We start from the raw sequence: 144,179 nt of genomic DNA, 5'->3' as shown, positions 1-144,179 counted from the left end.
AGAAAATATAATTCAGGAACTGAGCCCAAATCAATATTTCCATTTCTAAGAAAAAGAAAAAGCAGTGCCTTTTAGACTAAATTTTTGAAAAATGTGCTCAGCAGCTGCCATTGTTCGTAGGGGAGAAATGGTCTAGACACAATTGGCCTAATCAACTCTTAATCTGAGAGCGTAAGTGGATGATTACATTTAGCGTTACCCACATAAGAAGCTGCTGAAATCAGGGTCCTTCTGAAAATATTGTTTCTGACATAAATGCCAGGTAGGGGCACTGGAGATTTCAAACTCCAGAGCTCACAGAGATACTGAAACATTGCTTCAGATGGAAACATACACTGGGCCAAAAGGATGTTGTTTTCTATTCTATAGACATTGATGAATTAAGTTAGCTGCCCTTCTGAGACAACGAGTAGCTATTAACCAACGCTGTTGCTTCATAAAGAGTGGGGCTTAAAGAAAGCAGGTGTCAATCACAGCTATATCCATAAACCTTTAAACGATACCTTTAAACTACTTAGGCAGTTTGATATCAGGAACATATCAGGAGGGCTTACTGTGGCAGCAAGCCTGCACACGACTCTCCCTAACAGCAAGAGAAACTACTATGATGCAAGGCCAGAAGCAGCAACACCACCTACTTGATCATGAGCTACTTTAAGCCTACTATCTTTAACAGCGCAAAGCAGACCTGCCCTGGCCTGCTAACAGAGTCTTCCTGGAAGGTATGAATGGCTTGTGAAGGATAAATAGGACATGTCTAAATGAATACAGAGGAGAAGGTAGTGTAGCAAATCTCAAGTGCTGGGCCTACAGACTGAAAACGCCTCTTACTGGTCTCCTATGGCTTCTGTAACAAGATGCTACAAAGAGAGTGACTTAAGCAACGGAAATTTATTTTCTCATAGTTTTGAAGGCTGAAGTCTGAAGTCGGTTTCTCATCTGGGCCATCCTCCTCCTGAAGCCTGTAAGGAAGGCTCCATTCCTCTCTTCCATTCTGTGTGTCCTGGCATTCCTTGGCATATTGCAGCATTAGTTCCAATCTCCTTTCCTGTGTCTCTCAGTACTCTCTTTCTTATAAGTACTCTCAGCTTTCTTATAAGGGTGCCAGTCACTGAATTTTGGGCCTATGCTAATGCAAAATGACCTCATTTTCATTTGATTGGATCTACAAAAGACCTTATATCCAAACAAGGATAGAATTTCAATACAGAAATTCTGTTAGATAGAATTTCTGTTAGAATTTCAATATATCTTTTTAGGAGATACAACTCAACCCAAAACATCAGTACATGACAGATTAATAGGAAGCATCTAAGTGGATGCAGAGTGAGTGTAGGTTATCATCCTATTTTTATGTAAGATGTCGTGAGCCAGGCCCAAGGGTTGGAAGCACTTTGATGCTTTTGCAGAAAAACTGACAGTGCCACAAATAGCCTAGGTTGTCCACCATCACTCTTAACTCTGTAGGATGCCTTACTTCACTCATAGTAAAACCTCTAACACAGGATTATTTGTTCATTGAATGTATAAGGCGTTACTAAAGTAATACCAATACAGCAGTCCACCCCTAACATTTGCAGGGCTCAGGATGAGAATACAAATGCAAACCCACATAGCATAAGTCTATTTCAAAGTTTAATTCCATACTAAAATTGGATAAGTAAAACATATTCTATAGTTTATTTTGACAAATTTGCTTTCATTACTACAAAATTTTTTCAAAAAATTGAAAAGCTAAGCTTTTTATTTTACTGAAAGTCATAAAAACATGATCTGCCTAGATCTAGGTGGTCTCTCTGGAAGGGCTGGTGATGTTCAGGTGAGCAATAAAATGAAGACATACATAATTCATAAATCTTGATATATTTATTTTACAGAATTTTTCTTTGCCTTAATTTCATCAAATGTACTAATTATGTTGTTGCTTTCAATGTTTTTCACATAATTTATGTTTTATTGAGTATTCCCAAATTAAAACAAATTTCTTGAGTGATTATCATTCATAAGTAATGTTTAGGATCTTAATCTCAAGAAACTTTGCTGAGGCAAGAGTTACTGATATTTTCAATACAACACTTAAAGCAATTCAGATTGACATATAAATAATACATTTTTAGTTCATTTTCAAACATAATAATGAATATATGTGAAACTTTATCATTAGTACCAAAAAGTTATAAAATGTTTAACTTAATCATAAAATTGCTACCTCTAATATAACGTTTTTTTTTTTTTTTCTTCTTTTTTCTTTTTCATCGCTGGGAATAAAACTCAAGACCTTGCAGGTGCTAGGCAAGGCTCTGCTACCCTCAGCTCCTTGAAGTAGTACCCAGAGTTAATCCCCATTTCTTGAATTCTTATTTCAATTATATTTCGATACTGGCATAAATACAAAGAACACTGAAAACAGCAGTGTGTCATAAGATTTGTTTAAATTTCTCTTTAATCAGAACAGTAGTATATATTTTCATTCGTATTAGACAATAAAGAGTATTCTTTAAAAAGATAGTTTCAGTATCCTTTTCATTTGTTTTCAGCCTTTCCTTAAAGTTGTTCTGCTTCCAACTTCTAATTTTATATCTTATTGACATTTATTTTGTTATGTGAGTCACATATAGTTTCTTCTGAGTATAAATATTTTATAATTTAAATAGTACTATATATTTTATACATGTAAATTAAAGATTTTTTTAAACAAAATAAAATGACCTGGGATTTTTATAGGTTTTCACTAGCATTACCAATGGGCACCCATCAGTTATATCAAATAACTATGAACACATAAGTTAGTATGACTTTCTGTGATGAGCCCATTGTTTTTTGAGAATCTTTTGAGATCCCTTCCAGTGGATCTGATGTTCTTTCATGTGTCTAAGAGTGATTATCAGGTTTCATCAACTGTTTCAAATATTTTATGTTAAAATGATTTTAATTTTTTTTTACTTTATTAATATTATTACTTTATTAATATTATTTATAAAACTAAAACTTAACAATTCTACCTTCTAACATCCTTATGATTGCCAATGTAAAAAAGACAAATGTCTAGCACGATATGTATCTACATACATACATCTATTGATATTTTGTATTATAAAATACTACAAAATGTTTCTTGAACTCCAGGTGCCTGATAGTGGATCTGGTACTAATTCCTAGGTACTCCCTGAACCACAAATTGGAAAAAAAAGAACTATAATAATGGTGATAATGATACCAATAACAATAAAAAGGAAGAAGAAACAAAAGCAGTTTTTACACATTAAGGAATTCCCATGTCCTGAAAACTATATTATGTGCCTAATGCTTATTACCTAATTTAAATATTATTTTCTCACTCTACAGATAAAAAATAAAGACTGAGAGAAGTTATACGATTTACACAAAGTTACAAAGCTAGTAAGAGAATAGATTTGGATCACAGATTATTCTGAATGTAAAGTTCATATTCTTAATCACTACACTGTATGGCATTTAACTTAGTAAGATAACATCAATCATCACTCCTTTCTCTGTGAAGTGGCAATAGTTACACAAATAATAAAACACTCAAGAAACATAAAACTATATAAATAATTCCAAGACCTTCTTCTGCATTGTGCCAGGATCTTTTCTTCATCCCACTAACCATAGAACCACTAACCATAGAATAGACTCAGAATGTATATATTTTCTTTTCCATAAGGTAAGAACTGTATATTACTCTGTGACTCTCTTTTTTAGCACAGTATTATGCCTTGAGAGAGTTTTAAATCTATATTTTTAAATGTATTTTCAACAGAAATTTGATTAATAGGATTTAAATTGCAGGGTGACCAAGTATATTCATTTTTTAATATTTTGATACAAATGCCAAAAAAGCTTCACACCAAGTTTATATTCATACCAAAAGCATACATGACTTTCTGTTGTGAGAAATTAATTTATTCAAAGCAATACATTTGAATTCCCTAGTTAAATCTCTTCTAATCATGTTCAAATGTTGTCCAAAATTCATAAAAATCTATTTAAGGTATTCAGCTATTAGTAGATTAAAATAATAAGACTTTTTTTCCATAAACAAAGATTCACCTTTTCTTGCAAAAATCTTTTTCAATACAATGTAACTTTTTCTTTGAGAAGAATATAACAGCAAACCAATTGAAAATGCAATTGAGTTGGAACTCTTTTCAGGCTTAGGGTTGAGAATGATACAATTTGCATTGGTATAATTATTTATTTTCAAACTACTTTCATAAGTCTCATTTCATTTATGAGGTCATAGGATGTTTCAATACAAAAGGAATCTGGTAAAATTATACTGAATTTAGCAGTGTATATAGTTAAATGCTTAAGTTTCCCCATGCCAGAATGTGAGTTCAAGAGCAAGGACTCATGTTTTGCTCATCACGTTCAGCTCATGGTCCTGTGATAGGCTTGACATTTAGGAGATACACGTAAAAATGAAGTGAAAGAGTCTAGTTCAAGCACTCCTTTGTAGAATAGAAAGACTGCTAGAGAGTTTTAATTACTTACTCAAATAAAGACATTATTAATGATGTAATGAGAAGTTTTAGTAGCAAAACTATAACACTGATTAGGCCACAGATTGATGTGTTCCACTGTTTGCAAAGAATTTTTGGTCACACATGGATACTTCATTCATAATGGATACTTGGCTAGTCAGCTGATCATCTGATTCTTAAAAGTGAGGGCTTCTTTGAGTACTTATTTCGCTTGCCACCTGTGTGTTAAATATTAAGTTGCTGTATGTTTTAATTATTTCCCCTAATTTATGAATTAAAGTCATATAGTAAAACAGAGAGAAAATATACAACCTTCCTTGGCATTCAATTGGTTTTCCCTACAGGCTCATTTGGAATATGTCATTCTTTTTTCCTCCTCCATATTCTGTTTTCTCTCAGATTTTAAATTTCTCTTATGAAATTTCACACAGATTAGATATTGGTGAGAAAAGACCATATACATGGACTTAAAATGCTTAACTTATTTGGCTACGGAGTCTGAGACTAAGGAAAGCCAGTCGATGGTGTGGAGCACAGCAGAGAAGCCTACCTTGGAAAGTTCCTGGAAGCTTTGACTTGCAGATGGTACAGTTTCCAAAAATGCTCTCACAAAGCTGGGGCTCCTCAGCAAAGAAAACCTAGATTACATGCTACCCCATTGCCTTTGTAATTTGGGGTCCCATTGCAGCCAACAGGAATTTATTTTGACAATCATGCATTCCTTTTTAAGTGATTTCAGAGAGAGTTCCAAATGGACCACACCCTTCTCCAGAAGAACAATAGCCACATGGGTGCTCAGTAGTTTTAGCATTGTCTCTGTCCCATACTTTTGACAGCTTTATCATGACATGTCCCAAGTGTTAAAGTACAAAATTAGGTTAGTAACACAGGAAAAATGATTAAAACATAGTTTCTGCATGATCCGCATATTCATTCTGGCTAACACTGTATATATAAGACCAAAAATTCTGCCTCCCTGAGTCAAGTTCCCATGTTAAGTGTATCTGACCCCTTTAATAAAGCACACTAACACCCTTGATGCTGTCCATCTTTGTTATATACTTTCTCTGGAGAACATACCATGCTCATTCCTCAATTAATTTACTTGCTAAGTCCACTAACTGTTGATTCTTGATTCCTTTGCTGTTCCTTTGGCATTTCTTCTAAAGGAGCATCAAGAACATAGACACCCCATATAATCAAATTTCTGGTAACACTTTTGGTCCTCAAGAAGAACACATTAGTAGACAAAGTACACTGTGCCTTTGGCTACTAGTATAAACAAAGAAGAACCACTCTCTTCAGTGAGGCATTCTAAATATCTAAAAGGGAAGAATTAATTCTAAGGTAGGTGGCTCAGGAAAAATTTAAAAAGTTCATAGTGAGTATCTTTCAGTCTACTACCACATGCCCACAGCCTTTCCCACCTGCTCCCACCACTTCTCTCATGGGAACAGAACTTTCTACTCACTGTTAACCTCAAAGAGAAGTGCTAAATTATACAGAACAAGCTCTTCCAAGGGAGCACTTTACAACCTCATTAACAGTTCAGTCATAGCAAAGTTCTATGCAGCTCCTTAAGTAGTATCATTTTCTGAAGTTAAACAAAGGATGTCACCAGTTAGAGTCAATTTAAATTACTTGCTTAGGCTGATTGTTCGTTTAGTACAAGTCATGGTTTTTCTAAAACTTCTTACTTTTCCAACAACTATTTCTTAATGATTTGCTACTACTGTAGCAAGTTTTGCTGCTGTAGAATGTTTTGCAGTATTTCCCTGAACACATCTAATCATTTTATAGTTAGAATCTAATTATTTTATAGTTAGAATAAAATTATTCATCAGTTTGCTGTTATTGAACACAATACCCCACATTTACAATTTACAGGAAGAAGGGTTTAATTTGGTTGATGGCTTTGGGGGAACTCAGTCCATAGTTAGCTGGTTCCAAGGCAGGAAACATGGCAAAATAGCAAGGGCAAAGCAAAGCTGTTTAGTTCATCAAGGTTGGGAAGCAGAGCAGAGGACCCATACCTCCATGACCCACCTAGACACACCTTGAAGTGTAGACTACTAATGTTCTAGGTGTTTCTTAATCTAGGAAAACTGACATATCAGGATTAATGGTCACAAATATAAACAGTAGAACATAGGGAAATAATAGTTTTCCTCATGGAAACTTATCTAATAAGTAAGGAATAACTAAGGGATAGGGAGTCTAGATTTATCTCTAGCAAAGAGATCTATAAATATAACAAAGAATGGAACACTGCCCTGCCATAAATACGTATATGCTGGAGACATTTCTAGGAAAATGGATGCACCTTGGTTCATACTATTAAATGAAATAAATTAGACACGTGTGAATATTGTATGGTTTCTCTAGTGTGAGAAAACAAAAGTGTAAATAAAGATCAAAATGTGTTTAATTAGGAGGGAAACGTTCAAATGGAACAAGGAGGGCTGGGATACAGACAAGAAAGAGAAGTTTAAAAAATGAGAAAAGAAGGAAAATACAGAAACAAATTTTGTAAATGGGGAGGGAGGGAATGTTGAAAGGAAGATGGGGGACGGGGAAAAAACAAGTTACATCAAATTCTCTGTGAAGAATATGATTTCTACTTATGTCTAAAATGTGCCAATAAAATCTAATTAAAAATAAATAAATGTGACAAAGAGAACAATAAAATAGCACTGTATTTTCTTAGAACTAAATTTGGAAGTAGTATATATGATTCATGGTTTTCAATATATACTCCATGGATATAGGATATAGAAAAATATGCAAAAATATGAATATAAATGTATATATATGCATTATGTTCATCTATATACATGTATACACATACACAGACATACACACATAGCCATAATTTTACCTAGTTCTATTAATAGGAAGTAGGACTAGAGAAACTCCAGTACCAATAAGCATACTGTTATGCTTTAGATCTTGGGGATATCATGTCTCATCAACAAGCAAAAAAATTAAGACACATATTAAGGGCTCATATCCAAGCTTAGAAATACCATTTCCTGTCAGTGTCGCTCCCGGCCGGCAGGAAGAACACACGACAAGATCTGGCAGTGGCTGGGCTTTCTTTATTTTCCCTCTCCGTACAGTCTGCCCCGGGATTCTTCCCGGCCGAAGCCTCTACCAGTCCGCTCTCCGCGGCTCCTTCCGTGCTTCTTCTCTACAGTCTGTCCCGAAGCCTCTACCGGTCCGCTCTCCGCGGCTCCTTCCGTGCTTCTTCTCTACAGTCTGTCCCGAAGCCTCTACCGGTCCGCTCTCCGCGGCTCCTTCCGTGCTTCTTCTTTCATGGCGGGAGAGGCACTCACTTTTATAGGGTTACAGTGGCCAATCAGTTCAAAGCGCGCGATGCGGGCTGATTGGCTAACATCAGTTGTTGCTAGGCAGACTATCTTACAGGGCGGGTTGTTTACCAAGCAGGAAGCAGGAGATAAGCGCCATCTTAGCACACTCGATGGGAGGGGTAATCTAGCTCAGGCTTTGCTCCTTCCTACAGGCCTCACGTCCGCCAAGTAAGGCGACCGGGCTCGGCCGCGGCTCCCAACAATTTCCTATTCAAAAGAAGTGGGGCTAGTTGGAGAAATGGCAAGCCACAGGACTGCAACATAATAAGTATTGGTTAATCAGAAATATATTGCTGTATCAGAGAATAAAAAAGGGTGGGAATAATATTGGTAACATGCCAAGAGATGTCAGTTTACCCCAACTGTCACTTAGGAAGCATATTTGTTTAAGTCCTCACTACCCCCCAAATCTGAGGCAGATGTCATTTCAATCAGTTGATTCTTATATTAAATAAATTTGATAAAATTGTCATTTTTATATTTCCTGTTATGTTATCTCAAATATGCAATTTTCAGTCATCTTGATTTATATTATTGGACTTGGAAAATAGTTAAAGAAGTTCTCCCTGGTCAAATCAGGGAAAACCTGATTTTCAAAATAAATGATAGTAATATATTTTAACTCACTGAATAAAATTAAAAACTGTGCATATGCTGATATAAACAAATAAAAGCTTGATGATAAGTGGGATGTTCCCTGATTTCAAAATTACTCCTTTAAAATGCTTATTAATTACAAAAGGATGAAAGAATAACATCAAAGTAAAAAATCTGGGCAGACACAATTTTAATTTCAACAGTCAATGGTACATAACCAGCAATGAGATGATTGGGAGTCATATGCCACAACATATGATGCACTGAGAATGCACAGATTCACTTGTATGATATTCTGCCAGCTTATTCCTTTGCAAAACTTGAACTGTATCATGAGGGAAAAAATCAGACTTACTCATTTTGAGGAATATCCTACAAAATAATTGGTTAGTAGTCTTCAGAGCATGAAGGTCATATAAGTCAAGGAAAATTGAAAGAAACTAGAGAAACCTCTAAATGCAATATGTGATGCTAAACTGGATCCACTTGCCATAAAAGAACACTGAGACAGTTTATGAAATGTGAAGGGGGGTCTCAGATTAGATGGTGTGTTGATCAGTTGTATGTGTCAACTTGACAAGTCACAGAATTCCCAGAAACCTGGTTAAACATTATTTCTGGGTGATGTGGTTTGGATGGTACTAGTCCCCGCAAAATTTTGTGTAGTGGAAACTTGGTCCCCAGGGTGATGGAACCTTTAAAAGAAGGTACAAGGTGAGAGACCCTAAGTCAATTGGAGGCATGCCCTCAAAGAGGAATCAAGTACTTCTCATATGACCCTGGTTAGTGCTCACCAGATGATTGTTATGAAAGCTTCAGTCTGGCCTTCCTTACTTCTCTCATTTTTATCTTGCGCCTGTATTGCCATCTGCCATACCATCTGTCATGCTATGACACAGCTGAAAAGATGCTTGCTAGAACTGAGTCAGTAAAAGTTCACTAGAGTCACATCCTTGAACTTCCAAAACTAGTGAAACTTTTCTGAAGTATCCAGCCTGAGGTGTTGTACTGTGGTAATAAAAAACTAAAATACGGGATTTGTCTGTGAGAGTGTTTCTGGAGAGATTTGCATTTTGAGTAGGTGAACTGAGTAAGGCAGAGGGCTCTCCCCAGAGTACGTGAGCTTTACCAACCTGTTGAGTTCCTGCATGGTGCAACACCCAGAAGCCTGAATTCACTGCACACCTGGCTGCTTGAGTAATTCATTGATCTTCTCCTGCCCTTAGTCCTTCTAGTTCACAGAATTTCAGGCACAGGGTAGAATCTATGCAGTGATTTTTCCAGCCCTCAGGTCTTCAAAATATATCATTGGCTTTCCTAGATCTGTAGTTTGCCAATAGCAGATCATGGTCTTCAGCCTCTACAGTCATGTTACACAATACATTATCATAAATCTCTTTATTTATGCACATAATTTTGTTTCTCTGATCTGAATAATACAGATGGCTTTAATGTGTTGATGTTGACTATCTATTTTGGATAATTCCATTTCATAACATTCTTGTGTATAGGAAATTCACTCTGAAATATTCAGATATACAGACTATCTCATATCAGGCTAACTTACAAAATGTTCAGAAAAAAAGTTTTTTGTTTTTTGCTTGTAGCTTCTGTGTAGATTAGTGGTTGCTCTAAAAAAGTAAAAACAAACAAATAGAAAAAATAGCAAAAACAACTATGAAAAAGAATAGTAAATATAAAATATATCCCAAATATGAAAACAGGAAAAAAAATATGCATTGGTTTATGTATTTTCTTGGGCAGATATGTAAAAAGAACTGTAATAAACTGAGATTACGTTCAGGAAAGATAGCTGGAGAAATTAGTAATGACTTGTGATTCAAATAATTTCTTTATGGTTTACCATTTTATACACTAGCTTACATAAATTTGAAAGGAAAGGAAGAGGTAGCAAAAAGTCAACTAGAAGTACTACAAGCAATAAAATATCCAAATAAAGTAACTAGAAAACAGAAATGAAGATTCCTTATTTACTAGAAACAAGGCAGGAATTTTAATAGAAAAAAATCCTTTCTAATTAACAGAAAAGATTATTAAACAATAAGAAACATGTAAGACCTATTTGAAGCAAACATTTTAAGGGGACACAAAGAAATACTTAACAATTAAAAATAATTCTTGAATGGAAAACTAAATATCACAAAAGTGTTGCTCCTCCTGATATTAACTCAGATTATAATCCCTAAAATGCAAGCAGGATTTTTTTGTTTAAAAAACTAACTTTTTGGGTGTAGTTCATCCTCTAAGTGTTCCTTTGCTAGAAGTTTGGCCCCCAGTGTGGCAGTGTTGAGGATGAAGAGACTTTCTGTGTTAGGTGTGTGTATTGGTCAGGGTTTTACTAGAGAGAACAGATATAACCCGGGATATACAGAAACAATAAGATTGGTTTATGATAGTCAGTCATAGAGTCCGATGAGTAAGCGTGCAGAGGGTGTCTATGCACTGGAGGCCGAAGGATTCAATCCAAGATCTGGAGCTCACCTTAGTGTCTCGTGCAAGTCCACACCAGCAGGCTGATGGGTCTGCGACAGAAGGCCGAAGGCTCTGTGATGAAAGGCTGAAGAGTCTACACTGGGAAGCTGAAGAGTCTATACTGGAAGTCAGGAGGCGAGGTCCAAACCAAAGGCGAAGACTGGAGCTTCTCCCATGAATGGAATGGATTTGTCCTTCCTCCTCCCCTTTTATACCTCGAGGTGATAACCCACCCTAGGGTGGGTCTTCTTCTACATCCTTGGGTGTAGAATTGCTAAACCCATTTAGTTAGCTTCTAACTGTCCCAAGTTGACACAATCAATCAACCACTAGAGTGTGGGAGGTGGATATTATGGGCCTCATACACACTGTCACTTCTGCATGCAGTTGTTTCCTTTCATATTGTGACACAGCCACAGGAGGCCTTCATCAGAGGCCAAACACATGAAGTTGCCTGATTTTGGACTATCATCCTTTTTTTTCTAATTTGTTTTTATTTTAAAGAGAATAGAACAAAACAAAAGAGAACAAAGCAGATTAGAACAAAACAATGCAAGGAACACAGGATTTCAAAACAAGACAACAGGAAATCAACAGTGGCTACCACAGTGTCTCCTATTTTTTTTTTTTACTGGTACCGGGGATCGAACTCAAGACCACCTGCTTGCAAGGCAGTTCTTTTGCCGCTGAGCTAAATCCCCAGCCCCAATGTCTCCTATTTTCTTTGAAATAGCTCTCCATATCTTCACAAGACAAAATAGTATAAAACCAGTCAAAACAAAAGAACAAAGGCATTACAGGCCTTCAAAACCAGACAATAGGAAAATCAGCAATGGCTATCATAATGTCTCTTATTCGTGTCAAAATAGCTGTCCATATTTTAACACATATTGTAATTGAAGAATACAAATAGACTAAAACCAATCAAAACAAAGAATAAAAGCATTCCTGGACTTCACAACAGGATGATAGGAAATCAGCAATGGCTACCATTATGTCTCATTTTCTTCAAAGTAGACTACCATCCTTGAAAACTGCAAGCTATGCCAACTTTTGTTTTCTTTCTTTTATTATTTATTTACTTATTTACTTACTTATTTATTTATTTTTGAGACAGAGTCTCACTATGTAGTTCAGATTGCTCTTCAATCCCTAAAGGAGCTCAGGCTGGCCTTGAACTCATGGCAATCCTCCAGCTTCATCCTCCTCCAGTGCTGATATCATAGGTTTATGCTAACACATCTGGCTAAACTTTTGTTTTCTTTATAAAGTACATAATATTGAATATTCTACTATGGCAATACAAAAGAGACTAACACTAAAATTTGATTTTAAAGCATAATAGAAAAATAATAAAAATAATTTGGAATGCTAAAAAAAACACTGAAAAAGGCCTAAAAGTACCATGTTTTAAAATGTATGATAAATTCTCTATAATCAACACTGGTAAATGGGTGTAAGAATAGGCAGAGCACCTAATGCAACAAAGTAAATCCAGAACAGACCTATATGAAAATGACATCTGAAATACCACCTGACAAGAGTGATAGGTCACATGCTTTGATATATAATGTTAGAAACACTACCTAAAAAAGAAATAATGCTGACCCAAGACTTACACTGTATAATATACAAAATTAGATGTAGGTTAAATAATTTCCTGGATTTTTTTTTATCGGTACTGGGGATTGAACTCACAACCGCCTGCTTGCAAGGCAGGTGCTTATGCTGCTGAGCTAAACCCCCAGCCTTAGATTAAATAATTACATGTTTAAAAAAATACCTACAGGTACTAGAAGGAAACTTAAGCAAAATCTTTTAAGATTGTAGTGTTAAACCTTTTTAGCCTATAACTCAAAATCTAAAAGTTATTAAAGAAAGGTTACACTTGAAGGAAAGCTATTAAATAAGATATACTTCCGCCATAAAACAAAATTTTGCATTCATTAAAATAACAAGAGAAACAAGCAAAGTAAATATACAAGTGATTTACTGGGAAAGTATTTATAATTCATATTAGAAGCATATTATTAATTTCTCTGTTATATAAAGACCGCCTTGAAAAAATAAGACTCACAATTTAGTAAAAGGAAATTAAAAGGCTTTTTACATTAAAAAATACAAATGATCTGTAAGTGAAAAAACAGTGTTATTCATAGCAATAGAATTAAAATCTACTAAAATAGAATTAAAAATTGAAACCTACTAAAATACCATTTCCCCTTATTATACGGGCAAAATTTAAAACAATTTGACAACATTATTTTGGTGACACTGTAAGGAAGTTGTATTTTCATTCAGTGGTTGTTATGTCACAAACTTAACCCTAGTGGAAACAATGAACCAGTATCTTCCAAAACTCAAAAAATTCCCTGTGATCAATAATTATGATATGTCAACTTGAATAAGGACTGTGTAGTAGATTAGTACAGCTCCGGATGGGTCTCCGGATTGATTGATGCATAAAGGAGAGCAGACCCACTCCAGATGTGGATGGCACCATATAACAGGCTTGTAGCCTGGATGAAATAAAAAGAGAAACAAGAAAGTCTTCCCTTTTTTTCTTGCAGGATCTCTGGTCTTCACTGTCACCTTTGACATTTGTCTCTAATTCCTTCAGTCTTCCAGGGCTGACTCTGCAGCCTTTCAAGGCAGATGTTTCAGCTCTGACACAGACTTGCATAGAACTCTGCAGTGATCTCCAGATCTTTGACTTTTGACTGGATTCTCCAGGCCTCTAGTTGCAGCAGTTTTACATTCTTCCTCCCCTGATTCTGCAGGCAGCCAATACAGGCCTATCTAAAAAATTCTTTTTTAGAACCACATATATATCATTATTGTTAAATCGTCCCTTTAGTGAAACCTAATACAAATTTTTGTACCAGAGGAGTGGAGTTGTAGGATGGAGTACTATCCATCAGAAGGGACCTTCCAGGCCATTAGCTATCAGGACTATACCTGACCTCCCAGTTCAAAGGTTTCTAAAACTGATTCATGAAAGGAGTCTTGTAATGGTTGATACACTGTGTCGATTTGAGAAGTCTAGAAGCTTAACTAATAACTCAGCAGTTATATCTTGCTAGGTAGAGGACATAAGCTCACCCCTCTAGGATGTTTTCATTGTGTCAATTTGAGAAATTAGGAACCTTAAGTGACTCAGCAGGGAGCCAGGATCCTTACTTTGTAATCATCTTGAACCTGTGAAAGAAGAGGGCATGGAGGCAGTGTGAGTGCTACACCTGCCTAAAGATGGATAGCCTGCATATTATATAAGGAGGAAAAGAGGCTTGCTATTCCCCGTTTTTGCTGATGTTGCTTTTAGTGCATTCTGCCAACTTAAGCTGTTTTCCCTCGGCCATGCCACCCTGTCTTGGAGCCAGCTGATTATGGACTGAAACCTCCACAAACCGTGAGCTAAATAACCCTTTCCTTCCTTAATTTGTATGTTGGGTATTTTGTCTCAATAACAAGAGAAAAGTAACTAAGACAAGTTTGAAAAGGTTTGGAGATGCTGGCTGGAGAAACCCTAGAATGTTGTAGGGCAAGCTTGATGAGAAATTGAGAAATTCTGGTCAGAGCACAGACCCAAATGCTGATAACAGGGCCCACAGTGAAGACAAGGTACACAAAGATTCAGCTGGTAACAAGGCTACCAGTGGTAGCTAGACTCCAAACCACTTGTTCTGTGCTCTGGCAGAAAATTTGCCTACATTTTGCTCATGTCTTGAGACTTTGCAGGAGATTGAAATTAAGGTCAGCAGACTAATAATTTGGTGGAAGAAATTTTTAGGTTGTATCATGGTTATAGCTTACTATTTTTTGCAAAATCTACTGGTAAATAGGACCAACTCCTGATTTATAAAGTCTTTAGTTTTGTCAATAGGAAAGCACCCCACCTGCAGTGACAAGCAAAAGAGAGTTTGAAAAGATTAACATTAACAAGAAGCCAAGTGGTACCTTAGTTCATGAAATTAATTCAAACTACAGTTCTAATCCTTAACCAAGTTGGTCACAAATAAAATCAATTTTCCCCATAACATTCAAGGTAAATAAGATTATCCCATGCTGATCCCTACAAATGTGATTGTAAAACCATTTTGATCATGAACTGAATCAAATTTTCCCATAAAGTTCAGTATAAATAATGTTAATCTGTCTAAACACTATGCATTTTTTAACCACAAAAATATGAAACAAAGTACAGTAATGAAGAGAACACTAACTTTGCATGAGGGGACTTCTGGCATAGTAGACAGGAAGATGTAGGGGGAGAGTCTCCCTCAGTAATGAGATGAGCAAGTTTACTGTCTTCTCCCTCTTCTTCAAGGATTTCCTCTCTTTCTTATCTCTTAACTGCTGGGTCAAGTTTGATGAAAAATCTGTCTACTGTCACTTGTTTTTTTTTTTTTTTTCCTGCACTACATAACTTTCTGGATATGAGACATTATCATTCATCAGATTCAACACTTTATTCATTACAGTTATCATTGAGTGGTGCTTCTAAAAGAAACCCTGGCACTCATTCCACTTTTTCACAATGGATTTTTTCACATCATTGCTAAAGCCGTCTCTGTCTTCTTCCTTAGTGGAATTCCCCTAGACCAACAATTTCTGCTGCTCATTTTGGAGTTTAGCTAGTTCTTCTGTTCTACTCCTCCTTATGGGCCTCTATGTCTGCACTTGTCAATGTTCAGATCCATATTCTTGCCCCTGGACACAATCTACCCCACCACCTGTACTTCAGAGCCCTCAAAGTTACATTCAGTAACACAATCTGGCCACAGTTTCTTCCAGGATGAGTATAAGGTCCAGTATGTGACATCTTCCCAGGCTTTGTCAATGAAATTGACACAGTAGAATCCATCAAAACATTTCTTCCAGAACTCTTTCATAGTCGAGTATGCCTCTTTAGTGACATTAAAACACTTGGTGAAGGATGCCTTTGTGGACGGCTTCTTGATGTTGCACATCACTTGCTGACCCATGGGCTGCAGAAGAGGTGTCACATTATGAAATCGTAGTCAACATCTGTGTGATTTACGAAGGATGGAGTACTCTCCATCAGAAGGGACCTTCCAGGCCATTAGCTATCAGAAAGATATTAATGATGGATGTGAACACTTTGTGCAGCCATTCCATGAATAATTCCCTTGTGATTGAAGCTTTCATGCTGGTCCTCCACATGACAAGAAGTCTGGCTTCCTTCACATTCTCCTTGAATTCACAAGGAGTCTGGGAGTGGTATACCAGTCGTGGCTTAATCTTTAGGTTGGTGCTTGTGTTTGCACACAGCAAAGGTTCAATCTATCCTTCATGGGTTTTGCCCCACAAGTATCCTTTCCTCGTGCATGATATACATTCTGTTTGGCATCTTCTTCCAGAAGAGCCTTGTTTCATTGAAGCTGAACATTTATTGAGGGATGTCTTAATTCCATGAATTCTTTCATGTAGGCTTCTGTAGCAGCCTTGTCAGAATTGGAAGCTTTGTTGTGTCTTATCACACTGTGGATGTCATTTCTTTTGTGGAATTTATTAAGCTGTCCTCCACTAGCTTTAAATCCATCACTTTTTGCTTTTGTTAGAGGGGCTTTCTTTCAGTAAATCACTGTGTAACTTACTGAGTTTCTCATAGATCATAGTTGCACTAATACGATCACCTGCTTGCTATTTTTCATTTAACCACACCAACAAACATTTTTCTACCTGTTCCAGCACTTGTGTCTTCTGCTTGGTTAACACTATTACTCCTTTTGCTATATTAGATTCTATTTTGATGGCCTCTTTAGTCTTCAAAATAGTTGAGATTTTTGACTTTATCATTTTGTACTCTTTGGCCACATCAGTCACATGAATACCATGCTCGTGCTTTTCTATAATTTCCTATTTTATAAGTATTTTCTTCAAAACCTTACCATTCTTGCTCAAACATTCTTGCAACTTTTGCACTGCTTTTCACATTGTGATTACCTTCATTACTGTTCTTCACATTTTTGTCAGCTTCCTTAACACTCTACAATCTTTTTAGTACCATGCTTGCTCTGCATTTTATTTGGAGCCATGCTGGATGGAATAATATTGCATAGTACTATATATGTGCAAAAAAGCACACATAAAGGGTTCACAACAAGTGTGTACAGGTCTGTGCAGTCCTAACTAGAGAAAGCCATGACGACAGTCAGAGTGGGGAAGATGGCCACATTTATGTTCATGCTAGGAAAATGGCCACAGTCATGTTTGTCACCTGAAGCAAGGTTTGTGGATGAAAGCAAAATTCTGACAAATGCTTTCTGACTGAATTGTTTGCTTGTGTACAGCAATTGTGAGCCAAGCTACTTTACAAGAAGACAATAGTAAAAAATGACTTGAGAGCATGTTAGGAATCAGCAAAATCATTCTCTTCACAGGCTCAAGGGTGAGAGGTTGTAAAGTTTCATTTGAGAAGACAGCCACAGGGCACCCTGCTCAAGAAAGTCTAGGTAGGAAATTGGTGTTCCAGGATTCAATTCACAGTGCTCAGACATCTAGGAACTCTGAGGTCATGATTCAATAGGGTCTGGTTACTGCTTGAGCAAACCTTGGCATTATCTTTATGGCGTTAGTTTTATGAGTATGAAGAATGTAAGACTTTTGGAGTTAGGAAAGCTTCCACTCAGAATTCAGAAGGTGGCTTTGTAAGCTAGACAGTGCGCCCCTCAGAGGATAGTACAACAAATTGAGTGGAGCCAAAGTGGCTATACTAAAAGTTGGAAAATCCAGGAACGTGAAATGCCTCAGTTAAGTCACAAGGTGTGACCAAGGTCACCTCAAGAGAATACTGTAAACACTGGCAACACTGCAAGAGCAAGACCATAGTATTTGAAGCCCCTGTCTTTGTCCTGAATCCTGGACACGGATCTACAGATTTAATGTTTTCTCCATTGGTTTCAGTCATGCTTTGGTTCCATTGGGTTCCATGCCCCCATTCTTCCCTTTTTGAATGAGAATGTTTATCCTATGCTGCTGTGTGTCAGAAGTAGTTTTGTTTTTGTTTTGTTTTAACATGGACTCACAGATAAGTGTTTGCTTTGAGTATCAGAGATTTTAGACAGTGCTAAAACTTTTAGGACTTTGGCAACTCTTACATGTGGACTAAATGCATTTTCCATAAAGAGATGCACATGAGTCTTTGAGGCCCAAGGGCAGAACATTGTGACTTAGATGTACCTCCCAGAGCCTCACATCTTCATAAGGCAGAATTTTTTGAAGGTGAATGGATTATGAGGACATTATAACTAACTTGATGTTGAGGGTGGGTCTGGTCAGAAAAGACCTGTCTCTGTGGGTGTGACCTTCCCAGATACTCCCTTGACTCTGCTTCATCATGAGGAAAAACAGCTTCTCTATGTTGTCCTACCTTGGAGCCAGCAGACTATGAACTGAAACCTATAAAAACTGTGAGCCAAAATAAACTTTAAGTTGCAAGTGTCAGCTATTTTGTTCCAGAAATGAGGAAAGTGACCAAGACCTTTCCACTATTTGATTCACCAACTCCATTATGGATAATTTATCTTAATCATGCAGTTGCATACATGGAAATAATGTCTGTGTTGTTCACTTTAACACTGTTTATAATAATAGAAGAATTGTCTGACAGCATCAGTAATATCTTAGAAAATAATATGAACCTGGTAAAATCATCAATTAGAGCAGTAAAATAAATAATTTTTTTACAATGAAATATTTTTATGCCTGCTCCTAAAAGTGTAGCAGGGAATGATGACAAAGTGATTGATACATAAGACATATTCTTTTACAAAGCAGAGTACATAGTGAATATGGTGTTCTCTTTTTGATGACAAATACAAAAAATACACATTTTTAAATAAATATATTTATATTTGTTATATTTTTGTTAAAGATACTCTGGAAGGAGATACAATAAAGATGTGGATATTGTGTGCAGATAACTTTTCCTTATATAATCTTAATAGCCCCATAAATGTAGGATTCATCATATTTGGCTCTTTTTGACCAACAAAAATTTTAATATTACCACCACTTTACTGACTTAATGTTAGACATACTAGAATTGTTGGAATATTGTAATCTGATCAATTGTATTAAAATTTAGAAAGTTGTTATCTAGGGAATAGGTACTTTTCCTTTGTTGATTACTGTCAATTGATTAAGTTTATTTTCCTGTGCTAACTGGAATCTCAAAAACATTAAAATTTAATACTCATGTTTTCCCTTTCTTAATTTTTGTAACTTCAAAACTTTTTCTACTAAATTTATTTGTGTATGATGAGTAAAAAAAGTACTTGTAGCTGGTATAATCATTCCCATCTACAGAAATGAAGATGCAGTAATAGATACATCTTGTAAGAGTTGAATTCAGAGTGTCTTGTGAAGAGGTATAAAAGAACAGAGAATGTCCTGTAATCAAGGTGCCGACTTACACATAAAATGTTGCCACTTGAATCACTGAAGACAATTACTTGGTGCTTAAAATAAGGGCAAGAACACATGATAGACAAACCAGTAAGGATGATTCCAAGGACGAAAGAAATGTAGATTAAACAGAAGTAAAAATGCAAATTGTGCTTTGGGTTCAGGGGCCTGGAGAAATGTCTGTCATCCAAGGTTTCCTGCACCAAAGTGAGGAAATGACACCTTAAGTAGTATCGAGATGGTACTTCTCCCAGAAGTGGAGTTAAGTCACTAATTCACTATAACTCTAGGAAATACGTCTCTCTTAAATTCATGATTGATCACTCTATTATCTAAAATAAGTGCCTTACAAAGTTGCCTATCCTTAATGATAACTATTAAATGCTCTGATTTAATCAGTGGCTGCAACCAAGATCAAATCCTCACGTTCTTGAGATAGAAGTTTTTCTCTAACCTAATGCCATCAGATGTCATTTTGTCAATATGGACTGAGTCTTATTTGTGTCTCAATAGAGATAGAATGAGTGGATAATTTTCCACTCTCTTAGTTTTCCTTGAATGACAATGAAATCAAAGGGACTGGAAAAAGGCAAAATCAGCTTAAAAAAAAAAAAAACAAAGAAGAAAGAAATACAAGTCTGGAGACACTAAGAGGAAAAGAGGTTTCTTGAATGCTTTGCAAAGACTAAAAGTCTAGTGAGTATGATTATGACCAAGAAAGCTACAAATAGAATAAATGCAGTCATCAAATATACAGAAAATAAATATTTTTGAGGAAAAGATGAGGAATGAATGTCCCCAAAATGGAACACACAGGTAAGCAAATAGCTAATCCATGGAGAAAGCATTTGGACCATGTGAAAAACTAGCAGATTTAGCAAGAAGCTTCATCTGTTTGTTTCATTGGCTTTTCATGTCTGTGATGTTTAGCTCAGGAAATTGGTCCAACAGACTGTTTTAACAGTTGAGAAATGAAGCATTGCCAGATGCGATAGTTCACACCAATAATCCCAGCACTCTGAAAGGCTAATGAAGGAGAATCACAAGTTTGGGACCACCACAGACAGGGAAATACCCTATCTCAAAAGAAAAAAAGAAAAAACGGCTAAGGATATAACCCAATCTCTAGTACTCAACCACCATGACATAGATATAATAGATTGCTCTAGCCACAATTAAAGAGATGCCAGTCAAATATAAAATAATTATACCTTCCATAAATTGATTTGATCTCATCAACTTTTTTCTTTACTATGTATGTGTTGATAATTACTTTTCTCCCTGGGAAGCATAACGGAGATTTCTCAAAGAGATTAGTAACTGCAAAATACTGAGTAAAGATTGTAGGAAACTACTCAACGCAGGATGACAATTGTCCCTTAAAGGAGAACCAATCCTAATGTATTGGACCAATCCTAAAGCAATGTATTGGATTGGTTTGCTCTTTACAATTCTGTGAGACAAAAATACCACAATGGAAACATAATTCATCCCTAATTTCAGTATGTAATTAATGACAAAGCCTACAGAAGTTTACAGAAACTCTTGAAGGCTAGAAACACAGAATCAGTTGAGCAAATTCTTAGTTTGTGTTTAAAATACTACCTTATGAATATTCACAAGATTAATATTTCACATGTAGTCAATGTGAGTATAACTGATATTTATCTCAAAACAATCTAAATTTGATTTCTGATGAGATTTCCTAGATTTACTTTGCATTAAAAAAAGAGGAAAATAAATTAAAGTAAAATGTTCCCTTGAAGTAATAACAGAACACCAGAAACTTTTCTTTGGAATCTCAAGGTCCTACACCCTGACTGCCTCACACTGTTTGGATTAGCAACAAGATGGTTTGAGAGGTTTAGGCTTATTTGGAAGTTATGCACAAGGACACCCAAAGACTCTGGTCCACATCTGTTCTAGGATGTTGCTAATCCATTATGGTGAACTAAGAGTCCATAGACAGGTACTACAAGCAGTCAGCTTCTGAGAAGTCTGTGGGATGATTCAATTAAGCTTAACTGGATGCTGCAGTCTAAGCAGCATTTGGAGCAAGCTAATCTCTTCCCAAAAAGACTTCTATTCTATATACAGTCACGATCTGTTACAGGTTTTGTGAGATTTGAAGTTTATGCAACTTGAACAGGTCTTTTAGGAAAAAAAGAAATGAATTATTAGGATGAGAATTGTTAGAAAAGTGAGTATTTTGAATGAGAAATTACACTAGAAACTTAAAAGCTGTCAAAAATAGACATCACAGAATCAGTACAAAACATGTTTTTACTTTTTAGCTGCATAATCTTTGAATTTTGTACCTTGATAACTTTGTAATATATCATCTCTAAAGAAGTAATAAAAACAAATGATTGATGAAATTTGTGTTGGAGTACTGTTTTTTTTTAATTTCAGCTTCAAATTTGTTATTGGTAATGAGATATGCTATGTTAAAGGGATAACACATGACTGGGTTGTACTTCTACATGTTTGGGCTCTACACATATAGTTACATAAATTTTATCAAAAAAGAAAAAGATCATGCATTACTAAGCAAATATAGTATATTACATATATTCTCATACTAGGTATTAATTAATGTTTAATACCAGGTATTAATTAAAAAGGAATTTGCCTTTTCAGATTTTACATATTTGAGAAGTGAAAATCTTTTTGACAGGGCCAATTGGCTGCATATATTTCAAACATTGTTACTCATTAGCTGTACATTTTAGGGCTGGATCTACAGAACATGTTTATATCAAATGCATAACCTGTTGTATACAGGAGGTTATGCATTTGATAAAACTATTTTTCACATGGTTGAAGTTGGATGATGGACAGGATTATTCCTGAAACCATGCTTACACAAGAATAGCTGTCAGTAACTATACATGAACATTTCTGTGAATCATATATATACAGATCTCACAAAACATGAAAGTGTTCCCAGTTTCCTCAGTTGGAAACTAAAAATATCTGTAACCACTTCAACACCCTCTAACTAAAGAATAGGGACTGAAGGTTGGATGGAGACAGCAGTCTTAATCCACTGCAGTCAAAATACCTGGTTTTATGAAAATATGAATTTGCAGAAGCATTACTGCACCTCTTCCTTTGATGGACTGAGCACATTTGTACAGTCAGCAATAGGCACTGGAGCTGGTGTTTAGTGGTAAATTCACATTACATACTAACCAATTAGCACAGTTTGGAAATGTGAACTTCCACGATCATGGCCATTAACTCAATTTAAACTTGAATTATGACCTCAGCACCTATTTTTGTGCAATTTATCTCTTCCTTTTCCTTCCTACCTTACATTTTAGTCTCATATCCTTGACCTTGTCTTCATACTTCCTGCATCAAAACCTTAAACTTGATGGCTTCAATGTAGGTGAAATTTCTTGACTCTCAAAACTACAGGTGTCCTTAAGTTTAGAATTCCTAGTGCTTACATAGCTGTGGTGGTGGTGATGCAGTAATGCTCTCCCCAGAAACCAGCATGTGCTTGTATGTATTCCACTTGTGAAAGCTGCAGTCACATTTATTCTGTCACCCAATATAGTATTCACAACATTAATATGAAGTAAGAAAGTTAACATTTTTAAAGACAAGGCAATAAGATTATAAATAATTTTCCAGAGATCATATAGCTGCCAAGCAGTGGAGGATTTGAATACAGTGACACTGACTCATGGTAACTTTATTAAATCATGCTGTGTGCCAGAAGCAAGGAGGCATAGCTGGGTGGTAAACCAATTCCCAGGCACATGGCTAAGAGTGAGCTCTCTCTACTCACTACTAGCTGGTTTACCAAATTCTTCTGCCAAGACCAAAGTATATCTAGCTGGTTCTTTAAAACAGAATGTTATGCAAAGGAGACACTGTTCTATACCTTCCATTAGATATTAAGCTTGTTTAAAATCTTAACAATATACTACTCAAAACACAAAAAGATTTGAAGCACCTTGAGGATAACATGGATATTTATGGATTTTTTCACATGTTAATGGTGTTCAAGTTTCATAAAGCTGATTTTGATTATTGGGAGAGAAGAAAAACACACCTTCAAAAGTCTACAAATACTTTTGGGGGAATAAATATGAGACTAAATAGAAGAAAAAGAAAAGCTATGAGAGGAAATTCAGATAAACTAAAATGTAATGTATCAGGCTATGACTATAAACATCACCAAGAGAAAATTAATGAATATTTTAAAAACAGTAAATTCTCTCATCTTCATCATTGGTAGCCTTCACGTAAAACTATTTGATTCTTTGTGCTTCCTTTTCATTCTCACTCTGGCTCTTTCATAGAGAAAACAGAATTTAACACCCTCGGCTTGCTGTCACCAAACACACAGAAGCAATCATCTGAACTTACTCCTTCCATCTTGTTAAAATAGGTCGGGCAACAGTCTCATTTACTTTATGGAACACTACCTGGCAGTATGTAGTCAAGAATTTGCACAAACCTTTAGCCTATTTATTGTATTTTCATGTTTTCCTTCTCATTGGGATTGCCCATTACCTTTTTGTATAGTTTAAAAAACTAAAATTTAACCTTGTTTGGTGAATGCTAGAAAAGATAAAAATAAATAATCAAAGATTCATAAAGCAATGTCAATCAGCTCCATCATATGTCATCCAACAATAGACAACTATTGAAAATACAGTCAAGTGCATATAAAATCTTCATCAAGATAAACCATATTCTGTGCCATAAAACAAGTACCAATAAATGTCAACTGACTGAAATGAGACACAGTGAATTTTCTGGCCACCATGGATTTAAAGAAATCAATAAGTATGTGATACCCAGAAAAATCCCTCCCCAAGGTAAAAATAAATCCATAGTCTGCATATTAAACAAGGGATATCAAATTTTATTTTGAAATGGTAATAATGAACATACAACAAACAAAATATTGTGGAATGCATGTAATTAAGGCAGTGGTTACAAAAAATTTTCTTTAAATGTATATTAGGAATGAAGAAAAATAAAAATTGGTGGTCTGTCTTCAACTTAAGTAAGAGGGAACTAATGAGCAAGGCAAAAAATCTGAATACGGACATAAAATAGAAGTCACTAGTAGTAGAAAATCATTACAGGTTTTTTTTTTTTTTTTTTTTTTATAAATATCTGGAAAGACTCATCATTATCAACTGGCTGTCCCTCTAGCCTGTCAGGAAGATGTGTGAGAGTAAAATGGCTGTATTTTCTGCTTGTTTGTTTTGTTTTGGCATCAGTATATTCCAAGCATCTTGTACCAAATAAAGGCTGAACTGCATAATTAAAAGTAAAAGGAAACACTAGTCTATTCAGCCTAAAACCTTAGATTCCCACAAGAGTGGATTCAGACTCTGATGTGCTAAATTCTTTAATGCTTTCAATGCCTGAGCTCTTACCCAAACACACACACACACACACACACACACACACACACACACGGCACTTAATTCATTGTTCAGAAAATGGCTTTTATAATAATTTACCTAATGCTAATAACTGAATGACATTTTACTTTCAAATGTGTTATCAGTAATGAAGGTCTGCATGAGAATAGGTACAACGGGCAAATCCTCCACATGAACTGTAAGATCATCTTCACCACCTGGGGAATCACCTGCCCAATTTATTGTTCTCAAATTGTAACACCTCCATTCTGGGTCTATTAAAAAAAAAATTGTTGGCTTTCTCAGAGTATACATTTTAAAAATAATTTTTTTCTTATTAATAATGTATGACACATTTTATGAAAAGCTTAAGAAGATGTAGTATACTGCAACAAATGATCCCCAGTACACAGATAATAATATACTACTATAGTCTACTTATATTCTCCTCAAGCATATTTTTAACTTGATACATAATATCATTTCTTTTCTGGATTTGACTATTTTCACTGTCAGTACAATTTTGTAGGATACTTCCCTTCTTGTAGAATCCATACATGTGAAGATCATTCCTTGGTCCCATTTTTTCTGCCACTATGTCTGAGGTCCTATAAATGGTTTCTGCCAGTGCATGTATCTTAAAGATTATCTCTAAATTTTCCTAGCCATTTTGCCAAGCTAGCATTAAATTTTAACTTTTGTTTTCTTATAAGACAGTTATGTCTAATTTTCAAATCCAGTACTCCTTTTCCACGTTATTTGTCCACATACTTGAGATTAAACTTTTATAATTACTTAAAATAATAAATGTATTATCAAGCTGCCTATGTATCAGTTCTGATTTTAATAGAAATAACCTCTGGTGTGTCACTGTTTTGTTGTTTTTGAGTTATATCCTCTACAGTACATGAAGATTCTTTTCTATACTTGGTGAGGATTTGAGAGAAATGGATATGGAATTTTGAAGTTCAACCTATGATCATTTTTAGCTTCTTTTAATACAGTGTGAAATTAATATCCTCATATGGAACTACATTCAGTTCCAGGTTAACCTTAGGTAATATGGTTTTTCTTATTTTGTAGTAATTACCATTTTATTTAGGATTCTAATACTCACTTATAATGTGCCTGTCTTACATTTTTGGTATTCTCTTAATAAATGGGTGAAAGGGAGTGGGTACTAATAATTCATAGTTCACTGTTGTTTCTAGGACACTGTGGGTCTTACAGGTGTTATTTCACTTAATTTCTGTATTTTTCAAAGCTTGTCTAAAGTTTCAGTTTCTTTTTTTGGGTAATTTGTAACTTTAAAGAGCTTCCCTGACCTACCTTCTTAATTATTCAGAGTTCTTGCCTGAATTCCTTGCTACCTCCACTAAGAAAGACAACTCAGCACAACTGCTGCTTTTGCCTGACAGTCTCAGCTCCTCTGGAGGCTGAGGCAAGAAAACTGCTTCAGGGCAGAACTTGAAAGCCAGCCTGGACAACAGAAACCCAGCAGCAGCCAGCTGTTCTTTCTATCATTTTTGAGTGTTGATACCTTTTAAATGGGAAACATTCGAATATTGTGCAAATGAGCACAATAGTTATGGTGGAAACAAATTTTAAGATTAAAAAAAAAAAAAAAAAAAAAGGATCACTCGCACTGGGCACACACCAAAACACAGTTAAAAAAAAAAAAAAAAAAGCAGTCTCTTTCAGACTTACCGGCTTCTGTAACTGATTCACCATCCTATTATCTCAGAACTTCACATTTGTCTCTTCAGAATCATTTTTTCTCTCTTCTGGAGAGCAAGTAGATATTGCAGAAATGTGGTACACAACACCCTGTACTTCACCATTTACCAGTTTGTTTTGTTGACATCTATTTTGTTAAGTTTTACCACAACAGGTCAGATCTATTACATATCCAGTTAACAAAAATTATTACAGATCACTGTTGAATCAAACTTTTTGTACAGTAGGTACATTTAACCTCATGCTAATTCTGCTAAACTTTGTGTTTTCTCCATTTTGAGTGATCAAATGCTTTTCTCTTCACATTTTTATATAATTTTCAGTTTGAGGTTTTGAAAATATAGTCCATTTTACTCCATCAATGGATAAAAGCTTGCTTTTTAACCATTCCGTAGAACTTTTCATTGCCATTTATGGAAGGAAAGAATTCTGCACTCTTTATTTTCTAACTCTAGGTTTTTTTCTTCTGAGTTTCCTTTTTATGTATAACAGATGATCATTTTGTCTTTACATTTATAATTGTAAACAGTGTTACTATAGATTTAAATTTCCCGTCAACTGTTTAATATTTAAGTCAGTGCATTTCAGTGTCTTCTTAAACATGGATTAATTTTGATGAATTTTTAGCTCTCCCTATTTTGGATATTTAAAAACTATTTCTGTATTTGTTAAGTTTAGAAATTTAACTACTAAATTACCAAAGAGTTCTTGGGTCATTTTTGTTTTACTTAGAAAAAAGTTATGAAAGAAATAGAACTTTTAAATCTATCACTAAGCTATTCATTATTTACCATTCCAATGTAAAAATTACCCAGTTTGTCTAGTTTAGGTAGCTGTTCATGGATTCTGAGTACCATGAATGTTATTTCCACAATGAACTTTTTAAAAGTAAATGACATTCTAGTATCTATAATCACTGTTTCTATTACACTTACTTACTGTTGTCAATTACGAAAACTTTGGATCCCAACTCACCCTCTGAAAACCATGGCCTTACCTTATTGTTTTATCTAAATCTTCTATTCCATTTAGACACTAGGAAACAGGTATGTTTATTTGCATTTTCATAAATGCTTTGGTCTGGTATTTCACGTATAGATTATGCCTGCAATAAGCTGCTAATTCATTATCTCAACTTAGATATCACTTTTCTAGGAAGGCTATGTGGAACTTCCATAGCCATGGAAGTTCCATGGAACTTCCTACCACTGTTGGGTAGGTGTTGCTTTTGCCATTTCCCTAGTAGTATTTTTTTGGGGGGGGAACTGGGGATCGAACTCACTAGATTTTTTTTTTTTTTTTTTTTTTTTTGGTACCAGGGATCGAACTCATGACCTCACTCTTGCCAAGGAGGCACTGATGCCGCTGAGCTAAATTCCCAGCCCCTGCTTTTGCCATTTCTACAATTACCAGTTGTGAGAATTGTACATTCTTTAAGAAATGCAACTTCTTAAGGATGTGGGTTATTTCTATTTTCATCACCAAAAACAGTTCAGCACAGTACAAGGCACTCCATTCAGGGTGCTGATGATTAAAATTAAACCAGATGTTTATTTTAATTTATTCTTGTTATCATCTGGGAACACCTCAACTTTGTACTCTGATTCAAATGTTTGCTTTATCATTTTTGTTATTTCTCAAATTCAATGGATCTAATTTTACTGTTTTCTCTCAACTGCATGCTAATTTTACTTTTCATCTTTGGCTGAACATTTTTATGACCTTCATAATTTTTAGCATTTTAAAAAGCATACATTTGAAGCTGGGAGTGGTGATGTACATGTGTAATCTCAGCACTTGGAAGGCTGAGGGAGGAATGGAATGAGTTTGAGGCCAACCTGGACAATATAGCAACACCCTGTCATTCAGATGCATATAGATTCAAAAAATCTTCTGCTTATAACAGCAAATCCATTTTGGAGTAAGTAACAATCAGAGCCCTCAGGGCAATGATTGATTTTTTTTGTACTGTAATTATTCATATATACTACAGTGTTTCTCTTGTATCTATTAAGGCCTGAATTAAACTTGAAGAAAAGGGTAAGATTACATAATAGAAAAATTGTTTGGTATTAAGTCACAGATTTTGGCATAAGATTACACTCACTTGATCAGAAAGAACAATGGTGAGGGCTGGGTCAAAGAGAAGGGGAAAGGGAGATGAAAAGGAAGCACAATAGGAATGTCCTAACTTTTGTCACTCTCCACTGCAGATGTATGCAGACTTTCCTGAGAAAGACAGGGAGGAGAGGGAAGGAGAGGGATTTCTACTAATGGATCTATTTGAAAACAGTGTCAAAAGCAAATGTCATTCTTGGTCCCCTCTTAGAAACAAATTACTCTGAGGTGGTAGATGAAGGAAACATATCCCAGTGTTCTAAAGCAAGGCAATGAGGCTGGTTGCTTCACAGCAGGACAGAAAACGTTAGAGTTCATTAGTAAAGTTTAGAGTATGACCCATCATTTGTTCTATTTTTACTATACTTGCATAAACAATTTTTAAAGTTTTACAACACCTTTTATGTATTTTTTTTTAAAGGGAACCTAGAGAATGTGTACAAGGGTATTGGTCAAATGGAAGTTTTTTTTTTTTACTATGCCCTTCCTAGTAGCACCCTGGTTATAACTTTTAATCAGAAACTGTTTAACTTGCTAAGCTGGTACATGACTATCTTATTACGAATTTGCTTTTTGATAGCATCAAAGGGTTAAGTTGTCTAGTATAACTAAAATAGGAAGTAGAAAAGGTTACCTTTAAGTGTCAGATTAATTCATGATATTGGAATAATCGTTCAATATGGATTGCATGCAAATGATAAACATGTAGAATATATTACAAGTTAGAGGTTTTAATGGTTCCAAAAAAATACTAGTGTCCCTATGTAGGAAAGATATTTACTATACATTATTTATTATTATTATTATTATTATTATTATTTGCTTTGTTCTGGTACTGGGGATCGAACTCACAACCTTGCACTTGCCAGGCAGGCATTTATGCTGCTGAGCTAAATCCCCAGCCCTACTATAAATGATTTAAGTTTTCTTATCCAATACATACCTCTTTTGCAAAGCAACACTAGTCTAAAAGATTTTACATTTTTCAAATAAACACAAAGCCAGCCAATTAGTTCTGAATAAGTGATAACAACTTTATTTTAACTCAATGTGCTGAACTCCAAAATATTTTCAGCAACAAGATACAAATAGTATGTATCTTATCATTAACATCAACTGATTAAAAATGAGGCTAAAATTAGTTCAGTTATCTTGTACACATTTAAATTTTGAAAGTCAACTTTCCTCAGAATATTTAAATAACTTTAGAAGAATTTTATTTTCAGAAACGGGACTCAAATTGTATCTCCATTTTTAAAAATGCAAAATCAAATGGTTTACAGTATATAATGATAAAACTCTAATAACAGAAAAAGATTTAAATATAATAATTCCTTTTCAAACAGAGTTCACATACTACAAACAGAAGACACAGTGTGATTTCAATCCTAGTGAAGAAGTCTTGCATATGGTAGGCACTCAATATTTGTTCAACTGGACCTAAAATTTCTATCATTCCATGAACTGAAAACATTTAAAGTAGAGCATTTCATAACCTGTATAAAAAGGGCTTGCAAAATACCCTTATGTATGCTGAAAGTGCTATCTTTATAAACTGAGAACACTAAAACAAACTCACTCACCCCTTTTCAAGAATATACTATTTTATCCATCATAAAGCATGCATGTCCAGTCAGACTAATTCACCTCTGTGTACATGGCTATGAGCAAAGTTTGCTAAATTAGATTTCCAAAACAACTTACCAAAGTCCCTGTTGATTTTAGTAACAGTTGGTAGTATTTATGATCCAGAATTTTTCAGTTGTTTGTATTTTGGCAGTGCTGCAGAAGGAACTCAGGGCTTCATGTGCATGGTAGAGCTATACGGTTAGCCCTTATACACCATTAGCAGAAAGATTTCTGCTTGTATGTTAAATTTATGCAAAAAATTTAAATGGGTAAATTAAAAATTATGCTTTTGAGAATTTAAGTTTTGAGATAAAAATAAATCAATAATGTTGATAACTTAAGAATTTTTACTATTTTAAAACAATTATAATTGATGTCCTAAAAAGGCACTGTTGATATTTCATCGTGCAGTAAAAATTAGTCACGTCTTTAAGAATGATAACTTCTTTTGTCAATTGTCCCTCCAATTAAAGCACATTTAATTATTTTAACTAATCTGAATGTTCAACATTTAACTGAGTCCTATTTTCATATATCTACTCTTCACACACAAGCCCAAATGAATACAGACATATACACATGCACAGATACACACACACACACACACACACACACACACACACACACACACATACTCCCCACACAAAAGACCACATATTTCATGCAAGGTTCTCCAATTACTATTTGAAGACAATGACACATGAATATCTCAGGAGGTAACATTGGTAAGCCATACTATGGCACCTTCATATTTGTGCTCCAAATATCAATACACATCAAAATTAAAAAATGAAAAAGGCACAAATAGAGTGTTTCTAATTCTTAGTCTAAACAACATTTAACCAATGGCTACTTTTCTAATATGTAATATTTAAAACCAATCATTACTTTCTAAGCAAAAGCCTCCTTGGCTGACAAAAGAAAAACAGGAGTAGATTTATAGTTTAAAAGGCAAGACTGCTCTAGACAGAAACTATCTATTTTAAATAAAATGTATGTACTTTAAAAGATGGTGGAATGGGTGGGGAAAGGCTAGTAGAGCACTCGCATAAGAATACATTAACAGTTTTTTTAATCATTGCCTCAAGAAACTATAATACTAAAAATATACGTAATAATAAATAAAAAAATAAATCAACTACCATACAATTCTGTTAGTATAATGGTAGGCATTATATTATCTGAAAAGTGGACATTTCTACAAAAATGAATATTCGTAATTACAGCACAGTGTTTGACATTTTGGGTACAAAATGTGCTACCAAACTTAAAAAACATCTTCATAATAAAGTCTTTAAGATCTGAAATAAACACTGGAATCAGGAAGCTGAGATACTCACTAAATGGTGCTACTGAAGTATATGTGATTACAATATTAGAATGAATCTGTGAATTAATTTACACTTTACTGGCATGGTGTGCATGTGATATAAATGGATACACCATTTTTTAATATGTGACAACATAATTCTATAGCTAGACAGAAGTTGTTTTCTTATAAATAAGATCCTGGCAAAAATCTTAAAAGTATGCATGTGTATTTTTAAAATTGTACATCATAACAGGTATGGTGGCACACACCTATAATCCCAGCAAAGGGAGGCTGAGACAGGATCATCGCTACAAGTTTGAAGCCAGCTTGGGTTACATAGTGACTTCAAAGCTTAAGCAAGATCTTGTCTCAAAAAACACAAATGAACAAATAAAATAAAATTGTACATTTAACAGGCTTAATATTAAGGTGAAACTGAGAAAGTGAATTTCTACTTGCCATTATATTCTTATACAGGATAAAGTCCATTACTAGGTCAGAATCTTTCTTCTATCCTACGAGATAACTTCAAACTTTTAAGATATATAGCAAAGACTCAATTAAACTAAGTTAATTAAAAATGTGATCTTTTCAACACTGTTTTGAATAATAAATGCTTTCTGGACAGTGTTTGTTCAATGTAAAGATGAATCATTCTTGATACATTAGGATTGTTTCAGATAACATCTAACAAACAGCAAAAATATCATCTATTTTAAAACCTCAACCTTTATCGCTTTTCTTTGTCCTGAATGAAAAATCTAAATAAACAAATTTTACTCTGGAGAATAAAGTTATATATGCAAAGATACAAGTATGTGCATTTTTTTCCAGTGACATACTTTACCCCATGTTGTCAAATATAAATCTTACCTAAGAAGCACACTGTCTCTGTGACAGTAGGTCAAATGTAGTTCTGACACTGATCACATCTGCTTCTCCAGGACAAGGCCTCAAAATAAACCTCATGACTATCAGTGAGCATTTTTGTATGTTTAAAGCTAAAATTCACTTATAATAAAGAACTGGCCCATGAAAAAGCAGTTTATAAATAGTTTATCCTGTTCACATTATGCAGAATTTTAATAATCCACAATGTTACTATAGTAACTGAAATACAAGGGAGAAAATAAGGGGGAATAAGCTTGAACTGACAAGCTTGAGCAGTCTGAAGTGTAGACTGACACTTTGGATTCTAAGGGTTCTCTCCTATACTGTGCATTTTCCATGGGCAAATAATAATTGTTCACTGTTTGTAGGAGGGCAGACTGTCCAGAACTCATTTATTGTTCATTTTTTCAAAGTATGATAAAACAGGAATAAATTCAATAAGGAACATGTGAAATCCAAACCAATTTACCTATAGTCAATGATCTCTTTCTTATTAATTATCACAAACATTCTAGTTGCCTCCGTCTTAAAAAAATTATTTCAAAAGTTAAAACATAATTATACATTATTAATCCCCTCAAAAGCAAAAAAATATATGTACCATTCAGCATAGAAAAGTCACACATTAAAAGTGCATATATATTTTTCTTACTTGGCCCGCTCATTACATTTACATTTGGTCAACCTCACTTTTAACATGTACAGAATTCTTCATATAAATGTAGATCATTATAAATTAAAAAATTACTTCAGCACAAAACATGCCTTCTTCCTATTGAAATCTTATTTCAGTCATTTCTTCACCACTGTAAACTTGGATAAACCCAGTTTCTTGGACAGCTAACACACAGACAAACACCACAAGTTTAGTATAATTTGGGCCAACTCATTGCATATTTGCCCCTTGAAATGAAAAATAAATTAGAATTGAAGCAGTGTATTTCCATAACTTACCTTGAAGATAAGCAGGTTCTCCTATATTTATAGAACTTAGACTGGAAACATAACTGGTAATCTTCAATGCAAGTGCTTTTAAGGAGTTTACATTTTGAGATAACATAGGACAAGTCCTATAAAATTCATTTTTCCTTTCTTAAAATAATGGAAGATCCTTTTGAAACTTATTATCTTCAGCTATCGATATTACTGCATTATGGAGCCAGTGCAATCCTGCATAGCCTTGGTCAAAATGACAAGGCACAATAAAAAAATTAAAGTACTATATGAATAAGAAAAGTCACTGAAGATAATTTAAGGCCTTGAAGTGAATTAATCAGTCTAATTTAAAGCTGAAGTATAAACCATAAATTATCCACCTGAAATGCAAGCAATATGCCTTTTCAGCTTCTGTTTTGCAGATAAGAAAACAGAAACAACTTTCGCTTATGGTTTGTGTATTAGAATCCTTCTGGACCTGGAGGAACAAAAGTCAATTCCATGTTTTTCTACTGTTCACAGAAGGTTTCAGGACTGCTTTAGCCGTTTGCGTGGAATGCCAAACTGTGGGCACTGTGCAGATGCTAGTGCTCTGAAGGCTTCTGCTACTAAGTGAGGGTGAGACTGAATCATAGACTTCCACCCTGATGTTTCCATTATGTCCGTGGCTTGGCTGAAAAATAGAGAAAGTGGAAGTTCCTTTACTAAAAGGTACTTTACATAATGCATTCTTTGCTTTGTCAATATTTTAACTTGTACATTTTGTACAAATTTGTACATTTTGAAATGTTTAAACAATATATGTACTTGAGTCACAAGTTTATTAAAATATCATATTTCTCTTACTGGTATTTTCTATTAAGACAGAAACTCAAAACATTTCTGGGAGAGAAACTCCATAACTATAGGACATTGGTCTCCATAACTCTGCTCTCATTGTTACCATTTTTGTACCACTGCTTTGAAGAGTCTTTGGCTCTTTTTATACTTCACTCTTATAAGCATGTTTGTTCTAGAGTTCCAGCTTCCACTCTCCTCTCTTTACCTTTAACACGTACTGTTTGTTTTAACTCATCACTCTTCAGAATTTTAACAATCATATTCAATGATGATAACTAATGACTTGCTAAATCCTAGGCCTCCCCACAAGGTCCCTTCTCCCTCACCTGTTCTTTTAACTTGAATGTGCCTTAAGGCCCACAAATTCATGATCATCAGATAAGACCTTATCATCTTACTCCTTAAACCCCAAAGTTTTCTGCTTTATCAGTTTCTTCTATCACCCAGGAAACCTGGGAGTAGATCTGCCCTAATTGTCAGAAGTCTTGTTTTAATTTTTGAAGATACCATAAACCTCTGGTTGAGGCCTTTGTTATTCACAATGCTGCCATAATGGCATAACTGACTGCCACATGTTCTCTTCTATAGTTCCTCTTTGCATACATCTAAAGTTTTAGAAAGACAAACTAGACTCCTTATTGCTGGCACCCAACTGTTTTCTGAAGCTTTTCACTTCCACTTTCCTTATGTTCCAACTTTTTATACTGAGATACTGAGCTGTTTATTGTACCTTATGTACAACACGTCAACACTAAGCAATCAAGGTAAATAACTGCTCAAGCAAGCAACAAATAGTTATCTTTCTTCTGCCCCTTTTACCACCCCCTACCCAAATACCACCCAAATTTATACTCCTTCCTTATTTCATTTATTTCTAGTCTCACTGTCACAAATCAAGTCTATTTGTACCCTCATTTCTTTGTGTGACAATGTTTACTAGATGCTTATTACTTTTCACTGTTTGACTATAAAGTCCTAATATTATATGACTTTGCAGGATCTGACCACTGCCTAATTTCTCCAGCTTCTTCCAATTACCTACCTCCTGCACATCCATACACACACATACACACACTCACATACTACTACTCTCTATCTTCTAGGATATATTTTCCTTCCTCTGTTCTTTATCAGATCAACTTCTAGCAATGATTCAGGCTGTATTTTTGCAATTCTTTGTAACAGCTTTTTCTTACCCCTAAAACAAAGTAAGGTCCCTTGGGTACATGCTGTTACGGGTATACATTCTTCATATCTTATTGCAATTACCTACTTAATGAACGTCTATTAAACCATAATTTCTTAAAGAGAAAAAAAGTATCTGTTATGTTCACCATTATCTTCTCTGTACAAAGCACAATGCCTTGGGAACTCATTGGATAATAAAGTTTAAGAATCTGTCAAATGCACTACTGTTTCATGTCTCAGCACTTTGGTTCATGCTATTCTTTCTGTCTGTAATGTCTACTATTTCCTCCTCAGCTTACTGACTTACTTCTGTTGTAGGACTTGATTCAGTCGGGCGTAGTGTTACATACGTGTAATTCCAGGACAAATTCAAGCTCAAGCAGAACAACTTAGCAAGACCCTGTCTCGAAATAAAATATAAAAAAAGGGCTGGGGATGTAGCCCACAGAGAAGGCCCTTGATTCAATTCTTAGTATTGATGAAAACAAAACAAAACCCTAATTCAGCTCCATTGTCTTTAGAAAAGCTCTCTAAATCATTAAGCACAGAGTAAAGTGCCTGTACATATCTATGTTTATCATATTACTAACCATATTATAATGAAATTATATATTATATATCTCCATCGAATAAATTTCTCAGTAGGAAAGATTTTCCTTCAACCGTCTTTTTAGATACTGCACCTTAATATGGTACTTGAGACCATAGTTTAGTTAAATAAGAGTTAGTATCAAAAAAAATTTATTTGCTGAACATCAAATTGCCAGTGTGTCCTGTTTAAAATTTTCAACAACCAGTAGTTGTTTAAGAGTCATATGTACTGCTTATTATATTTAACTTTTTTGCTGATCAATTCAGTAAATATCTATTGAAGCCATTCATACACAGCACAACTTTTCCATGGGAAATGAAACAGGTTAATATTCACTGACATTTAAAAACTCATACTCTTTATTAATAGAATAAAACCAAAGGTTGAAAATGGCTAAGTAAAAAGAACCAAATAATTGTTATTTGTTGTTAGTACAATATATTTCCTCAGATCACATAGTATGATGATATATTATCAGGCACTGAGTACATAAAACTATTTTATTATTTTTAAAACTTCACTTATAGCGGCTTCTGGTAATTTGAAAAAATATAATTCAAGGGTTTATAGGTAAAACCAATCAAAATCAGACATATAATCTTCAACCCATCAATTCTTTTTCCTTTTAATGTCAAATAATTACAAAGAATACAAACGTCATTCTAAAACTAATATAAGAGAAAAAGTAAAAAATATTAAATTCTAATATTTAAAGATCTAGACTTAGAAGGCTACAGCAATCATCCTACTCCTTACAGGTTTACTAGGGAAAACGAAAATACAATTGTTACCATTTTCAGAGTATTAGGCAGCTTAGCCTAAAATAGCATATGATATAAGGTATTTGGCTAACTTAAGAAAGAGTGAATTAGCACTCAAAAGTTGAAAAAAATTAAAACAAATCTAAAGGGTACGCTCCTCATTGGAATAAATGAGTATTTCCCATATTTTTAGCAATGCTTTCTGAAGGGGCACAGGTCAGATCACCAGCAGCTAATACTTAGACTCAACCATCTACCAAGTATCTCAAGAAATTAGATCATTCACCCCAGTTTTTATTAGAAGCTGATCTACAAGGGAGCATAGCCTCAGAAATCCACTAAGTAATCAAATTATCTTTTTTACTAATAACTAGCAGTTTACTTCATATAACTAACACCTGGATTCGTATTTATTATAGATGAACAAAAGGCTATGCAAACAATTTCATTTATGCAGATCAGAAACTGATGTAATCTTACTTGCTGTTCCAGTTTTTCCCATCTTTACACCCAAGTTGTCGAAGTACACTGCACCTGCATTGAAGATTTAAACACACTTAAAAAAAGTCCGGAGAAAACATGTTGAGGTGTCTTGCCCAGTGAAATACAACTCTAGCTTACCTATTAATAAAGTCTATGGCTTGTGCTTTCAACTGCTCTGCACTGTGCAAATCTGCAAGGACAAGGGTATCCGCAACATTTTCTACTGAGAGGTTACTACACAAAGCTTCTTCACACATGACCTTCAGCCGTTCCAGTGCATACTATCCGAAAGAAAAATATAACCAATAATATTTACTCTATGTTTTAAAATATGACTTAAGGCAGATTATTCTTTTAAGTACAGTTATTTTGTCATTCAATCGTTGTTTAACAATGCAAAAATATGAAAAAATGCATTTGCTTTTAGGAAACTACAATTCACATAAGCACAAAATATTATATATTTTAAAAGTAGCATTTATGCTACAAAAAGTACGTTATGATAAGACAAGCAAGTTTAAATACTTCACTGTTTCCCTTGTGTGAGAAATCAAAAGAGTATAATGGAGGACAAATATTGATAAGTAGGAAGAACATCTTCAAATGGAAAGGAGAACACGGGAGGGACAGAAAGAAGCAAAAAGGAAAAAATTTAAAGACAATGGAAGGAAAAATATGGAAACAACTTTTGTAAACAGAGAAGAGAAGAACAGTTGAAGGGAGGGAAGGGGAAATGGAAGAAAAAAAGAACTAAAACTTATGTATTATGTAAGTATTATATACAGGTACAAATTTCCTATGAGGAATGTGATCAATATGTATGACAGAGATGTACTAATAAAAAAAGAAAAAAATTTAAAAAGAAAAAGGAAATAAAAGAAAAAAAGGTACCTTATGCCTTAATATTCCTCTTCTCTGAACACAAATGTATAACCTAGTACACAGTATATTGTGCTACTATTAAATCTTGAAGAATGAATTTGTTAAAAACTAAACAAGTCTTTTTCATAATCACAATTCTTGCAGCTATTAGTGTGCACAGTACATTATAAACCATCTTTAGCAGCTTTAGTGAATTATAATTGACATATGTAAGAAGGAAATCAGTGTGGCGAGCCCTCAAAAATCTAGGGTTGGAGGTCCCATTCAATAAAGTTACTCTTTTTCTGGGTACTTTCCCAGAAGAATTGAAAACATACTACAGCAAAGTATGTGCACCCATGTTTATAGTAGCATAACCTGTGATAGCTTAATCTTAGAAACAACCTAAATGCCCATCAACTGAGGAATAGATAAGAAACGTGGTATTTTTATACAATAGAGCACTACTCAGCTACAAAGACGGATAAACTTGAGGTTTTTATAGGTAAACGGACACAACTGAACCCATACTCATAAGTGAAATAAAATCAGACTTGCAAGTGTAAATAGCATATTGTCTCCCTAGTTAAAAAACTGAACAAGTAAATGAGATCCAAAATGTACAACAGATACTGTGAAAGTGAAAGAAACTGCTCAAAAAGAAAGAACAACTGGGATAGGGAAAAGCAGAAAAAGATTACATACACACACATACACACAGATAAATAGGCACATATGTTGAAGATAGATAACTATACTACTCTCTGGTTATATAAAAGAATGATTTGTGTTTTTATTGTTTGATCATTTTTTTCATGCCTATACCTTGAAAATCTGAACAACTATTTTGAAGATAACAATATACAATATATTAATCTGTTAATCTAAAAAAGCATATTAAATTTATACTATAAATTTATAATAAACAACTTACAACTTATAAAATTATAATTATTAAACTATTAAAAAATTATACTTACTGTAAAAATTTATACTTTGATAATATTTATATTTTGATAATTTTATACAGCCACAAAACCATCACTTCTCAAGACAGTAAATACACCCATAATCCCCAAAAGTCTCATTTCCCCTTTTCAGTCTTTTTGTATGCCTTCTGTCACTATAGGTTAGTTTCCATTTTCACAAGTTTTCTATAAATGAAATTTATGTACTCATTTTTGTCCAGTTCTTGCACTCAAGATACTTTCAGATTTACACCTCTACTTGCCTGAATTAGCAGCAGTCCAACTCTCACTGGTAAGCATTTTATGACATACAGAGATAACAGAATTTATCCATTCACTTATTGAACATCTGGGTCACTTCTAATTCTCAGCTATTACAAATAAAGCCACTACATTCATATACAAGTTGTATGATAGATACGTTTTTTTCTTGGGTTAAAAACTTAAAATTGGTCCCACTGGATCGTACAGTAAATTTAAATTTGACTGTGTAAGAAAACCACCAAACAGTTTTTCAAAGGGGCTAAACCATTTTTTAGTGCTATTAACAGTATCTGAAGGTGCTAATTCTTCCATATTTTTGATAACACTCAACGTGATCCTGGTAATTTTAACAATTATTAATAGATATACATTATTAATAATAATTGATATGCATTATTAATAGATTGATTTTAATTTCAATGATACCAGGCATCTTTCAATGCACTTCATTTCAGGAAGTGGCTGTTCAAACATTTTATTCACTTTTAGCAAAACCACTGCACTTCTGTAATTGAGTTCTGAGCATTCATTAGTCTGGCTATAAATGTCAGATATGTATTAAATGTGCTTTTCAGATTTAAAATCACTGCCTTTAAGATTTTCTGGTATTTTGGCAGATTCCCTATCTCCAAGAGATCAGTATTGCAACAGAACATGATACAACTGTTAATTTTCTCTTTTTTGTATGGTCACATAATATAAATTTATTAATATAGAGAATTATATATTTTCTCCTTAAAAAAGGACATGCATTGTGTCTTAAGGCTAAAATATCTCAAAACTGTAATAAATTTTATATTGTGTTGTGTATCCCTAAAAAAGGACATTTAAAACTATTGAGTATAATCTCCCAAGAAAAAATTACTTCTTCCTAGCTAAGGACATTTTAATAACTTGCTAATTTTTTAAACAATATAACTTCCATACTATGCTACCATAGGATATGTCACACAACTATCAAGAACTATCAACAAGCACCACACATTAATTCAATATTTCGAGTTGTTCAGAATCTTTATTTGATGATGATAGCTTTCTATATACATCAAGCTGGAGGATATTTTTCAACTCTTTAAAACCTAATTACTTACTTTGTCTGCAGCTGCCAACAAGCTGTCAGCCATTTTATCAAGATTTGGTGCTTTCCCTGTGTAAATGAATCTCATCATTTCCTTAAAAACCTCAGGGTCTAAATCATTTATTTCCACTCGATTCTGATATTGAAAACAACACAAAAAAGTTCAGTGAAAGAATATATACATGTATACATCCAAATGAACCAAAATGAGTCTTTGACATTAATTTTAAAACCCCAAATCTGTTCTAACATACTTTATCACTCAAATAAATATTCCATTTTAAAACTGCGGCAAGAAAATCTTCACTAACTTAGCCAAAATTCATGCTATTCTTGTTAAAATGAATTAATGTCCTCTTATTTGGTGTTGAAAATATACCTACTGCTTGAAAACAGATTCCAAAGTTAATCCTAAGTCTAGAAAGACAAAGATATATCTTTATCAAAGACTTTTCAAAACTAAGTATGGACCAGAAGACTTTTTCTTAGTACTGAAGATCAAACCCAAAGTGCTGGGCATGGCAGGGACATGCTGTCCTAGTAAATGAGCTGTATCTGCAGTCCTTGAAAAGTCCATTAGGGTAACAACTATCCATTTATTTAGCTATCAAATGAGTATCAAAACAGCTTTACTTGTAATATTCACCACAAAGACCTACATTTACATTTTTTTCATCTTTTTGTTTCTAAAAGGTTTTCCTTTTTCTAGCTAAACAGATGTACTCCAATACCATATTCTTAAGTGAAATAAATTGGACATATATGTGTAAATACCATATTGTTTCTCTGGTGAGAAACCAAAAATGTACGTAACAATCAAAATGTATAACAGATATTGGGAAGTGGGAAGAAAATGTTCAAACAAGAAGGGGAACAAAGAGGAGGGCTGGGGATAGGAGAAGGAAAAGAAAGAGATTAAAAGGAAAAAATAGAAACAAAACTGTTTTGTAAATAGAGAGGTAAAGAAAGGTTGAAGGGAGGGGAAGGGAATCAGAGAAAAAGTAACAGCATGAAAATATATGTACAATTTTCCTGAGAATGCTATCATTATACCCATAAAATAAAAAAAGAAAAGGTTTCCCTTCTTACTGCAGTGAAATGAGAACAGGGCACTATTACTTTTAAAATATACATTCTATTACTTTACACATGTGCAATTTAAATATTAAACCTTTAAGCCATATTACCTTTTTGCTTTCTTCCATTTCATGTTCAAACATTGCATTAAAAACTGGAGATCGAGCTGAAACAAGATTAAATATCATTACTTAAAGCACAAATTTGTTTTAAAATATGTACTAATCCAAAGTAGTAAAAGTACCTGCAAGCACAGATTTATGAGCTTTAAATTCTTGTCCTCTGACAAAAAAACTGCAATCAGTAAATCTTGTGTTTTCCCAGAGATTACCTAAATCTTCTGCTAATCGACATTCAGGCACCTTCAAAGTATTTGTATTAGTATGTCCTGATATATTTACTGAATCTTGAACCACACTCACCTAATAAAAGAGAAAGCAGGAAAAATTTTGACAGATTAACAGTTATATCTATACTTAAATTAACAGTTATATCTATACTTAAATTCTTTATTTTAAAAATCATGTAATATCAATGTACTCCTCGTCAAAAATCCTAATACTGAGAAATTTAGTAATTAATTATGTAAGAGATGTAATACAGAAAAAATTAGAAACAAACTAGATCTTTTTCATAAATGTCATTTTAGATTAAAAAAAGTCTTACCAATTAGTTGCAAAAATTAATTATTATATTTCCAAACACTTATTCTGAACACAAAGTAGTATTAAACATGAATAAGGGACTAATAAAAATAAGAGAACAAGGAAAAAATAAGAGGGCATATGTATAAGGTAAAAAAAACCTATTTTTTTCACTTACACTTTAGACCTATTAACATTTAAATTTTACTATATATTCAATTTAATGATTCTTACATGAAAAATGTATAATAATATGGAAATCACAAGCTTTTAAACTATTGTTTCTCTAGGTTTCAGCTCTAGTAAAACTGATTTAAATACCCGGACCTGGTAAAATTAGTTTAAATTTTAAACTAAGAATTCTCACAAAAGCAATCGCAATTATTAAATTCATAGAAATCTTTTCTGGAAAATTAACAGCAAGAGCTACACTACTTTTCAGAAAAGGTCTTCCACTATATTTTACTGGAAATTCCACATTAATTAATCAAGAAAACAGCAGCACCTCAAATAAGCAAATGTTTCAAAGTAAACTAATTTTAAAAATTATATAAAAAGTTCAGAATTAACTACCTATTATTTTAAGCTAAGTTTGGTCATTATGTATCATTCATAGCTACATTCATTTTTAAAAAGCACAAAAAAGAATATATAATGAGAGTAAACTATAGAAAATATAAATCAGAAATGGAAAACTTGGACCAGTAATAGTACTTTATAACATGATTAAGACAGAAAACATTTATTATAATCTTGTCAGATGTCTTTCTAAATATGACGGCTGAGATATTATGTACAAAAATAAATCCATCAATAATAGTCCTGCTGTCTTACTAAGTTTTTAATCATTCAAATTGCCTCTAAAATATTAATAATTATAAAACAGGAAGAAAAACTGCTTCACTAATCTTTACTTGATTGCCTTATTCCAGTACACATCATAAACTAATAATATATAAACTCCAAAGCTGTTAGCACTAATATTCTGGGTTTAGTCATGAATTAGTTTTTAAGCATAGAAACTCTATTTATTTGCTCATATTATGTATTATTCTTGAAAACTCTAGGTAGAAAGAACTGGATCTCTTCAATTGCAGTATTCACTAGAATTATAAAAATTGTGATGATATTGTCTAATTCAAAATAATGCATTTAATGCAAAAATGTGGCAAAAATTAGGTAACAGAAAAAATGTAAAAAAGATATTATTAGTAGATATATAAATATATGATTTATATTTGTATTTGCAGTCACAATTCAGAAGACTTATCTACCTATTCAACTACAAGTTTGAACTAAGATACGTAATTAATATTTTACACTACCAAGAATATTGGAGGACTATCTGTGCAAGGATTTCTGTTATTTTATATCTATAATTAATAAAATGATAAAAAATTAGCTTTTTCTATTACATACTCAAAACCAGTAATTTATAGTTACAGATGGAACCTAGAATAAAAATTCAGGAAGAAGGCTGAGATTCTTTGTTGACTTGACTCATTTGATAATTCTTTCCCAACTGTTTTTGGCTCAAGCCCAAGATTTTAGATAGAAGCTGAACATCTTGTAATCATAATCAACTCTCCAACTTTCTAAAAAGTCTAGGTCTTCTTTAATGTGGAACAAAGGTGAGTTTTGGTTCAGTTTCAAAATCTGAATTCTCCAAACTAATTCTGCAAGTTAGGAATTCCCAAAACTACCTAGTATAGTCCTCTAAAGTTGTCAGCCTAATTTGACTATCTACTGCTTCCCACACTAACTTCAGTGTGAGTAATCTTTATGATTACATCTTACATTGTCATCCAGAAGAATGGGTCTGAAAGTTTTAGACTTTCATAGATAGGTTTTATTTTTAAAAACATGTTACAGAAATAAGGCAGTCTACTTTTTATCTTTCTAGGAAAGAGCTTTATAGAAAACAAAACCCAACTTCTACCCTCTATCATGAAGATTTTAAAACAGAAAGACTTATCTCATATCCTAGCCAGAAAGAAAAAAATAGAATGGGGCAAACAGATGTGTTCCTAAAATGAGTTAGTTTAAATTTATGAAAAAGCTCCTTATATTTTTTATGTATATTTATATATTTTTCTAAATACCATGGAATGACATGGGTCTCAAGACTATGTTGGAGTATTTAAAAGTCTATTGCATTTCAAAAGATGAATTAATCTAAGTTTTCTATTAAGTAGTCTATTAATCTAATAAGTCTCCTACTTATTTCTTAATTCTTACTATCTGCATCATTATTATGATTGAGAGGAGGCACAGCTGTTTATGCTGCTAGAAACTGCCTTTTGCCTTTACTTGAACCACTATATATAGACTTTGCAAGATGGAGCTATGTCTTGCACAAAAAGGGTAGCACCTACCTGCCTTACCTGTCTACAGCACCACTTGCAGGGGAGGGGGAGGAGGCAGTTCTTTGGGTAGGGCAGTGCAATGCTTCCTCCTCTTCTGCAAGCAGTGCTGGAGATGCTGTAGAAGGAAGGGCATCCATCAGAGGGGCAGAAGAAATGATGGAGGGCATGAAGAATATTTAAAAGCATTTTTTTTTGCCCACCTACAATAAATATGGTGCCCAGAGTATAAATTCTAAATTAGTAACAAGATAAAAGATACTTATTTCAGAATCTAAAATAGACCTGATCAATGCCAACTCAAAAAATGTGTATCGTGAGACATTTTATTTTTTTTGGGGGGGGGTCACTAGCATGTTCAATCTACCACATGGATACCAATCATACTTGAAAATTCATGTCAAAAATATTTCAGCCTTATTCTGAATTTCTTGGTTATCTAGGTTCCAGCTCAAAAGCACTTAAGAAAATATCTGTAAACACTATTTCAATTCTAAAAACGTTATTTTCTAAAGAAGTTCATTTCCAAAAGAAGATTTTAGCTGCATTTAAAAAAAACTACATTAAATAATATTGAAGGACCATTCATTAAATATGGCATTTAAAAATTGACACATCCAAATTTAAGATAACTGCTAAATTCTGGAAAAGTCTACATTAAGGTTATTGAAACTCTTTTAAATCATAAAATATGTATTTACTTTGTTTACTACTTGGAATATCTACTATTAGCAACAAACACTTTGTTCTGTTATTTTCAAATTATTTAATGAATGTGTGCTATGCTTTCTCATTCGTATAACTGGGTCTACAGTAAAATTAATCGAATATTTAATTTATCTTAGCCTAATGAAAATAATGCATTATATTGTCTCTGGTATCCTATTTAAATTATGATGCATATGCCATTATGATAAAAGATAACAATAGACAATTAATTTGTAATCTTGTCAAGTAATTTTGCACATTTACTATGGAGAGATTAAAGCTAATTTAACATTTAAGGAAGTTATTGGGCTTCCAGTCTACATTTATTATTAAAGCATATTTAATTTTGAGTATATTTCAAATAGTTTTCTCAGAAAAAATTACTACATGGTTTAAACATTTCAATAAAACTGTACAGGAAACATAATTCATTCCAAAGATGAATCTCAAAAATTCATATAGATCAAAGTACTTAATGATAATAACAAAATTAAATGCCAACATTAAGACAAATCACAAGTAATTTGCAGGGGGAATACTGGTAATCTTCAAAACATTATGTTTTATGCACATAAATTTACCTTACATATTTGTCAAAATACATGTGAACATATTAAAATCGGAGACCTATTTTTTAGTTAAATAATTGGAAGGCTTTCCAATCTTTTTCAAGCATCGTACTTTTGGATTCAAGCTAATAAACTTTGAGTAATAATGTTTAATATGATCAATTTAAACAAATTGGTTATGTATATATCAATTACTCAGATATCTAGAAAAATTCATTACAAAAATATGCATATTCACAGTCTATTGAAAAGTAAGAAAGATTCAGTATGTGTTATAATTACAATGACAATTTATACCTAGAGACATGCCAAAACCTTTTCCCCCACTGGGCCACCATATTGATTTGTAACACAATGTACTCAGCTTTTTCTAATCAAACATTTACATTGGAAATTTTAATTTTTAAAGTATTACCCAATAATGAACAGTTTACATTTTTGTCTTATCACTAAACATAAGCATGGAGCTTCTTACAGTAAAATATATACTCACCTCACAAAATAATGTAAGCTTGTCATCTGGCAAAAGACCATTAGCTTCATCAAGCAAAAAATCCCTTCTAATGAATTTTTTAAATCCCCAGTCCTTCCCTTGAACAAATCGATATGCTCTTTGGCTTTCTGGTAGAAAACAGAAATTTAAGTAAATCAAGTATCCAAGAAACATTTTTCTTTATCATATAGAGAAAAGAAATATGCAAAAATAGAGGACTTGGCCAATACATGCCCATAAAAATTATAGATATGTGTGTTCATAAATAAAATGTCCTACGAATTCAATCACTACTCAAATTTTGGCCATAGTGTAATTTTTGACTTCTGAAATCTCTTAAGAAGAAAAAGACAAATAAAAGCTTGTGGAGAGAAAAAAGATTTTTAACAACATGGGCTTTAAAAGATAATGAAATAGGACCAAAAATGTTGCCATAGCCATACTCATACTATTCATTATCTGATATAAGAATATGGCTAGAAACATGTTCTAAATTCTTATTTCAATTTTTAAAAATTGGTATTTTCAATTTTTTAAGCTTTCCTGGCACACTAACTCTGTTAGTAAATTTAATGAACTACAGAAAAATCCGTGAACTGCTAAAAATGTTAAAAAGTTCCTTTCAATCCCAACTCTTTAAACAATTCTTTTGTCCCTAAAAAACACTTTCATAGAAGTCACATAAGCAACTCATGGTGACATATCCTTATAATCCCAGGATTCCAGGAGGCTGAGGCAGGAGGATCCCAAGTCCCAGTCCAATGTGGGCAATTTACAGATTTAGCAGCACTGTATGTCAGAATAAAAAAAAAAATTTTTTTTTTAAGGGATAAGGGTGTATCTAAGTGTGAAGGCCTTGGGTTTCATCCTCAGTGCTTAAAAAAAAAAAAAATGAAAAGAAAAAGGATTTTCATAATATCTGAAGTAAATGTTTCAAATTTTTAAAGTACTATAAAAATACATATTGGGAAATAAATGAAATCCTCTAGAGTAAGTATTCGTGATTTACAATGTAAAGAGTAAAATCAAGATGGAAAATCAATAATCTAACCAGAATACTATCTTTAATGTTAAACAATGTAAAAACGTACATAAATTGGCATTACCTTGTCAATAAAGGATAGTTTAAAAGTGTGTGTGTAGTTTTAAAACATTTTTTTAATAAAACTACTTGATTCTGTAACTCACTTCTAGAAAATACTTAAAAATTAATGTGGCAATTCATGAGAGATTTTCCTTCTATACATACCATGCATTTTCTATTAGGAAGCTTTTGAAAACAAAATTTTATCTGGGCCTTGTATAAATATGACTCCTGGACTGAATTTAACAGATACTAAGCCTAGATCTTGAGAAAAGCTGATTTTCCTTCAGTGCAGAGTCCACTACTTAAAAAATTGTAGTACTAGCATTCTGGAACATTATATTTCCTTTACATAGTTCTCCAGATTTTATTACCTCCCCAAAATAAGTCTTGAACATCTTATTATATATGCCAGGCAGTGAACAAATCACTTTGCCCTAAAAACAACTATTTTTTCCAAGCAACCAATAAGTGTCATTTTAGGACAAGAAGTAGTTAAATTATATTACAGGTTTAGCTACTTTCCTATGTCTTATGAAGTCTAAGGATTAATAGAACAGTATTTATGTGGAACTATAGTTGGGCCAAGGTTGGGCTAAGTATATTTTGGTGGGAGAAAAAAATCCCAAACTTTTCTAGATAAAGATACGTAAGTCACAATACGTAATTACACACAGATTCCTTCACTTAGTTTGCAAATCACTTACCCATTGCTTTTGTTTCTTCCCTTTTAGCATTCAGAAGGGAAAATTTGAATTTTGCTCGAACTTCACTTTTAGGGCAGCTGACTAAAAGCAAATATAAGGACAAGTAGTCTTTACTTTCATCATCTAATCCCTTTGGGTTTACCCTCAGGCACCTAAAATAAAACAACAGGCTCACTTACAGGGAATACAATACTCAAAGCATGTAAAAGAGACAGGCAATACTGAAATCTGAAATCATCTGTTACTATCACAAATAGCTCTTCTATAAACATCCCCACAATTTACAATTCACCCATACTATTAAGAACTTATTATCAATGTAATAAAAATACTATATAATACCCACCCCTTTGGAGACAACAAGAACAACAAAATCATGTAAGTAGTTGATGACCACATTAAAACAAAAATAATTTAACATAAACAAAAATCTTACCATTTCATTTTGTCACTTGGACCAGATGAAAATGTTGAACTTTTTAGCACTTCACCCATTTCTTCTCGACAAAAACTAAAGTTATTAATGGTCCACATGTAGGAAAATTTTACGACTTTAACCTAAGAGATTTAGAAAATCACTTTTTAAAATGATGACACTTGTGCTTTTAATGTGTCACATTTTAAATATTCTATGCCTCGTTCTTCTAGCCCTTCTAATAACCATGCCAAAATATCTCAGAGTAATATTCTCAGGACAGTATAACACTTATAGATAACAAAGTTTTTGTTTGTTTGTTTGCTTTTTAACAGTACTGGGTGTCAAACCCCAGGGTGCCCCATTACTAACTTACATCTGTAGCCCTTATTATTTTATTTTTTAAGTTGCCAAAGCTGGGCTCAAACTTGTGATCCTTCAGTCTCAGCCTGAGTCCTGAGATTACAAGTGTGTGCCACCACTAACGAAGCCATTTTAAATACTACAAAAGGCATTTGTAATAGCATGTACCTGTGTGTAACACCAGCTTTCTGCTATAGGACCAGTGGACATATCTCCAGGCAGAGGTGGGGTGGGTTCCCGAGACATTGCCACCTTGCAGTCTTTTAGGATTTATGCAGTAACCCACACAGGTGAGTACTTAACCTACAAAAAGTTTAATTTACAGACAAAAATTTAACTGACAGAGTGAAGAATACATATTTAAAAGTCATGAAGCGTTTACTATTCAAAATTAGATTCTGAAAAGAACATATAAAATTTCAAATAATTTTGATAATTTTATGAAATGAATTCACAAGCATTCATAACATACATTTGAAACCTAAACATTATTCTTATAGATATTATTTTTCAAGGCATACTGTAAAAAATCATAAATCAAAAGAAACCATGTAGCTGAATAGTAAGATCATATCATGAAAACTCAATGCCATCAAAATCTAATTCATCATCCTTCACCTTTTTATTGACCTATTTTTGAACAGTGAAAGATTTATAGCTACTGCTATTAATATTAGCTACTCATCTGTTAGATTCAGAAATTTTCACCAAGTAAAACACAGATTTCTAAAGTGTTCTATCTTATACTGTCTCATCAGAATTTTGTCTCTATTATAGTTTCCTACTTAGTTGAATTATACCTTAAAATTCACTCCCAGTTAGCTCTCTATATCCATTTGAATACCTAATTAATGCCTTATAACATAGTGAGCATACTAACAAAGAGATGATTTTTTTTTATTTTTATACTTGAATAAATGAAATTGATGATTATGTTTTTAACTACATAAACAGTGTACTCTGTAGGCATAAAAAAAAAGTTCCAAGATTATATTTCTATATGTACACTCAAGTCTGGACAACCACCTTTTCAAAATAGTTGACAAGGGAGGGAAATCATATAAATCCTATGGGGAGCGGGTAATACATAAAAGAAAAAAAAAGACCTTACACAAAATTCAGATGAAATTATATGCATAATCTTTATAGTATGAGATGAGAAATAATAGTATACGATGAGAAAACAAAGACTACAAAGATTAAAGGATCCTGTCTGAAAGATAGAAACACTAAAAATTTGCATTAAAATAAATACATTCAAGACAGGGAAATATCAGTATATACTTTGAATACATACAAGAACAATGAACAAAAAGAAAGTAACAGCTATTAAAGACAAAACAATCAAAATTACTAACAGATGACTATTCTAAAAGGTACTAAAATAAATAGAAAACCAGTTATAATCAAAGATAACATGCAGGAAGACTATGACCTACATGAATTAGATCCATAAAAATCAATAAAAATTAAGAAATCACTACTGAAATATATTTTGTGAAACTTAAAATGAGAAAAACTGTTGTAAATATTCAGATAATCTCCCTTTTCTATTTTCTGCTAAAAACATAAAGAAAACCGAATTATTACTACAGATCTAATGGGGAAGGGAAAAATTCATTGCCAGGTGTATAAAATATGTACACCACTCTGACACCTATTTAGCAGAGGGTATAAATCCCTCAAATACTTTCTAGCCAGAGAGATAAATCAAAAGGAAAACCAAAAATCTGCATAATGGAGTTCTGATTTTTTTTATCAGTACATGAGCTTTTTAAAAAATTAATTAAATATTTTTTTTAGTTTTGAGCAAGGTCATAGTTGCTATATAGCCCAGGCTGGCCTTGAACTCAAGGTGATCCTCCTGTCTTAGCCTCTGGAGAGTTTACAGGAATGTGCTAGCACACCTGGCTATTAGTGCATGTTTGTATTACATAATGTTTACATTGCTTGCAGATAGTATATGCACTGTCTTATATTGCTTTCTCAACGCTGACACCCAAAGTTAAATTAGGAAAGGTTTCTTTCTTTCTTGTAGTTTATGTAAGTTTTAGGCCATAGCTGGCTCCAAGGCAAGGCAGCATGGCAATAAAGAAACAGTCTGCCTTCCAACTTTCCTTTTTATTCCACTCAGGTTATAAATTTAATAGTTGGTATCTCCCATACCCAGGGAGAAGCTTCCCTTTACTCTAAGATAATGCTAACCAATCAGTGAACTAATCCAATTACCACACCTTTAATCCATAGTCACAGACCCTTACACACTCACAAACTCTACTTCCAGCAAAAGTCCCACGTACAAACACACGAGGCTTTGTGGGGACATCCTGATACAAGACATTACATTTCAGCTGCGGCCCCCTAATGACTCATGTTCATCCATTACACAAAAGGCATTTAGTCCATCTCTAAGAGTAGCCAAAGTCTTAAGAGTTGCAGTGATCCCGAAAAGTCCAAATGCAAAGTGTCCTTTGAGATTCATGGCAAATTCACAGCTACAAGCCCCTGGACAAATAAAAAAAATTGAATGTTTCCAATATACTATGATACAAATAGCATTAACAAAAAGGAATGGGACCAAAGTCAGGTCCAAAATCCAGGAGGGCAAATAAATCCTGTATTTTCAAGTCCACCATCCAGGGTAATCAACAGCAAGATGTGAACTCCAAAGGGCTTGGTTGGCTTTGCCCCTAAGGCACTGCTGGTAGTTTCTCTCTTCAGTTGGCTTTACTCATTCTTTGCAGCTTTCCTCAGACAATCCCTGTGCCTCACTTCTCCAATGTTCTGGACTCCACTGCACCTTTGGTTTCATGCTCAACAGCTTTACACACTGTTCTCTCAGGAGCACACTTAGGCCTTTTTCTTAACTCTGAGTAGAAGGTTCCTGGACCCCTCATCTGTTGTGTTCTACACGCCCCTAAAGCCAGCACTATTTGGATGACAGCAAGGTCTCCGACTCAGCTCAAGGGAGAAGTTAGGCTTCCTTCTCTCCTGCCTATAGAAGTTGAGTGTCTGGTCTGCTAAGTACTTTTGAGCCTAGTTTCCAAGAATAAATTCCCTAGGCTACTGTCATTCTGGAACATGGTGCTCTGGGGCTGTCTTCTCAAAGCAGTCTTTCATCCCTAATTTTAAAGCAGCAAAGTGATTAGTTCTTGTGATGGCTTCAGGCATCTTTTCTACTGTCCTGTTCCTTTTCAGTAACCAACTTGTCTGCTCATTCTTTGAAGGCTTTTACCTTTATTGGAGCTTCCTTCTAGTCGAACTCAAAATCTTTAACATCATTTTGCTGGGTCCTTTGAGCTTGATTTTCCACATAAATCTCACTGAAATCCCCTTAGCACTGGATTGCCTAAACATGTCTTCCATGAGATTTATTAGTCTACCATGCTGAATCTGTCTCCTGTAAAATCTCTGGACATGGGCAAAAAGCAAACGAATTTTGGCAAAGCACAACATTTGTGGTTTGGAGTCCAACTGCCAATGTAGAGCTTTTTCCAAAAGAAACCTCCTGAGCTTGGGCTTTTCCAGCTGTATTTCTATTAGCTTTCTGGTCTTTAGAGCTCTGAGCAAAATCTCCTATCAAATTCAGCTTGTAGCATTGCAGGGCTACTTCTTCAGCTGGCATCTCCAAACCTTTCCAAAATCTTTCCACAAGCCAGTTTGAACATATTCTGCACCACATGGTCAGGCAGTGTCATAGCAATAAGCACACTTTTCTGGTACCAAAATCTTTCTCAACTATTCCTTGTTGCTGGGACAAAATACTCAACACCCTAAATTAAAGGAGGAATGGTTTATTTTAGCGCATAGTTTAGGAAGAGATATAAATACATAACGGATATACAAGATAGGTTTATAATGATCTGGAACTCACTATAGTATATTCCTTAAGTCCATACCAGCAGGTAGAAGAGTCTACCTTATAATACTGAAGGGTCTGCACTGGAAGCCAAGAGATGGCACCCAAGGCAAAGGTGAAGACTGGAACTTCTCTGAAGAAACAGAGGTTCGCCTTCCTTTGTCATTTCCCTTTTATTTCATTCAGGCAGCAAGCCTATTGGTTGGTGTCACTTCTGTCTTCAGTAAATCCGTTCAGGCAAACCCAGAACTATGCTGATTCAGTTTAATTTGGTGCTCCTTATACAATCAGTTAACTATCACAAAGTGTAATAGTTGGCGCCACTAACAACCAGGATGGGCTTTTCTATTACCCACACCCAGAATAATGTCAACAAATCAGTAGAGCAATCCAATTATCACATATTCAATCCATATTCACATACCCTAGATCCAGTCACCTCTGAAAAGCTCCACCTATGAGCACAAGACGCTTTTGGGAGAACATCTAGCTACAAACCATAACATATGTATAACACATTTTAATTTTTTAAATCCTCTTGTCCTTTTTACTCCTTCCACTTATCTCTTGATTCTCTTCCTTTTGATTTTTTGTACATATCTGCAGTAGATAATGCTTATATTCCTTGTAAGCAGTTGGTACATGTATGTAACACATATCACTCTGTGTTTTTTTACTGCCTTTTTTAAAACTCTTTCCTCTTCATCTCTCTCCCTCTTTCTTTTGATCGTGTTTGACAAAGATCTCTCTTTACTTTCCAATTCTCTATCTTTTGTTGCTTATTTATACTTTGAGTTTCTCATGCAAGTGAAACTCTGCAATATTTATGCTTGTATGTTTATTTCACTTAACATTATGGTCTCAAAGTGCATCCATTTTCCTATAAATGACTCAGATTTAACTATCTTTGTGGCAGAGTCGTACTCCATATCACATTTTCCTTATGGACGCATTTGTTGACAGACATATAGCCCACTTTCAAAATCTACCTACCATGAATTGTGCTATTATACACACGGGTATAAATGTATCACTGTAATATGATGTCTTTAACTCTCAGAAAGACAGCTGTTGGGAGGAATAGCTGACTCAAGTAGAATTTCTAGTTTCAGTTTTTGAGGGGTCTCCACACTGACTTCCACAGTAGCTGCACTAGTTCTGGTTTTTATAACTCTTGAATATGTAATAAATTTATGTTTTAACACTGAATAGTTATACACATGTACTAACTTTCCATGATGAATGTAATCATTATGCATTGTAAACATGTATAATAAAAAGTAATTTTAAAAACTGAATGTATAAAAGACTGGGAAAATAAGTCAACTGGATATTATGTGAAACTATGAAAAAACATTTTTAAGGCACAAAAATCAGTGGATCTACGATTTGGTTTTGGAATATGTAAATGAAGGAAATCAAAAGATACAGGGTAAAGAGAGGGAAAGAAAGGAGACGAAAAAAGGAATTGAGATGTTGTGTTCATGTTCCAACTTCACAAAAGGAATGTAAACATGTAATACAAAGATGTATTAATAAAAAAGCAAATAAAATGAGGGGAAGGTATTCATTTGACTTTTACAAATTGAGAAACAGCTGATTTAATGTGGTTAAAGAAGAAAAATCTTGGCTGAATTAGCTATAATTTATTCATCTGCAGGTATTTTTTTCAAGTAGCCACTATAGTATTTATAGTATATTCTATAAGTTCAGGAAACATTTTAGTGAAAATTTTAGTAACAAGTAAATAAGTACTAAGGTGGAAAAGAAACTGTAGTAACATTAAGAAAAAAAAAGGAACAGCTAGTATGCAATGGCTAAAAGTCCATCGATTAAATAACAAGGAGGTTACTTTTGATAGGGAAATCAGTTAAGGCTTCTCCGAAGAACTAATGTTTGAGTTGAGAACCAAAAGATATGAGTGACAGCAGAGACAGACCAAGGGAAGGCGACTGTAAGTGATGCATATGTGTGTGTGTGTTAGGGGTAGGAGGACCAAGTAAAAATGCTGTAGGGCAAGAAACAATTTCAGAAAATGTCAAGAAAAGAAAGTTCAATATGACTCATGTCACTGTAACATTTTAGGTAGGGGGGAAACTGTAAATAACACTAAAACGGAAAAGAGATTTCAGGGAATAAACTGGCAATAAAGAACAAGGAAGTAAAAAGCTGGAAACCAAATCAGGAGGTTATTAAGAGCAGCCTAATAAGAGACAATAGTATGCCAGTAGAAACAGAGAAAGGGTCCCTTCATTAAGGAAAAGAAATCAAAGATCAGTCTTTTTTGGGAGCTAAGCAGTTTGGGAGGATGACAATGCCATATACTAATATGATAAAAATAGAGACAAGAACAGTAGGTAGTGGGGGATTCAGTTTCAGAGTGATAATATGGAACATTAGCAAATACTTCAAATGGAAGAATTCTGAAATTCATCTTTTCTGTAATTTCTCTTAATAATCACATCTATACAAATGTATTTACAATTTACATATAAAAGAGTTCCACCATATGATGCATGAGCAGCATAACACAGTGACCTTGGGACTCAGCAAATACTGAGGCAAGAAAGTTAGGGTGAAGATACTAGGGATGTTCTAAAAAGCACACACACACATGGCACAGCACTATTTACAACACCAAGATACACAATCAGCCTGAAAAAAGGCAAACAAAATTTTACTTTTCCTGGCCATTCTTTCAAATTATGTGGATATGGGATGGGGATATTGAAACTGCTGGTAAACAAATCACTTTTGGAGCACTTCAGAAGTTATTATGAACCTTGTTTACTCTTTAGTAATCCGATGGATGAGTATCGATAACATCTTAACCATGAGGAAATTATTTCAGACATTTCAGAAAGCTTAGTCTCTAACCTGAAAATGGTTACACATACATTGGCTTGATTCCAAAGTCCATGCTCTTTCCATAGAATCATGCTGTTCCTTAAATATTTCAGGGCTGATACAGGCCTTTCTGTTCCAATTTTTATTTTATAGATGAGGATCAAGATGAAAGGAATGAACTATGAAGAAGGAAATATCCGAGTATGAAATGTTAAATAAATACTGGAACAAAGGACAAAGACAAGGATCTCTGAAAGTACACTTCAGACCTATTTCCAACATACATTTCTTTCTTTTCAAAATGAATGAAAGGGGCTGGGGATTTAGCTCAGCGACATAAGCGCCTGCTTTGCAAGTGTGTCGTCCTGAGTTCGATCCCCAGTACCGATGAAAAAGACAAAAAAAAAAAAAAAAAAAAAGTCCAAAATGAATGAAAGAACAAAAACTAAAGAAAAGAAAACAATGGGAAGGGAAGGGAAGGGAAGGGAAGGGAAGGGAAGGGAAGGGAAGGGAAGGGAAGGGAAAGGAAGGGAAGAATCAACTATCCAATGCAACTCACACCTACGTATACTTAATCTAGCAGAAAAAGCTTACTGAAAGAGAAAACACCAATAAAGCAAGATCTAGAGTGACTTGAGAAAATCAACCTGCACATGGACAAATAGTCTCTTACATATCCTCCTATATACATAGATGCTCCTTTACTTACGATAGTTATGTCAAGTTAAATCATAAGTTGAAAAGACTGCAAATTGAAAACATATTTAATACACATAATCTACGACCATTAACTTAGCTACACAATATACTGTAAAGTATCAATTATTTCCTCACATGACTAAATAGGAACTGTGGCTCAATGTCACAGTCCAGCATTATGAAAGTATTTTACCATAAACTGCCAACTTCAGAAAAGACCAAAATCTAAAATTTCAAGTATGGTTTCTGCTGAATATGTATGGCCTTGATAACATCAGAAAGTTGAAATTTCCTAAAGCCAAAACTACTATAAATTAGGAATTATCTGTACCTGTTTGAGAAATTTCAAATGTGGAATTTCCTACATTAAAGACAAGCAAGTCTTGTTACCGGAGTACACATATATGAGATTTTCTACCTTATATAATGTCAAAATTAATATTTAGTACATATATATCTAAACATTACTACTTAATTTTATTATAAAATTTTCAAGTAATTTGGAAAATATTGCATATAAAGAATCATATTTCAAACTACCATGTGCCCACTAGCACATTTCCCTCTAACAGAAGTAACCTGGATCCTGGTTTTTCTAGTTATTATGCCAATGAATTTCTTCACATTCTTTTTATATATCTGTGAATTCTTAAAGCTTATAGGTAAAAATTCACAAAGATTTAATACATACAATGTCACAAAAAGAAAAAAAGAAAAAGGAAAGGAAGCAAAGCTCCATTCTTCTACCAAAGCAAAAAAGTGGGAAAAAACTGTAAGAATCAACTTTTCTTTGGAACTGTGGAATCTAATCAAAAACTTGGAGCAAGAAGATCTTCTTTTTGATTCAGGGTCTTCCTATGTATTTTAGGCTGGCCTCCAACTTGTGATTCTATTGTCTCATTAAGAATTGGAATTATGGGCATGTACCACCACAGCTACAAAATTTCCGTGAGACACGAACCAAAATAACATGATTAAAATGTATGCTAACAATAAATTCAATAAATAAAGTCTGTTCTTTAGATTTAGTATCAAAAGTGTTATAACATTCTAGCTTTATCAGAGAAGTGGTCATAATTATTGGTAGTAGCTATAGTTAGTCAATAAAACATATTCAAACTCTAGGATAACCACGTAAAGTAAAATGCCATAATAGCTAAACATACAATGACAAAAAAGAAAAATTAGAAAAGATGATAAGGCCCTAAATATAACAACTAAATGCAATGTCAGATCTTATAACAGAAAAAACAAATCACAAATAAATGATATAAATCTGATTGAAGTTTTCAGTTAGCTAATATTATACAAGTTCTTGGTTTTGACAACTGTCTTGGTTACTTTTCTTGCATTGCTAGGACAATCACCCATCACCTAAAATGAAGGAAAGGTTTATTTAGCTCACTGTTTGTGGAGGTTTCAGTCCATAATCAGTTGGCTCCAAGGCAGGGTAGCATGGCACAGGGCAACACTTCAAGGAAGCAGCCAGAACATAAAGGGGAGAACAAGCCTCTTTTTGTCCCTTATATTGTAGGCAAGCCAGGTTCCCACCCAGCCAACCCTCCCCCAATCCCTCCAGGGCAATGTACTACTTACAAAATCTCTGTGCCCTCCTCTTGCACAGGATGAGGGTATTTACAAAGTAAGGATCCTGGCTTCCTGCTGAGTCCCTCAGTTAAACTTCTAAACTTCTCAAGTTGACACCCTGTATCCACCATAATAACCTTAACTGTTCTATTTATTTAGTATAATCACCAATGATATACATTTATTAAATGTTCCTCTGTTCATAGACACAGAAAAATCAATGACTTAACCTTCCACCTCAAGTTAGATAAAAATAACTCGAATTCAGACAAAGATGAGCAGAAACCAATTACTATGAAAAAATAAAATGTACAATAAAATCAAAAGCTAGCTGTTATAGAAAACATCGTAAAACTGATTAGCCAAATTACGGGAAAAAGAGTTCAAACTTATCATACAAATGATGACGATTTAAAAAGTGAGGCTATCATGAAAACGGCACACCACATGTTAATTTAGACAAAAAGAAAATAACCTGAGAAACATTAATTCACCAAAACTGACAAATCATGAAAGATAAATCACAAATAGTCTTACTGAATGAAAGGGTTTTGGCCCAGATAGGACACTGTAGCCAGGAAAGCCACAATACGAAACAGGAAGCCCCATCTCCCCTGCCCCTAGGAAGTTACCTGTGACGCCATCTCCCCCCCCCCTGGAAATTTACATATGGCGCCAAACCTAGGACCAATGGGCTACCTGTGTATCCCTAATGCCCGCCTTAGGTTCCACCCCAAACCGAGGCTACTTACAGGCCCCCGCCTCCGGAGAGATCGCCGGAAGCCAGTGGTGGGGGTGCCGGTCATCTCTCTCCGTGTTCTCAGAATAAAGGCCGTTTTTTATTTTATATTTCTCATCTTTTGTTAATATTTTTCATCTTTTGGAAATAACCCTAGCACTGAATACTTATTAAAACTCTGTCCACAAGAAAAATTCCTTACCAAGTTCATTTCACAACACTGCTCTTCTACAAAAGAAAAAATAAGCTGGAAAAAACACAAAACAGAACAAAACAAAAAAACATATTGTAGCTTCTTCGATTATACCAAAATCTTTTGAGCACATTAAATTAAAAATGTAAGAAAAATTTTCTCATTAACATAAATGCAAAACTCTAAATAAAATAAGAGCAAATCAAACCCAGATAACACAAAAAAGCCTGAATGATTAATGTCAGAATCTATTAATGTAACTTACTCAGTAACATAAAAAGAGGGTAAAAAAAGGTCACTTTAATAGCTGCCTAAGAAACATTTGATGAAATTCAATATCCAGTCAAGATTAAAAACTCTTTACAGGGCTACGGATATAGCTCAGCAGCACTGCATCTGCTGGGCAAGCGTGACGTACTGAGTTCAACTGTCAGTACCAAATAAATAAAAAAATTAAAAATTAAAACTCTTTACAAACTGGAAATAAAACTTCCTTAGTATTAAAAAGAACACCTTAAAACAAGATGGAGTAAGACATCCTCCTTGTATCCCTGTGATTTAGCAACAAAGCAAGACTATAAGGTCTCAATAGTGTACTATATATTCAATAAAGCTTGAAGGCTTTTAAAAAATTTTAGCATAAAGAAACGTTTAATGAGATAGACATTTAATTTAAATATCATATACCATACAGATATATGAAAATATTGTCACCCAACTAATATGTATAATCTTTAAAACACACAGGAAGCATTATCTCTACTTCCCTTCAATATATACAGATCCTAGCTAGTCCTTTAGGCAAGAAAAAAGAAAAGCATAAGAATTGAAAAAGAAAATGGTCACCATCCAAAGATAATGAAATATATACAAACAGAAGGAAAAAATAGTTTATCAAGGTCAATATAAATATATATATAGTCATTATAAAAAACTTTATTTTAGCATACTTTAAAAATACAGTATAATTTTAAAATATACTGCTCAGGAATAAATCTAATGAATATTCACAATTTGGAGATTAAACTATAAAATGATATTGAGAGAACATAAGCAAAATTAATGGAGGAATACCCCAAGGTCATGAAGTAGAAAATTCAGTATTGTAAGACATCAATTCTCTCTACAGATTGACAAATTTAATACAATCACAAAATATTGATGTTTCTTTTATAGAAACTGAAACTGATTCTAAAATTTATAAATACAAAAGGTTAAGAATCTTAGCAATCTTGAAGAACAGTGAAATAGAAGGATTGAAAATAAAATATCAATTTAAATATAGCAAGTGAAACTAAGAATGATATTAGTCTAAAATATTTCTCTAAAACTGAGAAAGGAAGAAAACGTTCAACTGGGAAAGGAATGAGAGCAGGGAGAGGGAAACAAAAGAAGGGGAAAGTTAAAAAAAGTGAGAAAAGAAGGAAAAATAGAAACAAAGCTTTTGTAAATGGGGAAGAGAAAAGGGGAATAGGAAAAAACAATCAAATTACATCTTTATAGCTACAAATTCTGTATGATAAATATGATCATTATGTTTATCTAAAATGTAACAATAAAATCTAAAAGGAAAAAAGAATGACACTAGTCTAAAAATACAGATATTGACTTATGAGAAGAAAATAAGAATTTAGAAGTAGGCATACACACGAATCATCATGACTGCTTCTGATTTAACAAGTGGGACACTTTGAGCAATGGGTTGCTATGCAGTGCTGTCACTGTGTGACTATCAACTTGACTTAACAAACCTAGACAGTAGCTAGAAGGTATAGCCTAGTGCTCCTAGGCTACAAACCTGTATAGCATGTTACTAAACTTTAGTGTGGGAAACTCTAACACAATAGTATTTCTATATATAAGCATAGAAAAGATAAAACGTACAGTAAAATGATTTCTAAAAATGGCATATTTAGGACACCTACAATGAACAGAGCCTATAGCATCAGACGTTGCTCTGGGTGAGTCACTGAGTGGTCAGTGAATGTAAGGGCCTAAAACACCTCTGTACACTACTGTAGACTTCACAAATATTTTACACTTAGGTTACAATAAATTTATAAATATCTTCATTCTTCAATAATAAATCCTGACTGTTAATTTCACTTGACAAACTTTTATTTTTTAAAACTTTTGGCTCTTTTGTAAAAATACTTAAAGCACAACTACACTGTAAAGCTGCAAAAAAATATTTTCTTTATAGTCTTATTCTATAAACTTTTATTTCTATTTATTAAACTTCTTTTTAAACTAAGACACAAACATATTAGTCTACACCTACAGAGAATAAGAATCACCTTTTCCCAGTAGAAAGTTTTCAAGGGTACTAAGGCATGGAAGCTGTCATTTCCTTTGACAATCCTTTCTCTGAATACCCAACTGAAAACAATATGCTTCCAGAAATATGTCCCTGAATGGATCTCACGGACAAACTAAGCCAAAACCTAGGCAATGAAGAGTACATTCACACAGAGTTTTAAAATAGGCAAAATTAACTTACACTGTAAGAAATCAGCATACTGGCAGAGGTAAAAGTTAAAAGATTTTGAAGAATTAAAAAAGATATCAAAATCTGTAGTTTAGAAAAGAGACTTATTCACTAATATGGGGATTCAACATAATAGACTGAAGTAAAAACAGTTCATTATCTTGTGCTAACAGTGTGGAGAAACTATCAACATATTAAAAAACATTATACAGAAGTGGATACAGAAAAACAGTAAAATGAAATAGGTAATACTTATTGGCTACTTGGAGAATACAATCATGCAAAGAGCTCTAGTATTTCTGCAGGTGGGTTCTCAAAGAAAAGAACCTCTTATAGCTACCCTCTTCAAATGTGATTGCTACTACTTCCAGTAAGCCACCAATAAATTTCACTTAAACTTTTCAATATATACTAGATGATTTTTTTCAGCAAATGCATTTTTACCATTAGGCCTCAAAGTGAAATCTGTATTTTATAATAATCTATTTCCTACTATCTTTGTAGAAATTTATCTCTTTTGTTAAGTAATAGACTATCTAAAATGTATACCTAACATTTCATGGAATAGAGGCAATGTAAAAACAGCATATTTTCTAAAGACCTTCCATCTGCCACACTTTAATTTTCATCTAATTTGATTCTCAAATAATTCCATTAGGAAGATAGTAATTGTCTCTGCCAATGTTTAGAGATGAGTAAATTAATCCTGCCCCCCCCCAAAAAAAAAACCAAAAAAATGAAAAAAAGGTAAAGTGTTTGTTCAAGATCATAGCACTAAAATTTGGCTTTGCTTGCTTGGTTTGAACCTAAGTTTAATGTAAGTTTTTAAAAATAACATCCTTTCCAGTATGCCAGAAACACAAAATAATGGTTGGTTTAAAAAATGAGAACAATTTTCTAATTTTTAGGTTAGATATTGTACCCACAATGAAACTTTGCAAATAATGCATAGTTCAAGGCAATGAACACATGTATCTGTCTTATTTCCCAACATACCAATGAGATGACAACAAATTTTCATTAAAAAATAAAGCTATGATTGAACTGAAAACTGAGGGTGATACTCGCAGATTTGGAAATTTTGAGAAATTCAAGGGACATGAATGGGAATAAATTATCAGAGTAAGGGAGAAAAATCACAATTCAAGATACTAGATATACCCACAGTTCTTTCATGGAGCCCCAAGGAAAAATGTGCCAACTAAATGTTTAGGCTAGCTGAGACAGCTGCCCTTTTTTAAAACTAGCAGTTGTGGCTTTTACCATCATGCCAAAGTCTAAGAATTGCCCTCTAAGGAAGTGGAACACTGTTTGGGTATGTTTCTTATCAGAGTGTAAGGCTCTTACTAACATGATATAGACTGGACCCACTTGAAGTATTACAGTACACATTAGGGGTGAAATGGGGAGAAAAGATAACAGAAATTGAATATAAAAACATTTTCCAGATAAAATAAAGTCCCTCCATAAAAAAAGTATATGGGAATTCTGAAACTATCTAAGCAACCTAGAGAAAGTCACAATGTTGAGACATCTTGTTTATCTATACTGCCTGTCCACAGTCTTCCCATTCAGAGAAGATTTCTGGGAAAATAAGATTTTTCACAACTGCAGAGCAAAATTATACTAGCCAGACACCACTGTTTAGCAACACAGTCCTTCATCTGAAAATATGGACAGAAAGCCAAGGCCAACATATACTCGGGAAAAATTAGTAACATACAAGAGAAAATTCAATGGGAGGAAAAAAAGCCCAAATTACATAATGACAGACAATGCTGAGGACAGTAATGCTACACTTAAAACTAGAAAGGATTAACTCAAAGTAAAAGGAAAGATATACTCAAATGCAAGATGTTATAAAATGGTTATAACTGATGATAAGTGAGAAATATAACAATACTTCTGAGACAATAAGAAAATTCAGGAAATATAAGAAACTATAATATTCATATAAAAGGGGGAGGGATTGCAAAACAGAAACAACAGAAATACATTTAAAAAAATTATTTCCATCATTTGAAAAAAGACAAGAGTTCATAAGCAGGCCTTAAAACTGCTAAAATTATTATTGGAAAAAATACTGAAAGTACTAAAAATAACACTATAAAAACTAATGCTATTTAATTTCTAAAACCCCCCAAATTTTCTTGCACATTCCACCTAACTTAGATGCCTAATTCTGAAGAGCACAGCTCTACTCAAAAGAAAAAGAAAAACAATGAAGAAAAGAAAAACTGAGGAAGTTTAAAAGTATATACCCATTTGCTTAGTTACATGCCCATAAAATAAATATATAGTGAGATTTTAAGTGATGATTATATAGAGTACAGTGAACTAACATGGGTCTGCTAGAAACTAGAAAACTCCTTGCAACAGCAAGCTGTACAGCTTTTCTGGTTATCCCTTCTTTTAATCATTCGTTTGTTTATTCATAAATTCTTTTTCTCATTCATTAACCCATTCCGTATTTTGGGGTAGCTGCAGGTTCTATGGAAACAACAAGAGCAACAAAAAAGATGGCTCTTGATCCCCTAATTTGAACTAACTATTAGCGGTTCTCCAAAATTTTCTGACTTTAAATCTGACCATATCTTTTTAACTATTTACTTTTAACTATTATTATTATTATTATTATTATTATTATTATTGCAATATTATTATTGAGCTTGAACTCAGAGCTCAGATATTCTAGTCAAGCACTCTATCACTGAGCTACATCCCATCCTTTATTTTATTTTGTAACAGGTCTCATTAAGCTGTCCAACCTGTCCTGAAAGCTGTGATTCTCTTGCATTAGCCTCCAACAAGCATGCACATCATGCCTGGCTCTTTGTGGTTTGTTTTTTGGGTTTTTTTTTTTTTGGGGGGGTAAAAATTTCTAGTTGTTAAAAATCAGATGTCACTCAAACTATATATGTAAATATATGTGTATATATATTTAAGCAGAATAATGATAAGAGCAACAAGATCATCTGTGCATTCAACAGCAGTACATTACCTTTAGTTTATAGTTTCTAAGATCAAATTTACTTAGACATTGGTCAACAAAGTTTTGCAAATTTCAGCAATGGTTTAAAACTTATAAAAGACAATCAGAAACTGCTTTGCACATAGTTAGATTTCTTTTGTAAAATATTATGTGATACAAAAATTTTATACAATTTTTAAGTTTTTAAAGCCAATTTAATTTACAAATTATAGTATCACATTATACCTTTCACAGAATAAATTATTTCAATTAATAAGCAGGAATTTAACCTTGCATCTTTTTTTTTTTTTTGTACAAGAGCTTGAACTCATGACTTCACACTTGCCAGGCAGCCACTTATGCCACTGAGCTACATCCCTGGCATAACCTTATATCTTTTTGCATCAACACCTTATTTTTATCTGCCCATTTTAGATACAGCTTTTATAAAACTTAAACACCACAAGACCCTATACCAAGGATGTTCAACCTTTTAGAGCTTTTAGTGGTAACAGCTGGCTGTGGCACAGGAGACATAGGTACACCACCATCTTCCTTGGTTAAAGGATTTACTTCCATTCTATCTGAATATTTTCACAAAGAATGACGCCGATATAGAATTTATCAAGTTTAAGTAGTTCGTTTACAGAGAAGGAAAATTAAACACAGAAAAAAAATGAGATGTACCTACCATCTTTAATTTTTTTTTAAATAAAAAGCCTGACAAAGCATAAACTAAACCCACAAATTTTAATTCAAAGTATTATTTTTCCAACCACTATAATCACTATTTCCATTTACATGCAATTATTATATCGTACGGAAAATGGAAAATACTAAGCAAAGATATACTACTGCGTTTAAAGTCAACCAATGGCAAAGAGTTACACAGTTACAAATGTCTATTTAATTTATTGCCTCCAAAAATAAAGTATTGAAAACAACTTGCTCTTACAAATGACCCAGAGAACAGCATTATAGCTAAGAGTTTGGTTTCTGATATTACACTTGGGCTCAGTTGTAACAAATATGAGCTCTCTGGAGCCCAATTTTCATAAAATGAGAATAAATGGTATTAAGACTTATATTTAGATGTACCTCAAAAACCTTGGGTAAACATAGCTGGGGCTTTTGGAAGGTGGCTGGATCATGAGTATGTAATGCTGATTATGGTATGTGATACTGGGATTAAAAGTGTGATAACTAAATGGGTTTATCATAGTTTTAGGTGTGGATAATGAAAGCCCCATCGTGGGTATCAATGGCACCAATCAATAGACTTATAACCTGGATGGGATGGATGGGATATAAATCAGGGAGAGAAGAGGCAGGTTTGTTGTTGCTGCCTCCTGCCTCCCCTACCCTAACTGACTTTCCTCTGTAATGTCTCTGCCATCCCATCCTGCCTTGGTACCAGCTGACCATCGACTGAAACCTCTTTAAAGTATGAGCCAAAATAAACTTTTAGTCCTCTAACTTTGGCTGTCAGATAATTTGTTTTCAGCAATGAGAAAAAAAACTAACACAAATGGTAATTATCTCAAAAAACTGGTGCATTGAATAGGAATGTATAAAGCAGTGACAGCAAACTTTTTACAGTTTCCAATGATACATTCTTCTGCTGCACCTGCACCATAGGTTTGTCACCACTGGTACAGAAGATACACAGTACAATGGCATGAAAAAAGCACTCAATAAATTAGTTTTGTGTGAAAAAAATCAATATGAACCTCAAAGATCTAACTAGTTTACAAGATAGCAATAATCTCACAAACTATAAAGGATAGCAGAATTAAAATTCTGTCCAAATAGCTTTTGAGGTTTTATTTCTGCTTTTCAACTTTATCATTTGGGCTTTCCATCAGCTACTGCATCAGCTATTAACTCTTCTGCTCTTACACTGCTTATCTCTAACAGCTTCCATCTGCCTTTTAATGCAAGTGATGTGAGATAGTCGGAAAAACAGAAACTCATAGCTAAACTTCTCTTAAGAACTGTGTAAATTTTAAGGGAACTTTCTGGAGTTAATGGAAATGATTTATATCTTAATTAAGCTGTTGTTTCATGGTTGAGTAGCATCCAGTCAAAGCTCAGTGAAATATAAGAGCTACATATAAACCTTGGTAAATTTGAAAAAATTGGTTTTAATAACTGCTGAACAAGTTCTTTTTGTTGTTGTTGTCGTTGTTGTTGTTGTTGTTTTGTTTTTGTACAGGAGATTGAACTCATTTTCCTCTCTGGCCCTCAGTTTTCTCACTGCTAGACAGTGAAAAATTCACTTAGAGTATTAAAGGAAGCCAGGTCTGCAAAGTGCTTGAGACAGTTCCTAAAAAGTTAGTGGTCAGTGCTGGACCTGCCAATGTAACTATAGGACTATTTCAAACATATCTCTGACTTCTAAAATGCTCACCCAAAATACAAATTATGTTCTCATCCTCCCATCTCTCTCATTTTTCCCCAATTTGTTTCAGAAAAATCTATCTAAATATTTGATTAAACCTTACCACATCCCAACTTTTTATAGTTCTATACTAGACACTTTTGCCTTCATTTTTCCTCCTGTTTCACCTAATGATAGTCAAAATTTTTTACTTTACACTGCTCTATTCTTACTAATCCTGCTCAAAATTAATTTATGACTGTATCAATGCATTAATGAGAGGAAACAAAGTAACTTGGTGGCAGGAGTTAAGAGTTGTTTATAATTGTTGAAAGTTCTGAAGCACACACAGTAATTGTGTAATAATCTTTTCCCAACCCCTAAAAGAAACAGCCCCCTAAATATCTCAATTATCCTTAATTATTCATCAAGATACAACTCTCCACCAATTTCTGTAAAAATTTATTTTGCATATTAACCCTCTGAACATAAATATGTCTCATTAGTTAGGGTAATTAACTCCATACTTTGAAAATATAATTGTGTTAAAGTAAGAGCTCTTACTAGTTTTCAAATCACTTTTAAAAGCTAGGCATGGTTGCACATGCCTGTAATCTCAGCATTTGGAAGACTGAGGGAGGAGGAGCACCTTGAGTTTGAGGCCAGCCTGGGCAATATATAGTGAGTTCAAGGTCAGCCTGACTAGAGCTAGATCCCCAACCAAACAAACAAACAAACAAAAAAGTATATACAAACTAGTGGTACAAACCAATTATCTAGCACTCCAGGAGGTGGAGGCAGGAGGATTACAAATTCAAGGCCTGCTTGGTCTATTTAATAATTTAACCAGAACCTTTTTAAAAGCAAAAAAAAAAAATAAATGGTTGGGAATATAGCTGAGTGCAAACGTTCTGAGTTCAATCATCAGTACAGAAAAAAAAAAGAAGGAATAAAAGTATATAAAAGCAATGCTCTTTGTTCAGAATTTCATGACAGTGGGACAATTTCATATTTCTCTAGCATTTACTGGACAATCATTTATTAAGTGCCTAAATGGGGCAAGCACTGGTGAAACAAAGGTTACAAAGATAAGGTCAGAGAGACAAATACCTAAGTAAAGCAGATAAAGTAGAACTGCTAAATATTCTTATACAATGAAAGATTTAGAAAAGAGAGCTGGGACAAGAATTTTTACATTTTCTCTCCCTACTGCTACTCACTTATTTACCCTACCACACTGTTCAGCAACTGCACAGCTAAGTGCTATATGCTTTTTTTATTGTCTTCTTCCTTGCTGTATCACTTGCTTACCTCTCTCCCAGTTAGACTCCCTTATTGAAGATTTCAGCCTCTGTCTTCCTCTATAGCATTCTTCACTAGTCCTATCATCTAGGATGATTTTACAGCTGTGGATTTTCAGCCTACCAACATTAAAGCTGAATAATCTCACTCTCCCAACACTTTATTAATCTTATCCAAAATAAACATTCAATGGCTTGACCAATTGTAAAAAGAAACCTTGTCTTTACTTTCTCCTTTAAAAACCCAAAACTCACCATCACTTCAAACACTTCCTAGGACGTATGCTTAGTGTTTCACCTCCTTGTCCTTTGGCCACAATCACCCTTAAACCCTCCATTCCATAGGAGTCTAGCCATCCACAATTTCCTCCATTATTTGAACTGCTGAATAATGGTTTTTCAAAGTCTGAAAATCAGCAGCAAAGCAGCTTCACAGACTGTGCTGTCATTAGACATATACTTCTGCTTTTTAAGGAAATGTCAAAAGGGTTTATTTCAAAATGCAAGTCTTAATCAAATAAAGAATTAATTGCAAATTTACACCTAAAAATACTATAGCCAGAGCTTTCAAGTTACGGTCTTCAATGTAGTGGTCATGTGGTATTATATAACTACTTTAAACTAAATGAAATTAGAAACTGAGTTCCTCAGACTTAGAAGTAGCAAGAGGCTACCATATTGCAAAATAGAAAGTACAGAATATATTCATCATGACACGAAGTTGTATTTTAAAAAGTTAGTATGTTGGGCATGGTGGCACATGCCTGTAATTCTAGCTATCCGGAGGCTCAGGCATCAGGATGCCACAAGTTCATGGCCAGCCTGGACTACATACTGACCTTAGGAACAGCCCATAGTGACCTTAGGAACAGCCTGGACTACACAATGAGACCCTGTCTTTTTAAAACTTGGAAGGAAAAAAAAAAACCTAATGTGTTTTCTGGTGAGACTGCTTAACCTCCATTTCAATTCACATAACATCATTTCCCACTGATCTCACTTACTGCTATCCTGATGGCTTCAAGAATCTTACAATCAATAAAATATGTTCTATATTCATGCCAAGTGGCCAAATAAAAGCAGCAGCATATATTTCTCTGAATCATTCAAGAAGAAAAGGACTTAGCTGTCCCAATCATGAATGTCCCAGCCCTCTTTCAGTCATGAGGATCCACCCAAATTTGTCGTTAAAATAAATTGTTGGTTGTATTGTAAATAGAGTTAGTAAAAGTGTACTTAAGTAATGCCTTTCAGATTTTATCATTCATTACTCTAATCATTATATCTTATGTATCACAATAGACCATGGAAAAACCTGGAAATTAAAAAAAACAAAAGGTTTAATACATCCACTTATGCTTATTTTAATGCAAATAAAAATACAATTTCATTCAAATTAAATATCTATTACAAATTCAACTTAGGTATTATTTGGGGCAATGGATATAAACTGTACTATCCTAGGCTAATGCAGGACCAACACCATCAAAAAACCTGACAGTCTGACAAAATAGCAAACCTTAGGATAAATGATAGAAGTCTATACCATACTTTTACTCCACTATAATGCACAACCATAAACATTACAATAGCTTAATTCTTCTTAGAATATTTTTACCACAAAGCAGAAGTGCAAGTTAAAAAGGAATGGAAAGAACTGAAGTAAGATGATACATAGAACACGTAGGAGATTCCTAAATTTTAACCCACATTCTTCTGAAACTGTCAGCAAAACTGATTTTTAAAACTTCACATGTTAGATATTACATATAGCAAGCTTGTGAGCCCATGGCAAAATTTATTTTCAACAGCTTCCTTTTATTTATAACATTACTTTTAAGTTCTGAAAGCTGAGTAATTCCTGTTATATGGGATAAGGTTTTCCTGCTTTAAAAGGTAGCAAAACATGCAGAACAATGAATGAACACAACTCACCATCTGAGTAATCATCTAAGTAGGAAAAAGTGTATTTTAGCATTGTGTAATTAAAGTTTCAGGCCAATGTTACAGAGTTAATAAGATAAAAGAAGCCTACAAAACTTTTTATCAGTTTGTAAAATCTGAAAACCTTTCCTATGTTTAGTAAATCAGACAAGCATTATTTGTCAAAGTCAGTAAACTTATATTATAAAGCTATGATTTTCATTGACATTATTTTCCATAAATAATATTTAATTTGCTTTATATTCTGCATCTTACCAATTAGCACTGACCACTAGAATCATCTTATAGGTTTTAAAAGAAATGTCTCTACTCATGAGCAAATGAATCACGTCTACCTATGTTGAGAAAAGTGAACACTCACAATTTATACCTACTAGGATGGATTAAGAATTAGACACAACATCAAGTAAATGTTACGAGTATGTGCAACAACTAGAACTCTTATTCACCATTCATGAGATTATAAATTGGTTTACTGTACTTTGGAAATCTTTGGGTGATACACACTAAAAAGGAACATAAAATACATATGCACTGCTTAATGACACTACAAGATAGATTCTCTGGAGAAACATCCATACATGCAGCAAAAGGTGTGCACAGGAGTACAAGAACATATGACTATTCTATGGGGTCCTATTCATTATGGCTCCAAACTAAACAACCTAGATATCTGTTAACAGTAAAATGTATAAATTATGACATAAAAACACAATGGAATACTACAGACTTGGGAAAATAAAGCTACTGCTACATATAATACAGCTGGATTACATATTGAAGGTAAAATGCCAGACCCAACACTGTACATGTTCTATGATAACATTCATATCTTTGAATACACATTACATTTCAAAAGTTTACTGAAAACAAAAAGAAAATATTAAATAAGTAGACTTAATGCCTTGAAGTTTATAATAAAATCTTATTTCCAGTACATTCTGCACCCTGAAACTGGTATATATTTTTAAAAATCTCTCATGCTAATCTAAAATATTTTTAAATTACAACAAATAAGGCTGTGTTAAGACAAAAGTCAAATACATTTATGAGAAAAGACTAATTTAAATAGAATTTTAACACTCAAATTCTTCACCTCCACTACCAACCGGCAGCATGCTCAGATAGTCACCTCCTTTCCACTTGTCAAAAGTTCATTTTTCTCTAGTTGTTTAACAGAAATATTTGAGGAAGCACTAACCCACTATTAGCATAGCAGTTAGAATTAAAACAAAGAAGGTATAAATTCTTCAACATCAAGCTTACCTAAGTACTGAGTGAATAGACAATATTATTACCCCCCCATGAGTTCTTGCAGTTCAAATTCATCACTGTAAATACAGAACACAGTATTAACAGTTGGCCAATAATGTTTTGTGATGTAAATGAACAATACAAATTCCCAACAGAAAAAACTTAAGAAAAAATCAAAAGGTGAGATTTTAGACTTAAAATGAATCAAGAAATTCATATTTATTCAAAACTGATAAAGTAAGAACTGCCCTAGTACTGCCTTTCCTCCAGATACTGCACAAAACAAAAGTGGTATGTTTTAACTAAAATTACAACATGTGCCTCTAATATTAAATCTCTTTAAAATAACTCTGAATGAGTTCCTTGAGCTTGGCAGATACTCAAATACACCATGGGTTTTTAAAATGTTTATCATGGCTTACCAATATTCTCATTAAGTCATAACTAAGATGAAAAGTAGCCAGATTTCAGCTGGAGTTTTTAAGCTGTATTTTCTAGAAAAATAAAATATAATTCAGGTGTGAAAATTGTCAAAGGTTCAGTCTTAGGTTAGTTTTAAAAGATAAATTAATAAAGTACTTTAATCTTCATTATATATATAAAATGTTAAGGAATCATTTGATAAGGTATTTTTTTCTGCTTTTAAACAATCATACTCATACATCTTAGATTAGAAACAGTATCACTATTTTTAATAAACTAAAATAAAGAAAAAATACATAGAAAGCATTCTTTTAAATATAGCTCATTTTTCATAACTCTATGAATAGTACCATTATCATTTCCATTTTGTAGATGTGAAAACTAAGCTTTTAAGTAACTCACCCAACATGTAGGATGCTTTTATGCCCCTATCTTCTTTGTATGTTGTCTGAAGAGCTCCAGAATAAAGGAAAACTAAATACATCCTGACCTCACTTCATGTTAGAAGATTAGCTGTTTTGAAGATCTTGAGTGTTATTAATTATGCCTTCCACTAATTCTAAAGCATCCATTTTGTCATTTTTTAATATTTCTGAAATTAACAGCATCTAACAATTCTAATTCATGGAGCTCTTTCTCAGGGTCCACACAATAATGACGCAGTTGGTACTGGATATCAACTACAATTCCAGAAATTATCTGTATCTCATGGGCTAGTGATACAAATAGATGAGATAAAATATTTAAAGAAGTTGACATAGTATCCAGCACAAGTGCTGTAATAAGGGGATGCCTTCCCTTTTAACTAAAAAAATCTATGAGGAAACAGTATAACAGTAATCCTGACACTGTAATAAGTTATCAATTTCTAAAAAATGATTCATTTCTAAATATACCTGGTGATACTCAGCTAAGAAAAAAATACCAGTTTCAATAAATTTTTATTGATAAAAGACTTGGGAAGGGAAAAAAAGAGAGATAAAACAAGTGAAAATAAATGAGACAAATAAAAAAATATTAACATTAAGGCATAAACTGAGCAGGGCATGGTAAGGTACAACTGTAACTGCAGCATTCAGGAATCTGAAGCAGGAAGATGGCCATAACTTCAACATCACACTGCAACACAGTGAATTGAAGGCCAGGCTAAATGACAATTGTGATCCTGGTCAAACAAATAAAAAAAATAAATAAATAAAGCATAATCTAAGAACTTCCATCGCAGTATTACCTAATTCAAGCCAGTTTTCAAATGCCATTGAAAAAGGGTTTAAATGACAAAGTATTTTCACATTTTAAAAAATGAACTTGGAATATAATCAAGATAGCACCAGTTCAGCTTAGTGTGTCCATCCTGCATTAAAAACTTTTTTGGCAAAATCATATAATTATGATGTTAAATAGCTGGTAAGCAAAAGATTAAAGTGATCCTAGGAAATGCCACTCAAAAATTTAACTAAATGAAATTCGATTCATTAAAATGCTTCTTGTATTTGTACATCCTTTAGCAACTTCATATTTTTTTTTTTTTGGTCTTGTATGAAAACTATCTTTTAAAAGAAATTCTTCACTAAACTACAAAAAAATAAAAAATGTATCAAAATGACAACTGAAATAATAACTGGGTGATTTCTGAAGTCTTTATTTTAAAGCCATTTAAATATTTCAAAGCCAAAAAAGTTATGAGGCATAGAGTAGTATCATACTCTATAATGAGGTCAATTCTCCAAGACATAATAATTATTAATGTGTATATAGCTAACAACAGAGCATAAAAAATTATGAGGTGGCCAGGGATTTAGCTCACTTGCTTAAGCGCCTACCTGACAAGCATAAGGTCACGAGTTTGATCCCTGGTACCAAAAAAACAAAAACAAAAACAAATTCATGAGGTGAAAAGTGATAGAACTGCAAAGAGAAATAGATGAATCCATTATTACAGTTGGATATTTCAACACTATAGCAGAAACAGGCAAATCTAACAGCCAGAAATTCAGTAAGGACACATTAAGTCAACAGCATCAATTACCTGGATATAATACACATTTACAGACTACTCTAAACTCAATAATAACAGCAATTAAGTGGACAGAATACATACCTATAGACCTCATCCAAAAACAGTAAAATAAATACTTTTCAAACCCAAATGGAACATTAACAAACATAAATCTCATTCTGGGTCAAAAAATGAATAAATGAATAAATAAAGATGATGATAATGATAAACTTTAAAAAAAAAAAACCTTAGAAATCATACAGTATCTGTTCTCATTACAGTGAATTCAACTAAAAATCAGTAAAAGTTAAGAAATCCCAAAACACATAGAGATTAAATAATACATTGCTAAATAACACAAAAGTCAAAGAAGAAATTTTAAGAGAAATTTTAAAATATTTTAAAGCAAGTAAATAGGAAAATATACCAAAATGTATGAGTTATGGCAAGGGCAGTGCAAAGAGGGAAAACTAAACTCACACAGTTAGCCCTCTATATGCAAGTATTATTCTGCATTTGTGAAGTAAATCAATCACAAACTGAAACTATTATTAAAGAAAAATAAAACTAAACTGCACATTACAAAATTTTTTGTTCTTATTTCCTAAACAGTACAGTATAACAACTATTTACATAGGACTTATCTGTAGTTCAATATTGTAAGTAACCTAGAGTTGATTTAATGCATATGGAAAGATTGTGTAGGCTGTAGGAAAACACATCATTTTGTAAAGGACTTGAACTTCCACAAGTTTTGACATCAGAGAGGATCCTGGAACCAATCCATCACTGATACCAAAGGACAACTGTATTATAAAAGAAAAAAGATTTAGAATCAATCACATAATCTTCCATCTTAGGACACAGGAAACATAAAAGCAAATTAAGTACAAAGTTAAAGGAAAGAAGTAAAAATTAGAGGAAAAAATTAGTGAAATTGAATAAACAAGAAATCATCAGAGAAAAAGATCAATGAAACCAAAAGCTGGTTACTTTAAAAGATCAATGAAATTGATAAGCTTCTTGCCAAGCTAACAAAGCGGGTGAAGGGTGAGGAAAAGAGGACATAAATTACTAACAAGAGAAATTAAAGAAGGATCATAACAGAACCTATAGACATACATGGGCAATAAACACTATAATCAACCAATTTTGTGCCCATAAATGTGATAATCTACATGAAATAGACCAATTTTGTGACATTCCCACAAGAAATACAGCACAGAAATTGGCCTATATCTGCTGAAATATAATCAATAAAGGATAAAAAAAAACCAAGCTGAAATAAGCTTTCTGGTGAATTTAGCCAAATATTTATGAAAGACATTATACCAATTCTCTACATACTTTTTAGAAGACCAAAACAGAGGGAATCGCTCTTAACTCATTCAACGAACGTAGAATCACCCCAATACTAAAGTAAGATATTATATTAAAACTAAAGATAAGTATTTCGTAAGAACAGTGAGAAAATTCCTCAACAATACAAAAAAAAAAATGAATTCTACACTACAAACCAGTAACTGTTTCTGTCAGGAATACAAGCAACATCTGAAATTAACATAATCCATCACATCAATATACCAAAGAAGAAAAATAGCATGCAGAAAAAATATTTGATAAAATATGACAGGTTTTCATAAGAAACACTAAAACAAAGATCTCAACCCCGTATGAGGAAAAAATCTACAAGAAAATTAACACATTTAGCAATAAGAAACTTAAAAGATTTCCCACTAAAATTAGGAATAAGGCAAAGATATCCCCATTCATCATCATTTTCCCACATTGGAGTAGAATACTAAAAAAAGAAAAAAAGAAAGAAAGAAAAACATTAGGTAATGTAAAAAAAAAAAAAAAAAAAGAACTAAGAATGGATAAACACTGGAAGAAAATACAACTGTATTTGTTCACAGATGAATCTGCAAAAACCTACTGGAATTAACGAGCAATTATAACAAGGTTGCTGGATACGAGAGTAATATAAAAAAGTCTATCATTTTCCTATTTATCACCAATGAATAAGTGGAATATGAAATTAAAAATACCATTGTTATTTATATTAGCACCACCAAATTTGAAAGACAGTATTCAACTATAAACCTAACAAAACATGAACAAGATTTATATGAGGAAACTACAAACACTGAAAGAAATCAAAGAACTAAATAATGGTAAGATAATGGATTAAAAAGACTCAATTCCACATTAATGAATAAAACAATAGTCAAGTTGCTGGGTATTCCCAACTTGGGAGATGAATCTCAATAAAAGATCCAAGCAAGTTATTTTGTGGGTAAAAAAAAATTTATTCTAAGTTTATACAGAGAAGTAAAAGATCCAAACAGTCACTATAACAGAGAAGAACTTGGAGGACTAAAGAGACAGTATCAAATCCCACAGGTTAAAGTGATCAAATCTTGTTCTAGAATTTTTATAGTTTCATCTTCAGCTTCATAACATGTACTGCCCAGAGATCAGTGGGTAAAGCCAAAAACTAATCCACCAATCTCTAATCTCAGTCTTTCTAGAAACTGGTCCCATACACAGGCTATTTCTAAGGGAACCCCAATCTCATTTATCCCATTAGCATAAATTCAAGAGCTATAAATGGGGCTCATTATGAATAAGAAAACACAATACTATCACCCAGAAATTACAAGTGTTTTAAGAGATATCTGACAGACCAAGGACAAAATACTATTTCACTCCACATCACAATTTTTCTTTTCAAACAACTGGACCTCCAAATACAAAACAAAGGATCTAGATACTGTAAAAACTACCTGAAAATGGAAAACAGAGCTATTAAATGCAAAACTAAAAACTTCTAGAACAGAAAACAAAATCTAGAAGATCCTGGATTTGGTAGTGATTTTTTTTTCAGACATAAGACCTAAAAAGAACAGTCCCACAAAAAAAAAAAAAAAAAAAAAGAAAGAAAGAAAAAAAATGATAATCTGAATCTTATAAAAATTAAAATATTTTTATCTGCCAAAAATATGATTAAGAGAATAAGAACACAAGCCAAAGACTGGAACAAAATATTTGGAAAAGACCTATTTAATAAAAAACTGTAATAGAAAATATATTTTAAAAAGGCCTTAAAATTCAACAATGAAACAATTCAACTGAAAAACAGGAATTACCTTACACGACAATGTCACCAAAGGAGATCTAGAGATGGAACAAAAGGAGATCTAGAGTTAAAGAATTAAAATGTATTATATACATGTACGAATTCCCTATTATTAAAGTAAATCATTATGTAACTGAAAACATACTAAAATTTTTTTAAATGTTTAAAAGTAGATACTTCATTAAAAAAGATAACAGTGTACACATAGCAAACAAGAACATGAAAAGATGATCCACATCATGTTCCACCTCATGATCCAAGGAGGTACAAATTAAAATGAGAAATCACTATATAACTAGTAAACTATATAAACTATATAACTATATGACTATTAAAATAGCCAAAACCCACAATACTGACAACACAAACTGCTACAAGGATGCACAACAGGAACTCTAATGTTATCAGAAATATGTCCAAATCCATATAATAATACAACATCAAGAGTGAATACTCATGTAATGAGTGAATACTCATTACATGAATACTCACTCACCAAGAGTGAATACTCATGTGTCAATGCAGATTCATCAATTCTAACAAATGTACTCTGGTGGGGGATGGTGATAATGGGAGATGACAGGTAAGAGTAAGCACAGTGGATAACTGGGAAATCCATTTTCTGCTCAATATTACTGTGGAACCAAAGTACCTTTAAAAAATAAAGTCCACTGTTTTAAAGCAAAATCACTCAATTACTTGCGTAAGGGGGCAGAGGAAAAAGACACAATGATATACTGATTTTAAAAAATTAAATTTACTTCAGAAAATATACCCACACAGTAAAGGATACTTTCCTTGTAACAAACCTCAAATTACATTTCAAAAGCTTGTCACTAACCCCCTAGGTACACTGCAATCTTTCAGATTTGCACGAGTCATTAAAAGATTGAAACTTTGTTTTTCATTTGTAATTCTATCTCCAATGATTTATATGCCTATATCTAACACTGGATGAAAGCAGACACAATACCAAAGAAATTGGGAAGGTATATTTTCTAAGCATATTCCACAGGTGAATATATCCTTCATATTTTCACTTAAGGTATATGTATACTATTTATTCAACAACAGTTTAAAGTAATGCAATTTTACATTTGAAGATAAAAGCAATCTTAACTCTACTTGCTTTTACCTTTGTAAAGTTCAATCTCAGAGTTACACTGCATAATTCAAACAATGTAATAAGAACTATCAGGAATCATAACAATGTAAGAAAAGCATGCAGTTGTCAGGCAAGTATTCAATAAGATTTACAAAAATAAAATCTATGGAGAGGGCAAGAGCAAAGATATTAAGAACTTGCAAAAAGAAATGTTTAAAAAGCTAAAATTTCTTAGGGCCAGGGGTTTAGCTCAGCAACATTAAGCATCTGCTTGATTTTCAGTACAAAAAAAAAAAAAAATTAAAATGTTTGGGGAAAACTGAAATACCATTTCTTTAACTCCTCTACCACTGCATTATTATCTTCACCTAAGCTTCAACTGCCTTTCAAGAACTGCTCCAATGTTGTTTTCCTTAAAAAATTTCCCTGATGCCCTTTTTCTTTCTTTCCAAACTGCTATGACAACACTATCCACACTAGAATAACAAATTTTACTTAACTATGCATTGTATCTCATCTGAGTTCTAATCACATACCTAACAGTCTGTAATTCAGTGTCTGACAGTGAGTTTTTAAAAATGCACACTAAATGAATAAGTTATGGGGAAAAAAAAGTTTGAGATACTTATAGAACATCCAGATGGTGATAAACAGAACCATGAGCTTGTGCTCAGGAAAGAAGATCCGGTTTATGATGTAGAAATGATAATTTTACTATAAATTTAGGATTGTAGCCTTGGTAGACTAAAATAAAGTCATTATCAAATAGTTTATGGATGGGCTATTGAAAAATACAAAATATTCTGCACCTTACTAAATACAACATGTACTCTTTAGCCATCAATTTGATTTTTCAGCAGCATTAAAAAAGTTGACATGCTGGGGATTTAGTTCAGTGGCCCATGTGCCTGCCTTGCAAGCGTGTAGTCGTGAGTTCGAGCCTCAGTACCAAAAAAAAAAAAAAAAAAAAAAAGAGAAGAAAAAGAAAAAAGGGGGACTGGTCTTTCCCACCTTTTTTATACTTTATTGCCTTGGCTTTCCTAATACTGAAAAAAATTTCCTCCAACTTTTGGTTAATGCTTCTTGGTATCCTTTGTTGCAATTCTTTTTTCCAGTGTTAAAATGATGACGATCCACTGGTTTAGGCCTAAGACCTCTTTCTGCATCTTCTGTTTCTCTCTTAAGCAATTTCTTCCCTCACTTCAAGGCATAAACAATAAACTTTATGTTATTGTCAAATTTATTTACAGTTCCAATTTCTTTGTTGAGCTCCAAACCTATATATCCAACTTTATTAGACATCTCCACTTATCTGACTTTCAGGTTTAACCTGTCAAATCTTATGATTAATACCTCTTCATTCCTGATATTACTAAGTAAAACACTTGCTTCTCCCAGGCCTACCTTAGGTACAGGAACTATTGGCCCAGGAAATCAGCCTTCTCTTGTTCACAGTATTTCAAACCATAACCATTACCAAATCCTAGCAATTTTGCTTCCCAAATATATGCCAATTCAAGCTACTTTATATCACTGTCATAACCTCATATCTAAATTATTGTATCTCTGCTTTGCTTCCAGTGGAGCTCAAACTCTTATGCATGAGTTATATGCCTAGATTCTTAAATTACTCATAGTTGAAATCAAAGCTATGCAAAATATGGTCTGTGAACTAATACTGATCCATACATAAACTCCTAGAAACTTTCATAGCAACCTAACACGTCAAAACATTCATTTTATTGTGTCTTACTAAAGCATCAGCACTAACTGAATATTAAAACAAAATTGGACTTTCGTACAAGTAAATGTGAGAAGCACTGACCTAACTGGCTACCCTGCATTTACACTTGTTTCTCCAGTATGTACTCTATAAAGGAACCAAGTGATGTTTTGAAAGTAAAAATCTGAATAACTTACTCAGCTGTTTAATATTCTCTGACAGCTTACTGCTCTTAAGACTAAACACAAAATGTTTAGTATAGGTTTTGGTCATTGTGATCTGCTTTGTTCTCTTTTCCCATAAGCTACCCTACTGTATTATCAACTCAATCCTATTATATTATCAAAGTTATCAATTATAACTTTGTTATATTCTACAAAGTTGAAACTATTTACCTCACTTGGATCACCATGGTTTCAGCCTAAAATGAGGAATTAAGAAATAGATAACTTCCCTAGAATTATACAGTGCAGTGAACAGTGCAGCTAGGCAATATAGATCGAGTATGTTATCCCTTGTTATCTCAGATTTGTCACTTCCTTATTGATTAGCCTTATTTCTTCAGAAAGTATCCTCTGATGGACTAGTGCCCTTTCATTACTTACGATAATTTTCTTCATTAGCAGTTTCATGCATAATTATTTTTGCTGTTTTTCAGTTTTTTAGCTTCCCATTAAGCAAAGTAGAAAATAGCCTTGCCTTCTCACTTTACTCTCTCAGAATTAACCTACCAATAGTTAAAACAAGTCAAACTATACAATGACAAAGACTGTTGCCTCTATGAATATAACACCGACCCCACCCCTTTTAAAAAAAAAATTTACCTGTATGTCCAGAGACTAGCAAGAGTGTGACAAGCTAAGCTGCTCAATAAACTTGTGCTAGTGAACAAATAAAGGACACAAAACAGTGAGTAGACACACTAATATGAATGTCTTGAGTATCTGATCATATTTAAGGCTTGGAATAAAAGTGTGCTTTACAAAAATTAAATATTCTTTATTTTGTTAAGCCTAAAAAAAAAAAATCAGGAAAACTCTACTGTCAAGATAAATTTTTAAAATAAAAAAGATTTTCAGAGCGATGAGAATCTTATGTAAACTAATCAACAAGGAAGTGACAAATCTGAGATAACATAGTCTAGATCCATTTTGCACTGTTTACTGCACTATACAATTCTGTGGAAGTTATCTTTTTCTCAGTTTCTCATCTATAAAATGGGAATAACAATAAAGCCTTCTTTAAAGGACTACTATGAGTTTAAATGAGTTAATATAGTGAAACAAAGCTTGGCACAATGTTCCCTGTCAGTGATTACTATCTCGAATTTTATCTGCTTACCTATTTAATGTCTGCCTGCTACATTACATTTAAAAAGCCAAAACACAAAATAAACATTGCATTATTATTGTTATTCTTTAATACAGCTTTTTCCCAATCAGGACTATATGGGAATTAAACCCTATAAAAACGGATGAGGATACTATTTACTCAGTTCTCTAAGCATGGTACATCATTAAATGTGCAGAGATGATTAAGTAATTCATTACCAATCTCTAATGACTTACAGCAGTAATGGTGAACCTTTTAGACACAACAGCCCAGTGTGGCACACAAGCCATAGGTTTGCCACTGCTGACTTAGCATATTAGAGCTCAATTTATTATTTTAACATAATAGAGAAAGGCCACTCTCATGTGTTCCCCAATGCCTAGCAAGCAGCAAGTGCTCATTAAATATTGTTGGAAAGAATGAAAACATACAAAACCAAAAAATGTCAATTTTAGTCCATACCTACAAAGTTTCTTGAGGAGAAGCTCAGGAGAATTTTATTAGAAATAAAACAACTGTTGGATTTTCAGAGGAGGTCCCGAGAGGTACCAAGGGGTAGAGTCCTACACCTAAAAAGTTCCTGTAAGCTTTAATTCAGATTCTAGGAAAGCCATTTTTCTTCAAGTTGTACTGCCTATACTTTCATCGTCAAAAATACAAAATGAACACTCTAGAAGACCAAGAAAAAAAAAAAAAAAGAAACTGTCAGCTGGACTATGTGGAAGTTTTAAGAGGTGGAAAACAGGTAGAATCTGAATTCACAGAAGAGAACGACGAATATTATAGGCCAATGAATAGCCATAGCAAATGCAGTACCACCCAAAGTATGGAGAACATTCCATGGGCAGCACAAAACTTATTTTAGGTGACAGTTTGATAGTTACATGTGCATATATATGTGCACGTTATATAGACCACATATATTTTATAGAACATGTGAGTAGGACAGCAAATGGGAATTCAAACTTTTACTATTTAGAACAGTACAATAAATACCTATTTAGAGTTTAAATAAATCATATAAATATATATCAATAGTGCACAAGAGGTAAGCACATGTGGCAAAAACTTTCAGCATTTTTAAACGACTAAAATGTGATGATGCCAAGCAAAGAAAGTCATGTGAGTATGAATGAAAGAAAAACAATTACCATTCTTCTATGAGAAGACACAGCTCTACCTTGTCTTTCAGGAGAAAGTCAAATGGGTATGAAGAATGCCCTACTAGCTTTGACTATTTAGCTTGTAGTACTAAAATTGTTAATGTAAAATTTTCACTTTCCATTATGATGATTTCAACTCCCATTTGTTCTCAAAAAGAAAATAAAGTTTTAGAAGTTTTAAATAAGAACTGATCTATCTGTAACTTGGTAATTTACTTGAAAATAGAAACCCCTGTATTTTTGAAATCATGGGAATTTACATAATAAAAATATCTAGAACAAAAGGGTGTTAAGTTAGAAAAAGTAGAAGAAAACGGCTTTCCATTCTCACTTTATTCTCTCAGAATTAACTTACCAATAGTTAAAACAAGGCAAACTATACGATGACAAAGATAACTTATCAAGCACTTGCCATGTGCCAGGCACTGTTCTAAGTGTTTGACCTGCATTACCCTGTGCAACCACTAGCACCCTTACAGCTATAAGAATACTAAATCACACAGAGGTTAAATAACTTGCCCAAACAAAAACTGGTAAGTGGCAGGCCCTGGCAATTCAAGTCTGAGCTCCTAACCACAAGACAACATTTCTGTCAAATATGGAATAAGCTCAAATAGTTCCTCACCCCATTATACCGAAAGAGAAGCAATTTTCTAAAACATAAACGTTTTACTGCTTCAGTAACCAGCTCAAGAAACAGTGGATTCAACTAAAAGGAAGAAGTGGGAAGAATAGTATCAAAAACTAGGCCCAGAATTATTCAAATACAGTATAGACAGTATATGACAAAGCTGGAAAAGATGATGATGACTGAATAAAATTCCCTTCTTCCATTTCATGGTCATGGAAGAATAAGTGAAAAGTTAGAAAATGAATCTTGTTTCTACTGGGACCTGTGACTACTTTGAGAAAATTCTACTATCGCTTCCCTTTTAAGCGAGTCAATACACCAATACACAGATTCAAAAATAACTTGGAAAAAGGATGATAGATGAGATCAAAAAGGGACAGTCAAGATTTGGACGTTTAAGGCTTGGACCTGAACCGCAGTGCTAGTTATACGCACTCTGGTAACTGTGACAATTCAAGAGAAGGCCAGGGTGTGCTCAGACACAAGAGGACAGGACCACCGGAGTGCAGGCGCAGTGGTCTGGGGAGCTGAGAACCTGCCCTATCGTGGGCTAACGAGGATGATAGTTTCTAGCGTCTGTATTTGGAAGAGGTCAGAATGTGGGCGCTGGGGCTAGGCATTCGGGGCAGAATACAATACAAGGTCTGGCACAAAACAGATATAAAGCTAGGGCGTAGATGCCCAGGTAGGAGACGAGGAAGTCTGAGTTGAGGAAAAGGGGCGAGGCCGGTGGAGGAAACTGAAGGGGACGCAGGCAGCCCGAGGCTTGGGGAGCCGGGGCGCGGCGGGGACATCCCCGGCGAGTGGGGACGCCGCAGACGCGGGGGCGGTGCGGGGGGCGGGCCGGACGGAGAGGCGGCCCCGCGGCGCTGGACTCACGGTCCCGGGGGCGCGGGCAGGGGGACCGCGGAGGCCGCCGGCCCGGCCCGGGGGGAGGGGCGAGCGACGGAGCCGCGGGGTAAGCCCAGACGGGAGGGGCACCTACCGGGACGTGCGGGGCGGCGGCGGCGGGCAGGCTCCGCGGCTCCTCTCCGGCTGAGGCGGCCACGGGAACCGAGGCTGCTGAGGCGAGGGCGATGGCGGCGAGTCCCTGTGGCGGCCGCCTCTGCCGAACTGCATCCCTCCTTCCCGGTCCGCCCTGCTTCCCTGACTCCTGCTCCTAAACTTCTTCCCCGAGATAAACAAACCCGCTGCCAGGGGCGGCCGCCTCCGCCGCTCCCGCCCCCGCGAGCCCCCCCACCCCGCCCGGGGCCCGTCGGGGCTCCGGTTTCCGAGGTCCGACTCCAGCCCGGCCCAGCCCGCAAGGGCGCGTGCGCGGCGGCGGCGGCTCGCGAGACACTTCCTGCTGGCCCGGAGCGGGCACTTCCGGGCGGCGCTGGGCGCGCGGCGGGCGAGCTCTGCCTCCCGGCCGCTCGGCCTCCCTGGCCCGACTTGGGACGAGATCCCATCTTGCTTGGGCTGGAGCCTTTTGGGACCTGCGGGAAACCTTCCTTGCCTAAAAAGCCCGCGATAACGTCTTCTGAGCCGCGGAATGCGGCTGCCGTTTCTGCGCACGTTTATTGCTGTTGAACCAGTCTGGAGCACCAAAGAGGCGACTTTGGCCCAGCTCTTCCGCTCAGAATTGCTGAAACATAAACGGCTGTTCAGAGACGATAACGTGAGGTGCCACGGTTTTCGGCTTTATCTGAGTGGCAACTCTCAGGCCAGAGGGGAGAGTGTGCCGAGATTTGGATTTGGATTTGCAAAAGCTAGACAGCAACCCAGGACCGGTCGGGGAATAAAGCAGACATTTGAAGAATGCCACTGTGGGTTAGAGAACCCTGCGTCCAGAGAATCTGTTCAACATGCCACGGGAGAAACATGATTTAGCTTCCCGTAGTAAACCTCAATAGAAGCTTTAGAGACCCACTTTGCCATGGCATGCTCAAGCCCTCATGCACAGGCATGAATATCATTACTCCTTAGATTCCAGCCCTTTTTATAACTACACTAGCTAACTTATGGTCGCTAACCCAACTTCCCCAGAAAGGGAAGAGGTAGGAAAATACTGTTTTACTATGTGTCAAATACTACGCAAGGAATATACTTAAATCATCTTTTTTATTCCTAAAAAAATTAGCCGAGTTATAGTAGAAATTATTCCCAGCTTGCAGCTAATAAAAGGACAATTCATCCAAAGGTTTATGGAGTTTAAAGGGCAGGATGCCCCTTCAAATTTATAATGTGGCCGTGTTACATAGTGTTAAGGAACAAAACATGTTTTGAGGTATAATCAGCACAAGTTCATGAACAATGGTAAGATCAGTGTAGCAAGTTTACATTGGGTTGGTAGAGTATTCATGCAGTTTAAGGGGTTCTAGAAGTTTAAAAAGTAGAAGTGGAAGTTAACATTGGGGAGGGATTGGCAGAAGGGGAAACTTTTAGTATAAACATTTCAACATCCCCAAGCTCTAAACAATAACAGTTAAAACCGCTGTCCTTATTATGGTTCTGTGTTAACTTTTGGTGTATGACAGAAACATAGAAATTAAATGTAATTTTTTTTTTGTACTAATGCTCAAACCCAGGGCCTACCAAATGGTAGGCACTAGCACTTCCAATGAGTTATACTCCCAACCCTTTTATTTTTAGAGTTTAGGTTGTTTTAAGGCCAATCTTATCCTGCTAAATTGCCAAGGCTAGATCTCACAATCCTCCACCGGTGGCCTTCATGCAGCTGGGATTACAAATTTGCCTGACTACATACAATACATGTAATTTTTGAGCCAGTTAAACTACTTAAATACCTCAATATTATGTAAGCCCCCATTTTCCACTAATCAAATATCATTCAGTATCTAATAAATGTGGTATGCTCAAAAATCAAAGAATCATTCAGAATTTACTAGATTCTGTATAGAGTCTGGTTCAATGAACTTCCAGCAGAAGGGTATCAAATTGTGCCTCAGAGTATTTTTCGTTGAGTCTTCACTAAGCATTAAGTGTTAACATATAACATTTTTTTGTACCTCACAGTAATCAGCAACTTTATCCACTAAAGGCCTGTAAGTAAATGCTTATAAAACTAATTGTTTAACAAAATGGGCAATGGATTTATTGTCAGTAGGCTTAGAGTAAATCTTGAGGCCATAAAGAATTCAGCCAACCATGCAGAGCACACCTGCAAACCCAGTACTTTTGGAGGCTGAGGCAGGAGGCTAACAAATTCAAGTTCAAATTCAAATTCTGTGGTTTAACAAGCTTGCAAGGCCCTATCTCAAAGTAAAACATTTTTTAAAAAGGTCTGCGGTTCTAATTCCATGTGAAGGCCCTGTGTTCAATATCCAGTGCTGAAAACATACTACCTTTCTTTGATTTTCTGATTGGATACCAGTTGGAAAAACTATAGTGATACAGTATGCTTTCAATTTGTGCTGCTATAAGAAAAATCTAAAAATAGAGAAATAAATGGGATATAGTAGTTCACACTATGAAAATTGCCACACTCTGGAAGTTCTGGAAGAACTTTTATAAGTATATAAAGAATTTGAGAACTAAAGCATTACACCTACAACCCTTAGGTAGTGATGCCTATAACAGAAAAGGACTAATAAATATGTACTCATGTATTTAATCATTGGTTTTTAGATTATTTTTCTTCTTCTGCAGAAGAGACAATTACTGTTTTTCTTCCATTACCATGTGAAGAGTAAGGGTTGAGTTCCAGTTGAATAATTGGCATAATGCCACATGTTATACCCATTCGATTTAAAATCAGATTTAAAAAGTTTTAGGCTTTTGGAATGCTAGTAATCCTGAGATTGTGGTTCATTAAATTCCTAGTAAATTAGAAATAGCAATACCTCCACTGAGGAAATATATCATTTTGGAAAAATCTTGGTTATGCTATCTGCAGGTTCTCTTTAAGGTAATAGAAGAAAATCAATAAATATAGCCTCTTCCAGAGAAATTTCCAAAATGCATGAATCATCTTCCTGATATTCCCTGAGGACTGTCATCCATAGTCACTTACAGTTGCTGGATCTCTTTTATTGTACTAGGATTCAAGTAATCAATGCTACCATGATCTACACCCCAGTGACTTCTCTCTTCAGCTTGTCCAGGTAATCTTTCTGCTGCTGGCACCCTAGCCCTGTCATTTTTTGTTCTCAGGTAACCTGACAAGCTTCAGTTGATCTTGGGGCTAGCCAGAAAGGATGCCTCTAGTGCTCCATCCTGCTCTCCAGCCAGAGTCATCAGCCTCTGCACCCACCCTAAATGACTATAGAGCTGCAACTGCTCAGATTTCTTCTGCTTTTCAGACTTCTCTTTTATGACAGTGTTTTTGGGTTTAGGACTATAGTCCCTGCCAGAAAGACACACACTTCTCTGAAATATATATGGTTAAAAGAGTTTGTAAATTTCTGTCCTTGCCCTGCTCCAGTGTTTCCGAGCTCTATCCTTCTGCCCTTGAATGGGGGGCCTTTGCCCCACTTGCCTCTGAACCTGACCCAAAAGATGGCAGCTCCATGGTCTATTTCTCAAGGTTCATGAAGGGGTCCTGGGTCCTAGATATTAATCTCTGGTTGAATCCTCCTGTTTTTACTCAGATTCTGACTCCAGGCCTTTCAACAAAGAGGCATATAGAATTAGGCCGTGGGCACCACTGATAATCATTTCTTTTTGCTTTTTAATTTTATTATTACATGTTTGCAATGTATCATGAGGAGTTGGCACATGTACCAAACACAACTTACTTCTAAAATCTCAGTCTTAATAGTTGACCTTCTTCAGTGTTGCTGGGATTTCCCTGCAGCTAGTCAGGTAACAGGTGACCCTTGGAGTTTTGGGATCTCTGAATCCCTATGTTCCTTGACTGACTTTCCACTCCTCTGTTCTATGGCGTTCTACTCATTCTTTCTTTTTGTTGTCTGTCTCCATGCTTTAGAAACCAGACCCTTTGGTTTTATTTTTGTCAATTCTCCTTTCATACCCTTACAGAACACTAAGTGGCTATCTGGCTCTCCCTGCTAATCAGAATCCTTTGCTGGCAATCAGCCCCCTGGATTGGAAACCCTACTATAGCCTTTTCCAAAATCAGAAACCAGATTGCACCAACTCAAAAAAGACATGTGCCTGTCCCTTCCAGCACTTAGTGAAAGCAGCCTTTGCAGCTGTCCCAGGCTCTGCCTCCTCTTACACATGTGTCTGGTTGTGGTGATTGGAGGTGGTTTCTTCCACTCCTTGCCTGCCCAGACTTAGCACACTCTTGACCTTCCTTGTCTGCACTATGCCTCGTAGAAGAAAAGCCAATTCAAAGGTTACATAAGCCCTGGATATTCCCTTAGAGAACTCGTCCAGCATCCTACAGAAACACAAGAAAATGTAGCAGTGTCTCATGTAAATACTATGATGTTTTGTTATGAAAAAATTAAAGGGATTTATATAACGTTTCTCTTGAAACACATATTAACTTCGTTTTGAAGTTTCTTTTATGTTTTAGAGCCAAGACAATTTTTTCTCCATTTCTCAAACAACTTGATAAAATATAGGAGTATTTCTGGAACCTTGGTACTACACCTGCAATGAGAAACTGAGGCTTAAAAGATTAAAGAAAAAAAAACTAGCTCTAGAAAAGAGGGAAAGAGGTTAACACTTTTCCAGGGTTCTATGATGCCGTTTAGCACATCATGAGGTATTGGCACATGATGCCCATTATCATCTAAATTCCAGTCTGCCCAGGTTTTAAGGGCAAGACAGAGATTTAGTCTCTTCCAGAGCTTTCTTCCATCTCTAAGGACTCTCCCCTATAAGATTGCTGCTTTAGATTTTGGCATTGTTTTCTTTACCCTGTAGAAATGAGGTTGTTCTCAGATTGTACCTTCTCTCATTTATAGCTACTTTAGGCTCTCTCTGTCCCTCTCACCAACGAGTTCTGCATATCAGATGCCCTTTTTTGCTGGATCTGATCAGCTAAGCTCTGAAGTAGGATAGTTACCAGAAACCACTTTTTAAATGTTCCAACTTAAGTGCCTGTCCACATTTCTCTGTTCTTTGAGTGTCTCTTTCTCTTAAGGAGGACTTTATAACTTACTTCCATATGGTATCACTGCTATACTTCTTTGTGGCTCTCCCGATCACCCAGTACGTGGATCTAGCATATATATATATATATATATATATATATATATATATATATATATGCTATAATGTTCACAGCAGTTAACCCAAGTGATGTCTCTTGCAAATATTAACCATTACTTACTTTAATAGCCATTAGAAGGTTGACTTTTACTTCTTAGGATGTCAGGTTATATATAAATGATTCTGCAATTTGAATATATTACTTAAAATGAGATTATGCTAGTTTATGTGCATGGTAAACCAATGAAGAGGGAAAGCCTGCAATGATATGTTATTTCCATTTTAGTCTCTTTTTTCAATTTGCTTTCCCAAAACAAAATTGAGCTAGCCTTTATAAGTTGTATTCTGCTACAGTCTGAAGTTTGGAAGGGACATGTGACAAATGTTTTTATTTTCATGCTGTCAAGAGCTCCGCCAGAATTCATCTCCCTTTTGATTGTGTACCACACTGTGTGCAAAACCAGTGGAGCAAAATCCCAGCTTCTTTTTTCAATACTTATTTAAGCTGTTTTCTTTCAGTTTTTTTTTTAAGTCTCCTTAGTTGTATTCATTTAAGCTTCCAAGTTTTAGGGTTTTTTTTTTTTTTGGTCCTGGGGATCAAACTCGCAACCTCATGTGTGCGAGGCAGGTGCTTATGCTGCTGAGCTAAATCCCCGGCCCCAAGTTTTAGATAGTTATGTAAAATGTTACTGTGCTTGATTCATCAAATTCTCTCATTATTTTGATTTTATTTAACTCAATTATTTGTTCCAGAAGAGATTTATTACATCAAGGAAACTATGATTAAGGTCCTCTGTATTTATGTTATGCCTTAAACTCACGTGTATTCTTCACAGACCATATTCTGACTCTGGCCCTGTTTACCTTCACATTTCTGTCCCCCTTCTCTGCTCTCTATCTCGGCTGGCTTCCCACTGGGTTAGGGTAAGGTGACTGAGGAGTGGGTATTCTTCACCTCTCTTTCTGCCTTTGGCACTAACCCAGTAGCAACTGTTTTCTTTTCAAAGGTTCATGTCCTGCTGGACAGGGCTAAATAAGCCTTGGGCTCTGGAAATACCACCTCTTGTAGCCCACCAATTTATAAGTGGCTTCCAGTGTTTGCTAATCCCTGGATTCTTCTCAGTCTTTCTATCACTTGTGTAATGGATTCTTTGTATAAAATTTTTTGTTTGAAGTAATTAATGTGGTTTCTATTTAGCTCTTTGAGCTCAATACATTAACCCATTTTATGTTTTCATAATGGTTTTACCTTGCTTGGAATGCTTTTTCATAGTAAAGTTATTCACTGAATACAAGTGTCTGTTGGTTCTACTCCAAATGGCTTAACTCAAGAAAATTTTTTTGGCTCCCTTCTCTTACTTATTCCCCACCCTCCACACTCAACCCATGCTCTGTCTTCTTCTAATCTTTACAGCCTTACAACAAATGATATATGTGTTTTGCAAGCACATTCCCAAAGGAACTGTTGGAAATGTTGCGCAATAATTTTATTTTTAATTTTAAAAAAAAAATGTTCTTTTTTAAAGTGCATATTAGTTATACAGATTAATAGGTTATTTTAAAGTAGATGTGCACATGTGTATAACACACTTTAATGCTTCCCTCCTAATACACCTACCCATAGTTTCACATTTGTGGGAGGGTGGTTAATGTATATCATGTGTTATGCATGCCCCTTATTACCTATCTGTACATCTCTTCTTCCTCCACCTCCTTCCTGTCTTCTTTTTTTTTTTGGTGTGTGTGGGGGGAGTGTTACCAGGGATTGAACTCATGACCTTGCACTTGCCAAGCAGGGACTTGTGTCACTGAGCTAAACCCCTGGCCCTTTCCTTCCCTTCTTAAGGAAGATGTTACAACTATGGCATAAGAAAAAGAACACTGGATTTTTCTTTTATAATTCAAATTAGTGAGCCTTGATTGAATACTTTAAGCTTCTTCTTTTACAACAATACCCTATAATACATGGAATAAAATAACTGCCATAGGTTTATAAGGAGAAAATGAGTTAAAATATATGAAAGGGTTTAATAAATGATAGTCCTAAGCAAATTAATAGGCTATTCCTTTAAAATAATAAGTGAGCCTTAGATTAATTACTTCTGTTGAAATACATGTAAGTTTAAAAGTTAGCAGCAATGGTATTTCTCAGCTGAGTTTTCTATATTGCAAATTTAAGTGCATCATACAGTGCTGGTGTAACACGTGACTTCTCAGTTCTCCTCTGTTGACCTTTGGGGTGGATAACTCTTTTCATTGGAATTGTCATATGCATTTTAAGATGACTACCTGCATCCCTGCCAATATCACTCCCCTATCTCTTTGTGGCAATCAAGTCATCTCTAGAAATTGCCAAACGTCCCCTATGATAAAAGGGACAGTGCATTAAAGTGAAAATAACTGATCTAACAAAATCCACTATCACCACTCCTATTCAATATAGTTCTGGAAATACTAGCCAGGGTAATCATACAAGAGAGAAAAACAAAAGAAATAAAAATAGGAAAGGAAGAAGTTAAATTATCACTATTTGCAGATGACATGATATTCTATATTGAAGGCCCCAAAAAACTCCATTAAAAGACTACTAGAGGTAATAAATTCAGCAATGTAGCTGGATACAAAGTCATTGCTCAAAAATCAATATCATTCCTGTACACACACACACACACACACACACAAAAAAAAAAAAAAAAAAAAAAAAAAAAACTCACCGGGAGAGAAATTATGGAAATATCACCCTTCACAATAGCATCTAAACAAATGAAATACTTTCATCCTAATTAAAAATGTAAAAGACCTATATGTTGAAAATGATGATGTGCTAAAAAAAGGAGATTGAAGAGGATATTAGAAAATGGAAGGATATTCCTTGCCCTTGGCTAGGAAGAACCAAAATTGTGAAAATGGCCATGATCCCAAAACTGTTGTACAGATTTAATGCAATCCCAATTAAAATACCATTAACATACCTCACAGATCTAGAGAAAATACTCCTAAAATTCATTTGGAAACAGAATAGCAAAGGCATTTCTGAGCAACAAAGGCAAGGAAGGAGGCATCTCAATTCTTGACTTGAAACTATACTACAAAACCACAATGATAAAATCAGCATGATGCTGGCAAATGATAAAATCAGCACGATACTGAGCAAGTCTCTGAGGATCAATGGAACAGATTAGAAGATGCAAACACAACTACAAAGACACTCAGCCACCTGATATTTGACAAAGAGGCTAAACATGTTGACTGGAAGAAGGATAGCATCTTTAATGAATGGTGTTGGAAAAATTGGCTCTTCACATGCCTAAGACTGAAACTAGATCCATGCCTATCACCATGCACTAAAGTTTAAATGGACCAGAGACCTAAATATTAAAGCAGAAACACTAAATCTACTGGAAGACAAGGTAAGTAAAAGTCTTGGGGACATAGGAGTAGGTAGAGAATTCATGAACAAAATGCAAACTGCATGGGAAACACTGCAAAGAACCAATAACTGGGATCTCATGTTATTGAAAAGTTTCTGCATTTCAAAAGAAATCATCAACAGAGTGAAAAGAAAATCCACAGAATGGGAAATAATTTTATTATTTTATTATTTCCTCAGACAAAGGACTTATATCCAGAACATGTAAAGAATTGAAAAATATCAAGACCCCAAATTGAAAGACCCTCTCCAAAAATGGGTATCTGAGATGAACACACAGTTCTCAGATGAAGATATACAAGTGGCAAATAAATACATGCAGAAATGTTCACCATCACTGGTCATTCAAGAAATGCAAATTAAAACCACTGAGATTTCATCTCACTCCCGAAAGAATAGCTGCCATCAAGAAATCAACTGATAACAAATGTTGGTGAGGATGTTGGGAAAAATGAACACTGCTCCACTGTTGGTGGGAGTGTAGACTGGTGGTAGGATTGGAAGTTCCATTCAGTCAAGCTATTCCCCTCCTGAGTATTTTCCCAGAAAAACGGAAAAGGTCATTTCACAGTGATATATGTACACCCTTGTTCATTGCAGCACAATTTGTAATAGCTAAATCTTGGAAACAACCAAGATGCCCATCAACTGCAGAGTGGATGAAAAGGCTATGATATTTTTGTGCAACAGAATATTACTAAGCTATAAAAAAGGATGATCTTGAGGCCTTCATAGGTACATGGAGGCAACTTAAGACTGTCCTCGTAAGTGAAATAAATAAAAGTCATATTTATAAATATCACATTGTGTCTCTAGTGTAAAAAAATAATAAGAACTGTAGAAGTAATAAAACCCAAAATGTGTAATTGCTATTGTAAAAAAGAGAAGAAAAGAAAGTGCTCTAAAGGATATAACTGCATGTATGTTTACGTGTATAAGATAGATAATCATATTACTAAGTATTTGTTGGATCGTTGAACAGAACTGTTTGCAAACTCACTATTTGAATGTCCACTTTGTAAGCTTTAATTTTGTAACTTTAGCAACTATTTCTAAAATGACAATATGTCATTTTATCAACCAGTAATTTCTTACTATTTATTTTTTGAAATTCTGTGTTATTTCTACCCTTCTTTCTGTTTTGCTTTTTTCTCTTTAAATAATACTATACTTTTATCTGATCCTTATATGTTCAGATCTTTTGATATCCTTGTAAAGACAAAGAAACTGAATTATATTATATTTCATTCATAACATGACTCATCTGTTCTGAGTCTGTACTTGTATAGACTACCTTGTTTAGCTGCAAGAATTATAATTTTATGAGCATCACAGCTAGGTCATAATCTGTAAAATCCTTCATATTATTATAGCTTCTAAAATAATGCTCTTAGCATTTAATTTTTAGGGGCCTGGAAACTGTAATTATTTAAAGTCTAAAAATTATTAAGAAAATACTTATCCCAGCTCTTCAGACATGTCCCTGATAGCTTATATCAGTAGATCTCTAAGACCAATTTCCCATCTCCACCTGTGTAGTAATGTTCTTCCAAAATTGAGAAAATATTGAAACATGTTGTAGGAAATGGGTTGTTTTTGCTAGAAAGGGAAAGGAATATATTGTCCTTCACAAGAGAATATTGTTAAGCTTTATGGATACATATATCAATGGTTGGTATAAAAAAAAAGAAGAACAGGGTAACTACACTCCCTTCTTTATTTGTATTTTTTTCTTCAGTACTGGGGATCATTCTATGCTACAATCCCAGTCCTTTTCAGTTCTTATTTTGAAGAAGAATCTTACTAAGTTGCCCAGGCTGACTTGAAATTTCAGTCTTTTTGCCTCAGCCTCCTGTGTTGTTGAATTATAGGTGTGCACCACCATCCTTGGCTTCTCATCAGTGATTTCACATTCTTGTGGTCAAACTGCTTTGGAGGAACTATGACTCTATTGAAGGATTTATTAGCATTAATAAAGTACCACCATAATAACCAAAATTATATTGTTTTCCTTTTAAAGATGCTTTTGTCATGAAGTACACCCAAAACAATAAAACTATAGACCAACTTCATAAAAACAATCTTATGCCTGAGGTAGGTGCTCAACATTTAGGACATGGACAGTGGGATTAAACTGAGTCAGAAGACTATAGCACTTTTGGGTGTGAGTGGTATTAGGGATTAAACCCCAAGCCTTTGTGGTGTGTTATATCCCCAACCATTTAAATTTTTTTATTTTGTGACAAGGTCTCACAAAGTCCCTAAATTCCTCAGGCTGCACTGGGAATTACAATCCTCTTTCTTCTACTTCCCAGAGTGCTGGGATCACAGACATGTACCACCACACCCAGCTCAATTAAGGCATTTTTATTTGTTGTCAAACAATTGAGTTTGAATGACTGTACCAGTCTTGCCACTCCAGTGCTATTTCCTTAGTTTATCATGTGTTGGCCTACACTACACAGCTCTCCATCCCTTATGTAGCTAACAGAGTATACAAATTGCTCAGAGAGCTTGGAGTAGCAACTCATCCTATTAAGGAATATTCTGCAGTAGAAATCTTTTATTTATGTTTTAGAAAAGAAATTTTTTGAGGTAGTGCTTGTCCCATCTGTGTTTTAATGATCTGAAAAACAAAAAGCTATACAAATGTACAAAGAAATTATCTAGGCCACATTCCTCATTTTCATCTTAAATGAGAGAGGAAAGGCATTGATCATGGTCCATTCGAAAGTCCTTCCTGCAACCTCTGATTAAGCAATATATCAATGTGGAGTAACAGGTACAGGGTTTACCCATCCACCTTCAGTAACCTAAACAAAAAACAAAAAGAAAACCCACGAAACAATATTTTTTAAAACACTAGATATATCGCCAGCATAATGGGCTTTGTGGGGTGGATTTAATTAGATGAGGAAGGTCACTGGAGGTATTCCTTGAAGGATATATCTTGTTCCTGGCCCCTTCCTCTCAGACTCTTTCCCTTCTCTCAATTTTCTGGCTGACAACTTTCTTCTGCCATGCCCTTCTTTTATGATATCGTACACTTCCATGCCAGATATTTTGTCACAGGGGTGAAATAATGACTAACAATGTTACTGAAGATTAGATTAACAAATTTGAAAGAGCAATTGTAACTACCCAAAATGAAACACATTGTAGAAAAAATTTTAAAAACCTTTAAATAGTAGAGAGTTTGTGAGATGACTTCAAGAAGTCCCTTAAGAAGATGAGCAAACAAAAATATGAAATAATAGAAACTTTCCAAGCTTAATAAAACCTATCAGTCAGATCAAAGAAATTTGATTAAACCCAATACAAAAAACTTGAAAAATGTATACCAAGGTCCATCATCATCAAAACCCATGATAAAAAATCTATATACAGAGATAAAAGACATGTGACAACAAAGATGAGAATGGCATTAGGTTATTAAAATTGGAACCTAAGCAAATAGTAGAACAACGTCTTTAATGAAAGGGAAAAAAGGTATCAAAATATATTCCCTGTTAAAATATCTTTCAAAAATAAAAGTTAAGTGAACATTATAACAATTGAAAGAATTTATTACTACATAGGTGCATACTATGAAAAAGTTAAAAGATATTCTTCAAACAAAAAGAAACTAATATCAACTGAAAAATTGGAGAACATTTACAAAGAAAGCAGGAGATCTGGAAGTGGTAACTACATGAGAAAATACATAAAATATTTTTTTCTTACTAAAAAATCTTTTTTAAACAAATTATCAATGTAATATGTCATTTACAAGAAATACTGTAGTCCTTCTTTATCCATGGCTTTGCTTCCCAAAGTTTCAAGTACCTATGGATAGCATGATCTGAAAATATTAAATGGAAAATTCCAGAAATAAAAAATGTCCATTTGTAAATTACATGCTATTCTTAACAGCATAGTGAAAGTTTAAACCATCTACTCTGTTGTGTCTAGGAAATATATCATCCCTTTGTCCTGTATATCCACATTGTCTATGTCAGCTTCTTATTAGTCATTTAGTAGCTATCTCAGTTATCATATTGCCTGGTGCATATCACAGTGCTTATGTCCACATATTGGTTATGTAGTATACTAACGATAGATTACAATGCTAACATAGTTCATTTCATCTTATCACTTAGAATTTTTATCATTTTATATCTTCACAAGAAAGATGAATGCAGCACAGTATGAAATTTGGAGACACAGAAACACCACTGTTCATATAACTTTTACCAATATTTTTGTTGTAATTTTTCAGTTGTATTATTAGTTCTTAATCTTTCTATACCTTATCTATAAGTTAAATTGTAGCACAGGTATGTGGGATATTGAAAACATGGAATATCTGGCATTTTCAGGCATCCCTTAAGGGTCATAAAACATTTCCCCTGACAAAAGGACACTATTATGTATAAGTAAAAGTGTATAACAATGTTTAAAGAGCAGGAGGGAAGAAATAGAAGTGTGTAAAGTAATACTAGAGCTCGCAGGGTATTAATCATGATATGTCAATATGATTGGATTAAAATGCCTAATAAATTAGTAAAGCACACTTTTAAGTATTTATAGGTGGGTCATAGAGACATGATCTTGAGTACTATGTATGGTAACTAGTTTTTCCTCTCTGGCACTATTCTCCTGTTCTCGATCCTGGCTGCCATGATTCAAGTATCTTTGCTTCTGCATATACTTCCACCATAATGTTTTTGCCTTGAAGTCAGCTGGCCATGTACTGACTCCATTAAAATTATGAGCCAGGAAGATGGTGGTTTGATAGGTAGCAGGGTAGAGAGCCTCTGAGAAAAACAACTTAGACACTAAAATTTATCACCGTGGAGAAGACCAGATGAAAGGAGAGGGATTTCCATGACCCAAGAAAAAACTGAGGAAAAAAGAGAAAGAAAGGAAGGAACAATGTGGATGAAAGTCTGGAATCAGATGCTCTCACTGGGGCTGTTCTTGTGCTGTCCTGGGTGTGCCTTAGAGTTGGATGATTCACTGTCATGCTGAAGTCACAGCATCAGAAATTGGGAGTTGGTGACTCCAGGGCCCTTGGCAGGAGGATGTGTGCAACAGACAGTGGAACCAACATGGAGAGATACATTAAAACATGATGAGTGCTTGGAATTGGGTCCTGTGGCAGGGGTGACTGGCTGGACAACATATTGAAGTTGGGCAGGGCAGGCCTGAACCCGGAGCTGCAGTGGCATCACTCAGCCACCCTGGCCCAAAGAGGACTGGTGGGATTTGCTTGGACTGGGTCAGATACTCGCTGGCTGACTGGCTCAGAGGAGAGGGGCCAGCCCACATCGTCCCTGTGTGATAATAGTAAACTGGCACTGTTTACTATTACTATTACTCAGATAATAGTAAACTGGAGAGGGCAGCAAGCCCCTAGACAGCATGCTTCAGAAAAACTGTAAGCAATACTGAAAGGGCCCGAGACCTCCAACATATACATATCTGAAAGAAACATGACAAGAGAAAGAAACAAGAAAAAGCCTCCAGCCACTGACCCAGGGAAAATAAGTCCAGGAGAGGTAAATACAGAAGAGATCGAGGGCAGCAACCATGCAATATCAGCCACAGTATCAGCAGACATAAAGAAATACCTTCATGACCTCATAGATGATCTTAAAACTGAAATTGTAATTCAAGTGAGGCAAGATTAATAAAAGATTAATAAAAAAAGATTAATAAAAGACATGCTAAGCCCCTCTCAGGAAGACACAGATGGAAGAATGGAGGAACCCGGAAAAAGAAGAAGAAACCTTTGATGAAGAATATAAACAAAATCTAGAAGACATGAAACAGATTCGAAGAGATTACCAGGAAATAAAAACTCCATTGAAAGCTGGCAAAATTCCTTGACAGAAAGTAAAGTTAAACTTTCAAAACTTGAAGCTAGATTTGCAATATGTGATCATGGGGAAAGAAAAGATCTCTTAAAAATGACAAGGAACCAGGAAGTAACAATACAAAGGCTAGAAGACGAAAAGAGGATCTATAACTTAAGAATAAAAAACATGAGTGAAGAAGCAGGAGTAAACATGAATGAATTACAAAGGTTATTTACAGAAATAATTAAGGAAAACCTCCCAAGCATAGGAAAAGGAGGTGATATCCAGATAAATGAGGCATACAGCATGCCAGCCAACTACAACCAAAACAGATCTACATCCAGACATATAATAATCAAGATCCCAAAAATTTACCACAAGAACAAAATATTAAAAGCAGTCAGGGAAAAGAAACAGATCACCTATAAAAGAAAACCCATCAAAATCACAACAGACTTCTCAACACAAACTATCAAGTCAAGAAGAACTTGGACTGAAGTAGTCCAAACCCTGAAAGAAAATAACCTCTAACTCAGATTGATGTACCCTGAAAAACTCTCTCTCAAAATTAATGGAGAAACAAGATGTTTCCATGACAAGAGAAACTGTGGGAGTTTGTGATCACCAATCCAACCCTACAAAAAATAGTGAGGGACAATCTAGAGAGAAAGAGAGACATAAATACAGTGGCAGAGAGGCCTCAATGAACAGGGAAGGCAGTGGAATGAAGGAAAAAATAGACGAAAAATAGCATAGCAGAGATGAAGTAGAGAAGGTTAGCTATAATCTCTAATACACTCTGGTAGGTACACTAACAAAAAGAAGCAGGAAAGTAGATCAAGAGATAGGGTCCATTGAGATGCTCTGAATAGGAAATATACTCAACCTGAAAGAGGGTTAATAAACCTAAAGTCAAAGATGAGAAAACAATGCTCTATGAGACATGGAATCAGAGAGAAATAGGGACAGCTCATCCAGCAGCTGCAGATAGGTTAGAAAGTCTTGACACTTTTGTGCAGTGGAGAACTGCTCAGCTATAAGGAAGGAAAACCTTGAGGTAAAGGAATACAGCTCAAGATCAAGTTTGGGGTAAAAAGGTTCAACACCACTTAGGTAGATAACGGTTGCCCCCTAATCTAAATACTAAAGGAGTTAGTGGGACCCAAAATATACAAAGCACCCTGAGAAAGGGAAAGGGGAGGAACTGTCTTAAAAAGGAAGGCAGAGGACATTGTTAATAGTGTATCAGGATGTAAAAGCCACATTAGTCTTATCACTCTGTTTAGTTTGATTTTATTCTGTTCTAGTCTGTCCACTCACACTAGACTTGAGGGCACGGACAGCTATCCAAAAAAAAAAAATAACAGGATATACCATGGCAACTATCCTTATTTCCTATTAACTTAAACTGAAGTCATGCTTTACTTATATTGTCTTACTATGACTGATCTTATTTGAAGCTAATTTGTTAGATCGCTGGTTTGTCTTGCCTAATTTTATTCGAATTTGGTATGCTTGATAGTATCAAATCTAACAGTAGAGGCAACTACTCTGCAGATGACAAGATGCAATAAAATACCTATTCTGGTTTGATTATTATCTGCTTTTGAAGTCCTACAATATCTCCAATGTTGTGTTTTTATTAATATTTCTATGTAGTGCTGTGTTCAATTATATTATACCTGATGATATAGACAATTTTATTGAAAATAACAAGAGACAGCATAGTAATTACTGTAGATCACCGAGTATTGTGGTTTTATATGTCTTTTTCATTTCCTGTTTTTCTAGGAATTTGTTCTCTTGTCTTGTTTTGATCTGTTTTTCCCTATAATACAGAAAGGATAGGTATACATGTAGAGATTGACACATGTAGAATTTCTAAATGGTTTATGAGAATAGATTATATAATGCACGATGTAATGAACTCTGAAGAAGAGACACTAAGATACCCAGGGCTAATTCTGTAGCATTATGATATAAAATCTAGCAATACTATTATTCTCTTTTCAGAGTATATTAGTGTATTTTCTTTTGTTTAATTTCAACATATGTAAAGATATGGACAGCTATTTTGAAGAGAATGAGAGACATTATGGCAGCCATTCTTGACTTTCCTATTGTCTGGTCTTGAAGACCTAAAATGCCTTCATCATCCTGGCCTGATCAGTTTAGTACTATATTGTTCAATATGTATTCACTGTGTGTGAAGTTATGGACAACTATTTGGAAGTAAACAAGAGACAATATGATAGACAGTGAAGATCTCTGGTGGTCTTGCTTTGAAATCTATTTTTCTTAAATTGTTTTCATATGATATGTTTTGTTATGTTTAATTTTATCATCTTTAAAATAAAACAAAATTTAAAAAAAATAAAATTGTGAGCCAAATTATACCTGTCCTCCTTTAAGCTTTTGTATTAGGTATTGGTCTGAGCAGTGAGAATGTGACTAATATACATGGTAATAGACTGTGATACAATAAACAACTCATTAAAATTACAAAACAGTCTTTAATGGGTAAACTCTCTGCAAAATGGATTCATAAAACGATTAATTAATCCAAAAGAAAATAGAAAAAGAGGAAAAACAGAACAAAGAATAGATAGCATAAATGAAAACAAACAGCAAAATGTATAATGATTTGGCAATATTGCTGTTCAGTAATACGATAAACAGAATATCAGTTATGAATAGGAGACTAACAATGCTTACAAAACAAATTGATCCAATTGGCCTGAGTGTAAAACAATACACTCAGATAAAGTAGACTACACAGTCTTCTCAAGAGCATGTGAATCATTGTCCAAGACAAATAATATTCTGGGCTATAAAATAAGTTTTGAAAACTTCAGAGATATTCCTATCATCTAGAATATGTTCAGTGATCAGAGTGCAATTAAATTTAAATTTATAATCTAAAAATCCTTGGAAAATTCCCAAATATTTCAATACTAAATGATGTAGTTCTAAGTAACACATTCATCAAAGATAAAGTCAAAAGGGGAATACAAATTATTTTGAACTAAATAAAAACAGAAAGATAGCATATAGTAATTTGTAGGATATCTCTAATCCAGTACTAGAGCTCAATGGATACCACTAAATACTTACGTTAGAAAAAAAAACAATGAATTAATTTCACTACAAAAAAAGTAGCAAAGAAAAGGAAATGAAGCCCAAGGTAAGCAAAATAAATTAAGGTACATCAAAGCAATAATGTAAATCAGTGGCAACAAAAGACAGATCTTTGAAAAAATTGATAAAAGGAACAAACCTATATCTATACTGACCAGGAGAAAAAAGGGACAAAAACACTTGGGGCTTGGGATGTATCTGAGTGGTAGAGTACTTGCATAAACCTCAGGAAAGAGAGGGAACCATCACTACAGATTCAACAAACAGTAGAAATATATTAAAGGATATTATGAAGAACTTTATGATCATACACTTATAAACTTAGATAAAAAGATATGTTTCCTGTAAGACAAACTACAGAAAAAAATAGGTAACCTGAAAAGACTATTATCTATTAGGGACATTGGAAAATGTTTAAAAGACTTTCTATAAAGAAAATTACAGGTTTGGGTGGTTGCACAGGTGAGTTTTACCAACTCTAAAAACATTAATATCAGTTCTACTCTAACTACAAATTTTGAAGAGGTGAGAATATTTGTTAATTTGTTTTATGTGGCTAGTATTACCCTAAAATCAAAACCAGACAACAATATTACATGAACAATTCTTTAAAAAGTAAAATTAAGATGGAAAGCTAATAGTACCTTATTTCAATCATTATTATAAAGATATGGCAATCAAAATATCATGATATGATACAAGAACAATACAGAAAAATGAGCTATATTTCTATATGCTACTGGAGACCATTATGAAGCAGCTCTGAGCAGGATTTAAATTTTACTAATTGGCTTTCTATATTTATCTGTGAGTCTGTCTTAGGCCTAGGCTCCTTGCCTGGTGATGGGAACTGATTTATAGTAAGTGAACCTCTATGAATCACTGGTCCTGGCTGAGGCCTGTAGTGGCCTGTGAGATGCCTCAAAGGGCAAGATAAGGCCACAGCTGCTGACACTCTGGCTTCAACCCCAATTAACAAGGTAGAGACTGCAGCTGCAAAGATTACTCCCACAGTTTCACTTCTACCACATCTTCATGATAAGATAGTGCTACTAAATTGACTTGATTCATGACTTGGAGACATCCTTGAAGTGGCTCCTGCTCATTGCCTGCACTTTCCTCAGTCTCTCCGCCATTTGTCCTTGGTCCTAATATAAGTGGACTGATCCAGAGAAGCTTTTGTCTTTACCCTTGAAGCCTCGAGCATAATTAAAGGGTTTTGACCCTCCTGGAGCCCTAAAGATCATTTTGTCTCTTTTTATTTAACCTCCACCGTACACTCATTTGGGAGATTGGGGATCTAGGACAGAAACCGATAATATGCTAACAATGAATAACTTACAGATGAAGTTAAGAGAAGAATTCTATTTACAGTAGTAACATGATACTGATGCTGGGCAGAGTGTATAGCTCAATGATTTGTTTAAATGCATATGCATAGCTCTTAGTTTAATCCCCAGCACTGGGTAAAAATGGCACTACCACATCACATATACAATTCTAATTCAAAACTTTTAAAATTTCATGTAAGATATACAACTATAAAACTCCTGGAAGAAAGTATAGGTATAAATCTTCATCATTTTAAGTTGCACAACATTTTCTTACATAGGAAACCAAAAGCATAAGAAATCAAATGGCCAAGAGTACATTGAAAATGCTCAGCATCATTTGATCTAGGAAACACAAACCAAAACCATGGTGAAATTGACTTCATACTCACCAAAGTGTCTCTATTTAAAGAAATAAACAGCAGACGTTGATAAGTAGGTGGAGAAATTGGAAGATTCATTCATTCTAGTGGGACTATCCATTGATGTGGCCACCTTGGAAAACATCTTCAAAGTTTCTCAAATAGTTAAGTAATTACTCTGTTACACTGTAATTCCACTCCTAAAAATACACAAGAAAAATGAGAACTTGTGTGTACGCAAACATTCATCCTGGATGTTCAAAGCAGCATTATTCATAGTAATTAAAAGAGAAATAATTTAAATGTTTTCTGATTGGTGAATAAACAATGTGATATAGTCATACAAAAAATACTATTAGCTATAAAAAAGAAATACTATTTCATACTACAACACATATAAACTTTAACACTTCCAACTTAGAAAAATTGTAGAGATAGAAATTATGTTCATAGTTTCTGTCTAGAGCTAGAGAAATGGAAGAGATTAGGGGCATTATAACTAATGGGTATGTTGTTACTTCTTGGATTTCTAAAGATATTCTCAAATTATGGTGATATCTGATGGTATGTATCTAGATGTCCTCTAAAGACTCACACGCTCATAGGTGGGGATTTTTGGAGGCGAGTGAATCATGGGCATCTGATACTGGCTTAGCCCACTGATGACTTTATAACTTGGTATGATTTTGAGAGATGAAGCCTATTGGGAAGAGGTGGGTCCTGTGGCTATGCCCTGCAAGGGTATGTCCTACTTCCTAACCAGTCTATGCCATACCATCAACTGTTTCTCCTCTGCCATACTGCCCTGACTTGGAGTCAGCCACGTATGGACTGAAGTCTGTACAAACTGTGAGCTAAAAATAAACCTTTTCTCCCTTACCTTGTGGGTGTCTAGCACTTCATTGTCTCACCAATGAGGAATGTAGCAGAGACATGGTGGTTGCACAATTCTATGACTATACAAACAATTATTCAATTGTATAATTAAATGGAGAATTTTAATGAAGCTATTAAAATTAATGAAGTATAAGACTTATACACTGAAAATAGTAAAACATTGCTGAAATAATATAAAGATCTAAACAATGAAAAGATATCCATATAGTCAAGTGATGTAACATTAAGATAGCAATATCCTTCAACTTACCTAAAATTTCAATGAAATCTCTATCTAAATTAAAGCTGGTTTTTAAGATAAACAGGTTGCTTGTTTACCTCTTCATATTGTTTTTCTTGATTCTTAGTGTGATTATTAGTACACAGTATAATCAATATTTACCTCAAACTATGTCATACAATAAAAGGATATTATTTTATTTTATTTTTTTGTCTTTTTCCTTGTTATTTTACACAAAAATTCTGGCTAAGTCTTTCTCATTTTGAACAAGCACTGTATTGTTGTAAGTACAAATTAAAATGGTTAAAATCAATATCACCTTTAAACGCTCATAAAGGTCCCGACTTTTAAGTGCTCTGAAATTAGCTTGGTGGGGCTGTGTGGCAGGGTGAGGAAGAAGTGCAATGGAGAAGATGGATTTAGCTCTCCAGAGTATACGAACTTACAATTGCTAGGAGATCACTGAAAATATCTTTTCAAATTTTACTTAACAAGTAATATACCAAGGATAAATACTGTAAAAGTAGAATAAATGTGAACAAACTAATCCTACAAAAACAGAATGAGAGAACAGTTTTCATGTTTGATGAAGGGTTAATACCTAAGATATGTAAGGAACACATATAACTCAATGCCAAAAAAACTTGATAAAAATCGATGAATTTCAATAGAATTTGTGACAGTTTATTTTTTGACTCTGCAGTTCCTCATTTCTTGTTCTTTTTTTATTTGTGGCAATTTAGATTATTAAATTGGTTGGACTGTCACCCAGATGATTAGTGAAGCACATTTTTGGCCATGTCTGCGTGAATCATAGAGTCATGACTTTGCGTAATGTGTCTGATTCTTTGACCCTTTCTTTGTGATACTGTTTCCTTGCTCTGCTGCCCAGCCATCATGAAAAGAGTACCTTTTACACCATCATCCTCTGTCATGATATGTGTGCTTTAGAGCCGGGACCATTTACTGAATCCTCTGAAACAGTGAGTAAAATTGAATCTCTCATGTGATGGATATTAGGTATTTTGTCAGCAAATAAGTGATATTCAAAAGTATTTTTAAAATTCTATCCTAGTGGTAGGAAAGCTGTGATTGACTGGCTTCAAGGAACATGATGGTGGAAAGGAGTGGCAGAACAAAGATCCACCAAAACAGAGCAAGTGTACAGAGCCAGAGAGAAAGAGATCAGAGACTAGACAGAGACCCTAAGGGCCTCTATAACCCAATTTATACACCAAGAAGTGTGTTTTACCTGTTCCCTAACCACCTCCCAATCCAACAAGTTGACAACTAAGTTTAACCATTACACTAAATAAAATAACCTTAAATATAAAAACAAATACTGCATGATCCATAAGATAAATCTAGGGGAATCAACATATAGAAGCAGAGAAAGAAATAGTGGTTGTTGGGAGTTAAGGGGAGAAATTAATGAGGAAATACTAGAGGGCACAGAATTTCAGTTACACAAAATAAAAACTCTTAGAGACCTATTGTGCAGTACAGTTGCTATGACAAAAAGTATTGTGTTGCATATTCAAAATTTACTAAGAGGGCAGACCTCATAGTCTTACATAGTCTTATATAAACACAAAAATTTAATGGAGAGGGTAGGCATAAACTTTTGGAAGTAATATACAGGTTTATAGTTCAAATTTTTGTGATAGAACCATGGGTGTATGTTTACCTCCAAATTAAATGAATTGCATACATTAAATATGTAATTTTTCATACATCAATCTCATCTCAGAAAATGATTGAAAGAAAAGCTCATACACATACAAAGTTTAGTACGTGCCTGTGGGAAACCATTTGTTATTGTAGCATTTCATTTCGGTGTGCAAATATATGAACATTGTCCCTAAAAAGAAAAACAAACAAATGCTACCAAAACATTATACAATATAGATATTGTGGCCAGGGTAAAAACTGCAAATGATAGCATCATACACACATTTAAAGGGTAATTCAGTGAGTTTTGACAAAAGTGAAAATGATATGCCCTGAAAACTTGTAAAGCATGCACAGTCTTTAGGGACATTTGTCTGAAGAGCAGCTGTGACCTATAACAGATGTATAATAAGCAAAACTATAATTTTTATTAAATTACTAACATTTTTTATAAACAAAGATCTAGTGTATACTGACAAATATGAGTATCTATATATTTCCTTCAATTAGCCTAGTCATCTAAAGATAAATTATTGTGGTATGTGTCTTTGTCACTTTATTTTTTTTAGGGACAAGACTATGTATAATATAATATTTACACATATAAGTAAACATAGACATGCTCTCCAGAAATACCTTTATGTATAAGAATAAAATCAAGTAATTATGGCTGTTAAAAATAAATATAATTTCTTAATGTTATTCATTATATAGTTTATACTAAATTGTTTTTAAACATAATTACCATAATGTTTGAAATTTTAATTTGTACATCTTTTTAACTTATCTGTATTTATGTAAGAAATATAAAAATCAAAATATTTTATTTTAAAACAAGATATGAATACAGATAGTCCCATGTACTTAGATTAGGATCACTGATTTACCAGGTGGAGATCTTTGTCAATACCATTAATATGAAGAATCAAATCTCTCTTTCTCTCTCTTTTTTTTTGGTACAAGGAATTACACTCAAGACCTCATCCTTGCCATGCAGACATTGTGCCACTGAGCTACATCTGTGGTCCTCCAGTCTGCTTTTTCACAACAAGTAAATTCATGTCCTGGAAGTATCTACTTCAATTACTTTTATAATATTTTGTAATAAGGTGCATTTTTCATACTGAAACATATTTTCTGTAACCCCATTTACCAGTGTAGATAAAAATTTCTCAAAGATTGGTTTTAGATGCCTGCAAATTTCTTGATGCTGTCTGTGGTAATACCACTTCCCGCAGTATGCTGCACTGTAATCTGCTTCTTTGGAAATTAGAGTTTTGGCTAAGCTACGTTTGATGAAGAATGATAATTTTCTCTGGAGCAAAAGCAACTTACTGTAAGTCCCGTTTGGAAATGTGTAGTTTAATATTTCTTGCATCCTTCTTTTTGCTCCCCTTACAGCCTGCTCCACCAAAGGGTACAAAGGTACAACCTAAGTCTTCTCATACTGTACTAGTATCATGTGCTACATCCTTCTGAATAGCAATTTCTCTTTCTCTTTCTCTCTTTCTTTCTTCCTTCTTTCCTTCCTTCTTTCCTTCCTTCCTTCCTTCCTTCCTTCCTTCCTTCCTTCCTTCCTTCCTTCCTTCCTTCCTTCTTTCCTTTCTCTCCCTTCCTTCCTTCCTTTATTTGTTTCTTTCTCTCATTACCTATAATGGTTCAAATTTTATTCCAAACCAGAATATATTCCCTATGATATCAGACTCTAAATTGGTATGACATCTAAATAATTGCTAACAATGTTTTTTGTTATTGCTGCTTTAAAGTGAAAGAATATGTGATACTGCCTATATTCATTTTACAAAATTTTATTTTAATTATAAAGTTGTTATTGTGAAGACATTCTAATAATCTTATCTATTTAGGAAATTTTAAAGCACTCAAAAGCTGAATTACTGTCTATGGCCTGACTTTTAATAGTGTTATTTAAGTCAATCACTATTCCATATGAAACAGCATAGGGCGATTGATCAAGGTCATCCATAAGAAGTAAGTGTCATGAATCCCCCTGCCCCTATATTTGCCTTATAACCTCAGCACAGCATTGAACTACACTTCATAAAATGAAGTCATAAGCACAATTATAGCTTATTGATTAGCACAAGGGGAATAGAACAAGATACTTTCTGGCTGTCTTAAAGCACTAAAATGATTGACTTGCTCTGAATTATATTTAGAATTATAAATTGTAGAAATTATTTAATGCTTGACTAGAGATCTGTTTATTCAGAAATGGCTAATCTATTTATCTAAAACTTCTAACTTGATTGAAAAACTACCCATTCCTTTCTAAGGAAAGGAAAAGCACCCTATCAAAAGACTGTTGAATTCAAATTTGTTATTGAGTAATATAACTCTGGGAAACAAAGAAAAGCCACTCAGAATGAAGACAGCTTTTGTAAAGATGACTTCATATTTTTCACTTGCAAATATAGCATAAAGACAGGTAAGAATTTGTTCCAAGTTTTCCTGATCCATTTTGATATACCTGTGCCCTAAGGCAGAAAGTAGGTAGATTGGATTGATGATAGAATATGTTTGGTACTCTAAGACATTCTTCCATGCACATTGATTCTTTTATTTTTTAACAAAGAAAGTAGAATGATAGCTGAAAGATTTGGAAAAGTGCTAATTGATAGTATATCAATTAAGAAAAATAAAACCACCACCTTCAGTCAGTTCATGAGAAACATACCTGTTTGAAATGTCTGTTTTGATTTGTTACTTTTCTTGATGAATCTTGAGAAGTCTACTTCTATTTCCCTACAAGTTTTTTCAAAGGATAATGACAGATGTGTAAAAAAGATTTTTTAGGCTCTAAAGGAGAAATAAAATATGGATTATTTGTGTCTTTGCTTTGATCATTCTTTCCATGACTCTCCAATAGGTTTCATAAACTAAGATTAAAGCATAACAATTCTTGTTTTTATGCTGAATAAATATCTGCCTGAGTAAGTATACAGAAGTTTCTATTCACTCACCTACTCAGGAACATAGTTCTTGGAAATGTACTGCGTAGAACTTCCAAAACCCTATGCTTTAAATACTGACTTCTCACAGACAAGGATTCCTGAGATTCTTAGGATATATAACAGCTTTGAAATAGGCCTCAAGCATCATTTCTTTTCATACAGTGACAGACGTGTTTCAGTTGTCCTTAATGATCTTATTTTCCTTATTTTGGTCACCTTCAGATCCTCCTATCTGAAGTTATTCTCATACTGGGTGAAGCTGACCACAGTTCCCAGATAGTGTTGTTAGCCAGGCAAGGAGATCAAACCAATTTTACTAGCACCACTTGTAGCAAGAGTCTTCCAGAACTTCTTTTCCAGAACTACTTCTCCTGATTTGTAATTGACATGGTCTCATCAAACTGCTGGAACATAGGAGCCTTTTGTGGCAGGATATTTTCTTTTCTCCTCTTCTATCTTAGTCACTATGCTCATTTGAGACAAAATATCTGACACCTACAATTTAAAGGAGGCCGGTTCATTTTAGTTCATGGTTTCAATCCATAGTCAGTTGGCTCTGAGGCAGAAATGGCATGGAGGAAGGGTCTAGGCAGAAACAAGCCGCTTATTCCATGGCAAGGAAGAAGCAGAGAGAGAAAAAATATGTCCTTCCAGCTTATATCACCAATGACCCACCTGCTACCAGGCCTACCTCCATGCAGCACATTCAGCTACAGCACTAACCAATAGATGAATCTACTGATGAGTATATCACCATCATGAATCAATCACCTTCTACACAAATACAACTTTGGAGGGGGCACTTTAGATCTAAATCATAATTTAGATTATAAATTTTCAATATTTTATTTAATAGGCTTGAGATAGTCCCTAGATTGCAGTGCACCTGACTGTGAGTCTAACTCCCAATTTTAGCTTTTACAAGCCTTTTTCCTATAGATCTTGTAGTTGGCAAGTAGCTTGCTTAAGAAGAGAATTAGAATGAATATCAAGTAGATTCTTAATGTTGTTTACTCTGGACTAATGGGGATTCTTAGTTATTCAGTCTTCAGCTATGATATCCTTTGATTTTGGGTTATGGAATTTTTGGCTATTCCCCAAGAAGCTATCTGATCAAGATTTGCTAGTATGTTCATGCCCTGTTTTCATGGGCTCAGTTTTTCCTTTCTTGTAGATATAAGTTGCGATGGTACTATATGTCTGATGTCTCAATCTGTCTAATTTATGATACTACCCTATATAAACATGTAAATATTTGGTTCCATTACTTTTAGACAAATGCATAAGGCATTTGCTATGGTTTGAAAATGTCACCCAAGTTTTATGTATTACAAAATTAATCCCCAAAGTCATATATGCTTTTTACATGTGTGTAACATGAAACGTTTACGTTCTTCATAGGAATTTGATGCATGTACATAATACTTTTATTTATTTTTTTTTAAATTTTATTTAAGGAGAAAAGAAAAAAAAAGCAGGGAAAGGGTACAAGTTATACAGATTTACAGAAAAAAAATGAACAGTAGGAAATCACTAGTTAATGGATTACATATTGTCATCTTAGAAATAATTGTTCAAGTCACAAAATTAAAGCTTGTAAAGTGGACATTCCATCAATGATACTGCAAACAGTTCTGTTCATTGATCCAATAAAACTCTGTGATATCATTTTCTATCTTATACACTTAAATATACATGCAGTTATATAGTTTGGAGCACTTTCTTTTCCTCTCTTTTGTACCATGACTATTACACATTTTGGGTTTCATTGCTCCCACGGTTCTTATTACTTTTTTGGAAGAGAGTAAAACCAAATGTGACATAACAGAACAGAATCGGTCAAGTCATAAGGGTGGACATAATAGATAATGTAAAAACATAATACAAGGTGATCAACAATGGTTACCATAATGCCTCCCGCTATCTCTAATAGAATTGCCTATATCGTTAGTTATAATACAATTGAACAAAACAGTAAAGAATAAAACCGACAAAACCAAAACATTGGAGACATTGTAGGTCTTCAAAAGTAGATAAAAGTCAACAAGAATGGGCGTCATAATGAATCTCATTATCTTCACAGCTGATGCCTAAACTTTCGAACCTGATACTATCCAGCAAAACAGAATAGGGGAACATCAGTTAAAAACCAGATGGTGAGAGTAATACAGGGCTTCAAATCGAGATAATAGAAAGTCAAAGTGGGTTACTATAATATATCCTGCTATTTTTTTCCTTTAATTAAAAGGATAAAGATAAAAAAGTAAATAATGGAGTGGAGATTGAGATAAAAGAGGGCATAACAACGAAACAGCGTAGATCCAAACATAACCATTTAAACAGAATAGTGTTTCACCACCAGATAATCCTAACCTAAAAGTAGTTACCATATTGTTTCTTTCTTTGAAATCCTTGAGTACAACTTCGTATACTGTAGCATTAAGTATATCAAAACAATGTAAAACCATTCAAGAGAATGACAGCATTACAGAGTATTTAGAATCGACTAACAGAAAATGAACAATGGTTTCTGTATAATCTCCTTGTCTTTAAAAGGTTTTTGCTTATACTATCGTACATAATAAAATCCAATAAGATACAGCCTATTTAGACCATTGGAGACAGAAGTACAAAAGCTAGATGAGACTTCAAAACAAGATGATACTAAATCAGTATTACCTATTAAGATGTCATTTTCTCCAAAATAGCTGTTCCTATCATCCAATCTTCTCTGCCTCATTTCTGTTGAGCTCTTTTTCTGTCAGTAGCTGTCAGTTTGTCTTCTTCATTTTGTTCTCTGCTCCATTCGTTGTGGCCTCTCTGCCATTATTTCTGGATTCTTTGTATCTTTCTTTTTTTAGAATATCCTGCAATACTCTCTGTAGAGTTGAATTGGTGGTTGCAAATTCCCCCAGTTCCTCTTTATCCTGGAAGCACCTTGTTTTTCCATCAATTTCCAGGGACAGTTGTGCAGGATATCTCAATCTTGGCTGGAGATTATTATCTTTCAAAGCTTGAATTATTTCCCCCCATGCTCTTCGTGATTTGATGGTTTGTGCAGAGAAGTCTGCTGTAATTCTGATGGGTGTTCCCTTGTAAGTGGTCTGTTTCTTGTCTCTTACAGCTTTTAATATTCTGTTCTTGTATTGAATTTCTGGAATTTTTATTATTATATGCCTGGGTGTTGCTCTGTTTGGGTTGTAGGTAGCTGGGGTCCTGTATGCCTCATACATCTGAGTATCTTTACCTTTTGCTAAATTAGGAAAATTCTCCTGGATTATTTCTGTGAGTAGCTTTTGTAGTTCACTTGTTTGTGTCCCTACTTCTTTTATGTTCTTAATCCTTAAGTTATGGATCCTCTTATCATCTTCTTGTCTTTGTATTATTGCTGTTTGTTTCTTTGTTATTTTTAAGAAGTTTTTCATTTCATTCTCCCATATTACAAGTCTGCCCTCCAGTTCAGATAGTCTGTCCTTAGTTTCTTTCAAGCTGTTATGCCAGTCTTCTATAGACTTCTTAGTATCTTGGTAGTCCCTTTGAACCTGCTTCACGTATTCTATGCTTTCTCTGTTTTCTCCATCAAACAATTCTCCCCTTTTTTTCTGTTCTTCCATTCCACCACCTGTTTTTTCCTGGGTGGTACTTAGCATTTCTCTAACTATTCTGCATACTTCTAGCTTCAGGTCATTGATAACTTCATTCCTGAATTGGTCTATGAGGCTCTCTATATGGTGCCTTATGTGTATTGGTGCGGTGTCTGCTATTGCCTGTTTCTCAGAATTGGGGGCCGAGGAGCCTTTCTTGCTGCTGCCTCTTCCCATGCTGCCTCTTCTTCTCTGTTCCTTATATATGCAAGCTTATATAAGAGGCCCAGCTTCTCTCCCAGTCAGCCACAGCCTGATCGAATTGCGCCAGTTAGGTGTTCCCGCTCACCGCTGCGCACCAGGGAGTTACGAACCAGGCAGCCTACGCGTCTCCCCTCCCGGCCACCGTCAGGCTCTGGGATCTGGGTTGGGACAGCCTACCAGGTCCGCCGGCAGCGTCACGCAGGCCAGGCACTTTTCACCAATCCCGCCCGAGAGGGGGATGTGTGGCTGGAGTCGCCACCGCGCCCTGCTCCCGCAGGACTGCTGGGGCCCAGAAAGTCCTCTGCTGGAGTCAAACTGTGGTAAAGTGTCAGTTTCTCTCACTCACCTCACCACAAGTCAGTGCACGCCTCCCTGCCATTCGCAGATTGCCGTTCTCAGAGCTTCTGCGCATCTCTCTCCTTGCCGAGCCACTGTAGAGGCAGCCAGCCGCCGCATGGCGGGAAACCCAAATCGCGGCTTACAATGGCGCGGAGTCCAGCCTCCACACCAAGGCTTTTCTGTTCCTGTTTTAGCACCAGGACTGCATTCCAAGTTGGTTTCTCTCAGCCCAGTCCGTTCCTGAGTCAGCAGAGCATATCTCCACCTGCTTATGTCTCCTTAGTCCGCACCATTCCTGGCTTCTGAGCCGAGTCTTTCAGAGAGCCTCCGGTAGTTGCTGTTATCTGTCTGCCATGTTCTCCCAGAAACCATAATTCTACTCTGGTCCTTGGAGAAGCAAGGCTGGTTTGGAGCGTCCCCCAGAGCTTTCGAGCTGGAAACTTGATCCTCAGTGTGGTGTTGTTAGGACTGGAAAACACCCTTAAGAATGGGGCTTAGAGGGATGTGATCAGGGGCACTGGCTGTGGGGGAGGACATGAATGTAGTTTTCACAGGATTCGTACATAATACTTTTAATGTTTTTTCATCTGCTTTCCTCACTTTTCCCCTCCACCCATCTCTTGATCTCCTTCCCATTTTTATGGATCAGTGCGTTTTGATGGTGTGGCCTATTGAAAGTAACTAGAATTGGGTAGGATTATAAGAGTGAATCTGCTATGATGGGACAGGTGATTTTAGAACAAGAAGATGATGAAGAGGCAGGAGAATAAGAAGGAGGGGGAGAAAAAGGAAAAGTAGAGAGAAGACAGAGAAAAAGAAGGAAAAAATGAAGAAGTAGAAGAAGAGGAGGAGGAGGGAAAGGAGGGGGGACAAGGAGGACAAAAGGAAAAAGGAGAAGGAAGAGGAGGAGAAGGAAAAGGAGGGATCTAAACTGACAACCACTGTCTTACCACTGTCTTACTTCTCACCATGGCATGGTACAGCAGGAAACTCTTCACCAGATGCCAGCTCCTCAACTTTGGACTTCCCAGCTTTTAGATCTGAACTAAGCAAATATTTATTCTTTATAAATTACTAAGTCAGTGATACAAAGTTACAGCAACAGAAAATGGACTCAGACATTATTGTACCTCCAACTTTCCTTGGAATTCTTACTTGATAATATAGAAGAAGATAATCTTGAAGCCCCTTGAGACCTTTAAAGCTGCTGCCCAATGACCCCAGGAAACTGAACTTACTATGGACATCCTGTTCATCTACTTCTAGAATATGATTTGGCTAAATAAAACTTCAAATATCTATCTGAGATCTAAAAATATTTACTACATGTATTATTTGCTGAAGTCCATTATTTTTGACTGACTCCTAGAAATTCAGAAAGCATTCCTTTCCTTAACAGTAAAATTCATACCTAGAGTTACTTTGAATGTAGTCTTTGATCTATATAAGCAAGACATGATGTGGTTCTCTAGTGTGATTTTATTTTATAGACTGATAGCAAAGTTGTCACTCTGGAATGCAGCTGCATTCTACAAACCATGACTTTAGTAACACTGAATTTATTTTCATCTACTAAAAGAAAATTTTCTATAAGTCCATGTTTGAATTCTTGCCTTTTACAAATTTTTTCCTGTTTGGCATATTACCCAGATCATGTCTTCATTGCAGAACATTTTTTTTTTTTTCTTTTAACAAACCAAACCACAGAGAAGCATTCATTTTTCAGACTTTCCTTACCTTTTTTTGGTAGTGGACAGCAATTTTTTTTCCTCAGAATATAAAATTTAGTTACAATCTCAGACAAAACCCTAATTATAGCACATGGGAGGCCATCGAATAGTGTTACTAAGTGTTTGTTTCCTGGGCTATGCACAGTGAACTGCATACAGACATTTGTGGTTCTGCCAATAAACTGCGTGGTAATGAGTGTGTCTTGTCTTAGTCACTAAGAACTTCTGTCAGTTTTACTTTTAAAAATGTCTTCTTCTCAAACTATTAATCTCCACTAATCTGATACATGTTAATAATTTTTACCTTATAAACATCCACTTCTGTTTATCTCATGAATTTTAGACATCTTACTGAATACAGTCCACAGAGGTGTCATTTTACAAATTTTTAGCAAGTGACCATCATCCTAGGATTCCATTTATCTTGAGTCCATTTCTTTTAAGTCAGAGTCCTTGATTGCTTGATCTTATTCTTTCTTGCACATTAATTAATTCCCCCTTTATTCCCTATCTCACTACTGGGTATTGAGCCCCTGGGCCTTACACTGAGCTGTATTTCCAGTCCTTTCAAGTTCTGAAAAAAATTGAGACACAGTTTCACTAGCTTTTACAGATTGGCATTGAACTTGTGATCCTTTTGCCTCAGCCTCCTGAGGCACTGGGATTACAGGCACATGTTATTGTTCCTAGGTATTTTCTCTTCTAATAATATATATTCTCCATTAGTTGCCTGAGAAAAATTGCATGGGAATGTATTAATGTTAAAGCAGAAAAAGAGAATCAGCATATTGTATTCTATAGGATTTATTTTAAGAACTGTCTTTTTGATTTTGTAATCTGGTCAGGCAAGTCTAGAATCTATAGGGAGACCAGATGTTTCAGATAGAAGATTCACCTGCAGTTCATAGATAGGGCTTCTTCTTCCAGGAAACCTCAGTTTTGTTCTAAAACCTTCCAGCTGATTGGATTGGGTCCAGTGGGGTTATCTAAGATTATTTCTTTTGCTTAAAACCAATTTATTATAGACATCTATTCTTTCTATTCTTTTCTCCTCCTTAACATCCTGGAGATTGCACAAAGTCCATGAAAAAGCTTGGTGAACCATTCTTAAGCATTTCTAGAATTGATCTCAGGTGATCTAGATGTAATCTATCTTCTTGGATACATTTTTCTAAGCCTTTTATTTTGTTGTCCTTTATTCTAGCCTTAGTGTGAATTATTGTGCTTGTATAAACACATCGTATTGTTTTCACAGATAATAAATGGATTTAAGTTACATGTTTCTTATTTACATTAGATTTGAATCTCTTTAGTAGGCAAATCTAAATCTCTTTAATATGGTACTTTTACAGCTGGCCTTTGGCATCCACTGTATTTTAGTTCTCATTAGTTTCATTTCCATATATTGGCTCTTTCTGATTTGTCCTAAGCTTCTAGAGAGTATTTTATGATAGTCATCCAGATAATGGAATCTATAAATAAGTTGGAACTTCTAATATGAAAATTGTAAGAATCTGGACATTCAGCTCTTAAATTAGAAAGCAACTTATAAAGTTTAATAGCTAATTTCCTACCATAGTAACAAATTTAACATTAAACAGCATGGGAAAAATGCTTTCCAGCTTCATCCACATAAGCAATGAATTTCAATTCATGACTTTACACAGTTGGCTTTAGAAGTAGTAACATTCCCTTTCCACATCCTTATCTATAGCTGCAGCCTCCATCCCAGACTCTGAGACATATGGTTCTGTATTTCTTGGAAGGTTTGTGGCAATTCATTACTACATTCAAAATCCCTTGAGTCCAGCTACAATGCTGGGAAATTACTCCAATGTGGAGAACAGTCAAACTGCATATGAATGCACTTTTTCAATAATTCTAACCTGTGTCTTCAAAGTGATGACAAGCATTTTGGTTTAACTTTAGAATCCTGAGATGAAAGCTCAGTTAAATGTTTTGTGTAATGCTACTTTAAAATGTAAGCATTGAAAGTGTGTGGGCTTTCTCCTGCATTGAACTCTTGGTTAGCATTTAAACATATTCCTCTTCCAAAGAAAAAGACTTCTCAACATCATTGCTACTGCTAATAGTCAATTGGGAAGTAGATTTGTTGAAGTAAATTATCCACTATCCATCTGTAGTTGGGTTGGTCAACAATACTTATCGTCAAACTATTTTAATGCTATGCAGTCCATTTTCAATCTTTTGAGGAATCTTTCCCAAAAAACAGATATAGGCAGAGTTGTGTAGGTTAAGAGGAATAGGGTGTACAATGATACGTTTCACAAGAACATGTTGGTTGGTTGATTAATAACATATTGGTTATTTTTGCTATACAAAGCTTAGTCAGTAAGCATCAGATTGGAGAACTTGTGCTTAGCCTTAAAATAAACTTTACAACAAGAAATTGCTATGTGAAATAAAATTTTGGTGCATTGAAAAATCTCAAATGAAAATATAAGACAGAGACTTTTATAGGAAAATCTTCAGCATAAGTTCATAAAATCAAGCAAATATTAGAAAAGTATATCATACCTAAACTTGTTTGATCTGGAAAACTAAGTAAAACTAATCTTGGTAAGTATGTAGATAGAAAATGTCAAGGGCCATAAGCAGTACTTACATACCAAATAGTTTGGGGAAAGAGTTGTTACTGTGTTTATTAAGAGTCCATTAAACATAATAGTCTGTTCACCAGTGCTTAAATACATTTGTTTTACTTCTGTGAGCACCTATAAAATTGAGAAACATCATTATTCTAAAGTATTTTATCAACCATTAGAGTAGATCCACAGAGTTATAGTCATACAATTATAATATAATATAATATATAAATAATGTAATAAATATCTAACTAGCGTTATTTTTGTTGTAAACTTATTGGAAAACTTATATAACAGAAACATAACTTTCCAGTTATCATAATATTATAGAGCCTGGATATTACATTCTCTGGCTGTATCATATGAGAGAAATTCCTCTGTAGAAGTGCTAAAGAGCTTTCTGATCATTGAAAGCAGAACCAAGAACATGAAATAGGAAAATTTCCATGACTTTAAAGGTTGAAAGAAGATTTGGCAGAAAAAGAAGAGGGCATTTCTGTTAAAACAATGTACTCTGTTTACATAGCCTTACGGCCCCTTTGGTTGTTTTTCAATTGGTTGTTTATAAGGCACTTGCCTTCCAAGAGTAGACTTGTGTTTCCCTGACAATGAAAATAATGCTTTCTTTGTAGAATCTGTCTGTGTGACTTTGCCCAAATCAGACTAAGCATAGCATAGAGTACACATTTGCTTGTTCTAAATGGTGCTTCATCTCAGTGACTATGCCATGTGGTTAGCATTCAGGAATAACAGTTGTGTCTCCATGCAATGGTGATTCAGTCCCAAATGATTCTAAAGACTGAATACAACCAAATGGATATAATTATTGAGATGTATCTGGCCCTGAGTTGGCCTTTATTCTTTTATTAATTAACACATGTATTAGTGTATTTCAGACACTTACTTAGGCACTGTATAACTGAAGCTGTAGGGCATATAAAGTTTAATCCAAAATGACTTTCTTAGCTAAAGATCTTATTTTCATTATTCCCTTTAGTTCATCTCTGAAAATTTGTCACTGCCCTTCTTGGCGCACTGTACTATGATTCGATTCACTTCCAGGGACTGGCTACAGCTTAAAATAAATGATTCTCTTGTCTGCCAGGGTCCCCATACAGATTCTGCTGAGTCCAATTTAGTGCCAATGGGAATTTGTGCTTTGTTTGATTATCACTCATATTGAGCTGGGCCCTGGAAAAAGAAAACACGGATTTTGTCAGTATCTATGGAGCCAGAGAAAAGTATTCTGATTGCAATCTGTCCTAATTGCAGCTGTGCTGGTACTAAGTGCGTTGCTTAGAACATCTACCATGCTCTCATGGCAACCGCACTCCATCTCTGCATGCACCAGATGCTAGGGCCTTTTAAATAGACGAGCTATAAAACTTGTAAAATAACCAGTTTTTAAATTGGAAGTGATTCTGTCTTTGATAACTTCACCTTTTTGAAGAAAATCCTCTCCTAGCACCCACTCCGAATGTTAGGTTGTGCCTGATCCCCATGATTTGTAAATATCCATCTAGACAGTGATTGGATTTAACATAGTGATTGCATGTGCCTTACTTCTGCACTCCATCTTGGAATATCTCCCAGTATTCATATCATATCCTGTTAGGTGTATCAGGAGCATCAAGGACTACACCTTGTAGGTTTATAAACAGAGAGCACATTTAATTATTTGCTATTTTTAGCACTTAACATATGTTTAGTACTTTAAAAGGATGAAACGCGTATGATATTTATAACCTTAAAGATATGTTTGTGTTTGTTATCTTATGAAATTTTCACAAATGCCTTTTGAGAAATTTTACATCTGTATTTCATAAATGAGAAAACAGAGGTATAAAGATTAATCACACAGATTTATAACCAGTTTCTTTGACACCTAGACTCAGATTGTTTTTCTTAAAAAATTTCCTGTCATATCACTACTCTAAAAGCTGTTCCAACCAGAAGTCTCATTTTAGTTAGATATTTCATTCCTTTATACTCTGTAGTATGGCTAGAATTTATCAAATCATTCTGAGTGGAAGCAGTGAACACTGCCTGGGTTTGAAGCATTCAAAAAGAAATAAGGACAAATCCATCAGACAGGTTTTATTTATGATTCTGAGAGGGAATAATGCAACCTTAAGTCTACCTTGACTGCAAGATACATTGAAACACAACCTTTATCATAGCGACAAGTCGATGCCTTCTTCATAGTTACTAGAGCTTGGTTTTATGATAGTTTTCAAATAGTGAGAATAAGCCTAATGGAGCTTCTTTCCCTACCTGTGGATCTATGATCATGAGTTAACTTCAGAGCGTGGGAGAGTTTGTAATAAGGATCACGAGTCTCAAATGAGACTATAGATGATGTAAGATTAAGTGATGTCTTGGTTACTTTTCTCTTGTTACTGAGACAAAACGCTCAACACACAAAATGAAGGAAGGAAAGGTTTATTTAGCTCACTGTTTATGGAGGTTTCAGTCCATAATCAGCTGGCTCCAAGGCAGAGTGGCATGGCACAGAGTTAACATTTCAAGGCAGCAGCCAGAGCAAAAAGGGGACCAGAGCAAGCCTCTTTTCCTCTTTTATATTCTAAACAGGTCACCCCCCCCACACACACACACACACTCCTGGGTGGATGAATCATTCATAAAATTTCTGTGCCCTTCTCTTGCACAGAATGAGGATATTTACAAAGTAAGAATTCTGGTTTTCTGCTGAGTCTCTTAGTTAAACTTCTAAACTTCTCAAGTTGATACTATGCATCAACCATAACAAGTGCCTCGTTCTATCAGGGCCACGGAGCAAGTTATGTTTTTTCACTCATTAACTGATTCACTTGAAAAAATTTTTATTTGAAAATCTCCTTGTTCCAGGAACTTTTTTGTATACTGAAAATATAATAATGAAGAAGAAAGGAAGGAAATAAAAAAGGACAAAAGAAAAAAAGGAAGGAAAGAAGGGAAGCAAGACAAAAATTATTGCTTTGATGAGTTTATACTCCTAATGAGAAAGGCAGATAATAAAAATGAAAAATGTGTTTTAAAAAGTGTTATGAAGCATTTTAAAAGGTAATAAACATGACTAAAAAAAAGGGTAAGTAGTTCTGGGGTTACTGGGCAAATTTCAAATAAATTGATTAAAAGACTACTCACTGAAAAGTGACTTTTTAAAGTAATAATTTAAAGGAGGTAAAGGAGTAAGTGATGAGATTATCTGGGAAAGACCTGAGTAAAACCCTAAGGCAGGAGAATGGTGACACATTTGGAAATGCGGAGCCAAGGTGACTGGGCAGAATGACCTGAGTGCAGAACAGTGGGGACAGAAGGCCATTATAAGACCTTCAGTTTTTACTCTGAGTGTATAAATTGAGGAGACATTAGGGAATTTAAAGCACTTGAATGGTATCATTCAGTTTAATTTTACATCGATTATTATAGATTTGGAGGTTGAGAATGGATTAGGGAAGCCAGGACAGAACCAAAGAAACAAGCTAGCAGGCTATTACAGTAATTCAGGCAAGAGAAGTTAGTGGCTCAGATTAGGCTATGGTGGTAGAAATGGTTTTTTTATAATTCTTTTTTTTTTTTAAACTTTTTATTGGTACCAGGGATCGAACTCATGACCGCCTGCTTGCAAGGCAGGTGCTTATGCCACTGAGCCAAATCCCCAGCCCCTTAGAAATGGTTTTTAAAAGGAAAAGAAAGAAAAGGAAAGAAAAAACAGAAGTGGTGGAAACAGGTTACATTTGGATATACTTTGAATCTAGAACCAAGATTTTCTGAATAATTAGATTTGAGATGAGAAAAATAAATTAAAAATGATGCCAAACATTGAAGTTTGAACATTCAAAAGATAGATTTGTAATTAACTAAGATTGCAAGTGTAGCAAAAAGAGCAAATTTGCAGAAAAGTGAAAAATTCAGTTTTAGAAATATTTAGTTTGAGCTGTCTATCTCCAAACTCTGACTTCAAACAAGCAATGAATATGAACCTAAAGTTTAGGTAAGAAAAATGAACTAGATAATTTGCTTATCATCAGGATACAGGTGATATTTATAGGCATGAGAATGCCAGAGGAGGGAATGTGGATAGCGATAAGGTGAAATCCAAAGCCCTGCAGCTTTTTTTTTTTTTTTTTTGTACTGGGTATCTAACTCACCACCTTATGCTTGCCAGGCAGACACTGTGCCACTGAGCTATATACCCCAACCCAAAGCCCTGGAATATTAACCATCATAATTAGGTATTAATTTAAGGCTCATATAATTGGTTTAACTCTACTGTAGGTTATGAAAACCAAAACTTCCTAAAGTCTCTTGAAAAACCAAAGATTAGTATATATTTATTATTTATTATTGTGCTCAATGTCATATTCTTGGTATAAGATGTAAGTAGCATGGTGCTGCCTGTACTTTACTAGTCTCACGCTAGGTTGTCCTGCAGTGGCAAGCAGGAACACCAAAATGATGCAGATTTATTTACATAGATGGGCATTGATTGGGATCATTCCAAAGCTATCAGGCCCTGATCTTTGGTGGTCTAGGGTTCATATGTGATAAGCAAGCAGGAAGTACAGAGGCAGTATGGCTTGTCAGTGGGGCTTGGTTCTTACAATATACATAGAATGACCAGCTGTTTATCAGAGTGACCAGGTGTTTCTAAGAAACAAAAGTAATCAGAACTGTTATGGTAGCTATTACCTGAGCAATTAACAAACTGGCTGGGGGACATTTTGTGCTAAAGTTCCTCACTGTTTCTGAGCATCTTCTCCTTCTAGACTAAAATCCCTTGAATAATTAAATTCCAACAGACCAATTATTAGCCAACTGCTGGATTTCTATGTGTATGTAAATGTAGTACTTTGCAAGATTTTAAAGTTTTCAGATGATTATTGCTTTGTTTGTTCCTTTGTTTCTTGATGAATGAAATGGTTTTCTGAGATTGAGTTTCAAGGAGGTTGAATCCACACAAGCTTTTTTATCCCTATTCTCTAGGTACTAGTTCAAGGATTTCATTGTATTTAAGAATTACAAGGTACTTATTTAAAATGCAGATTTTCTGGTTTTATCTGTACAGATTTTGATTCATTAGGTCTGGTGTAAAGTTTATGAATTTACACAGAAAATGATTCTGATGCAGATTTGGAATCAGAAGAAACACTTTTGACTGGCTGGATAATTCTGTTAGACACTGTCTTTAGTAGAGAATAGAAAATTTCTAGGGTTAGTGGGGTATTTATGAACAGATTGTGATCTTGAAAGAACCTCTGACAGTGGATTACGATAAGGGAAAGAGGTGTGAATTTAAGGAAGAATCCTCAAGTCCATATAAGAAAGGACCTTTTAGTAATCAGCTTTATGAAGTAATAGAGTAACTGCTTGTGAAGCATGTGTTGTTATTCAAGAAAAATGTTGGTTCAAGATGGCACACAGGAGATTCCTTCTGGAAATAGGATTTTGCTGGTTGATTTCTAAATCCATAGTACAGTATTTTTGAAGACCTAAGTATAGATATGTCTAAAGAAGTTACATTTTAGGCTGCCACTGATTCCTAGATTTTTTAAAGTATATTTAAGTGTTTAGATGGCAGAGACTGACTCATATTTTCATCTTTAACTGGGGATACCCTGATAAATAAAACAATTCAAAATTGTTTACAGATTTTATTTTGTTTTATTTTAGTTTGTTGGTAAGTTTCCTGCCTACTGAGGGTAATACCAGTGAATTAGAACTGGTATGAATAAGTAAGACTGCAATTCAGACAAGATATATATACCACGAGAATGACAATATAAAAGGCTGTTGTGTGGGTGCCTGGACTGGGTACTCTCTTAAGATCTCTTTAATCCTAGATTATATAAAGTCTAAGAATCTATAAGTTCTTGTAGAGTCCTTATCCTTCCTTATGATAAGCGCTGTTTGTTAGTCAGAGAATTCATTGGTCTGGTCTTTATTGCCTGAATGCAGTCAAGACAAACCCTGAAGCATCAATAATCCCAGCTCATTATTTGATCTTTTAAATGATTTATAAAAAGCAAATTCTTAAGTCTACCAAACTCCCCATTACAGGCAAGAAAAGCAGTTATGGTAGTTTGCAAAAACAGATTTTAATTTCCATGCATACTTTTCAAAATGCATTCACTTTAAAAAAAAATTCTTAGTGTCATTATTCTCTGGGAATTTGTAGTATGTGAATTTGTCAGCTGGTGGCATTCCTATATATATTCCTCTATTCTGTCAGAATTCCAAAGGCGCATTTAGCAGTGGCAAAACAAAGCCCTCAATAGTAAGCATATTTTACTGAAAGATAACATTTCCTTTTAGACATTGTTTGCCATGTGTCTTTGAACACCTAGGAATTGTATTATCTCATTGTAGCAGAAGGCTTAGTGTTTTCTAATGTAATTATGCAATGAAAGAAACTGCAGCTTAGAATGAACTATATTTTTCTGCTTATGATTTTAAATGACAGGTTTAATAATAATAAAACAGGCAACTGTAAGTAACATACAAAGAGAATAACATAAAATTTGATGTATCAAGGACTTTCTTGAATAAATCTCCATGGCGATTAAATGAGATGATCTTAAATCAGCCTAACATACTGAGTTTATCTGAGGCAAATCTTTTGTCCTATAAAATACATTAAATCTATATAGGACATTTTAGTCTTTAACTCAATTCAATGAACTTTTAGCAGTCCAGAATTATTGTCTTCCTTTCAGTTACAACAACATGATTTCCTTTTGGGAACTATCTTTTACTTACTGCTTAATTTTGTTTACTGTCAGAGTCCTGCTAGCCCCTTTAATCACCAGGCTAAATAGTGAGTACATGAACCAGTTAAATATACTTGCCAAAATTTGACTCTTGAAAGAAATGGTATAAAAGGGAAAAATCAGAGCCAATTCCTCCCCACAGGAGTGATGAATACACTGATTAACTCCTTTTGCTGGGTTCTTTCACACCTGCATTCCTGAACTCATTTCTGAGTATACTTCTGTAGTTACTCTTTTGATTCTGTGATTCATTCATATTCTTCCAATAAGCCTTTTGTACTTCAAAATTGCAAGTGTTAACCTTTGTTTTTGCAGCTTAAAGATGCCTAATTGAATATAACCTCTTGCAGACCTTCTCAATGTGTTAGCTTTCTAAAGGTAACTACAGGATTTGTCGTTTTGTATTGGTATACCGCCAATCAGATGTTTATACCTTTCCACTGACATGTGTGTGCATATATGCTTGCACATATGTGTGATATGTGAGACATAGGTAAACAGCAAGTTTCCACCAGGATCTTTATATGGCCTTGGCCTTTTCTATTTAAGGGAAATTGTTAGACATAAACAAGAGCAAAATAAAGGATAGGTAACAGGAATTAGGGAGATCTTGTTCCAATGGGAAGGGGAACAAGAGATGATGGGGGTAAGGAAGGAAGTGGAAAAGGATTTTGAAAATTAAAAAAAAAAGAAATAGGGACTTTTTCAAATAGGAAGGGGATTTGAGTTGGAGAAAGCAGGGAAGGATAGAAGGGGAAGGGGACAGAAAGAATTAAGTGTGCTATGTAGGTGTATGAACTTCCAATGCAAAATGTAGTCATTATGTACTGCAAATATTTACTAATAAAATTACATTAAAAATAAAAACAAAACAGAAAATATATGTATTTCTCTTAAATAGTCTTCCTAGTTTATTAATGAGCTTGTAAGCCCAGTGTTATTTGAATAAAAGAATAAAGGACTTTAATACATTGAATACAATGCTAAATGATTTGTGGTTGATATCCAGAGAAAGTAAATTAAATTGTATTAACTACCAACTATTTTCTTCTTACTATTGGACAGAAAATCAATGTAGGTAAAGATTATGAAAATGTAACAATAACATTTGTAGAATATCATTATATAGTTCTTAAGAGATTCATGAAAATCTAGAAAAAGATGTAGTCGATTATATGAAGCCTGAGAAGACTGAGACTTTGAACTTTATCTTGTCTCTGTCACTGAGTGTCCTTAGATAGTCACTATATTCTTCATGACTGTCTTAGTTATTTTCTTTGTCTGTGGGACAAAATATCCAACACCCAAAGTTAAAGAAGAAAAGATTTATTTTGACTTACTGTTTGTAAAGGTTTCAGTCCAAAGGCTGCTGGCTCAAAAGCAGGAAGCTATTAACAGGAGATAGAGATGCTCATGGACAGGATGAAGGAAGAAACCAGAAAGGGAGGCATACCATTCTGAGTCACAGCCCCCTGGTCCACCTCTTCTGACCAGGACCAGGAACCACCTCTTAACAGCACATTTAGCTATAATCCAGTTACTTTGCAAAAACTCCATTTTGAGCACAGGAGGTGACTTTGTTATTTTCTCCCTGCTGGAGCAAAATACCCAACACCCACAAGAAAAGGAGGAGAGATTTATTTTGGTTTACAGTTTATAGAAGTTTCATTCCATAGACAGATGGTTCCATGCAGGGTGGTAGACACAGCAGGGTGGCATAGCAGAAGAGAGACAGTTCGTAGCATGGCAGGGAGGAAGCAGAAAGGGATCAAACAAGGAGGAAGGTAATATGCCCTTCCAGGCCACATCCACAGTGACTCACTTCTTCTCACCAGTCCTTACCTCTTAACATTGTATCCAGCTATTAACCCTCCAGTAGACTAATCCAGTGATGAATATCACATACCCATGATGTGGCTTTGGGGGGAAATCTGCATATATATCATAACAATGACCATAAGTTTCCCACATCTACATCACAAAGGTGTATGAAGACAAGAGGCATGAGTTTATACAGCTATTGCTTTTTCTTGTGATTTTGAGATTAAACCCAAGGCTTCATATGGTCTAGCAAGCATTCTACCATTGAGCTGAATCCATAGCCTGAAACACTTTTTTTGGGAGGTGGGATAGTTATCTAACTCAGGACCTTGGGTTGCCAGGCAGGCACTTGTGCCACTGAGCTAAATCACTGTCCCCTAAAACACATCTTTAAAGAAAGAAAAAAAAAGTTACAATTGGGAGTTAATATTTATCAAACATATATATATTTATCAAACATACATACTTTTTTTATCCATTAACTGTGTTTTTAGAGTCTCAACTTCACAAATCAAATGAATTGAGAGCATTACTATTTTCAATTTATAGAGGATTAAACTGACAATCAGACAAATGAAATTACTTTCCAAAATCAAAAATTATAGAGCTTCTGGGTGTGGTGCATGCCTGTAATTCTAGCACTGGAAGGCTTGAGGCAGGAGGCTTGCTGTGAATTTAAAGACAGTCTGGGTTATATAGTGAGTTCAAGGCCAGCCTGAACTGCACAGTAAGACCTTGTCTTGAAAAAACAAATGTAACACACAAAGGAAAAAAGAAGATAGAGCTTAGATTCAAATCTCTTGTGTATGCCTGTGGCTTTTAATCATGTCAATTTGATGATTAAGAAATGCCTAGCAGACTAGTAAAGCATACTTCTGGTTATTTCTGTAGGATGTTTCCAGGAATGAATGGCATGCAGGCCAGCAAACTGACTGGGAGAGGTAGTGGTTGTCATCACCCAAACTCACTGGGCCTGATAGTGGTTGTCATCACCCAATAGGCTTGCAGCCTGAATAGAATTAGAGGTGAAGACAGGAGGTTTGGCTGAATTGAAGAAGCTGTATTCTGCTTGAGTGATGTGTGTGTGCTTGCATGTGTTTGTGTCTGTATTGTGTTATCTTTTGCCTATTGCTATTGCCTGTAGCCATCCCAGTTTCTTCAGCTTTTCAAGCTGGACTCCTATCAGTGATTCCCCAGGGAGTATTCAGGCCTTCATTTCTGGATTTCCTGTGTCTTTATTCCTATTGTTCTGTGGCTTCCAGCTTCTTGTGCCAAACTCTGACAAAAATTGTTCATCAGTTTCATCTTACAGCCTCCTAGGCACTTCTCTAGCCCATATCTCCAAGCCTTTCTAAACTAATTGTGGATTGTGTTGTACTTTAACCAAAGTGCCATCATCTTGTTCTGTATGTGTCATTTTCCTGGTAACCCTGTGCTCTGTCTCAACCTTTGTCCCTCGTGTGAAAGACAGTTTTTCCTGGAATTAGCTGACCACAAGTCGCCAAGTTCCTGTAAATAAGGAATTCATTGACCACCAGCTGAGAAAACTTCAGCAAGGCAACTCACTGAGAAACTGTGTCCCCAAATCAAATAGGGAACAAAAAGCCTTCCGCACCTTAATCCCCTCCCACTCCTGTTTTGTAGTTTTTCCCTTTATAAGCCTCCCAAAAATCTAACCTAGTTGCACAGTTTTGCAAATTCCAACATTAATGTGCTGCTCGTGCCTGCTTAAATAAAGTGCTCTTTCTTTTTGGACGTTGTCTCATTTTTGAGGTACAACAGACTGAATCTACTGAATTTTTTTGCCTATGAAACCTCTATCTCTTCCTTCAAGTTGTGAATGTGTCCCGACAACCAGAATGCTTCCCAGTACAATGCCTTTCCTATTTGGAAACTTGGCTTGACCTTGTGACTTGCTTTGGTGATTAGGATATTAAGAAGAATGACATAAACAGAAGCATTTACACTTTGGGGGCTTGTCTCTGCAATGTTGCTTCTTGGGACTCTGAAATTGTCACATTATTAGGGTCCCAAGCTAAGAATCAAAAGCAAGACTCCAGATATGTGGCTTCATTGGACCTCTTCTGTCCAGGCCTTAAATATTTAAGCCATTTTCAGTAAAGCCCCAGATATCATGGAGTTGAAACAAATAATTCTCACTGTGCATTGCCTGAATGTCTAACACACAGAGTAATAATTTAATAAAATAATTTCCATGGTATGTCACATAAGTTTGTTGTGATTGATCATGCAACAATAGATAATTACTATTTAATGATCTCAATTTAATTAATTAAATCTTAAATACTTTTACTTGCAATATGGTGTCTTAAATTATTGATTTTTCCTCTGTATTTTCAAAGTCCAGACCCTTACTTTGTAAAGACATAAAACAATACTTACTAAAAAGTAAAGGGAGGAGTTTCAAAAATGGCAGCTTGATAGGGGATTAGGTGCAGAGTCTCTGCAGAGAAGTCATATTAGATGCTAGAATATGACAACATGGAGAGGGCCAGATGAATGGATAACGATTCTTATTAATCAAGGTGGTAACTAAAGGGAAAAATAAAACTGGGAAAAGGAAGGAAAAGTGTGGATGGAAAGCTGAAGCCCAGTGTACTCACTGAGCCCTGTTCCATGCTGCACTAGGTGTGGCCAGAGGATTTAAGGTCTTGCTGAGACTACAGCTGCTGATAATGGGAGTCTGCGAATCCTGCACCTTTAATGTGGCACACTGACCAGTGGATCCAAGAGGAAAAGCTGTATTGGCTTTTGGCAACTGCTGGAAATTGAGACCTGGGACCCTGTGAAGCAGCCAGGGCTGCCTGGCTGTGCTGGAGGAGACTGCAAGAAGTTCCAGAGCCCCAAAGCCAGACAACATGCAGTTTTCTGACCATTTCATGCTATATCAGGAATACAGTAAAGACAAGTGGCACAATGTGCAGTGGAACCAAGAGGAAGATCTGCATTGAGTCCTGGCAAGTACTAGGGACTGGGTTCCCAGTGGCTGCTGTCACTGGCTGGAGTACATCTTGGAATTGGGCAGAGCCTGCGGCTTGGTGACATTAGACAGTCGCCCCTAGCATAGAGAGGTCTGGTGGAAGACATCTTGCAATTGGGCAGACCCAGCACCACAGTGACATGAGATAGTTGCTCCTGGCACAGAGAGGTCTGGTAGAGGACATCTGGGATTTGGGAAGAGCCCTGTGTTGTGGTGACATTAATCAGCCACTTCTGGCACAGAGAGAACTGGCAGGATATGCTGGGGCTGAACCAAGCCTCTGGTTGGAACTCAATAAGCAGATACAAAATAGTCGCGACTCTGTGACATCCACAAAGTACAGCCTAACTTGTAGATTGACTGGCACAGAGGTTGGAGGCTAGCCTGCACCATCCCTGCATCCCTGCCTGCTTCAGATAACAGCAAATTGGGGAAGGCAGCAAAAACTCAAATAGCATGCTTCAGAAAGGGCCTAAGCAATACAGAGAGGGCCAGAGACCCCCAAGGCACTCCAGTCTGAAAGAAACATGACAAGAGATAGAAATAAAAAAAAAATCTCCAGCTTGAGAAAATAAGCCCAGGAGAAGTAAACAAAGAAGAGAACCAGCACAGTAACCATCCAATACTAGACACAGCATCAGCTGAAATAAAAAAAATACCTTCATGACCTCATAGACAAATTTAAAACTGTATTCTTGATCCAAGTGAGGCAAGTTATAAAGAGATTAATTAAAGAAATGATAAGCCCTGCCTAAGAGAACACAGATGGATGAATGGAGGAAATCAGAAAAGAAAGAGAAACTTCTGAAGAAGAATTTAAACATAACTTAGAATACATGAAACAGATCCAAAGAGATTACCAGGAAACTAAAAACTCCTTGACAGAAACTAAAGTTAGCCTTTTGAAACTTGAAGAGAGATTTATGATATATGATCATGAAAGAAAAGACCTCTTAAAAATAACAAGGAACCAGAAAGAAACAACTCAAAGGCTAGAAGATGACAAAAGGATACATAACTTAAGAATAAAGCATGTGAGCGAGGAAGCAAGAGCAACCAAAAATGAAATACAAAGAATATTCACAGATATATTAAAGGAAAATTTCCCAAGTATAGGAAAAAGAAATAATACCCAGATAAATGAGGCATACAGAACTCCCGACACCTACAACCAAAACAGATCTACACCCAGACATGTAATAATCAAGATTCCAGAAATCCACCATAAGAACAGAATACTAAAAGCAGCCAGGGAAAAGAAGCAGATAACCTACAATGGAAAAATTATCAAAATAACAACAGACTTATCAACACAAACTCTCAAATCGAGAAGGGAATGGGGGGAAATATTCCAAGTCCTGAAAGAAAATAATTTGCAACGAAGACTCATATACCCAGAAAAACTCTCTCTCAAAATTAATAGAGAAGTAAGATGCTTCCAAGACAAGGAGGAACTGTGGGAGTTCATGACCACCAACCCAACCCTACAGAGAGTGCTGAAGGACATTCCACAGAAAGAGAGGAAGGGATACCAGGATTCCAGCAACAGTGGCAGAGAGGCCTCAATGAATGGGGCAGACAGTGGAATGAGGGAGTAAGATGGGCAAATTATAGCAGTAAAGTGGAGTAGCAGACATGTCAGAGATGGTAAGCTATAATCTTTAGTATAGATAGCTTTGATACACTATAAAAAAGGCAGAGATCTTTGTTAATAGTGTATCAGGATTTAAAAGACACAGTAGTCTTATTGCCCTGTTTAGATTGCATTTAATTTGTTCCAGTCTGTCCACTCATATCATATTTGAGGGCACAGACATTTAACCCCAAAATATCAGGTTATACCATGGTAACTATCCTTAATTTCCTGTTAACTTAAACTGAAACCCTGTATTACTTACATTGTCTTACTATGACTGATCTTATTTGAATCCAATTCATTAGACTACAGTTTTGCCTTAGCTGATTTTATTTGAATTTGGTATGCTTGATAGTATCAACCTTAAAAGTAGAGGCAAGTACTTTGAAGATGACAAGATGTAACAGATATCCATACCAGTATTGATTATTAACAACCCTCAAGTCCTACAATGTTTTCAAAGTCGTGTTTTTATAAAAATAGCTATGTAATACTATGCTTAACTATACTAAGCTGATGATGTGGACAAGTCTATTGAAAATACAAGACAAAGCATAGTAACTGTGGTAGATCACCTAATATTGTGGTCTTATGTGTCTTTTTCACTGCATGTTTTTCTAGGAATTTGTTTTGCTGTCTTGTTATGATTTGTTTTTCCCTATAACACAGAGCAGATAGATATACATGTAGAAATTCACACATGAGAAGATTTTTTAAAAACTATTTACAGAAACAGATCATATAATACAAGATATAATGAGCAGATACTCTGAAGAAGAAGAGACACTAAGAAACCCAATGCTAATTCTATAGCATTATGATATAAAATCTAACAATACTATTACTATTCACTGATCAGAGTGATATTAATCTAGTCCCTTAAGTTCAATTTCAGCATATGTAAAGATAAGCACAGCTATTACAAAGAGAATAAGAGACACTATGGTAATTATTATTGTCTTCCCCAATGTCAGATCTTGAAGACCTAAAAAGCCTTCTTCATCCTGTAATGATTTGATTAGTTTTATAATATGCAATATATATTTAATGTGTGTGAAGATGGGGACAACTATTTGGAAGAAACTAGAGACAATTAGATAAACAGCGAACATCTCCAGTGGGATTGCTTTGAAATCTGTATTTCTTTAAATTGTTTTTTTTAACTGTTTTGTTCTGTTTTGATATGTTTAATCTTACCCTCTTTAAGATAAAAAAACAAGTGTGTAGGACTGATAACCATAATACTAAGTTTTTGTTTGCTCATTGAGCAGAACTGTTGGCAGTGTCACTATTTGAATGTCACTTTACATGATTTAATTTTGTAATCTAAACAACTATTTCTAAGATGACAATATGTAACTTATCAACTGGTGATTTCTTACTGTTTATTTTTCTTTAATTCTGTATTATTTCTACCCTTTTTTTAATCTCCATGTACTTTTTTTTGTTTCTTTCTCTTTAAATAAAAAAAAACTTAAAAAATAAGTAAAGGGAGAAGCAAGACATGGTGGTTCAGGTCTGTAATTCCAGCACGCTGGGAAACGGAGGCAGGTGGATTATTTGAAAAAAATTCAAACGATGTAGAAAGCATTAATAGGTTTAAATATTAGTTAAATCTCCTACATAGGAAGAAACTTTGTTAATTTTAGATGAATTTTATCTAGCCACATTCTTTAAAAACAGAACTAGACAAAAGAAAATACTTTAAATAGGATTGCATTATAGATTATTTTAAAAGTAAAGAACAAATTTCTACATGACTCTCCTTGTCACATACACACCAAATAAGCAGAATCCAAGAAAAGATTGGTGAAAGCATGAACTTCAAATAAATATTTCTGTTTTTTCATAAAAATACTTCCTAAACTATTTTTCAAGATTATTAGAGAAATTTTATAAAAAATTAACTTCAAGACAGTTAAATAATTTTATTTTTTAGTGCTTCAGTTTTAATTGTGATTCCTTGCTATAAATGAAAGACATTCACAGTCTTTATCTCTTTCTCTTATCTTTATCTCATTTTTCTTTAAATTTATTTTTAATGTAATAGAAATATTATAATGTACCATACTTTGATTCTGTTTCCCTCAGAACTTTGTAGAACAAATCTCAATTGCAAAGAAATTTGAGGCCAATGTGATTCCTTTCCTGTTGGTAGTAATTGGCTTTTTTTATTTTTTATTTTTGGTCTTTTTGCTTGCATACTTTTTCTTTATCCTTGATAACAGCACGAATAGCATAACTAGAATATAAATTGGCATTGACAGTCCACCACCAGTTGAATACAATGTGCTTTCTTTCAGTCTGCAACATTAATTTGTTCACTATAGGGAAATTTCTTGTTTTATATTTTCTTTTTCTTTCTTTTGGTACTGGGGATAGAACTCGTGACTGTGCACTTGCAAGTCAGGTGCCTATGCTGCTGAGCTAAATCCCTAGCCCTATATTTTCAAACATGTTTTTCTGCCTTGTTTATTTGATTCTTTATAATCCAATATTTTTATGTTAATTACTTCTGTCTTTGACATCCATTAGTTTTTTAAAATTTATGTCAGATCTTTGTTGTCTTTCTTTTCTTCTTTCTCCACTTTTTTCTTCTCCTCCTCCTTTTCCTCTTCCTCCCTCTCTTTTGCTTCTCCTTCTTCTGTACATTCACTCTTATTATCTCTTACTTTTTCCCAAAAGAGCAAGTCTGTATTCAGTGGAGCCTTTTAAAGTTTTCTTAGCTCTCTTGAGTTTTCCTTACTTTAGCCAGAGTAGGTTTTTGTTTCTGCAAGTCAAACAAATTCAACTTCGATGGTTAAAATTTAGAGATATTAAAAGAAAGGATTACTTTTGAGTTGGAGATGAGGTTAATAGGGAAAAAAAGTCAAGGAATAGTAAGGTCTCCAAAGTAAAGTACTAAAAGGTGTTGAAAGTTTCTCTTACCTCTACGACTATAAGAAGAAAAGGAAGAAGTAATGTACATGGAGACTGCCAACAATGAACACAAGCAGGGTGATGTTCTCTTCTCTGAGCTAGTGTGGAGGGTCATTTTTACCCAGGAAGACAGACTGCATACTTTATTGCCAAAGCACAGAGTTCTTTCAGTAAGGAGCAATGGGTAGTAGACGATCATGTGCATGTCTGAAATCATCTTTATTTTTCTGTGACTTTTGAAAGATTATCTAGTGAAGGATATAGGTCAGCAGCACAGCACCTGCCTGGCAAATATGAGGTCATGAGCTCAATCCCCAATCCAAAAAAAAAAAAAATATATTATCTGGCATCTGGCCTGGTGGTTTTCACAAAAGAATCTAAAGAGTCTAGAAGTTCCACAGATCCTCAACAGTAGCTACTGTGGTGGGTGAAGGAAGAAAGTATAAACCAACAGAGGTATGTGCTACATTTCAGCCATAGTTATACTATCCTTATGGTTTCACAAATAGGGTTTCTGCGTGATATTGCTTGCATACAGGATCCAATCAACAGATAAAGCTTGAAAAATGTTATTATAATGTAATTCTTTTATAATAATAACAGCAAACACTTAAATGGCATTTATTATGTGACTGGAACAATGTTAAGTGATGTGTGTGTGTGTGATTGCATGCGTATATATGTACATATTGGTTTAATTCTCAGGACAATGCTGGAAGTAGTTATAATGAAACCACTTTTACAGATGAAAAAACTAAGATGTAGAAAGCTTAAATACCTGTTCTGATGTAGCGAGTTAAAGGTGCAACTGGAATTTGAATCTGACTTTCTGAATTTGGAGTGTATGTTATAAATAATTATACTACTGTGAATTTCAGAAAGAATGAATCTCATGTCTATTTAGTGAAAAGGAAGAAACAAAAAAGAATCTAGATTGCTCTGCAATCTTGGTAGACTTTTTCATGCTGTACCACACCAATTTTCAGGGTGATCACTTTGTGCTTATGTCATGGTGAATCTGACTATGTGTCACTGCTGCTAATATTTTTAATAGACTGGAAATGACTTCAGACTGAGATATCCAGCATCCTGCTTGATTTCACCTGCTTGATGACTCACAAGCATGATAAACTTAGGAAGTCCCAAACAGAACTTGTTCCACATCCTGCAAACCTGTTTGTCCTACTCTCATCTTCTTTCAGTAAATAACATCATCATTTTATCAGCCACAGAGTTGCTCATTATCTGTAATTCCACCCTTTATTCATATCCTACACTCAACCCACTAGCGTGTCTTTCTATATTAACTCCAAAATACATCTGGAGTCTATACAGTTCTCTCCATATCACTTCACCACCCTAAGAAAAGCATCATAGTAGCTATTACCACCCATGACCTTTCTTTTATTTCTCAACCACAGGATAAGCTCCTTTTATGCACTATCTATTTTTTCAAAGATTACTTACTTACTCAGTAACAGTACTCCCCCTATCTCTTTTCTCTGTTTTGTGATCTTTTTTTGTAGCAAGGAAATTAAAAGTCACAAGCATCTGAAAATTCACCCTGAAAAATCCTACTTCCAAAAAAATTCATTTAAAAAGCATGAGAAATAAATACACAATATTATCTCTAGTCTATTTTATGGTTGATCTAATTTCTATTTCATTTGGTTGCAAAGTTGTTAAGTCAATGCTATTTGTACATTTTATGGAAATTTGCCACACAAACTTTTGCTGTTTCAGTATTTGGCTTTTCAAGATTTGATGTAAAAATATATACTTAGGAAAGTTCAATTTCAAACAAAGTGCTTAAGCGCTCCTGAATTTGTTTAGTTTAGACATATTTTAATCTTCTTGTTATTTTATTGGCATGTTACAATTAATAGCCTATTTGAAATTCCATTAAATCTTCTGTTATCAGAGGTTTAAAACTTCAGCATAAAAAATTTTCTCCATGCTGAAACTTGTTATACAAAGGTCTCAGCAAAGAACCAATTAAAAAAATTAGTCATTAAATAGTTTGTCTTTGAATGCAGGCTTGTCATTTTCATTAATTTTTTGGACTAAGCTGTTGAGAAATATTTGAAATGTTCATGGAAATAGTCATGAAAAACGTAAGGAAGACTATTTTCTGATTTTCGAGTGGGAGATGGGGTGGGGATCTATTGTAGTTTAGTTTTGTAAGGGAAATAATTTAAGACAGGACACGTAATTTATAGGTTTATTTTATACGGTCAACCAAAGATCAAATACAAAAGAATGAAGGAAATCTTGCCATACACTAAGACCCAAATAATCCAGGTGAAGGCCTGGATCCCATTGCAATGTCCTGCATGAGTCCAGCTGAAGGCCTAAAGCCCATGACAATATTCCTTATAAGTCCAATTGGAGGTCAAGAGCTCATGACAATGTCTGATGCAAGTCCATTTCATGGATCTGCACTGGGAAGGCCACAGGTTAGTGGTGGAAGCTAGAAAGTCTGTGCCAGCAGGATGAAGGATATGTGTCAACTGGCTGAGGGATCTGCACTGGATCCAGGAAATGATGCTCAAAGTAAGGACTAGAGCTCCCCTGAAAGGTACCATAGCCATCCTCAGTGACAACAAGGTCTCAAATTCCTCCAACGATGAGAACAGCTAAGTTCATATCAGGAAAGTGAGCACGACAAGCTTCTCTGGGAGAAACAACTGCACTGCCTCTTTTTCTCCAGATCTTCTTTATTTTTTTTAGACAGGGTTTCACTATGTAGGTCATCCTGGCCTGGAACTCATAGTGACTCTCCTGCCTCAGCCTCCAGAGTCCCGAGATTATAGGCATGTGCCACCACACCCGGCTTCCATTTCTCCTTTTTATATTGTTGGCAACAATCCTCAGGAGGGCCCTCCACACTCATATGATCACCACGCTGATTCAGTACAACTGGGTGTTACAAGTTGCCAACCAGTTGTCAATCTACCTACCATAGGCTCATTCTGGCCTCCTTGATGTGCCTTCCTCAGTTCTGTATTCTTCTGCTCACCATCCTTTATCATGTAAATCACCCTCCTTTATCCCATGGTGGGGAGAATATGTTTTGTGAGGGAATAGAGAAGGGAATCTTAACCAGTGTTTCAATGAATCTTTCTGTGATCAGTCCTACATTTACCTACCATTTTAGAATTGCCATATACTACCAGGCCCTCTGCTTCCTTGAGGGTCTGCAATGAAAATTAAACTACTTCTTGGATAGAATGAACTAACCATCTAGTTAGTAAGTGATGAACTGTGTTTAATGTGGCAGATAAATTAAGTAAGAGTAGAGGTGTGAACTGACTATTAGAGCTTAGCGCAGTAAGTCAGTGAAGATCGTGGAGAAAAAGCAATATGGTGGTTCTATAAGACAACAAAAGAAAAGAAATAAGAGACACCAAGAAAAGTAATTCTGTAAGGGGATTTTTATGAAAGGGCAATAAAAGAAATGGAGTGGATCTTGCAAGGAATAACAGCTTATGTGTGTAATATAAGAATCAGTTTCATGGATAGAACTGTAGAATGCTACAGTCTACTGCCAGATGCAGACCTTTTACATATGCTAGCTAATGCAATAGGCACAGTTGTGATGCTATGTTTGAGGAAGGAACATTTTTGAGTATAACGAACAGTGGTTAAGTGCATATGTAAAGTCATGTAGTTAAAAAGTCTAGGTTCAAATTTCAGCATATAGTTTCTTTGATTAAAAGGATAATTATATCTAGTTTGGAGTTTGATAGAGAATTCTTCAATTGGTCAATATTTGTTTAATATTTAATATATGTCAGGCACCTGTGAATAAATCACTGAGCAAAACAGATTGTAGATGTTAATGATGTCTTTGTAATATATGGCAATGAAAATCCTGAATAAATGAGGATTATTTAACTGTAATTTTCTGTTTATTATCATTCTTATCAATACTGACTCATCACAAAATATTTAGACATCATAAAATATTTAGAAATCTAGACTATCAAACAATGTCTGAAAGAACAGTGAAAGTATTAAATAGAAAGATATGTATAATAATTTCTCAAAAATCAGGACTAGGAACAAAGTGGTAGAAAAAAAGATATTATGGTTTGACATATGAATGAAATACTTTACAGATTGAATATATCACCTAACTGTAAGATAATAATTACCTCCCCAAATAGTATTCAGGGAGCACTAGGAAGAATTTTGTATTATGTATTTCCATTTGGAAGTAAAATGTTAGATTTGAAGATTTCTAGGTTCATTATGAGTCTAAAATGATGCTATAACATTTATGATTCTATAACATTTCTAGAAATATGAATAGGTTATATAATTTTGATTTATTTGTTTTCAGGTAAGTTACATGTTTTCTCTGTGTTTCAGTTTTAGGTCTCATCTGTAAAGAGATGAGGCTAGTATTGTAATCTTTACTGGCAACTCATCTGAGAAGTACTACGGTTAACAAAAATCACTTAGAAAGCATTGTTTTCACTCCTTTGAACTGTTGTCTCTAGGAATGTAGAGAATTCTGGGCTACATGCATAAAGTATTTTATTTTTATTTTACATTAAAGATCAAACATTACATTAATTATAGATGAATGTCTGAGCATAAAAATCCCAGTAAATAAAAACTATATTGAGAAGAGGATAATGTGTTATATAGGTAAAAATCAAACATTTACCCTTGGTTCTAAAACCTAAATTGTTGAAAGTTAATGGAATTGCAAACACTTGTTGCTATTAGAAACTACTCCAGTTGGCAATCTCAGGATGCCCACTTTCATCTATGGTGAGAGCCTCTTCTGTGATTCCTGGAATAATTTAGGAGAAAGACAACTTTGCTCAATATGTAATTCTTCTCCTTTAGGTCTTTTTCTTTTCTTTCTTGTTTCTTCAGTGTTTTTCCTCTCATCTTGTGTTCTCCTATGCCTTCTATATCAACAGTTTCTTGAGCATATATTATTTGCTTAGTGTAGCTGATAAAATACAGAAGCAAACAAATATGAAAAAAATGGAAGACCTAGTCCCTAATTTTGAAGGATTTATAATTATTTAAACAAGGAAGAGTAGGAAGAATATATGGTAATCCTAGCTCTTGCAGCTACCTTGACATTGTAGTAAGTATTAAAAATACTTTGACTGATGCTTTCAAGGAGGTTATAGTCTAGTACAGAAACAGAGAAGTTGAAATAGTAACTGAAATAAAACAAAAAAATACAGCTCAGTATTGGACAGACATTACTTATTTAATCTTTTCAACAGTTCTGTAGGATACTTAGCTCTTCCTCATTTTGAAAACTAGAAATAAAGAACTTTTTCTAAGTGTCTTCAGGTGTAAACTTGTACTTAATTTTTATTACATTGTGGTACCTTACAGAAACAATAGAATACAATGGGATTAAGTGTACTGTGGAACGAAGTAGGGCTGTCTTTATAACAGTCTCATGAGATTTTAAAGTTACTTGCCTGCATGAGCAATTCAGCAATTTAGAGAGGTACTGTATCAAGGTTAAAAATACAGAAAAGTCTGAGGAGGTAACAGTGCAAAGGCTCTCATTAATCTTTAGTACTATTATAAAAAAAGCCAATCAAGATTCATGCTTTATACTTGACTTACAGTTAAAGCTAACATTTAACACAATGTTTCCCAAATTTATCTGAGCAAAGTGATTACCTATCACACATCTTTTTTTTAATTTAAAGAAAGACAAAACAAAATAGAAAATGGGCCGAAATAGTACATACTTTCAAAGAAAAGAAATAGACAGTAATAAATCACTAGCTGATGTATACATATTGTACCCCTATAAACAGTTGTTCAAGGTACACAAGTGGAACATATAAATGGGATTTCAACCAGGGAGACTGCAAACAGTTCTGTTCAACTATCCAACAAAAACTAAGTATTATGGCTATTAATCCTAAACACTTAGGCATCTACACGTTTATCCATATCTTCATTTATGTTGAAACCTAACACAGCATATTAGATTAAAATTCTTCTGAACAAAGATTAATAATATTGCTGGATTTCGCATCATAACACTCCGGAATCAGGATTGGTTACTGCAGTGCCACTTTCCTTCTTTCAATGTTTTTGTTCATTTCATCATGTGTCATCAGATCAGTTCTCATAAACTGTTTATAGGTTTTACATAAGCATGAATCTTAATATGTATTTCTCTCCTTTCTATATTAGAGGGAGAAACATAACAAAGCAGGACAGAGCTAAACTTTTTCCTATAGACATAGAAAACTAAAAAAACATATAATCTGCTGTATAAGGAGTTCTATACTGGTCACTGTGCTGTTTCTTGTTATCATCAACAGAATTGGCTATATCATCAGATAAAGTATAATTGAGCATATCAGTACATAACAGAATTAAACAGAAATACAACATTGTAGATAGTGTAGAACTACAAAAACAGGTAGTAATCAAATCAGAATGGATATCACAGTGAATCATTGTCATTTTCAGTATAGTTGTCTGTACTCCTCAACTTGTTACCATCAACCTTACAGTTTTGAATAAAATCTGTCAATAATAAGCAGCAACCAAACAAGTCAGATTTAACTAAGATCAGTCATGATACAGCAGTATAAGTGATACATGGATCCTGATTGAGTTAATAGGGAATTAAAGATGTCCCCTATGCTATGAACAGCCATCTGTGCCCCTCAGATCCAGTGCTTGTACACAAACTAGGACAGAATGAGTTCCAACCAAGCAGAGTGGTGTGAGTAATAGGGGTTTTAATTCCTGATACACTATTAGATATATCTAGATGGGTTTTTTTTTGAGGACTATTCCTCCCCTTTACTACCCCAGAATGAACTGTGTATTTTTGGGTCTCTCCAACACTCATGGTTTTGTATTGGAGGGGGCAACCTGCTATTTACCTAAGTGTTTATGAACTTTCTCCCTCCTGGGCTGGAATTCTAGTTATATTTCTTCATTTATTAAAGCCTGTCTGTTCAACCGATCCATATATACTGGTGTAGTTACCCCTATTACTCTCTGGTTCCCTATCACAGCGAGTTCCATTTTCTCATGTTTGATTTTGGTCCATATAACCTTCTTCAGGATAATTATATTTCTTATAAAGAGCCTCTCAGTGGACCCTATCTCTTGATCCACTCTGCCTGCAATTCTCTCTCTTTTCCCTTAAGTTAGTGTATCTAGGCCATCTATCACACATCTTAAAGAGAAGATTCCAAAAGACTCCTGGATGCAGAGGGGTTATTTTGGGGTGGTGGTAGTGAAGAAGCTGAAGACCAGTTTGTGGCAGAGGAGAAAATAGAGGTACTGGGATTTCCAGTTCAAACAAATGTATATAAGTATTCTGGATATTAATATGTTTGAATTCATCTTAGCCTTATAACTACTGAGCAATTTACTTGATTATTGTGCTTTTCATTTTCAGTGTTTATCAAAGGAAAATAACACATAATTTGTCATATAGATTATTTTGAGGGTTCAATGAGATGAACACTATAAATGTCAGCTATTAAATTACTTCAATTATTACAAATTCCATATATTTTGTTTCAAAGTGGCCTGACAATTATTTAAACTGAAAGGAGTTTTCAGTCAGGGAACCTAACATAAACAATAAATTCTTGAGATCTTATCAGTGTGTAAATTCTTTCAGTGATGCAGCAATATCTTGTCACCAGAAATCGTTCCCACAGAAGGAATGAAAGAGCAGTGTGTGGCAGCTATTCTTGTAAACCTTTCTGGACTCTGCTCTACTTGTTTAGCAACTAAATAGAGGCCATCCTATCTACTCCTGTCCACATTTACCCCTTTCCTGGGCTTGTACCTCAGAGAGTGGCTTGTGTTCCTTCTTAATTTAAATGCTATTACTCACTTGGAATGCCAAATAGGAAAATGCTGGCAATGCACAAATTAATGGAAGCGCTGACACAACCTTAATTGCAGTAACGCAAACATATCTGTGTAATTGTAGCCAGCATTTATCTCTGTTTCTCATACTCCTTCAGTACACTGAGATCTGCTGCAAGCTGAGGATGAAAAGGTGGCCTCTGGAGGTGCTTGATCAAGCAGGGTGTGATAGAGTTATCAGGGCTCTTCAGATATGATGCCTTCTGCTACAAGAAACATTGTCACAGCCAGTGTTTAGACAGAACATCTGGACTTCTGCAACAACCACAGACCTCTTCTGCACCTCCCCCAGCACTGTTACCTAGTCCCTCTACTGACTGAGAAGAACAGATGAAATCAAAAGGGATAAAGGTGCTGGTGTGCCAAGAGATGCTTCATTCAGTATTTGCCATTAGGACATCATTTACCCTTATTTGAATATATGTTTATTTTCATATGTAGGAAGCATTGGGCATGTGTCCAACTCATGCACAATAACTAACTTCAGCTTCTAAAGCCTAAACACGCTGATGCTTGTTGAGTGTAATTGGCCATGCTACACGGTGATGGCTTTGGGAGGGTGGAGATAGTAATTTTACAACTTCAGGATCTCAAATCAGCTAGTTTAATAAAGACTTAGACTTTTTATTGTCAAAGAGACTTTCATAAAATTAGCTGTCACCATTGCTTATCTCCTTAATGTTAGTATTGAACTCACCTAAACTGAATACCTGTTTGGTGCCTGTTAGATCGGTGTTGTTGGGTGAATATGTGCAGGTTGAAATATTGACACTGGTGTCTTTCATTTTTATATTTTCTGTATGTTTGGTTTTGTTTAAATATGTCAGAGGTATATGTATGTGAAATTATCTATCATCTATCACCTGCCTATGTATATACTTATCTTTTTATTTATTAATTGTGTTTGTCAAGTGAGTTATAGATTATCCTGTTGACATTACTTCGAGCATGTATATACCTGCAGATATTTGTGTTCATTATTTATACTCTAGTCTTAGGTAGGTTATGGTGTTAACACTTTCAGATGTAACTGTGCATATATAAAGACATTACTGCAACTTTGTATTGATTTCAAAGGCAGAGTTTCTGAATTTTAATATCTGATACATAGGTTTGCTTTTGACTCCTCATATCACCTACTGGAGAACTTCTTTTCCTTCTTTTAGCAGGATTTAATGGGCTCAAGATCTATATTTCTCTCTTTCATTTCATCTGAGAATAGTACAATGTATCTACTCTGATGATTAAGCAAGTTACTCACTTTCCATACAATCTTCATTTAAAAGGGGGACTATGGGAATGGAGTAGCTGATCTTAGCACAAAAAACTGAGTCACACAGATGGCCGAGTATCATAGTTTCCAATGATACTTAAAGAAAGGGTTCTACAGAGAACATTACTCTGGTAAAAAAAAAAAAAAAAAAAAAAAAAAAAAAAAAAAAAAAAACAAAGCCCAGCCCAGACCCTAGACTCTGATTAGGACAATGTGAGTATATGGGTTTACAGATTTGTGTCTTAGGGCAGCAGAAATTCATGTGGAAAAATACCTACTGAATATTAAAGGGGATGCACAAATATGTTGAGGGATGATACAGAGGGAAGCACCATCTTGAATAAATGAATATATGTACAAATGGTAGGAATGGTGTTCAGTGATAGTGTTCTTTCCAGGTTAATATTCATACTAGTCCTCACAATGAGAACAGTATTTATTGAGTATTTACTACATGTAGGAATTGTTCTAAGTACTTTATCATGTAATCTTATAAAATTTTTGCAACCATTCTATGAAGTAGCTCTTATTTATATTAAGATACAAGAAAGTTAAATAAATAATTCAACTTAGTAAACTGTTAAATTTGGACCATATTTAGAGGCCTAAAATGCCAAAACCTGGACTATCAACCAATGTATTATGCTGCTTTCAACAAAGCTAAATCAGAGTTTTTGGACTTTTTTAAAAAAAATTCTTTTTAGAGAAATTCAGAGATTTTCTCAGACTAGGGAAGGGAAAATGATTGGGAGTCAAATTACATGTATCCATTCTGTGAGCTCTATGGACTACTGTACCTCTAAACATGTATTTTTTTGGGGGGTGGTTTGGGACTAGATAAGATGAAGAGAAAAAAGTTATTTTTAAGATCTATAAGAAACAGTTTTAAAGAAACTATATAATAAGTGTTTTACTTAGAAAATGCTTGCTGTTCTCTGTATTTTCAGAGCAAAATCCATTCTATAAGTTTTACTTTTTAATCAGAAAGTTTTTATGGTTGCTAGTATACTAATTTAATTATTCTTTGTTTTGGGATTTATTTACATTTAATTTATAATTATCCTAAATTTCAAAGTATAGAGTTAAGTCAATTTCAAAATGGATCCCACTAATATTTTCTGTTGGACTATAGATGATATTTAAATATGAACCAATTCATGAGTCTTTAACATTCTCAAATTGTGAGAATTTCCCAAGAAATGGTTTCATTTTTTTTTCTTTTACTGAATTTCACGTATCACACAGCAGTGTCCTTTGATTATAGTGGAGAGTGACTGACTTTCTAATACAAAGAAGTGAAGCATGATAGAGAGACATTGGTTTTGAATGTCTGTATAAAGTTCCCAGCTCAGCCTTTACCATCTTTATGAGACACGGGGCAATCTAATTACTTTAATTCTAAAGCAGAAGTTCTTAATGTTTTCACATGTGCCAGAATTGCCCTGACTCTTGATGAAACACAAAGTGCTGAACTCTATCTCAAAGTCTCTGAGTCAGTAGGTCTGAAATGGGCCCAGGAGTTTGCTGAACAGGTGTTCAGATCATGCCAGCATTGCGTGCCGATAGCTCCACTTTGAGAAACATCACCTAAGTTCTCAATGTTTCCATCTATGAAATGGAAATAATAAAATCTATCTCATTGGGCTATTGTAATGTTTGGAGGAAGACTCTTGCACTGACTTTTTCAGCTGTGTATG

General features: G+C 34.6%; 1 protein-coding gene across 8 annotated transcripts; it reads right to left on the bottom strand.

The window, feature by feature from the left end:
- Nucleotides 1–29,660: 29,660 nt before the first annotated feature.
- On the bottom strand, nt 29,661–83,808 carry Spopl (speckle type BTB/POZ protein like). Of its 8 annotated transcripts, none has more exons than XR_010050780.1 (12): nt 83,636–83,808; nt 49,042–49,176; nt 48,532–48,653; nt 48,096–48,247; nt 46,305–46,432; nt 41,772–41,949; nt 41,638–41,693; nt 40,464–40,586; nt 37,418–37,560; nt 37,277–37,330; nt 35,751–35,843; nt 29,661–34,088 (listed from the first exon to the last, which is right to left on the bottom strand). XR_010050780.1 is itself a non-coding variant. In XM_063259015.1 (12 exons), exons 3-12 carry the CDS (start codon nt 49,117–49,119, stop codon nt 33,944–33,946), a joined length of 1,179 nt encoding a protein of 392 aa, XP_063115085.1. In that variant the 5' UTR covers nt 49,120–49,176; nt 55,610–55,758; nt 83,636–83,774; the 3' UTR covers nt 29,661–33,943. The 8 variants fall into 8 exon arrangements, 7 of the variants coding, with proteins under 7 accessions (XP_063115085.1, XP_063115087.1, XP_063115088.1 ...); XM_063259015.1 differs by lacking the exon at nt 35,751–35,843 and adding an exon at nt 55,610–55,758 and having other exon boundaries at nt 83,636–83,774; XM_063259017.1 differs by lacking the exon at nt 35,751–35,843 and adding an exon at nt 55,630–55,758 and having other exon boundaries at nt 83,636–83,774.
- Between the last annotated feature and the right edge of the window lie 60,371 nt (nt 83,809–144,179).

The sequence above is a fragment of the Cavia porcellus genome, unplaced genomic scaffold (genome assembly GCF_034190915.1).
Source record: "Cavia porcellus strain 051 isolate PalLab524CR breed Dunkin Hartley unplaced genomic scaffold, mCavPor4.1 scaffold_12, whole genome shotgun sequence".
Classification (NCBI taxonomy): domain Eukaryota; kingdom Metazoa; phylum Chordata; class Mammalia; order Rodentia; family Caviidae; genus Cavia; species Cavia porcellus.
This window is presented reverse-complemented; position numbering and strand designations above follow the sequence as displayed.

Excerpts from the sequence above, each read along its gene's own strand:
- Spopl (XM_063259014.1), bottom strand. The coding sequence starts at position 49,119 with ATGTCTCGGGAACCCACCCCACCTCTGCCTGGAGATATGTCCACTGGT. Across the intron at positions 48,654-49,041 it reads AAAGCTGGTGTTACACACAG|GTTAAAGTCGTAAAATTTTC; the intron begins GTACATGCTATT and ends TAAATCTCTTAG. Across the intron at positions 37,331-37,417 it reads GCCATAGACTTTATTAATAG|GTGCAGTGTACTTCGACAAC; the intron begins GTAAGCTAGAGT and ends TCTTCAATGCAG.